At 45.4% G+C, this 141,592-nt stretch overlaps 2 protein-coding genes across 2 annotated transcripts; one reads left to right on the top strand and one right to left on the bottom strand.

Annotated features, from left to right (window-relative positions):
* Window positions 1–28,423: 28,423 nt before the first annotated feature.
* LOC129394274 (ectonucleotide pyrophosphatase/phosphodiesterase family member 7-like) lies at window positions 28,424–29,710 on the bottom strand. The gene has a single exon (XM_055100189.2). It carries the CDS (start codon window positions 29,573–29,575, stop codon window positions 29,186–29,188), a length of 390 nt encoding a protein of 129 aa, XP_054956164.1. The 5' UTR covers window positions 29,576–29,710; the 3' UTR covers window positions 28,424–29,185.
* Window positions 29,711–39,786: 10,076 nt separating this feature from the next.
* On the top strand, window positions 39,787–86,059 carry LOC117976209 (uncharacterized). Its single transcript, XM_063598078.1, has 7 exons — window positions 39,787–39,834; window positions 53,386–53,458; window positions 53,644–53,838; window positions 58,969–59,135; window positions 59,999–60,126; window positions 81,132–81,238; window positions 82,118–86,059. The coding sequence occupies exons 1-6, from the start codon at window positions 39,787–39,789 to the stop codon at window positions 81,196–81,198; spliced, it is 678 nt and encodes a 225-aa protein (XP_063454148.1). The 3' UTR covers window positions 81,199–81,238; window positions 82,118–86,059.
* The last annotated feature ends 55,533 nt before the right edge of the window (window positions 86,060–141,592 follow it).

Below are 141,592 nucleotides of genomic sequence, written 5' to 3'. Positions count from 1 at the left end.
CTGAGTCAGACGTGCCCAGTTTTACAAGACGAGGGGGGATAGCTGTGAAAACCATGTGGTTTTAAGGACCCTGACCCTGGGTGAGCCTCTCTCTCAGCTCCTATCAGAACTCAAAGCCTGTTCTAATCAGAGATTCCCATGGAGGTCTCTGCCCTGAGTCTAACTGGAAAACACTCTCCAGGTTCCCCTGAGCATCCTCAGGACTTTCATCCTGTTGACCACAAAATAATTATTTCTGCCCCCAAAGTGACACTGTGGGTTCTGTGGAGGTGAGGATGTGTCCTACTGTAAACAAACAAACAAACAAACAAACAAAAAAACTGAAACAAAAAGGAAGAAAAGGTTTGCATTTAGAGACATCAAATGTTAGTACAGAATTGAAAACTCTTAGCAGCACCTGCACCTGCCCTGGAGGGCCCTATTTGCATGTCTCCTACTATATAACAAGATCTAGGGTGGGACCCTTGAGGAGTAGGCTGTACCCAGATAAGGCAATGGTGCCCTGCAGAAGTTTGCTGAGAATGATGGTATTTGGAAAATACGCTGTCTTATGAAATTGTGCTGTGATAAACACTTTGCCAGGATCACCCTATTTCATTTTTAAATATTCGTGTAAGCTATGTTCTGTAGGAGTCAATATTTTCTCATTTGTGGATGCAGAAGTAAACCCACATGTGAAGGGGGCTCTGCGTACATCTAGGAGCTCATGTCTGGGATGAGTGAACCCCAGTAACTCGCCCTGTGTTCCTCATCACAGGTCCTGATTGCTCCCTAAACCAACTCCAGGACAAAGCTGGATGTGTCTAGTGTTTTTATTAGAACCCGCTTTCCGTAATAAGAGCACATGTGGTTTTGCTGCACTCCAGCACTCGCCTGAAAATATGGAGAGAACTAGGGTCCAGACACATTAATTTTCAGGTACTTCTGACATTTAACTTATTTTTTCTATCTTTCTTGTCAAAGTTTTACTCCTTCCTTGTCTAAGTTTCTGTTTGTTTGCTTGTAATACATTTTATGAGGCTTAATTGAAAGGTAATATACTTCACACATTTAAAATGTACAATTAATAAACATGACGTAACTCTCATCATTATCAAGAAAGTGGACTAGTGAATTCTTCTCAACATTTCCTCCTGTTCTGCTATATTCCTCCTCCTCTCCCCTTCCCTTCTTCTACCATTTCCCCAGGCAAGTACTGATCTTCATTATATTACTTTAGATGCATTTTTATCAAAATTTATAAAAATGAAATAACAGAGTATATATTTTTATTTGGCTTATTTTACTCAACATAAATACTTAGATTTTTTACCTTCTTGTTCTGTGTATCAGGCATTAATTTATTATAAATGATGGATAGTATTCCACTGAACACATTTACCGTAATTTGTTATTCTGTTGAACAGCTTAACAATATTTGCTTTCTTTTATTACTCTGGGTCTTACTAAAAAATCTTCTGCACAGCTTGGAAATGGACATAGATGAGTAATATATTTTACTTATTTTTTTCAACAACAATATCAACAATAACACATAAAGAAGCTGGAATTTTGCAATTTTTTTTGAGACTGAGTCTCACTCTGTCTCCCAGGCTGGAGTACAATGGCACGACTTGCAAACTCTGCCTCCTGGGTTCAAGTGATTCTCCAGTCTCAGCCTCCTTAGTAGCTGGGATTACAGGTTCCCGCCACCATGCTTGGCTAATATTTTTGTATTTTTAGTAGAGAAAGGTTTTACCATGTTGGCCAGGCTGGTCTCAAACTCATGACCTCAGGTGATCCACTCACCTCGGCCTCCCAAAGCTTTGGGATTACAGGTGTGAACCACTGCAACTGGCCAATTTATTCTTATAAAACTTTAGATACTTGAAGTTTTAAGGTAAACATCAAATGTGAAATCTAGGGACAGGCAAGTTTTTGTTGAGAATAACAAAGCTGGGGTATGAGTTGAACTGAGGCAGCATATGTCATAAAATGTAGGCTGTTATAAGATAAAAACACACTTATATATTGGATTGCTTTGAAGTCAAGTGTGGTAAATGTGTTGTAGTGTGAATTTCCAAGAGACCACATACTGAAGAGCTTTCCTATCCTGTTGAATGCCTTTTCCCCAGAATGGGGACAGTCACAAAAATCTTTCAGTCCCAATGTGTCTGTCTAGGAGAGAAAAAGTGCCCACACTTCTGAAAAGCATTCAGATCCACCTTCTGTATCCCCATTGGAGAATTAAGAAATTACTCTGCAGGGAAAGCCACTAAAACCAGTATCATAGAGGCACCAGGGCAACCTCTTAGGAACTGAGATGGGAAAAGAGGTCCTCTTCCAAGTTCCATTGAGAACTACCTCCCCTCTCTTTCTTATTTAATCACAGCCTTAATCTGCAGTTCAAGTCAGCAAATCTGCAAGGTGATAACACCAAAAGAGAACATTGGAGCTGTGGGAGGGAACAACTGGGGAAAACAAGAGGACTCCACAGCAGGGAAAAGAGCAAGAACACACAGACCAACATCTCATTTGGAGGAAGTTCAGAAACATTGGAAAGGTCACACCCAGACTCATGTTCACAATATGAACCCAGGGAAGGTCAGATAATCTCCCTTTATTCTATTGCTTTCCACCAATTTCAGAATTTTCAGTTAAATAACATTTTAATCCACCTGAGGGAGCTGAACATGATTCTCTGGAGGAGGGAACAGGTGAAGAGACAAAGCCAAGCAGGAAAGAAAAACAAGGTATCACTGGAGGATCTGAAGTCTCTGGTGGACACAGAAGAACAGACTTCAACTATGAAGTCCACTGCAAAAGTAAATGTCAAATGTAGCTTTGAGAAGATTCACAGACACTTCCACAATAAAGGCCTGGCAAAGGTAAAGTATGATCAAATACAGGCAGAAAATGCATAAAATGAAATAATAGGCCGGGCGCAGTGGCTCACGTCTGTAATCCCAGCACACTGGGAGGCCGAGGCGGGTGGATCACGAGGTCAGGAGATTGAGACCATCTTGGCTAACATGGTGAAACCCCGTCTCTACTAAAAATACAACAACTTAGCTGGGCATGGTGGCAGGCACCTGTAGTCCCAGCTACTCGGGAGGCTGCGGCAGGAGAATGGCGTGAACCTGGGATGCGGAGCTTGCAGTGAGCTGAGATCGCACCACTGCACTCCAGCCTGGGCGACAGAGCGAGACTCCGTTTCAAAAAAAAAAAAAAAGAAAGAAATAATAAACCAATACCAACTGTCCCTCCCAACATGTGTGACTATCCACAATTATTACATAAATTAATGAGAAATATCAAAGTCATAATAAAAAAGATCAGCATGAGATTTGTAAATGATACAGATATTATAACTATCTAATTAAACAAGATATGTAAAGTAACTCTAATTCATATGCAACAATCTCTTGAAGCAACTGTGGACATAATGCAGGACTAAATAGGTAACTGAAATATGAAAATACTAAGAAGAAATCAAATGGAAACGCATAAGAAATCAAAAGCAATGCAGTATAAACATTGATCAAGCTTTGGGCACACCCCTCAGTAGAGCTGGCTCAGCTTTTAAATGAAACCATGTGCGTAAAATGTCACTAGAAATTTCACAAAGTAAATTGCAAAGAAAAGGAAGTGAAGAAAGAAATTAAACATTAATATCAAAATTATAGTATATTTATATTTTAAATCTGAGGAGAAATTATAAATACAGGGAAAGTAATTGAAAAAATAATGGCTAAGAATTTTCCCCATTTTGTGAAAGACACTGAAGTCCAGATCCTAGAATCACAGAGAACCCCAAGCAGAGTAAACACAAACAGACACAGACACACACCACACATCCACCGTGGACACAGTGGTGCACAAGAAAAAGCTCACACATCACACACACATTTCCTCAACTTTATTATTTTTACTTAGCTGCTTTAAAATTATTTACATTTATAGTAATAAGTACTAGTCTAAAATTAAAACATATTATTCTATGCATAATTCTGTCCACCGTGGACACAGTGGTGCACAAGAAAAAGCTCACACATCACACACACATTTCCTCAACTTTATTATTTTTACTTAGCTGCTTTAAAATTATTTACATTTATAGTAATAAGTACTAGTCTAAAATTAAAACATATTATTCTATGCATAATTCTGTCTATGCTTACCATGATCAAATACACAGTTTGGTGCAAATGAATGTAACTACATTGTTAGTTAATTCACTATTTCAAAGAAAAATGGTATTTATTCCTGTCTCTGTGTTGAATCATTTGTAATGTACACAAATATAATTCTTTGTAATTAAAGGATTTTTTAAAGTTGGCACATAATAACTGTTTATACTTATGGAGTACATTGTGACATTTCAATACATGTGTGCCGTGAGGTATGACCAAAATCAGAACAGTGAGCAAATTAATCAGCTCAGACACTAACATTAACTTGTTAGTAGCATACAAACTTCTCTCTTCTGGTTACTTGTAAACAGAAAATGTACAATATATTGTTAACTGTAGTCACCCTACTGCACTGTAGGACACTACAGCACATCCCTCCTGTCTACTTGTAATTGTGCATTGTTAACAAACCTCTTCTTATCTCTCAGTCTCCCCCCATTCCCAGCCTCTCATAACCACTACTCTACTATTTACTTCTGGAAGATCAACTTTTTAAAAATTTCCATAGAACACTGAGAAATGCCGTATTTATTTGTCTGTGTCTGGCTTGTTTCACTCAACAAAATGGTGTCCAGTTCCATGCATGTGGCTTCAAGTGACAGAATTTCATTGATAAATCTGAATAATATTCCATTGTGTAAATATGCCACATTTTATTTATCCATTCAACTGTTGATGGACGCATACGTTGATTTCATATCTTAGCTATTGTGATTAGTGCTGCAGTAAACATGGGTGTATATGTATCTCTTCAATATTAGTTTTTTCTTTTAATTATTTACATAGATATATACTCAGCAGTTGGATTGCTGGATTATATGGTAGTTCCATTTTTTTTCCCTTGATGGCTGTACTAATTCACATTTCCTCCAGTGGTCTATAGGAGTTTTCCTTTCTAGGCATCCTGGCCAGCTTTTGATATTTATTTATTTATTTACTTGTCTTTCAGACAACAGCCTTTCTAGCAGAGATGAAGGGTGAAAAGACACCTCATTGTGAATTCGCATTTTCCTGAATATTAGTGATTTCTAGCAATATGTGTATGTATATACTCATATAGCTATCTATCTATCTATGTATGATCTATTGCCCTTCACATGTCTCTTTTTTTTTTTTTTTTTTTTGACGGGAGTCTTGCTCTGTCACCCGGGCTGCAGTGCAAAGACGCAATCTCGGCTCACTTCTACCACCGCCTCCCGGGTTCAAGCGATTCTCCTGCCTCAGCCTCCCAAGTAGCTGGGAACACAGTCGCCCACCACCACGTCCAGCTAATTTTTTGTAATTTCTTTTTTTTCTCTTTCTTTTTTTTTTTTTTTTTTTTTTTTTTTGAGACGGAGTCTCGCTCTGTCACCCAGGCTGGAGTGCAGTGGCGCCATCTCCACTCACTGCAAACTCCGCCTCCCGGGTTCGCGCCATTTTCCTGCCTCAGCCTCCCGAGTAGCTGGGACTACAGGCGCTGCCACCACGCCTGGGTAATTTTTGTATTTTTAGTAGAGACGGGGTTTCTCTATGTTGGTCAGGCTGGTGTCAAACTCCCCACCTCAGGTGATCCGCCCCGCTCGGCCTCCCAAAGTGCTGGGACGACAGGCGTGAGCCACCGCGCCCAGGTCTGTCCAGGCTGTTTTGGTCCTTCAGAGGAGAATTGCAGAGTCGTCTCATCCCCTGCTCCCACCAATTTTCATATCTGTGTGTGACCCTTGAGAATGTCCTTGCCATGTCTCTACATAATTGGAGTCAAATGCGGCATGAAGCTGACATGCTGGGTGTGTCAGTGTAGAACTGGGTGAAGAAACTGCCTGCATACATGAACTGTTGCATTATCGGCCTGGAGCCTCTGACGTCCAGGCTTTGCATTTTATCAGTGATTTTCTGTGTTGGTTAGTCAGTTCAAATGTTATTTTTAACTTTCTACTGAAATAGCCTCACATAATCATCTAGAGGCATAAAGATTAAAAAATAACTTATTTGGAAATTAACCCAGGTTCCAGGTGAGGTCATAGTTAGTTTGTGGTGATAGGGAGACAGGGAGAAGCATGGCTGGAAACTATGACCGTGCTCATAAATGCTTCATGTTAGTAGGGAAGACCCTGTACACCCAAGAGGTTTAGACACTGCCACTGAGAACCTCAGCCTAATATAATTTTGTGAATCACGCCTCAATAATAAAACTCTAGGTTTTTGACTAAAATTGCTGTTACTAATGTGTTTCCTTAGAATACAGTCTTCTACCTGATGTAAAATCAGCCCAGATGGCAGAAGTGATTGCATTTATTAGAAATTCCAATTTGTCAAACCAGGAAATAAACATGTTTTAGAGCAGTGCATGGCTCTGGGATGCTTTGTAAACAATAGAGCATCTCACATATTCTGGAACAGCCCCCCAACATGGGCAAGGTAGGGAGTTCTTAGAAGCACTCCTTTATCTCAGATTCCTGGCAAATATAAAGGTGGAATTCAATGCAAAAAGAGGTAAGTAACACTGAAGCTAAGAAAACTGCCACACCAGGTTTTATCCTCAGAAGAGAAAACTGCTGAGAGAGTCACAGATGTTATTTAAAAATATCAATGGTTAGCCCCTGGTTTTAAATAAAAATGAATGAAAAATATCTAGTTATCGACTTTGCTTAGATAATTTGTGCCAGATTATTACAAATGAATTTTTTTATTTCAACTCTACAATTTATAGACAAATTGGTTATCCAATTAAATAAACACCTTGAGGAATCAGCAGAGGTTAATTATTGATGAGGTGTGACAAGCTAGCCACAAAATCCTGGGAGAATCCTTACATTGGGACCTAGACAGAATTGAGCCACAGGGCCCTTTGGACATATTTAGGTAAACTTTCCTCAGTTCCCACCCTTAAGGGGATGTGAATATATTTTATTTATCATCTATCTGTGATCTCTGTGTCTTGAAATAATTCTTTGACAAAAGGCTACAGCCCTTTCAGTTGATTAAAAGCTTCTGCATTTTGTGTTTTTAGCCTGTGACCTGCCAGGTTTTGCATGAACTGAGTGAAGCACACCCATGAAAGGAACTATTATAAAATGACTCTGTAAGACACGGCTGATACTAAAGTACGACACTGTTATAACCTCCTACAATCTTCCACATAAGTTTATGGGTATGCACATGCAGAAGAAAATAAATGGACCAGCTGGACACGGTGTCTCATGCCTGTAATCTCAGCACTTTGGGAGGCTGAGGCAGGCGGTTCATGTTGTCAGGAGTTTGAGACCAGCCTGACCAACATGTTGAAACCCTGTCTCTACTAATGTATACTTATATCAAAATTGTCACAATATTAAGGAACCCTTGAACTCCCTTGGCCACATGTACTCCTACTAGCACTGTGGCATTATGGTCCTCTGCCTTAAGGATGAATCTGTTATTGCCTCATGACTTGATTGCTGGAAAAAATACATTTAGAGATTTTACCCCCAATACTCCTTTGCCATACTGTATTTGGATGAGGCAGAACTCTCAAAGAGATTCATGTATTATGCTCACTCCTATCACCAACAGATTAAAGTTGCCATTCCAGTATGTCTTTTTAACAACAGCCTCTTATAACCTTTAGCCAGGAAAATTTATATATTGGAAAAAAAATTAGAGAAAAACTTTCCTTGAAACACTGGAAGGAATCTTATTAAATATTTTTATCATCACAGAAGTAAAACTCCATGGAGTCAATCCTTGGGATTTTTTTTTTACAACTCAATAAGGAATTAAAAATTCCACACAATTGGAACACTACCCCCATAGAGGGGATTTGTACCTACTTAATAAATAGACCAGCCTTTACTAAAAGGTGCTCTCCTATGGGAACCCCAAACTTAACAGATCTCTGAAACCTGCTGAAGTCTCAATGCACTTTGTCTCTAGATAACCATAAATGCAAAGGCAAATTTTGTGTTTTTGCATGAGTGATCTGGACACACCCTTGGCATTTTAACTGAATTTCATGGAAACATGATTACTTCCTGGGAGCTCATGTTTAATGGCATCCAAATATTCATCACCCTTGTGATGTGGTGGCAATTAGGTGCCTCGGAGAAATATGCTGATGCTTCAAGTGAACAAGTTCTAGACTCCTCCCTTGACTTCATGGTTCCTCACTCAGTACAGATGTGTCTGTGACCAAAACCCAACACTGATATCCAGCAGTTTCTCCTCTTGTGAAATTTATTTTTTTCTTTGTTTGCCTGACTTTCCCTCATTCTCTCTCTTGCCTTCTCATTATGATTTCTGCTGTACCATTCTGAAACCTGCCAAGAGTATGCATCTTGAATCATGCCAATTTCCAGCCTCAAAAAGAAAAAAGGTGCAAACTCATAATTTTCTTAACAAGGTTAGAAAACTTCCTACATTTCCACCAGATTCATTAGAGACTCCCAATGAGAATCATGAGGAAACATTATTTGGTTTTGGATCATACCTCAAAACTGAAACTGCTTTTTATAATGGTTATTCCATTTGTATTTCCACTATTGTGCAAAGTAGTACGAAGACTCCGAAATAAAAGAAAAATAGAAATACCTGATGATGTGGCAAATCCTCTTCTGGGTATGTTCTAAAGAAGATAAAATCACCACCTCATAAAGGCATGTGCACTCCATGTTCTTTGCAGCTCTATTCACAATAGCCCAGATATGAAAGCACCTCAGGGTCTGCAGGTGGACAAATGGATAAAAAAAATATGATCTAGGTATGCAATAGAATATTATTCAGCCATCAATGTTGATATCTTGTCATTTGCAACAATATGAATGGAAGTGGAAGCCCTAATGTTAAGTTAAATAAACCAAGCACAGAAAGACAAATACTGCATCTTCTTACTTTTATGTCAAAACTAAAAAATTGGATTTCCTGAAGGCAGAGAGTAGATTGGTTTTTACCAGAAGCCTGGATGGATACAAGAGAGAAGAGAATAAAGAGAGGTTGATTACTGAATACAGATATATAGTTATATAGAAGAAATAAAATCTAAATATTTCATAGATGAGTAAGGTGACTATAGTTAACCATAATCTAATGTACACATTAAAATAGCTAGAAGAGTTGTTCAAATGTGCCTAGCATAAAGAAAATATACATGTTTAATGTGATAGATATACCAATCAGATATACCAATCCTGATCTGCTCTTTACACATTTATAAATGTATCAATATATTACATGTTCCCATAAAATATGTATATCTATTATATGCCAATAAAATAAATAAATAATCTCCATGGCCTGTTTTTACAAAAATATTAAAAAGTTCTCCAGTTATATCAAATACAAAGGGCTTTAAATAGCCAAAGTAATTTTGGGCAAAATTTAACAAAGCTGAATATATCATATTCTATAATTTCAAAATCAAATCAATATAAATCAAAACAGTATAATGCTGACATGTAAACAGACATAGAATCCAATGGAACATTATAGACAACCTGGGAATCAACCCATTCCTTCCCAATAAACTGATCTTTGACAAATTGCCAAGGACAGACAATAGAGAGAGGAGAGTCTCTTCAAGAAGTGGTGTGAAAACTGGGCATCCATATGCAGAAGAAAAAAAATGAACCTTACCTCACATGATACACAGAAATCAGCTAAAAATGGATTCAAGACTTAAACAAATACCTGAATATGTGGTACAAAGTTATCCATGTATGGTTTGGAACAAAATGTAAATTAGTACAGCCATTATGAAAAACGACATGGAGATTACTCAGTGAATTGAACATAGAGTATACCCACTTCTGAGCATACATCTAGAGAAAATAAAGTGAGTGTGTCAACTATATGTTCATTGTGAGATTATTCCTAATAGCCTAGACATGGGAAAGAAGTCCATATCCATCTATGAATGAACAGATAAAATGTGGCTTATACCTACATAAAAGTGGAATTATTCAGCCTTTAAAAACAAGGAAATTCTTACATTTGCAACAACACATAGAGAACATTATTCTAAGTGGAATAAGCCAGACGAAGAAAGACAAATGTTGCGTGATCTCATTTATGTGTAGAATCATCAATCTATATATTTTTCCTTCATCGGTATTGTGTTGTCTTGATTATTGATGCTTTGCAGTAAAGTTTGGAGAATGGGGGTGTGAATTATCCTAATATGTTTTCTTTTTTCAAGATTATTTTGGCTATTTTGAGTCCCTGACAATTCCATGTGTATTTTAGAATCAGCTTGTCAGTTTCTAGACAGAAGTCTGTTGGGATACTTGCAGGGATGTCATCAGATCTGTAGTTCAAATTGTAAAGTACTACAATATTAAGTCTTCCAATTCATGGGTGTAAGATATTTGCTAATTATTTAGATCTTCTTTAGACAATAATTTTTAATTTTCAGAGTAAAATATTGTATCACACTTTCCAAATTAATTATTATTTCTTTTTTTGATGCTATTGTAAATTGAAGTGTTTCTTAATTTCATTTTGGGGTTTTCATTGCAGATGTGTGCAATTGATTTTTGTATATTTATCTTGTATGCTGTAATATTGCTGAAATAATTTACTAGTTCTATCATTCAGTGGATTCCTTAAAATTTTCTATATACAAGAATGTTATTTGCAAATAAAGTTATATTTCCTCCTGTTCAATATGGGTGACTCTTATTTCTTTACTTGCCGATTTGCCGTGCATAAAATCTTTAGCACAGTGTTGACTAGAAGAGGTCAAAGTATATATCTTATTCTTATCTCTGACCATAGCGGGAAATTATCCTTTCTTTCACCACTAAGTTGAATGTTTGCTGTTGGCTTTTCACAGGTGCCATGTATCTGGTGTAGAAAGTTCTCTATTCCTGGTTCATTGAGTTTTTATTTTTATTTTTAATCATTAAAGCATTTGGATTTTGTTAAATGTCTTTTCTGAATCTATTGAGATGATCATGCGATTCTTGTTTCTTATTCTATGGATAAGATGTATTACCTTAACGGATTTTGGGCTGTTAAACTAACCTGGGATTACTAGTATAAATTTCACTTTGTCATAGTGTATAATTCTTTTATATGTTGCTAGATTTGATTTGTTAGTATTTTTTAAGGGATTTTGCATTTATACTTATAGTAGTTTTATTTTTCTATGCTATTTGGACTAACTTTTGTATCAAGGTAACACTGGCCCCACAGAATAAATTGGGAAGTGAATATTTCTCTTTTTAAAAAAAGTCAAGAATTAATATCAATTATGATACTAACAAATATTATAAATTATTAATTTCTCTAATTTTTATTTTCTTCCTTCTGCTTGCTTTAGGTTTAGTTTGCTATTTTTTCCAGTGCCTTAATGTGGAAGGTCATCTTATCTCATCCTTTCCTTTGTCTTTTCATTATCTAAATAGTGTCTTTTTAGCATCAGGTGAGCTCCCCAGGTTGGTAGTACGCCATGTTTATTGCTGTACAATGACAGGTAATATGTCCTGAAGACAATGGAAACTTAACATTCAAAATCCTCCTAGATTCCACCTTATATGATATGTCTCTTCCATTGATTGGTCCTAATTTCTACCCTTTCTCTATTATAAACCATGAGTACAATAGCATTCAATGAGTTCTGTGTCTTTCTAGTAAATTCTTGAAACTGAGGGTATTCTGGGGAAACCCCTGAACTGGCAGTTGGTGTCAGAAGTGAGAATAGTCTTACGTGGCCTCTTCCTTTGAACTTGGCAGCTGGACCCAAACTCCACACAATTTGGGCCAGAAGTCTCGTGTTGACTTTGCAGCCTAAATTATCTTGTAGTTTGTCTAACCCTCAATAAATTTGCTTTCATCAAATATTGTATTTGTGACCCCAAAATTACCATCATGTTTTTTTTTTCTCCGAATAACTAACATTGGGAGAAAGAGTCAGCTGAATCTGTAACTCAACAGAAACAAGTGATCCATATACCATATAAGTGGCCATTTCATTTTGCCTTCTTCCACCAAATCTTAGCAACCTCAACCATTGCCATGAGCCACTGTAGGCCTACCGGCTACAAACAAACAAGTATCTTTTAAAAACCCTTCATACTGCCATTTGATAAATTTCCCAGCAAAGAGATGCCTACTTTAACTCTATGCAAGTGGCTCATATTCGCAAAGTCTGGAGATATTATTCATGTAGTGTGAGAAAATCATCCCAGCGATGCCAGCACATTCTCCTTCCCATGATCTGCTTAGTTTGCAAACATATTCAGGCCATGGGTGAGAGATTTGTATTTCACAGTACAACAATTTTATGGAGGGCATTGAAACTTAGATTGAGCATTTTAGTAGAGTCACACATCACTGAATGATAGGGATACGTTCTAAGAGATGCATCCATAGGCAATTTCATCATTTTGCAAACATCACAGAGAATATTACAAACACCTAGATTGTACAGCCTACCACGTCTAGGTTAAATGGTATAGCCTCTCTCTCCTAGGCTACAAACCTGTGTACTACATTACTGTACTGAATACTGCAGGCAATAAGAACACAGTGGTAAGAGTTTATGTATCTAAACATACTTAAACATAGAAAAGTATGTAAAAATATGTATTATAATCTCATGGGACCACTTTTGTATATGTAATCCATCTTTGACTGAAATGTTATTATGCATGACATGACTCTATGACAAAAATAAAATAATACATTGTAAAAAATGTACACATGTATCCAACATATTAATAGTATAAAAATAATTTATTCAGTGTAAGAATTTGTAATGATCACAAAATGTTCACAGCTTATATTTTAGTACAGTTTCAAATGCCTAGTTTAATTACTATTTATTTCTTTGTGTATTTTAAACATGTATATAATAAATATTTTTCAGGTTCAACAATATATATCAATCCTACTGGCTCTTATAATAATTAGTTAAAACCAATTAGTAAATTCATGTATATATATATATACACACACGTGTATCAGTGAGTGTGTGCATGTTTGTGTGTGAAAATGTAATTGTATGTGTGTGTAAATGTAATTGGATGCATCCTAATATTTACCCTTACCTACAAGATTTCCAAGATTCATTTATTATCTTTAGATGATGTGCATTTAAAGATTTACCAAATAAAACTCTAATCATGGAAAATATCAGATGTTATTAAATTCACCTTGTGGACATAATTGTTTCTTTAAATTTGTTTCTTGCAAAACTTGCAGTAATGCTCATGCACAAAATAATTTTCTAAATAAAGAAACATTTTCTCAGTCATTAATTCTTAATAATTTCTCCCCAATAATTAATGTGAATTCTTAATTATAGAATAATGTTGCCCTTCAGAGTTCTGAAACTTTTGCATGTTGTATACATTTCACTAACTAGAACAACTTCTGAAATACTGGCATTAATTAATGTCACTCAGCAATTATTGATTTCAAAGAAATTAAATACCATTCATATTGTGAATCACAAGGGTACTTTGACATCTAATTTAATCAAGCTCTTTGTATCATCATCTACACTTTAATTACTTAACAAACATTTCTCTGTGTGAAAAAGAATGAGGAGGTTATTGTGCTTTTTTAAGATGCAACTCCCTATAAGGGACAAAGAGAAAATGAATGAGCAATAGAGATGTGACAGGCATGGAAAAAGACAATACATTTATAAAACAAATAGGGCCACAGATGATGATAATGGGGATCAAATCTTGAGATACTGACTCAGTTTATAAACGCAATGTATAATAGAGCAAATCATTTGTTAATTTTTTTACAAAATGGAATTTAATTTAATTAAGATTGTTTTAAACAAGGCAGGTCATCTTAAAATAAAATAGTGGAATAAAGTGATAAAACCAATGTAAAAATCATAAACATTTTATTAAAAACTTTGTCATGTAATTTAATATTTTTATTTAAAATCACCCAAATCAAAATAATTATATCTTCATTAACAAATAATCATCAGAAGTTAACTAATTTTTACTTTATAAAACTAGGTTTAAAAATTATTAACTATATTTTTAATCATATATGCTTATATATAACATAGACATAGGATATATATTTACATGTTCACAATATTATATTGTAATTGTTGCTATGGATGTGGTTTTTCAATAGAATTAATAAGTACTTTTAAAAATTTTCAATTTCAATGATATATATGTTTGACTTTTCTTTGACAAAGCATACATATATTGATAGGTAATAATATGAAAATCTTCTAAAGACATTACAGGAACATGAAAATGTAATTAAATCCTCACTAATTTGTAATGTTTTATGTAAGTGGAACACATTTCACTGAAAATTGCTTTTATATAATACTCAAACGAGACTAAAAACATATTAACTAGCGGAGTAAGTCTCCAAATTGATAATCTGAACTATATAAGAGGAGAAACTTCAGGCACTAAAATATTTGAAATGCTACAAAATATTTATATAAACTATTATTTAACAATTTCTGTTTGTAGAGTGCTATACAGTAATCAATATAAATCACATCTCAAGTCTTTCTATAGCTTTGACCACATTTACCTCCTAATTTTAATTATTAATATGTTGGAGCAGTGCATACAACTAGATTCCGATCTTCCTTTTTAATAAGTAAAAATGTGTCCTTTGAGACAGCATTAAAGAAAGAGCACCTTGTATAAATTCAATGCCAAGAGACAAGATATTCTTGATTCTGAAGTCTTGTTCTTTTATACAGCACTGTAATTAATAAGAAAAAGAAAAGCAGGACATAGATGTGGAGTCTATTTTAATCAAAAATTGTCTATAGATTTTGATGATAAAATTTAAAAATCTACTATATTTAGTTAGTTACAAAAAACTAGGTTGTGGGAACATATTTGGTCAATAAAACACCCCTACCAAATGCTGACAAGAAAAAAAGTTAGGTACCATGTTTCTTTTCTGCAGATGGCCTGAGATGGGTTAGTTTGAAAGAATGCTTCCAAACCTGAGGTGACCCCTGAGAACAGCATAATCCACTGCTGTCTCCTACATTCAGTTTCTCAGTTTGTGCTCTTTTAATTTTGGGGGTAGGGAAGGGAGTCCTTTCAACCGATCTTCAGCATGATGGCAGAGCCAAGGAGTGTGGACAGGTGGCACAGTGTCTGACTTTGTTCCAGCAGCCACTTGGGCTTTCTCTGGGTCTTCTCTGCCCTAGGGATAGCACCACTATTGAAAACATGTCTTTGTGACATTCTCTATGCCAGGAACTCCCAACACATTTTCCTTGACACTGATGAAATGAATAAAAATAAACCAAGAGGTGTGCTGTTTGTTTCTGTTTCCTCCTTTCTGCAGCCCTTCTTGATCATCTAGTATTTTTAAATACATTGTCGATCACCAAAAGGAGCATAAGGGGTATATTGATTTGTAGCAGGTGTATTAATAGCCCAGCCCCTTTTCCTCACCTGTAGCTGCTGGGAAGAAAATCATTCTTAACACTCTACAAGGCCTCATCTCCAGAATTTGCACCTGTTTCTAGCTGAGGACTTTCTCTAGCAGCACGGGAGCTTGTTACTGCGCATGAAGTGGGAAGAAAAGGTGAGGGTAACTAAGAAGAATCTCCCTGGATTCAGTGATGTAATTCTGAGGCATGTTCCACATAGCTTCCCAGAGAATTAAGCCCAGATATCTAACACAGGAACTTGCCTCTTAACACGTGTGGAATTGGCTTTTCTATCTTTCCTGTTTTATTTTGTTCTTTCTTGTCTCACTTTCGCTGTGTCCTCACTCCTGCTTTAAGAATACCCAAACAAATACATTCATTTATTTTTTTAGACTCTCAGAACACAGTTGATAGTTGAACTTGTAATCTATGATAATCAACTTGGATGCTATACTGACAGGAAGATGGTGAACTCACAATGTCTAATTAAGATAAAATTTAAAAATATATTGATTCATGTCCAAAGATTTAAAAAACCTAAGCGGCAGTGTCACAATTTCTTTTTTTTAGTTTACAAGGTTTCTTAAACGCCTACAATTATTTTAAAGGAAGCCTTGTGTCTAGGAAAAATCGAGACATATGGAATAAATTACTAACCCATTTCTCCTTGAAATCCATTAGATGCTTGATGATTTTTCACATATATTTCTGAATTGAAAAGCTAGTTGCGAATTATTTTTATAAGCATATCCTTATGTAATATTTTGTTTTTAACAGTGAATTGAAGGTTTAAAGTATTCTATCCAGAGAATAAAAAGCAATTATTTCACAAGGAGAACATGTATATATTGACACGACATTTTAAAATCTATATTTCTGAGTCAATTAGAATATGTTTATATCAGTCTGTCTACAGTTTTACACCTGTCAAAATGTACTTGAACTACAACAAGTACCTTGAACAATTTTGAAATTTATTATTCCTCTGAAACTGATTAAAAGAATTATGGTATAGTGAAATTCTGATTGGTATAATTTGGGAGAGGAATTATTCCTTGGAGATCAACCTCTGCCAAGATAGTTTATAATGACATTGAGACTTTTTGATTTACAAAATTTGTTATATAAAAAATACTAAGACGATGACAGGTAATACACAGACTTTAATTAAAATCGTACTAAAATTAAATGTCTAAATAAATTAGAGGGGTACATGGTACATCTAATTGTATGTTTACATATTTTATTTGTGCATTTTATTCCTAGGGTTGCTTTTGCTTTCGTTTGTAAAACGTTCTTATTTTTATGATAATGTAGTATATACTAAATAAAGAAAAATCAGGAAATAGAAAATGAAGAAGAAAACATTAGCTATTATCAACCAAATAAAAATTGTGCAATCTCTAAGCACACGAACTATGTATTATTTGTACAGCATGTACAATGTTTGTGCTTCACAGGGTGAGGTAGAGACTGCAAAACATTGAACCTGGGACAAATAAGAAAGTAAGGAAATTTTCACAATATATTAATATTATAGAAAATGTTGAACTTAACAGTTAAGATAAAAGTAGTGAAAAATGATAGTATTTAAGGAGATCTAGAAAATTTAATCTATCTCTGTAATGTGTGAGAAGTATTAGAATAATGCTTGTATTTCTGGATTGGCATCGATTTCTATTGAGACTGGAAACATAATAGAAGTGAGGGAAAAAGAATTTAAATTGCGGATACTTGAGTTTTATACCTAGGAGTTCGAGAAATACATTTTGTTACTATCAAAGCAGTTGGCAGAAGAGTGTACAAAATTCCCTAATTGTGCCTATGTGGAGAAGACATAGACAAACAGAGAATAGCAAAACAGACATAGCAAAAAAGCACAAATAAATTTTACCTGTATTTTTACGTAAAAGCCAACTAGAGCAGGAAAACATGAAATTTGTGTTTTCTCAAAATTTTTCTCTTTCTCATAATATAGTTGATTACATTACTGGAAAAAAATTGAAGCATTGGTATGTTCACAAAAAAAAGTAAAATATAAGTTCAAAACCATGGGAATGCAGGGAGCTGAGAAAATATACCTACACACCGAAACTGATTTTGCCCTACGGACATGTAGCAAAATGAATGAGTGCAGATTCCTACTGTCATACATCACATAGGACAGTAAAGAAATACATAGCTTTTCCCAAGATAGGGCATCACACAGGAGCTCCTCCCTAAAGCTAGGACCAAAATTTCTATCCTCAGTATAAAGAAGAATCAGAGGTAAATTAGTCCCATTTCACATTCCCTGGAAAGGGCAAATAAAAATGACTTGAGATTGGACAGATTTAAAGAAACTCAATCACTAATGATTTACAGCAATTAATTTAAAAATTGTTTAAATGTGCAGTCCGAACATACGTCCAAACACCTTTAGACCAAGAATTAACATAATGTGGTCCCAGAATGGTGATGCCTTTAGTAGACTCACAAAAAAATTCAAATTCTCTTTGGCAAGTTTTCTTCTTACTAATACTCAAAAGTGCACAAAATAATTTTCAGAGAAAAATAAATATTTGTCATTCAAAGGCATCTAAGTACACAAGGAAATGATATTCCACCATTTGAAAGGAAAGCAGAAAAAGAGTACAAACAGATCCACAAAGGTTCATTAGTAGAAATATCACTGTTACATTATAAAGCACATTTGCTTTAAAAAAATTTAAAATAAAAAGAATATATTTTTAGGAGACTAAAAAATTGATGTAGCAAATTTGAAAAGTAGTTTGCATAAAAATTTGTATTTTAAATTAAAAACTCAAAAATGAACTCATCAGATTAGACATGGCCATGGTGAGAGTTCATAAATATTTCAGAATGCATTACAGAAAATTTTTAAAAATGCAAAATGTGGACAGAATCATTAAGAGACATGGAAGATATAGTGAGAAAATGTAGCATGTGTTTAGTGAGTGTTCTCATAGAAGAAGGGAACTGGGAAGGGACAATATGTGATGGTATTTTGGCTGAAAGTTCTCTAGACTTTTGTAAGACACTAATCTGCATATTCAGAAGTTCCATGCACGCTAAGCAAGCTACAATGGAGATAAACCTACACCTACGTATCTCCTAGAGAAATAGTAAACAATCAGGAAGGGAAAAATATTTCAATTAGCACTAGAAAAATCAAATTACCGTTAATCATATTGAAATCAGAAAGAATGAAAGGTAAAATAAACAATATTATTTGTTAAGACTAATAATGCCATTCTGAAATTCTCAACCAAGAAAAATATTCATCAACCTATGGCTAAATAACATATTTAGAGACAAAAAACAAAACGCCTCCAGCAGAATTCCACTAAGGAAACTAAAAAGAAACTGAAAACATGCTTCAGAAAGGTTGAAGTTCTGAAATCAAAGAATGAACACAGAGCAAAATATATTGTAAACATACAGATAGATCTAAATTAAAAATTAGGTGTTGAAACAAAAATATATTTAAAATTAGATAAGCACTGCAATATGTATGTTAGGAAGCAAATTATTAGGGCTGAAGTATTCAAAGACCCCTTAATTGTCTGACAAGAGCAGAAAGGTGAGTATGACTTTGCAACTCTTTTTTTTTTTTTTTTTTTTTTTTTGAGAAGGAGTCTCACTCATTCTTTCGCCCAGGCTGGAGTGCAGTGGCGCCATCTCGGCTCACTGCAACCTCTGCCTCCCAGGTTCAAGCAATTCTCCTGCCTCAGCCTCCTGAGTAGTGGGGATTACAGCCGCGTGCCACCATGCCTGGCTAATTTCTGTATTTTTAGTAGAGACGGGGTTTCACCATGTTAGTCAGGCTAGTCTCCAACTCCTGACCTCATGATCCACACGCCTCGGCCTCCCGAAGTGTTGAGATTACCGGCGTGAGCCACTGCACGTGACCGACTTTGGAACTTTAATAAATTCACTGGACATTATGCATTTCTCTGTTGTTATCTATGAAAACAATAAAAATAAAAGTCATAATTTAAAAACAAGAAGACAGAAACTAATAGGAGAAAATGAGACATTATATATATATACAACAAATTAATAAAACAAATTAAGTATAAATGATCAAAGATTAACTTAAACCTAAGTAGACAATGTTTTTGTTAAAATACAAATATTGGCAAAATTTAAAAAGTCCATCTCTATCATAGTTACAAGAGAGGCAACTAATATATAAATTTACAGAAACTTTGAAGTTCAAACAATACAGATACTGTGTATATATGATATACATACAAACATACTACATGAATATAATTTTTTAAAAACTTGCTATGTAGACAAAATAGAATGTAAGTTAGAAACATTTATTAAAATAAGTTAGTCTAACCAGTGTGATAAAAGTTTTAAGTTATTAAGACGATGTGATGACTTAAATGTGCATTAGCCTGATACATACATACATATATACACACACACCACACACTCACACACATACGTATTTAGAGAGAGAGTCAAATTATATAAAGCAAAAATATCAGAAAGTAAGTAGAAATGGATAAGCCCCCAAATCATTATAGACTTTTGAAACACACATCTTTCAGTAATAGATAAAAGAAAACATTAAAAGAATAAGTTTTAAAAGAAGCTAGTGGATTTTAAAAAGGGCAAACGTTATATAAGGAACATGAATATTATAATTCATGTTATTTTCATGTTCATACAGAATACTTACAAAAATTAACATTTTCTAGACCATACCACAAATTCAAACAATTTTCACGGAAATAACGTGACACAGAATATATTTCCTAAACAAACAGCAATGAAGGTAGATATCAATACAAAAAAGAAAGCTAGAAACATAAGTCTAATAATATTGGCTGGAAGCTATTTTAATGAATATTGAAATATTTTAAAGGTGAATAGTCAATACAAATGAACCAAACACTTTTGTAAGGCCACTAAGATGCATGTGTAATGTGTAATGCCTCCTTTTATAAGGAGTAAATCTGTAACATCACCTGGGCTATTTGACAACTGCAAAGTGAATATGAGAAGGAGAGAAACAGTGAGAGAGAGAGAGATAAAACCAGTAAAATAAACATAAAGAATGAAGGAAATAGCCAGGTGCCATGGTTCACGCCTGTAATCCCAGCACTTTGGGAGGCCGAGGCAGGTGGATCACCTGAGGTCAGGAGTTCGAGACCAGCCTGGTCCAACATGGTGAAACCCATTCTCTACTAAATATACAAAAATTAGCCTGGCATGGTGGCATGCACCTGTAATCCCAGCTACTAGGGAGGCTGAGGTGGGAGAATTACTTGAACGTGGAGGGTGGAGGTTGCAGTGAGTAGAGATCATGCCACTGCACTCCAGCTTGGGTGACAGAGCAAGACTCCATCTCAAAAAAAAAAAAAAAAAAAAAGGAGGAACCAGTACATGAAAAAGCAGTATTAAAGCAACTGAGTATATATTTAAAAATGCAAAAGCTCACTTTTTCAGAAAAATATTAAAATATTAAATCTAACAAATATCTAGGTAGACTGATGGAGAAAAATACAGAAAATGCACAAAAAACCAATTACCTGGAATGCGAAGGTTACAAAACGTCAGCAGTTGTAAATTTCAAATAAGCAATGACTTTGAGTTCAACCATGATGGGGTATATTGAAAAGAATCTCTCAGAAAAAAAGAAAAAGAAAACTGTTATAAAGCTATGTACAAAATGTTAAGCACTATTAAAATCTTCCAATTCTACCAGTTATGGAGTTATTGGTTTTGGACTAACTCTCCTGAAAAAAAAAAAAAACAAAAGAAAACAAACAAACAAAAAAACTAAAAACCTGGATAAAATAGCCTACCGTGGGCACTGGCAATGCAATCAAGCAGGTAGGACATGGGTGCTACATTCTCTTTGTCAGAACACAAAGCATTCATACACTCTTCTCACCCTCACTCTCACCTTTTAATCTTAGATCTACTATTAAATGTATTCAACACTACTATCAATCCTTTGGTCAAAATTTCTTTACTCACAGTTTGCTTGATGCACTTGGATAGACTGTTCAAGAAAGTGTGAGTAGTGAATTCCTCAAACTCTTGCATATTTAAAATTACATTTTTGAACCTTGATGCTTGAAGTGTAGCTTGGGTAACGGGTGGGCTTTAAGCCAATTTTGGCTTGCAAGGGGTTGAGTTTATTAGGCATCAGCACCTCTGAAAATTGTGGGGATGCAGGCTTAATTTCAACACTATTCTAAATACTTGAAAGATATTATATAATTCTTTAATAAACTCCTGTGTCTACAAATGGTTCACATTAGCTCAATATCCATGATTAAACATCTATAAAATCAAGGCACTCTTATTTAGTGGAGACTTGCTGGCTATTCTATGAGAGGAGGTATTGTTATTGTGATCTCATCCTCTCATAAAAGTGTATCCTATTACTCATAACCAGCCCTTCATATTCGATTCCTATTTTGGTATTTTAAAATAAGATATCTTTGAAACACTTCAATTCAAAGAGGGAATCTGAATAGTTTTTAAAATGTCAATGAAATGCCATTTCTTCATGCTTGAACAAATAAAAATCGGCTAAAGTGCTTCTCTTCAAACTTTCTGGAACATTTTTAATCTAAATTCTAAGAACAATCACAATAGGTTTTAACCACAAATGTGAGAATGTTCTAAATGTTAGGGTGGAAAAAATTTTTTAATAATTTTATAGTAATTTTTTTCATCATAGTGACAGTGTGCTAAATTTTTTTAAGTCAAATATTACTGTAGACATTTAAGTCAAGATTCTAAGAAGCTGTTCTAAAGTCCAAAATTTAGTTTCATATACAGTGATGTTATATATATATTTGCATATAAAATTAATATATGTGAGCCATGTTTCAAATAGTTGAGAGATTATTATATCAAAGATTCTTGATTATATAAAATGCCAATTACTTATAGGCACACATGCTTTAAATAATTACAAAGGCAGTTGTGGTTGATTCTACTCTTGCTACTGGCATTTATATGGACATCATATTATGGTCTGAAGAATGTTTAGGCAAATTTATCCCTCATATGATCAGAAGAACAATGCAAGATAGTTTATATCTGAAAGGAAAAAAAATCTTTATATGGTTCTGAAAGCCTAAATCATTAACAACTTGGATAATAATTAGCATAAAAATACACAAACGTGCCCTCTTCCTAGCAGTAAGTACCCAGTGATAACAGAATCAAAGCATGTGGCTGTGTGCATGTTTATATTTCAAGACGCAGAGCACTCTATTCCTCTTCTCTGCCCTTTCTAGTTGGCACAATTCCTCGTGAATCTAAGTGCAGTCATAGGGTGGATTAGAGTGACCTGCCATTTGTATGCAACTGATCTCTATTTTGGAAGTAATTAAAGTAAAAATATATTTTTAAAAGATAATTTCAAATTTCAGTGCAAACTAGCATGGATTCACCCCTTTTCTTTGTAACATTTTTTCTAAGGTTGGAAAAGTAAGGTAGGCTTTAGTACGATTTTTAATAATAAGTTTTCAAAGTGAGATGCAAAATGGTGGCGCCAACACATTTCAAGTCTGCTACATTTTGAAGACACTTATTGGAGAAAAGACCTTCTCATCATTTTTCTCTTACAGGAAAGGAAATAATATGTACAGTTGACCCTTAAGCAACACGGAGGTTGGGGTGCTGGCCCCACTGCACAATAGAAAATCCACTATAACTTTGACTCCCCCAAAACTTAACTACTAATAGCCTACTGTAAGCCTTACAAATAACACAAGCAGTCAATTAACACATATTTAATATGTTATATGTCTTATATACTGTATTCTTAACAAACATGCCAGAGAAAAGAAAAAGAAAATCATAAGGAAAATATATTTACTAGTTATTAAATGGAAGTAGATGATCAGACAGGTCTTCATCCTCATCCTTTTCATGGGCAGGCTGTGGAGAAGGATGTAGAATTGTTGGTTTTGCTAAGTGGACCTGCACAGTTCAAACCCCTGTGGTGTAAAGGCCACCTGTATAGCCATTGAATAGCAATTTATTTTTAGAAATTAACCTCACTAAAATACTCTTAGAAGGATGCCAAGAAAAAAAATGAATAAGTATTTTTGGTTCATCTATTTCATCATTTCATTTCATTTCCTCATTTCCTCATTTCATCTCATTTCATGTCATCATTTCATCATTTCATCACATTTCATTTCATCATTTCACTTCATCTCATTTATTCATTTCATCTCATGATTTCATTTCATCTCATCATTTCATCTTTTCATCTCATCAGTTCATCTTTTCATCTCATTGCATTTCATTTCATCATTTCATCAATTCATTTTATTTCATTTATTTCATCATTTCATTTCACCATTTCATCATTTCATCATTTGACTTCATTTCATCATTTCATTTCATCATTTCATATCATCATTTCATCACTTCATCTTTTCATCATTTCACTTCATAATTTCATCATTTCATTTCCTCATTTCATCCTTTCATCATTTCATCTCATCATTTCATCCTTTCATTTCATTATTTCATTTCATCATTTCATCTCATCATTTGCATTTCGTCACTTCATCATTTCATCATTTCACTTCATCTCATCATTTCATCATTTCATCTCATGATTTCATTTCATCTCATTTCATCTTTTCATCTCGTCATTTCATTTCATTTGATCATTTCATTTCATCTATTCAACATTTCATCATTTCATTTCATTATTTCATCATTTAATCATTTCACTTCATTTCATCATTTGATTTCATTTCATCATTTCATATCATTTCATTTCATCATTTGATCTTTTCATCATTTCATTTCATCATTTCATTTCACCATTTCACTTCATCATTTCATCATTTCGTCATTTCCTTATTTCATTTCATCATTTCATCTCATCATTTCATCATTTCACTTCATCTCATCATTTCATCATTTCACTTCATCTCATCATTTCATCATTTCATCTTGATTTCATTTCATCTCATCATTTCATCTCATGATTTCATCTCATCAATTCATTTCACCTTTTCATCTCCTCATTTCATTATTTCATTTCATCTTTTCATCTCGTCATTCATTTCATTTCATCATTTCAATTCATTTCATTTCCTCATTTCATTTCATCATTTCATCATTTCACTTCATCATTTCATTCCATCATTTCATATCATTTCTTCATTTCACCATTCCATCATTTCATCATTTCACTTCATTTCATTTCCTCATTTCATTCCATTTCATCATTTCATTTCATTTCTTCATTTCATCATTTCATTTCATCATTTAATTTCATTTCATCATTTCATTTCATTTCAGTGATACATGTATTTAAGTGCTAATGCGATGCCCAGGAGACAGCCTATTTCCTTGTAAAACACCTCTTTCAACAAAAGGCAACCTCTCATGGCTGGCTAAGTCTACAGGGATACCAGCCTCTCTTCAACCACTCAATTTCATTTAGAACCTCAAACAGCACCTCAGTTTCATAAAAACCTAAAACATAAACACAACACTTGGTTGTAAGTGAGGCAACAGTTTCTTGTCTCTTTCTCTGCTCAAGGCTTAAGGCCATGTCTCCCCAACTACGTTCAGTGGAAGAAAAGATCCCCTGGACAAGTAAGTTTGAGAACTGTTGTTGCAGGACTTCTCAGAACCTTTAAAACACAAATCCTCATCTGCAGGGATCTTCAGGAGGGAGATGGCTGATGCAGCACAACTTTCTTTCACAGGAGCATCTTGCAGAATACAGTATGAGATACAGAAAGGCTGCATTGAGTCTTTTTAAGGGCCCGGGCCTTGGTGGGGGTGGGGTAGGAGCTCTCCAGATAGCATCTAATGAGTAGGAACATTCAGGTTGCTTTTTTTCCCCCTTATTGGCAAAACTGTGTGTGCACCATGAACGAAGCTGGTCTCCCTTATCCATATCAAAACTAAACCCAAATTAATTGGCTAAATTGGGACTCAACACCTCCAGGAGCCACGCAGAAGAAAGCCCCACCACACTTTAAAGTAGCTTACCTCATCATATTTGACGAAAGCAAAACGCTTATGACCAGTATGCTGCTAATACAAGTCTACAGATAATACTGTAGGAAAAATTATTTTTCCCAATCATAGCTGGCATAGTCAACATTTTGCATTACACTTTCCCCCCTCTTTTTAAATTTGAAACACAGGTCTTTTCCTCTTCTTTTATTAAATTTTAATTTAATTATACAAGACAGAGTCTCAGTATGTTGCCCAGGCTGGTCTTCAACTCCTGAGCTCAAGCGATACATCTGTCTCTGCCTCCCAAAGTGCTGAGATTACAGGCCTGAGACACTGTGCCCGGCCTTAAACACAAATCTTATTTCATTCTTACAATTATCCTGAGGTTAGAAAAATGGAAGGGGAAGAAAAATGGCAAGCAGGTAGGCTGACTTCGGCTTCATTATTTGGAAGGACTGTTTGCTCGGTTAAAACACACTACTGCCCACAAAAGCCAAGACAACAGAAAAATACAGACTTATATAAATAGATTTTATATGTGACAGCAGTTTAAATGGAGACTTTTTCAATGAAAATGACAAACAGCTGTGCTTGGGAATAAATGACAACGAATTTTTTATCTCAATAGCTGTCCTGAAAGCACGTCTCTACATCTCTACCTGCATTCTGGAATCAGGGAGAAAGCCAAAATGGACGACAAGACCCTAGATCAGCCGTGTCCAACCCTTTGAGTACAAGGACTTTTCCGCCTATCTGTGGTGGTGGGTATCATGAAAATTATGCACAAACCTTCTTTTTTTTTTTTTTTAAGCTCATCAGCTATCGTTAGCATTAGTGTATTTTATGTGCGGCCCAGGAGCATTCTTCTTCCAATGTGGCCCTGAGAAGCCAAAAGACTGGACACCTGTGCACTAGATCAAAAGGCTACTCCTTCTGGAAGCAATTGTAAAGAATTTCTGACATTATCTTGACATGAAAACCAATGGATAGTGAGACAGAATGCAAAATCTTCAAGAATTTTTCTTGTTGGTTTTTTTTTTTTTTTGCGTCAAGGTCTTGCTCTGTGGCCCAGACTGGAGTACACTGGTGAGATCACAGCTCAGTGCAGGCTCAAGTGCTCCTCCCGCCTCAGCCACAGTAGTACCTGGAACTACAGACGCGCACAACCACCCCTGGATAATATTTCATTTTTTGTAGAGACGGGGTCTCACTATATTGTCCAGGTTGTTCTCAAACTCCTTGACTCAAGGGATCCAGGACAAGATAACAGGTGTGAGCCACCCCACCTGGCCATGTGCATGAACTTTTAAGACAAACACAAGGCCCCACAAAAGTTAAGGTTTTCCCACCTAATTTCCAGGGGATCTTTTGGTGCAAGGATGAGAAGCCCTTAAAAGTACACAGACAACTCCAAAGATTCAAGACAGTTCATTCGGGCTGAGCCAGCCCACTGGGCAGACTGACCTTCAAAAAAGGCCCACCCATGACATACACCAGATGGCTCTCCAAGAATCTCTCCAGTCCTCAGGGTCCCTAAGGTACTGGACAGAGTTAGGAAAGCAAGCCTATTTGCTTTTTCCTGCAAGAAACCCCTTGAGGTCAAGACCCCACAATCAGACGAGGATGGAGTGGCTCACCCTCAGTCAACATGCCGGATTCAAGGTGGTATAATGTCTTAACCAAGCGTGTGGGCCTCCAGGTCTGACTCCCAACTCAGTGCTTCTTTAATAACCACTCTTTGTTAATTCTCCTTAACAGGGGTTCCTGGCAAGTCAGTTCTCCCTCAGGCCTTTGGTTTCCTCACCTACAAGATGAGAGGGCTGGACCAGATGGAAATCCTGGGGGGGGGGGTAAGGGGATGTCCGCGCGCAGCCCACCCCACCCACGGGCCCCTCGAGCCTCTATCCCAGTTCCCACCACGCACCCGCCCCAGAAATCCTGCCCAAGGTGAGGGCAGGACCGGGGTCCTCCGGCTGCTGCATCAGCGAGTGCAGGAGGGAGAAGCCTCCAACCGGGCGACTCGAGCTCAAGGATGCAACTCCGCCAGAAGTGAACTAGGGCCCGGAGGGAGGTGTCCGGGCCGCTCCTCGAGCCCAGCCGGGGTCCACGAACCCCTTACCTCCAGGGTCCGTATCTCCTGCTGGGTGAGGTCGTTGGACACAGCGCACTTGGTGCGCAGCCCGCGCAGGCTGCCGATGGAGATGCCGATGAGGTTCTGGAGCTGCCCGCACTGCTGCAGCGCCCGGCTGGCCGCCGCCCCTGCGCCTCCCACCGCGGCCGCCGCATCACCCCCGCCACCGCCCTCCTTCTTCTCTCCCATCGCGGCCGCGCGGAGCGCCGCTCTATGCAGGCCGCAGCGGCCAAGGCGGGGAGCCCTGGGCGCGGGCCCGTAGGCAAGGGACCCCCGAGCCGGGAGAGCTGGACCAGGAGCGCCCCTCAACGCTGCCCGAGCCAGGACGCCGGTAGAGCTGGCAGCCGAGTGTGCCGCTCCCGCCCTCAGAGCCACGGCGGGCAAAAAGCTGCGGCGTCGGGGGCAAAAAGGCGCGGCGTCGGGGGCAAAGAGCCGCGACGGCAAAAACCCGCGGCGGCGGGGGCAAAAAGCCGCGGGGGCAAAAGCCACAAAAAGCCACGGCGGCGGGGGCAAAAAGGCGCGGCGTCGGGGGCAAAGAGCCGCGGCGGCGGGGGCAAAAAGCCGCGCCGGCAAAAAACCGCGGCGGCGGGGGCAAAAAACCGCGGCGGCGACAAAAAACCGCGGCGGCGACGGGGGCAAAAAGCCGCGGCGACAAAAAACCGCGGCGGCGGCGGGGGCGGCGGCAAAAGCGGCGGCGGCGGGGACGGAGGCAAAAAGCCGCGGCGGCGGCGACGGCGGCAAAAAGCGGCGGAGGCGGCGGCGGCGGCGGCGGCGGCGGCAGAAAGCTGCGGCAAAAAGGGGCGGCGGCAAAAGGCGGCGGCAAAAAGGGGCGGCGGCAAAAGGCGGCGGCAGAAAGCGGCGGCAAAAAGCCGCGGCTGCGGGAGCAAAAATGTATACACATATATATTTTATATGCAGTCTTGCTTTGTCACCCAGGCTGGAGTGCAGTGGCGCGATCTCAGCTCACTGCAACTTCCACCTCCTGGGTTCATGCAATTCTCCTGTGTAGCTGGGATTACAGGCATGCGCCATCATGCCTGGCTAATATTTGTGTTTTTATAGAGACGGGGTTTCGCCATGTTGGCCAGGCTGGTCTCGAACTCCTGACCTCCAGTGATCTGCCCGCCTCACCCTCTCAAAGTGCTGGGATTACAGGCGTGGGCCACTGCGCCTGGCCCCATATTTGGCTTTTTAAAAACCTGTGTCTGTATTGTCTGCAGCCTGGGCAGATCTGTCAGGGAGGTGTTGGCTGGGAGATGGAAACGATGCAAGAGAGAGGGAGAGGCTGACACAGCCAGCTGGACGGGCGGGCAGGGGAGGGGAGCCGTGGGAGCCGGCTGGGAGCCTGCCACACTCCCCTCTTCCTGAAGCCTTTTGGGGTTGCTGCCCTGCCTGTGGCCACGGGTTTAAGGACCCCTCTGGTCATGTTTCTTTGTCCCAGATCTGTTGCTACCAACGGTGAGGTATTCCTAATGTTCCCCTTGGCTGTGTCCTGTGCATGGAGCAAGGACCTCTCCCCTTTATCCTGCATGACAGGGCTCTGTGCCACCTATTTTCTCAGGCCCTCCCACCCCCAGGCCCCATCCCGGGGCAGTACTCACCGGTGACCAGGATGAAGTGGCAGGGGCTGGTCATGGTGACAAAGGCGGGGGTCATGTAGCGTGCCTTCACCCCGTCTCGGGCCATGGCGTCCAGGTTGGGGGTGTCCACGTCCTGCTTGTAGTTCCAGCGGAAGCTGTCGAAGGACACCAGGAGCAGCTTGTTCTGGGAGCCCTGACTTTGTACCGGTGCCCCGGCCCCGGGAGCTAGGAGCGTGGGCAGAGCCACAGTGAGGAGGACGGTCGGGCCTCTCATGCTGGGCCTTCCAGATGGACAGGCACACAGGGTGCACGGGGCTGGCTCCTGCTGAAGAGGGCAAAGTCCCAGGGTCACCTGGGCTGATCTCATCCCGTGTGTCTTTGGAATGTGGCTGTGCACATCCCCGGGTCATACCTCGGGAGTGGGCTCCCCAGCCATGTCAGTGCCACCCCTGGACCCAGCCTCAAGTGCGTGGGACAGCATCAACTTGAGCATCTGCCTTTATTGCCAGCCACGCCCTTGGGGCTCCAGGCTCCTCTCCTCCCTCCCCAGAGTGCGGACAGTGACCCAGGGCTCAGAGCACAGCAGGAGCCCATTCTACTGGGAAAGTTGTGCCTTCTCCCTCTCCCATAGCAACCGGTGGTCCCTTTGTCCCAGCTTACCCTGACCCCAGGGGACCCAGGTGAGGCTGCGGTGGGACCCCCTCTCCAGGCCTTTAGTGGTGCATGGGCCTCAGGCCTGCCTGGGCGAGGGCCTGTGGGGTGGGCTTCCCACGGTCAGGGCCAGGACCAAGCCTGGGTCACAGCATGGCCTTGTCCAGGGGGAACCCCAGGCTGGGTGTCTTTTCTCCTCCTGCTCCTGTTAAAGGGCTCCTTGAGCGTGGTGAGCAGACCGGGAACCCGATGGCTCCAGAGCAGCGTCCTGCGCGCCTTCCTTCTTGGGGTGCTTCCTTCTTGGGAATTTCAGAGGGGGCCTGGGGCTCGGGCGTTCTTGCTTGATGGACTTTTTGACAACAAGGGGTCAGAAGAGGGGGACTCCTTTGTTACCATGGGCACATGAGGGGTGGGAGAGGAACCCCTGGATTCAGCGTGCGGTTCTCCCTCCCTCTCCGCCATCTCTCCTTCCCCTTCTCTTATTTTCTCTCTCTTTCTCTGTCTCTCTCCCTCTTTCCTTCTCTGTATGTCTCTGTCTCAGTACCTATCAAGCACGTTCTGTGTGCCAGGCATGGTTCTAGGTTCCGGGGACACAGAAGTGAATGAGACAGACAGTGTTCCGCGTGGCCTCCATTCGAGTTGGGGACACAGAAAATAAAATGAACAAACAAGAAGAAAAGAGTTTCCCAAAAGAAGGGAAGGAGGAATACATGATGGAGAGGCTGGCGGGGTGGGTGGGTGGCACGCAGTGGTGGCTGGTGGGGTTTGGCTGAGAGGATGGTGGAGGCCAGTGACTCTGGGGGACCATGAGCTAGGGGAGCGGGCATGGGGCAGGTGGCAGGGCCAGTCCCGTGGGGCAGGCAGTGGTGATTCTCATGCCAGGCAGTGGAAGCCAGGGGCGGGTTTTAAGGGAGAGAGCGACATGAACTGATCTAATGCTAAAATACACTCTCCATTTGTGGGTGAAGGACAGACCAGAACGAGGGCAGAAGGGACACTGGGTGCTCCCTGGAGAGGTGACAGCCTGTGTCCGAGCAAGAGCTATTGGTGGCCCGGACCAGGGTGGTGGCTGTGGGATGGGGCTGGGTTTGAGGTGGATCCTGGAGGTTTTGCTGAGAGGTGGTGCTCTGGATTGCATGGTGGGAGGTGGTGCACTGATTGCACGGTGGGAAGATGGAAGGGCATGGCTGGGGGTATTGTCACAATTTCAATCTGGAGCCACACACCTGTCGACAGTGGCCTTGGCCTTCCTTAAGACCTTTGCCTGGCTGCAGCAAGCAGACGCCGTCTCAAAGTGATGGCCGTGGCACTCAGATGACACCGCAGACGTCGTCCACAGCCTCCCCAGGCCAGTCAGCCTTTCCTAACCCAGGTGGGCAGGGACCACTGGTACGGATCCCCGGCCGGACTCTCAAGGAGGACTCCGTGCCAGTGACCCCCGCTTCTTCACGCTTCTGTGCACTAAAGGCTGAAAACCAGGATGGAGCGACTGCCGGGTGCCTGAAACCACCGCATGGGGTGCCTGCCCTGCAGGGCTGGGGCTCAGGGCGCCCAGAGGTGCGGCTCCTCCCTGGGGAGCACAGACCCTGGGGAGGGTAAGGATCCCTGTGTGTCAGGGACAGAGGTTGCGATGCACGCACAGGGGGAGTGCAGGCGGCCTCGAGAGAGGAGATCGGGCTTTGCTGGCACCAGCGCTGGGGGAAGCCCACAGGATGCTTGGAGCCAGGAGAGAGGGCAGGAAGGCTTCAGGCAGAGGGACCAGGCGTGGAGGAAGGGAGGCACCCGGGCTCCCGAGGGGGTCGGCCAGGAGGAGCCTGTAGGCCATGGCGGAATCTGGATTTTCAGCTGTGGCAGAGCTGGTTAGTTGTCCCCTAGTATCCGTTCTCCCCTGTTTCCATGATAAGACGGCTGCAAAGAAGAAAGACTACATTTCCCAGCATTCCTTGCAGTAAAGCATGGCCACGTGACCACATTTTGGCCACTGGGGCAAAAGGAGAATGTCACGTACCAGTCCCAGCCTCTTGCCAGAAGCTAGCGTTGCTTCTCTTCTTTTCTGATTTTTCCTCCATCTGATGCCTCTGGCTGGCAAGCCACCCTAAGCCGCCTGATGAGGGGCTCCCTGGGGATGGCCATGGTGCGCAGAAGGGGCCTGCTTCCCAGCGTCCTGTGTAGCTCAGCTCCAGGCTGCATCCTCCCGGGGAGAATTCAACACACTCTGCCTGGTTGCAATTTCCATTATTTGGGTTTCCTGTCACTCTCAGCGGGACCTAGTTCAAGCTGATAATAGAATTGCAGGCCTGGGGGGCATTGCTAGGTTTAAGTAGGAGCTGGCTGTGGGGTAGGGCTCGAGAGGGCCGCCAGGGAGGCAGGGCCTGAGTGAGGAGCCGAGGCAGTGGTCCAGGGGCCTGGCCAGGCCCCTGTTGAGGTGCATTTGGGGTGTGCTTGGGGCCGGCGCAGATCTTGGTGTCTTGCAGGTCTGGGGTCCATGGTTCTGCAGGTTCTCCTGTCGGCCCCCCGGGGTCGTGCGAATTCCTGGTCCTGTTCACCCTCTTACCTGCCTGGGCCTGGTCTGGAGATGGCATGAAAGGTCTGCTCCTGCTCCTCTCAGGACATCCCAGCCATGCTTGGGTAACTCTTCCTCTGGTTTTTGGCTCTGTACTTCAATCCCGCTTTGCTGGGGAGCTCCTTGGGTCACCCCATATAGGTTTCCATTTTCTCCCCGATCTCATAGAGCGCTTGGATGGAAAGGGTGTGCAGTGGTTGATTGTAGCTCATGGCTACAGGACATTTCCCACAGTCCGTGGGCACTGGGCAATAGCCACGATCTCACTGAAGCTTGGAGGTAGTTCTTGAGGTAGGAGTTAGTACAATCTTTAGTTTACAGGTTAGAAACTGAGGCAGAGAGATGTTAAAGTCACTTGGTGACTGGAGGAGCTGAGCTGGAACCCAAGCGTTCTGGCTCCCAAGCCCCAGCGTTCAGCTTCAGCTGCTTCAAGAGGCAGCAATTTACCAGCCTTTGTTCACTTGGGATTCTATTGTCAGGCTTTGGGGCTATTGACAACATTTTATTTAAAAAATGGTGCAGTTCAGCCTGGCCAATGTGGCAAAAACCCATTTATACGAAAAATACAAAAATTAGCTGGGCATGGTGGTGCGCACCTGTAATCCCAGCTACTTGGGAGGCTGAGGCATGGGAATTGCTTGAACCTGGGAGGTGGAGATTGCAGTGAGGCAAGTGCACACTACTGCACTCTAGCCTGGGCAACAGAGCGAGACTCTGTCTCAAAAAAACAGAACAAAACAAAACAAACAAAAATAGTGCAGCTGTGAGTATCTTGACACCACTGACTTTTTCCTTTTCTTTCTTCGATTTTTAACATTTGCCTTCTTTCCTTGGGGTACAGTGCTTAGAGAAAGGTTATTGGACAAAAGATAGATAAGCTACTTCGTTCTTATGATCAGATGGCTGTCAGGTGACAGACCCTCTCCTAGACCTAACTCTACTCCACTAAGCCTTCAAGGCGCTGACCTTGGGCTCTGTCCTCGGCTTGTTTAGTTCAGGTTTAGCAAGAGTCCTGCTGGGTCAGTTTAGTGAAAATCCTATGGGATCACCCTCAATATTTGATCAAATTCCTCATCCTCCACTCTCGATATCTTGTTACCCTGGCCTGCTTTCAGGAAGATTCCTGCTGAGTTGGCCGAGCAAGCATGCCCTCTCCTCAATGTCTCCTCTTTGTCATTTTCCACCCACCCGGCACCCTTGCTCCTGGACTGTACATCCTACTCATCCTTTGTAGAGTGAGACTGAGCCCAATCTCGCTCTCCTACAGCAAAACCCCATTGTGGTAGCCCCCCTGGAATAATGTCTTCCTACCTGTCTTTAACAAGAGTCATGAATACTTTTTTCTTTATTTTAAAAATTATTATTATTACTATTATTATTTTTTGAGACAGAGTCTCATTCTTTTGCTGAGGCTGGAGTGCAGACTCCGTCTCAGATAGATAGAGAGATAGATAGATAGATAGATAAATAAATAAATGAATGATGCAAATAATTTAGTGGCTTTCATTATGCTATAAATAATTCATATAGGTCATTATTAGAGCTTTAATTGATAAGCCACTGTATTTTTATTTCTGATTTATATTTTACCTAAAATAAAAAAGTTAAGTAAGAATTAATATGGAAACTAGAATACAAATAAATTTTTAAAGGAATTATGTACCAGGGTTCTAAGATTATAATTACATAAATATTTGCATCAGGGTCCTAAGATTGTAATTGAGAATAATATTTCATACAGAGCTTTCTGACAGCTAAGATAAAAATATTACTAGAGAAAACCCATGGACTATTTAATAATAAGCAGTGAAAGTTCATTTGAAACCTATCTCTATTAATTCAGAGCCTGGCTCTCCAAATTAAAAAGAGATAGGCTTCAAATGAACTGTCGATCGTGTCAGAATCTCAGACGACAACATTAGGTGCTCGCACCTGACGTTGTCATCTGAGATTCTGACACCATGGTTAGAAGAGAATGAGGCAAGTGTGTATCACCCAGAGGAAACCTCCACCTTTACTGGTAAGCTCTCACAACTGTATCCGTGAAACTCATTTCTCAAATGTTAACGTTCTCCAAAATAAGTATTTACAAATAGGGATTAGGTGAAGTTCAAAAGATTTCTCAAATACTAGACACATAATGCACAGTTTTGTAACATTTTTCAAACATGGGTGATCATGAAGTCTTTCTTTTGGGGTATAATGTTGAACTTCTGGTAAAGTAAATATCCTTTGGAATATATTAATAGTTTAAGAAACACCGCTCTATAGATAATAATTTAGATCATTTATAAAAATACCTGAAACATTTATTACTGTGTCTTAGAGTTTGAGGACATAGAGAAAAAAATACAGCTGCTGCCCTCAAGAAGCTCTTGGTTCAGGTGGGAAACAATAAAATCCTTGAAACATGCCATGCTAAATGCTGTGACAGAAGCAAAGATTCTTGGAACTGGGAAATGTTTGAAGTGAGTTTTGGAGATGACCAGAGTTCTTGTGGTGAGGCAGAGGAGGCTGTTTCCAGCGGAAGGAGCAGAACGTAGAAAAGCACCGAGGAGTGAAAAGAAAGGGACTACCTCTTATGTCCTTTCAATTGTATATATTTAAGCTCACAGGATCTTACATAAGGTTTTCAGTTCAGTTGATAAATATGTAATTATGTGATTATAAATTGTTGCTGTTGTTTTACAGATTGAATGTCAACCACTTTTACTGGCTGCGCATCTAGGAAAACTGATAATGGTGGAATTTTTATTAAAGAAAAATGCAAATATAAATGCAGTTAATTGTCTTAACAGGTACAGACCTTAGTTCTTATTGTGTTGTTTTTAAACCTGAGTGTCATTGTAGAGTGGTAGCGGTCACTCAAGTCACAAATATTATATTAATAAGAAGACTAACTTTTAATTATTGGGATATAGTGAGAAATATCAACACAGATCATCACAGGTAGAAAAACAATTATTTGGACTGAGTAACATAAAGAACAGTATATAGCAGGATTTGTCTCTCTATATAGACATACACATAAAAGGCTTCTATATATAGAAAGCTTTGTATATTGATAGATGTTTGTTATTTGTAATATGATGTGGTGTTATTTATAATATAATAATGTGATGCTTTTGATTGTATGATCTTATGTTAGCTAAAGAGGTTTCATGTTTTTCATTTCTACTGTGTTTTGGTGTTGTTTTTAATTGATATGGGGAGAGGGAGAAAAGATAGCTTTAAATGGATAAAACTTTACTTTAATGAAAACAAGCTTTAGGTTCACACAGGACTGGATTTAATCCCTAGTTTTCCCACTTGCTAGATGTGTGACCTTGGTAACATTACTTATCACCAAGTATGTTTTCTTCTGTGAAAAGGAGGGTAATAATATATCCTTCAAGGGTGGTTGGGTGTAAGTAACATTATATATATATATATACACACGTACATATATATACACACACATATATACATATATACACATATATATATATATATATATATATAATGTTAGAATGTCCAGCTTACAGAGCAAGGTGCTGATGTTTTGGAAACAATGGCTGAGCATATAAGTATGTGCATATATATAATATATATATACCCAAACATATGTATGTAAGAAGATATGTAAGTAACATCATATATAATATATACAATATATATTTTATAGATAATAATCTATAATGTATATTATATATTTTGTAGATAATATATAATATACAATATTTATATTTTATATATATATATGATGTTACTTATGTTACTTATACACAAACACCCTTGAAGGACATATTATTATCCTCCATATACATATATTTATATATAGTGTTTAATTAAATGCCTAGCACATGCTTATGAGCATCATTAACTGAAGCTACGACTACTACTATTAGCATTCCTATTAATATTATTGTTTTAAGCCTGCAGATAGCTCTTATCTGACCCTTTAGTTGATTTTGCATTATAATGTATAGTATCAGACTAGGGAAGAAATGAATAATTTTTCACTTAAATTTGCCTACTGTAGATAGGTGGCCTGAGCATAGTTTCTTGCCCATCAAAAAACTTTAAGTTAGCAACTTTATGTCATACCACAGTGGGACAAGAGGCTTCCTTTTTGTTCCTTGCTTTTAACCTTTGTGGTAACTTGCAAAGATAAACCCTTGAGCACCCAAGATGCTTGTTTCTTAGTACATGTAATTGGGTTAATTCTACATGGACAGACAACATATTAAGTTGATAAAGTATATAAACTTAGCTTTTAAAATGTCATTAAAGTTTTTAATTACCTCTCTGTTATTTTAGATCGGCCCTCACACTTGCTGTTATTCGTGAACACAAAGATATAGTCATTCTTCTTCTGCAGCACAATATTGATATGTTTTCTCGAGATGTGTGTGGAAAGACTGCAGAAGATTATGCCTCTGAGGCTGGGAATTCAGTGTAAGTCTTTACATAAAAAGGCTAGTGAACACTAAATTGAAGTTTAAAATAATTGTAACAATTGCATCTTATATATCAGGTGAGATTTCATAGTTTGGTTCAAGTAGTTTTCAAGTGACAAATTTTCAAGTTTTTAAGTTTTCAAGAGTTGTGCAACTTCATCAGCCAGAAATCAAGCAAAAGGCTAGATAAGTAGCAGCAGGTGCAGGATTCTTGATATTGAAACTTTTAGGACTTTTCTCCTTAGGGATTCCAATGTTGTACATTTTATTTCCAGTATAACCCCTATGCATAGGATAAAGTAGTTTCACATGTTTGATTTTTCTAATTAGTTATTTGGGTCTCAAAATGTCCAGTTTATCAAAAAATCTTGTGCTGTGTACTGTGGACCATCTACTATAGCCTGATCATTGAATTTTTCAAGAACCTAAGGGGTTCCCTAAGTCCAAGGAAGACAATCAGTGTCTACAAGTCAGAAGGAGAAGGGGAAAGGGTATTCTAATTTTTGCTTTGTTTTCATTGATTCTGTTGCTGCTTTCTTGCCATTGAAAGTACTCTTGCAGTCTGGTAATGATTAACCTTTGCCACCAGGATGCCCTTTCTGTTTGAGGTCCCTCAATCTTCGTGTTGATCCATAAAAAGGCTTCAAAGTTACAACTATTTTTTTAGTTCACTTGCACATACTTATATGCTCAGCCAATGTTTCCAAAACAGCAGAACCTTGCTCTGTTAGCTGGATATTCTAACTTTATCAACATACATACTGAGCAAATTGACACTTTCACCCACACTCAAAACCTGCTGTAGAGCCCGCATTTTAACCTGGGCTTCTAGACCTTCATGGTGAGTTACTTTTTGAGTCCCTTTTTTTCTCTTCAAATATTAGTTGGGATAGTTCTAAACTGTCAGAGATATTCAAATAATGTTGTAGAAAGAGATCACAGTTTTTTCTTTATTGCTACCAGATCTGTACCCTGAGACTTTTTAAATAAACTGTGTAAGAGCTTTTCTCAGGTAGTGGAAGCTTCTATGCCATCCTTCCTTAGAGTAGGAGGCATCAACTTGTGGTTGGCCCCTCAAGTGATTTGTTTTCTATAATAATGAAGATCTCCCAACCTGCTTGCATCACTGTCTCAAGTTTGTAAAATATTTTCAGATTCTACCTTATAGGAAGCCATTCATTGGAATTATCTGAGTCTCAAGTTGGTTAGTTAGATTTAACAGAGCTAACCCTCATCCATGACTTATCAGCATTTATATGTAAAAGTAAGGCTTTGTACTTGCTTTGGCAGCACAAATACTAAAATTGGAACAATACAGAGAAAATTAGCATCGTGAGACATTTCATATTTTGCAGTCAGGGGAAGGTCATTTGACTGTTTGCTGGCTAGCTAAGTCACAGTTTGAATCAAAACAAAATGGGTGGCCCCTTATATTTGAATTGTGATTTTGCACTACAAAAACATTTGTGTAAGGTGATCTATAAACTGAGAATGGAGATAAGTAACACATGGGGTGTTGTGTAAATATTTTGTTAGTATGTATCTTGGAAATGAGAAAATGTCAACTTTCATCTACTTCATGGAACTTAAAAAAAATGAAAGTAGGGTTTTGTCTTCCATGTCAGTTGGAGATAACATCACTGATGGAGATTAACCATCATTCTAGCAAACATCTGCTGGTTCAGTTAGAGTCTGCAGAGAAGTAATAGTGGTAGCCCAAGCCAGATCTTGACATCTGTTAGTTTTCTGCCCTTGGAATTGATGAGCTCAATAATACTGAACAATCATGTTACCTATTTTAATGAAATAATGTATTCATAAATTAATTTATTTATGAATTATGAAATAGTTGAGATGCCCTGAATTATAAGCCACAAATAATAGAACAATAAGCAAAATTAGGACTTAACATTTTTCTTAAACTGAAGCATTTGAATATTAGAACCTATGAAAAAATACACGTTGGGTTTGATTTGGGATTTCAAAATAGTTTCAGCAATAAAGTTCAAGAACAAATTCCACTGCTTTACTATTTCTCTGTGAATGTTAAAAATGCTACTTCATTAAACCTATATAACAACCTAGTGAAAGAAGATAGTAAAATCTAGAAGAAGACATTGTGCATAAGAGAAGCAACTTGTTTAAGAGCAAATACCTGTTGGCTATAGAGCCAGGACCTTCCAGTAAGAGCCAGGAAGGTGACTTTCCATTATGTCAAGCTGATGTGAGATAGTTTGCTGAGCTATACTGCCTTCACTTCATGAGTACTTCACCTGTTTTTATTATTTAATTAGAAAGGTACTAAGAAGTTTGTAGAGCTTACAGAAGAGAAGTGTATAGGATAATTAACATCCTGATATTGTTCAAGATACTCTAATAATTTAGTATATTTGGTAAATGTTTTTGATAATGGTATTAAAATATTAATTTCATTTATTTTTATACATAGCATTGCCGAACTAATTTCTGAATACAAAAGAAAGAAATATGAAGAGCTTTCTATAAATAGCAATCCAGGTAAGATTTCTGAGAGTGAATTACTCTTGATGGTACTACCATAGATAAAAAAGAATAAAGATGTTTTGATTACAAAAAAACAGTTTAAAAAAATCAGTTTAAATTGCACACATTTAAAAAATACTTAGTAGTCTAGATTTTCTAATTATTTAAAAAGTTAATTGTAGGTAGTTTATAATCTCAGTATTGTTTGAAAAAATTATTATTTTATTATGGTTCCTAATATTCTAGATGATCTTTTTGTGTAAATAAGAAAACAAATTTTTAAGTTATTACATTGCATGTTTTTTAATAGTCACATAATAATGAATTAGACTTTTTATATAATTAGAACTTCTATTTAACTTGTAAAATAAATTCTTTGCAGTTAGTAAATGAATCAGTAATTACAGTTGGCCCTTGAACGACATGGGATTTAGTGCTGCCAATGCCCATGCTGATGAAAATACATATTTGGTATGTTATATATCTTATATATTGTATTCTGAGTACAAGAAAGTAAGCTAGAGAAAGGAAGTTTTGCAGTAGTTAAAGCTGTAGTTTCCTTGTAGTTCGATGCTCGAACTACTGTCAATCTAGTGTAAGGTGTTCACCCATCCATGATAAAATAAAGTAAATTTACTCCATTTACTCATTTTAAAATGTTGGTCTTTTTCTTGCCCTTATGGCTTCTTCATTTGTTTTACTTAATTTTTTATTTATAAAAAAAATAATAGTTGGTAGGGACTTTTTTTCCTGTGAAAACCATCAATGAAGAGGCCATGTTGATCTAGGAAATATAAACATATTTATTTGGTAGCAGTAGAAATATAAAGCAGAAGCAGAAAAGAGGTACAGTTAATATGATTTAGTGAACATTCAATATAAAACATTAGTGGGGAGAGAGAAATCTTGGATCATTCATAGGTTTCCAGGTTGTGTACTGGCCTTTATACTGCACAGGAGAAAGGAGTAGGATGTGTTCACTGAATGGAGAAGTACAGCTGGTCAACAGAGAAGAGTAACTTCCCTTCCCTCCAACTCTGAGGTTGGAGATGCGGACGTAGAATGATGTTGTTATAATTATTAGGCAAAGTCATCGATCTCAACTGTCCATGATGCAGATGTAGAATGAGAAGGCATCCAGTGACAAAACCCTGGGAATGTCAACATTCCCTCCTGCCCCCAGGAGAAAAAGAATTGGTAAAGGAGAATGAGCAGTGGCTAGAGAAAAGTAGGAGAGGAGTCAGAGGAAGTGATGTGGCAAAAATAAAAATGTGAGAATTTTAAGGAGGGAGTATCAATTCTAACAAGTAAGATTACTAAAAAGCCAATTAGATTTAACTTTTAAAAGCTCTTTGGCAGTACCCTTTTCAAAAGAACCATTTTTGAGGTGTAATGTGAGCTGTTGATGTGATTGGTATATCTGGTGTCCAAATATGGAGGAACAAATCTACCAAGATCCTATGTAACTCTTTTGTAACTGCAGAAGCTACGTGTACAGGGTCAGGGAAAATGGTCTTGACTTCTGACTACATGTGCCCACACTTTTACAGAATTGTCAAAACCTAAGGGTAATGTGTGAGAAAAACTGTGGTCTTGTTATCTGCTCCTTGTGGAAATACTTAGTTTGTACTGAAATCCCTGATAAGTTCTTCTGGATGCATTCTGAAACAAAAGTCTGGCAGCAGTAACTGGAACCAGCTTGTCCAAAGCACATACATCCCAACTCCCTCCAACATGGAATCATAACACAGCCACATTTCGAGAGTTTCAAGTTTCAATTGGAAGTAGTCTACAGACGAGCAGTTTGGAGAAGCTGACATCTTTTATATAATGTTATGGAGAAAAATATAAGGTGATATGCTAAGTATACCAAGTCTCTGTGTTCTGGGACACTTTGATTTAGTGCAATTCCCTTTTCATGACCTCTTCTAATATCTCTACTTTTACTGTTTTCTTTTGAATTTCATCCCTAAAGAAAATATTATTAGAACACATTTCTAACATAGGTATTTTTGACAACTATATATGATTTTCTTTTAAGAGAATTAGCTACCTATTCTAAAGTATGTCTGGTATTCTATTAATCTTTAATGCTAAACTTATTTATATCTTTAGCACAGTGACAGTGTAAGTGATGCTGGTCCTTTAAGATTTTAAGTTTCTTTTAAGTTTTCAAACTTTAAGTGTCTTTTAAATTTTCAAATTAAGTTAAGACACTTAAGGTGTCTTTTAAATTTTCAAACTTGACATAGTTTTAATGTAAAACACTTTTCTGGTGTTATATTTCTTCGAATATTGGTAATCTGTTACTTAGCTGGAATATTTGGTCGGTTGGATTACCACACCTTTAACCATCTATATATAACTTTCTTGAATTTTTTTTTTTTTTGAGATTGAGTCTTTTGCTGTTTCCCAGGCTGGAGTGCAATAGTGTGATCATAGCTCACTGCAGCCTCAAACTTCTGGGTTCAAGTGGTCCTCTTACTTCAGCCTCCTAAGTCGCTGAGACTGCTACAAGCCTATGCCACCACACCAAGCTAACTTTTTTATTTTTTATTTTTTAGAGACAAGGGTCTCTCTCTGTTGCCCAGGCCAGTCTCAAACTTTTGGCTTCAAGTGATCCTCCTGCCTCAGCCTCCCAAAGTGCTGGAATTATAGTCATGAGCCATCGTGCTGGTCCATAACTTCCTTTATTCCCCAAAATGAGTTTAAAGTCCTATTGGACCTTAATAATAAAAACCCACTGTTTGGGAGGAGAAGTGGATAACTCGTCTTACATTTTAAATGCGGTTTTTGACTTTTTGACCTGTTCTGTGAAGAACTGCCTTTAACAGATGATTTTTAGTTTTAATAGATATTTTTAGTTTTATAAGAACTTAAGAAAAAAGATTAGAAACAAATTAAATGAGCTCTATGATCGATAGTACAGTATTATAACCAATGGCTACATATATTTCTATAATTATCACAATGACCTGAATGATGCAAATTATTTTACGTATGTTTTTATTAATATATATATATATATTTTGAGACTGTGTCTCGCTCTGTTGCCCAGGCTGGAGTGCAGTGGCATGATCTCGGCTCACTGCAACCTCTGCCTCCTGGGTTGAAGTGCTTCTCCTGCCTCAGCCTCCCGAGTAGCTGGGACTACAGGCGTGCACCACCACGCCCAGCTAATTTTTATATTTTTAGTAGAGATGGGGTTTCACCATGTTAGCCAGGATGGTCTCCATCTCCTGACCTTGTGATCCGCCCACCCCAGCCTCCAAAATTGTTTGGATTACAGGCATGAGCCACCGCCCCCAGCCTACTAATACATTTTAGAGACAGGGTCTCACTCTGTTTCCCAGGCTGGAGTGCAATGGTTATTCACAGGCACAATCTCCACTGCAACCTCGAACTTTTGATCTCAAGCAATCTTCCTGCCTCAGCCGTTGGAGTAGTTGGGACTACAGGTGCGTGTCATTGCGCCTGGCCTGATCCCCAATTATTATAAAAGAAACCTTGGAGAGTTGAAGACAATTGGCTGTGATCTTTTTGTTTCTCTTCTAGAAGCTTTCATACTATGGGGTGTATTTTTAATCATCCATATTCTCAATTTTTTATTCTGGTTAAAATAGGATTGCTGCTTGTTTTTCATTTTTTTTGGCATAATTATTTCTATTCCTTTATGGATTTATTCATGCGGAAATACAGGAATCTCAAAGGCAACTGTTAAGGAAAACAGATTAGGGAAAGGTATTCTATAAACAGCCTTCTGATGGTAGTCACAGGTCACATCACCTTAAAGAAAACTAATTTCATGTAATGCCACTGTGTCAGAGTTTCCCAAGACCACCTCTGTGTTTGGTGATTCACTTGTAAGGACTCAGCAAACAGTCCTACTCTGGGCTTTGATTTGTTACTGTGAAAGAATACAAAGTAAAATTGGCTCAGGGCAAAAGGGCATGTGGCAAGTCTTGGGGAAGCCAGGCACAAGCTTCCAGGAGCCCTGTCCTGTGAAGTTACCAGGATGTGCTGAATTTCTGTAGCTTTGAATTTTGACAGCACATGGGCAGTATTGTCTACCAATATGAGTCTGACAAGACAGTATCCAAGGTTTTTATGGAAGCTAGTTACATAAGCATTCTCTCTCACACATATACAAAAAATCCACACTTCCAGAAGAAAAGCAGCTGTTCAGAGTCAACCACATTGTTTATGCAAACAGTTTAGGTACAGTGAGCTGCTTTTCTCAGGAAATGGTGACAAACCTTTAAAATGCAAATTTCCAAACACCAGCGAAGGGCCAGTTTTGCATGTAGGCATTTCTAAGAATGACAGTCTTATGACTGTTATATGAATTATTTTCTTCACAGCAGTTACAGCCCCAACTTAATTTTGGTGTCTTAAAAATTCTATTTAATAGTGAATAACATGGTGATATAACATAGCATGGTGCTTATTTCATTTGCGTCAGTTGCAACTTAATATGAAATACTAAGTTTCTGTGCTGTTAGATTTTGGAATTTTGGTGAATATTTAACAGGTTTCTATACAGAAGTTACTATGGTAATATTAGGTAATTATAATCTGTTCTTATTCAATTAACCTTTCAGTAAAATAGTTAGATAAAATAAATAATGATTTCTGATTTAAAATTAAAATAAAAAATTTGTTTCATTTTAATTATATAGGTTTCAGTTTTGTTTTATATTTTGTTAAATTTCTGTTTATAATTATGAAATTTAAAAAATCAATCATGTATCCGTTATTTTCTTGCCTGTTAATATAGTTATTTGCTTTATGTACTTTTATATACTATAATTCTGGAGAGAATATTCATATTGTGTTTCAAATTGAGTACATCTTGCTATAATATATGGCAATATATTATAGTAATATATTAGTAATAGAAGATGCAGTGAAAATCTTTTAAAAAAATTAATAACTTTATTTTAAGAGAAGTTTTATATTCCCAGCAATATTGAAAAGAACCTAAAGAGATTTTTCATATATGCCATCCCCCCTCACATGCATAGCTCCCCCCATTATCAATATCTCCCACCTGAGTGGTACATTTGTTACAACTGAGAAGCTTACATTGCTGGATCATAATAATCACCCAAAGTCCATAGTTTATATCTTAGTTCCCTCTTGGTATTGTACCTTCTATATAGTTGGACAAATGTATAATAATTGTACATGCCATTAGAATACTTTCGCTGCCCTGAAATTCATCTCTCTTTTTTTATTCCTCCCTCCCAACTAACCCCTGTCAACTACTAATATTTTTGCTGTCTCCATAGTTTTGATATGTCCAGCATTGTCATATATTAAGGATAATATAGTGGATATCTTTTTCAATATTACAAAACATAAATTTCCAAGATAATTGAATGTATTCAATTAAGCTATCCATTGTGCTTTTTTGCTTTTAGTTTATTAATGTAGGATTTAATGGCATATGCTTTACATGTTGAAAAAGCAGAATTTATATAGACATTTGCCACATAATGAGGAGGGTTGAGGAAAATGACTTCATGCTGTGTACTACACAGCACTAACTGGATCATCCTTCTCTGTGAGATGGGTCCAGATAGACTAGAATTGGAAAGGGACAACCTCAAGAGGCTGTACTTTATAAAACTGGAGTCAGAAAGTCTTTCCTATTTACCTTGCAGTTGGAAATAAGACCAGCTAGTGAATACTATAGGCATACAAATATGTTTCTTATTGACCTTCTTTCTTTGAGGGATCAGTTTGAAAACAGTCTATATTATTATAACATGACTCACTTATAACTAGGTTCTCTATCATGAAAAATGCCAAGAGAGTCATACTATTTTTGTTTACCTAAAGTGACAAAGATTTGTTGTTGTTGTTGTTGTTTTTCCCACTAGGTAGTGGGACAACTGTTGGCACATCTTGGTAGCTCCAGTGAGTTTATGGTTCCTTTATATATATTTTATATATTAGAAAGTCCTCCCTGGCAACTTGCCATACCTCCCCGGCGTTTCTTTATAAGCTTCTCTCTGACAAGGAGACAAGACTCAGATTGGTTAAGCTTTTAAGGGAGAGCTATTTCCTCTGTGTGTGTTTTTTTGAAGGAGCTAAAATGAAAGCTGAATTTAAGCATTGTTTGTGCCCTACATAGGGTGAATGAATAGCTAGAACTAAGCAAACTTACCAGAATCTTCCCTAGGAGAGGATTAGTGAAGGTAAGGACACTGATCTCTCTTAGGCTCTTCTGCACTGGCAGCTGAAAAGTCTTTGCAGGGATCCTTGACCCTGGTCTGTATGCTGTGTTTTGCCATAGAATAGAGTACAGTTTTCCTAGACCTAGATTTTTTGTATTAGATTGCTTTATCCTGAATAGTTTAAACTGAAGAAGTGGAGAAACTTGTGTTTCAACAAAATAAGTACAGTAATTTCCTCTTATACATGGGGGATACATTTCAAGACCCTTAGTGAATGCCTGAAAACATGAATAGTGCTGAACTCTATGCATACAATAATTTTTAAAAATACATATATATCTATAATAAAATTTAATGCATAAATTAGGCACAATAAGAGATTAATAATATCTAATGGTAAAGTGGATCAATTGTAACAATATACTGTAATAAAAGTTAAGTGAATGTGAGCTCACAAAATATCATGTACTATAATCACCCTACTTTCTGCACTGATGTGAGATGATAAAATGGCTATGTGATAAGTGAGGCAAATGCAGTAGGCATTGCCATGTAGTCTTGGGCTATTATTGACCTTCTATTTGACTATATGTCAGAAAGAAGATCATCTGCTTCACGTGATCTTGGATCCGTGAGCCATGATGATATTGTTGGTTGGATGTTAGGTACAGATTATGTCAATGACTAGTGAGCAGATATCATATATAATGTGCATGCACTTGACAAAGGGATGATTCACATCTTGGGCAGACTGGGATGTAATGGCTCAAATTTTATCATACTACTCAGAATCTTATGCAATTTAAACCTTATGATGTATATACATCTGGAATTTTATTTATGGACCATGGTTGACCATGGGTAACTGAATCTGCAGTCAATAAAACCACCAATGTCATATTATGAAATATATATTTGGTCTTCAACCCCATTTTCTGTCATACAACTCCTAAAATCCTCAGAACTTCCAACATGATATCATTTGTATGCTAATGATTGACTTATGGCAGGCAGCCTCCAGATGGCTTCAGGGTGGGGCTCATCATCAGAGTGATCAGGGTGTGATTAGAGGGTTGGGGCTTCCAGCCCCACCCCTCACCACCTGGGATGTGAGAGGGGCTGAATGTTCAATTAATCAGTCATGCCTATGTAAGGAAGCTTTCATAAAATCCCAAAAGGATTGGATTTGGAGAGCATCCAGGTAGCTGTATTCAGCTACCTGGATGCTCTCATTCAATACATGAAGGCATATGGAGAATACATGGATGTTCCCAGAGGGTGAGTGCCCTGGGAGGACATGGAAGCATGTTACTTTCCCCCCATATCTTACACTATGCATCTCTTTATCTGTATCCTTTAATATTCTTTATAAGAAACTGGTAAATGTGTTTCCATGAGTTCTCTGAGCCACTCTAGTAAATTAATCAAACCAAAGAGGGGGTCCTGGGAAACCCAACTTGAAGTCCAACTGGAAGTTGATTAGAAGTTCTGGAGGCCCAGACTTGTAACTGCTGTGGGAGAATAGCCTTGTGGTACTGAGCCCTCAACCTGTGGGATCTGACATAATCCCCAAGTACATAGTGTCAGAATTAGAGGGCACCCATCGGAACTGATTGTTTGCTTGTTGCTGGGGAAAAATACATATTTGGTCACAGAAATCTTTTGTGTTGATGATTGTTGTTGTGGTGTGAGAGAAGGGGAACATCATGTTGAATATGTGTTTTCTACACATACAGCAGATAAGGGGGACTGCTGTTCTAGCTGCACCTGGTTCAATTGCTCAGAAATCATGTTCTTTGACAATGCCTGCTCATTATATTGATTCTACTAATGATGCCATTTTCTGTCAGTCTGATATGATTCTGTTAGAATTATGACTATTTTATACCGCAATTCACATGTAAGGTAACAAATTTTGATAATATATTCTTCTTTGCATTTGATAAGTATATGCTAAGCATGTAAGAAAGGAAATAAGAGTTCTTAATTCATTAATTGCCTACAAATAGTATAAATAATAATTTTAGTATAGCCTCCAAGTATGTTTCTAAAGCACTGCTTTGTAACAAATCATGAGAGTCTCTGTAATAAAGCATCCAAGTCTTATAATTTTTTTCCTACAAGGTCTAAGGCATGTACAAAAGTTCATGATTTTTTTTTTCTTTTGAGATGAAGTCTCACTCTGTCACCCAGGCTGGAGTGGAATGGCACAATCTCGGCTCACTGCAACCTCTGCCTCCTGAGTTCAAGTGATTCTCCTGTCTCAGCCTCCCGAGTAGCTGGGATTACATATGTGTGCCACCACACTCGGCTAATTTTTTTTTGTATTTTTGTTGAGATGGGGTTTCACCATGTTTGGCCAGGCTGGTCTCAAACTTTTGACCTCACGTGATCCACCCACCTTGGCCTCCCAAAATGCTGAGATCACAGGCATGAGCCACTGTGCCCAGCCTGCATGATTTTGTTTTAGTAAAGAGTCTTGCTATGTTGCCCAGGCTGTTCTTAAACTCCTGGGCTTCTCAAGTGATACTTCTGCCTCAGCCTTCTGAGTAGCTGAGATTATAGGGACAAACCACTGTATATATATATATATATATATATATATATATATATATATATATATATACACACACACACACACACACACACACACACACACACACACCAAGTATATGCCCAGTAATGGGATGACTGGCTCAAATGGTATTTCCGGTTCTAGATCCTTGAGGAATCACCACACTGCCTTCCACAATGGTTGAACTAATTGACACTCCCACCAACAGTGTAAAAGCATTCCTATTTCTCCACATCTGCTCCAGCATCTGTTGTTTCCTGACCTTTTAACGATTGCCATTCTAAATGGCGTGAGATGGTATCTCATTGTGGTTTTGATTTGCATTTCTCTAATGATCAGTGATGATGAGTTTTTTTTCAGATGTTTGTTGGCTGCGTAAATGTATTCTTTTGAGAAGTGTCTGTTCATATCCTTTGCCCACTTTTTGATGAGATTGTTTGTTCTTTTCTTGTAAATTTGTTTAAGTTCCTTGTAGATTCTAGATATTAGGCCTTTGTCAGATGGACAGATTGCAAACATTTCCTCCCATTCTGTAGGTTGCCTGTTCACTCTGATCATAGTATTGGAAGTTCTGGCCAGGGTAATCAGGCAAGAGAAAGAAATAAACGGTATTCAAATAGGAAGAAAGGAAGTCAAATTGTCTCTGTTTGCAGATGACATGATTGTATATTTAGAAAACCAAATTGTCTCAGCCCCAAATCTCCTTCAGCTGATAAGCAACTTCCTCATAGTCTCAGGATACAAAGTCAATGTGCAAAATTCACAAGCGTTCCTATACACCAGTAATAGAGCACTAAATCATGAGTGAACTCCCATACACAATTGCTACAAAGAGAATAAAATAACAAGGAATACAACTCACAAGGGATTTGAAGGACCTCTTTAAGGAGAACTACAAACCACCACTCAAGGAAATAAGAGGACACAAACAAATGGAAAAACATTCCATGCTCATGGATAGGAAGAATCAATATCTTGAAAATGGCCATACTTCCCAAAGTAATTTGTAAGTTCAATGCTATACCCATCAAGCTACCATTGACTTTCTTCACAGACTTAGAAAAAACTACTTTAAATTTCATATGGAACCAAAAAAAGAGCCCATATAGCCAAGACAATCCTAAGCAAAAAGAACAAAGCTAGAGGCATCATGCTACCTGACTTCAAACTATACTACAAGGCTACAGTAATGAAAACAGCATGGTAGTGGTACCAAAAGAGATATATAGACCAATGGAACAGAACAGAGGCCTCAGAAATAATGCCATACATCTACACCATCTGATCTTTGACAAACCTGACAAAAGCAATGGGGAAAGGATTCCCTATTTAATAAATGGTGTTGGGAAAACTGGCTAGCCTTATGCAGGAAACTGAAACTGGACCCCTTCCTTACACTTTATACAAAAATTAATTCAAGATGCATTAAAGACTTAAAAGTAAGTTCTAAATGTGTAAAAACCCTGGATGAAAACCTAGGCAGTACCATTCAGGACATAGGCATGGGCAAATACTTCATGACTAAAACACCAAAAGCAATGGCAACAAAAGCCAAAATTGAAAAATGGGATCTAATTAAACTAAAGAACTTGTGTGCAGCTTTATTTGGGAGTGTGCGTGGGGTACCTCTGAGTTTTAAAAATGAACAAAGTAAGTAGTCGTGCTTTCCTGACTCTTTGGTAGACATAGCCTTTTAAGACAGTCATTCTGAGCTGTTATGGTCTTAGGGTTTTCTATACTACTAAAACTTATTGACGACATGTAACCAAGAACTTAATTTTTTTTTAAAAAAAGAAAAAGAAATCACCCAAATACACATTAAAAACCTCTTATAACATATGTGCACATTCATAGATAACATGTAGAACTTGATTTTGTGTATTAAAACCTTGTAGAAAAGTTCAGACAGTGCACACAATCACTGCAACTTGGTCTTTGTAAAATCAGTGATATATATTTCAGATCTATCCACGTTGACCCAGTGAGGTATTCGATTTATTGTATGATCTAATGATATGCCATGTGATGACTGCAGCATATTTAATTATACTCTCTTCATGCTGATACCATATGGACATAAATATGATGAGATACCAGCATGGATATGCTTATGTGGTTGCTTTTAATGATTTGTACTATATTAGAAATGAAACAGAAGTATTGGAAATCCTAGCAAGCATAGCTGTATCTCTCCCATGGCTGTGTTGATTGCAACTGATTCCCCCTTAAAGCATGTCTTTTTGACATGTCGTGATCCTGAGAAAATCCAGTGTGTGCTTTTCAGAGAATGACAGTAAGGAGAGGAAATGGCCAATGGTCAAAGTGTTACTTGTCCTCTCGACTCCCCCTCATGAATGTTAAACTCTAAACTACTCAGGTCACAATTTAGAACCCCTTTGTTGATCCCTATAGAGTGTTCCCGGATGTCAAATGACAAATAGGCTTTTGAAGAAAAAACACCCTGTAAAGCCGTATTGCTCTGGTTTTTGTGTGTGAATGTGTGTGTGTGTGTGTGTATTTTTTTCTCTTCTGAAAACTGTAAATAGAATAATTTTCATTACGAATGAAAATATTTCTGTTCCATATTTATTTCCTGTCTCATGGCACTCTTCTCTTCTTGAATCTAGTAAAGATCTCAGCGTGTCTTATTTATACCTGCAAAAAATTACATCATTCTTCATTTTTCATGTCAATTACTGACATGTTTTCAAGTCTTCACAAGTTATTTCTGAAGATGTTGGTGCATTGAGGAGAGGCAGTGTCATTGTAGTTAAAGAAGTTTTTAAATAGGTTATGTTCAATAACATTTCAGAGCCCGTTTCTCCGGAAGGCATAGACATAGTGGTTTTATGCGTAGTTAAACATAAAATAGCTCCACAAAGTCTTGTGTACGTGAAAGTGTTCATATCCTGGAAGATTCTAATTTACTACTCAGTACTGTCTCCTGGAGAGGAAAATAGGTAAGATAGGCTGCTGAGCCTATGATAATAACTCATGATATGAGGTGAAAGCATAGAGACAAAATGAGAGATGATAGATACTCAAACCGATGTGAGTGAAGAACAGCTGTGAAAGAGTGTCTATGGGAGAGAGAAGGCCATGGGGCTGCTTTTGTGAAGAAGGAATTTGTACACGTTAGTCAAGTGTCTGATACATTAAACATTTTAATAAAGCAAAACCTTATCTTCACATGTGTCAGAATGGGATTGTACAGATGTCACAATACAGTAGTGGTGAGAATAATGAAGAAATGAATGTGGAGGGCAAAGAATGAAGTCCACCAATATGGATATTAGATTTATGAATGAAAAGGAGTGTATCTCAAATTGGGCAGAACAAAGAAAGTGGCTAGCTAGGTAATTTGGGGGTTTCTGATGAGGAGACTTGTGGGGAGTCGCTTAATGGAAAGCGGAAGTTAGAAGGATAAGGGTGACCCTCAGGGTTTCATTTCTCCTCCCTAGAAGTTTTGCACATCAATGATATGTGCTTCGTTCACATCAGTTAGCATATTGGGATGCAGCTTAATCTAGAAAAAGTGGTTTTTTTTTCTTTAGGAAAGGTGTGTTTGCTGAGGTAGTTATTTCATAAAAGGACCTGAGAGACCCCTATGGTATATTATTTCAAACTAGCTTTAGAAACAAAGTAATAAAAGAATGTATATCTTGAGTACTAAAAAAAACTACCAATATTCTTGGCAATCATGTCACACACACACACACACACACACACACATATATATGTATATATGTACGTATGTATATATTTGGTTGGTTACTAATAAGAAAAGAAGTCTCTTGTAATTTAGAGATTTTGTTTACCTTATTTACATGGGAATCTGATTATGCATGATTTCTTTGACATGTATGTTTTTGCAAAAGTGGAAAAAGAGATGGCAAAAGAGCTGAATTGCTGAATCTGGGAAATGTAGGAATCTTAGGAGCCTTCATGAGTACAAAGAAAATGATTTTTTAAATTATGACTCTAAGTATAACTGAACTCACTTCAGATGCATTTAGAATATTTGCATAAAAGATGATTTGATTTTGGCTGCTCCAGAAACTACTGGAAGAAGGAAAGAGTACTAGAATTCAGATAAACCACAGTGACTCGTTACTTCTCTTTGTTACTATTGGGAATCAGAGACATAGATTTTGTTGATATTAGTCATTCAAATGAAATAAACATGAATGTGCATACATTGGCTTTGTTTTTCAAGGAGCTAACTTTTGGATACAATAGCAATTTAATGAAAATTCCTTAGAGAATAACATGATACTTCAAACCAGACTATTTTAGAAACAAGAATAATGTTGAATTCATTAATTGATTCATAAAATGGTTATTTTCAATGAATATTGGAGTCATTTCCAAATGTGAAAGCTTATTAATATCTAATGCTTGTAGCAGTTTTATTTTGTAGAAGTATGTCAATATTGATAAATGATGATACTTTTTATTGAGGTTTACATATTATACCTTATTGCCGTGAGTAGATGAAAAAACTTTCAGAAGGCTGAACTACAGAACACAAGAAACTTGGGCAATAATTACACCACATGGGTCTGAGAAATAATGAATACTGTCTACTAGGATTCACCAAACATATATCCAAGCTGATTAATTTAGAACGCTTCCACTGAGGAGATGTGAAGTGTACATTCAGCTGAAGTGTCATCATAATTGTGTACCTTCTCAGTTATTGGGCAAGTTAAAGAGCATGATGAATGGTTGTAGTATAATGGTGTATTTCCTTCTCATCTCTTGCACTAAAGACATGTGAGAGCACGTACCACCTGCTTTGACATTGATTCCCAGGTGCATGAGTTGCTCCTCTGTTTTTAGACCACATTTGTTTTTATCCCTCCGCATATCCACATTGATACTGACACTGTTTCATTCTAGTTTTAGACATGTGACAAATCGTATCACATTTGAAATTGTAAGTGTATATTTCATGAAGCCTGTATTGGTGTTTTCTTCAGTGTATTTCTGTCATGTTCCAGTCCCAAGACATAAAGTATAAAACTTAAAAACCTAAACTAATAGGGGCAGGAGGATACAGCTTGATGGTAACAGTGCATGAATGTATGGATAATTTTATCATATTTACATATGACTGATTATGTATCCCTTTTGCTTTTCAGTGTGTTCTCAGAAACAACCAGCCTTGAAGGTAATTACACATTCATTTCTGTTTTGAACTATTAACTATATAGTCTGTGAAATATACTTTATATATTGATTATTGTCTCAAATTCCATTCAGGCTACAAGTGACAAGGAAGATTCTGTTTCGAATATAGCCACAGAAATAAATGATGGACAAAAATCTGGGACAGGTAATTTTGCAATACACATTTAATGTCATGTTCACTCAGGATAGAAGAGAACTTCTCTTCCCTGAATAAATCGCAGGGGGCTCATTGAATCTGCACATTCTGATTAAGCAGGCCTGAGATTCTGCTTTTGTAATAAGTTCTCGGGTGACACTGATGTTACTGTTCCTTGGCCATGATCTGAGTAGCAGCACGGCGGGAACATGGCGCGCGGAACTGGCGCGCGCGCCTAGCTGGCGGGACCGTTAGCTCGAGGCGGACGCGGCCCGGACCCGGTGGATATGGAGCAGTCGCCGCTGCCGGCGCCCAAGCTGACCCAAGGGCCGACCGCCGCAAGGAGCTGAAGGAGGCGGGAGCCCCAGTCGCCGCGGGCGTCGGCGCCGGTGAGTACGTGAGGGGCTGGGGCCGGGAGACTTTCTTTGTGAAACTCCGGCGGTGGGAGCCGGGCCGGGCCTCAGCGGCTGAGGAGTGCCTGTGAGGCGGAAGGCGTCTCGCAGTCCGGGTTCCATCCCAGCCGCTAGCCGTCAGGCGGCGGGACCTGGTCCGCCGCCTGCCTGCCTCAGTTTCCACGGGAGTGTGTGCGGGTGTGTGAGGGTGTGTATGGGTGTTGGCCTGCGCACACCGGAGGGGGGGTCGGTATACTGTCAGCGCCTAATGCGCGCGGCGCCTCCCCCCTCCCCCCAGTCCCCGTGGGGCGGAACCTGGGGACTGGAGTCCACCGGAGCAGTAGGCGGCACCCGCGGGGAGACAGGTGTCCGCGCAGCCCGGGAGGCTCAGGTGCTACCTTTCCCTGGTGGGGTTTGTGAGGAGTGAGCTCTTCGTTCCCGGAGGCGAGCAAGTCTGTCGGTGGCTCATCACAGAGCGCTGTTTTGGAAAGCGTTCCACCCACCTCAGCTTCGTGCTGTGTTTGGGCCACTAGTCAGGGGGAAGGATGCTGAGCGACATGGACTTTAGAGGTGGGGCTCCCGCTGGACGGGATGGGTCTGGGCTCTCGAGCTTACCCCCACCCTTTCCTCCCAAACCCGTTAGAGCGTAGGAATCATTGGGAGCACCTGATAAAAATGCCACGGATTGTGGCTCACCTAAGCAGGGAAGCCGATTTGGAACTTAAACAAGCTCCCAAGTTGTGATCAGTCGAGCTTGGCAAGCACTGTTTTAGAGAGTAGGCTTCCCGCAAGCAGGAGCCGGTTTTGTGTATACCTCACCATGGCATCTTGGTACCTGGCATGGTGCCTGGCACACGGTAGATGATCAGAAAATATCTGTAGAAAGTCTAAATTATTAGGGAGAGTGCAGCATAGGAGTTCTTGAGACATTTTCAGGAGCTTCTTGAGATTAATATCTGTCAGATTTGTTTTACAGTATATTTTTCTCAGCTCCCAACTTTTGTGGTTGTTTTTAATGCCATGTTTTCAGTATGTTCTAGGCAAAAGCAGGGTATATGTTGCTTAGTATACACTATCGACTAGGCCGGTTGTGGTGGCTCACTCCTGTAATCTCAGCACTTTGGGAGGCAGATTGCTTGAGCCCAGGGGCTTGAGGCTGTAGTGAGCCAAGGAGTTAGAGACCAGTGTGGGAAACATAGCGAGGCTCGTCTCCCCAAAAATTAGCTGGGTGTGGTAACGTGCACTTGCAGTCCCAGCTACTCTGGAGGCTGAGGTGGGAGGATCGCTTGAGCTCAGGAAGTACAAGTTGCAGTGAGCCAAGGTTGTGCCACTGCATTCCATCCTGGATAACACAGCGAAACCCAGTCTCTGAAATAAGTAAATAAATACATAAATGATTATGTATACTCCAGCTAGGTTAAAATTAATTCTGAATCAAAATTCTAAATTAAAATATGCATGTTTCTTTGTCTTCATCATTTGAGAACACTAGGCTTTTAGGATTTCATTCCGTTGAGGCAGGTAAATATCTACATTTTTGACAAAGCAAATATGAATTACTGTTAATTCAAGAAAGGTGGGAATTTGCTTAAACCTGAGTATTTGTAGTCTTTGTGACTTTTTTAAATTTTAAATTTAAATTTTCTTTTTTTTTTCTTTTTTTTTTGAGATGGAGTCTCACTCTGTCGTCCAGGCTGGAGTGCAGTAGCACAATCTCAGGTCACTACAACCTCCACCTCCCGAGTTCAAACGATTCCCCTGCCTCAGCCTCTGGTGTAGCTGGCATTACAAGTGTGTGCCACCACGCCCAGCTAATTTATGTATTTTTAGTAGAGAGGAGGTTTCACTGTGTTGCCCAGGCTGGTCCCAAACTCCTTGACCTCAAGTGATCTGCCCACCTTGGCCTCCCAAAGTGCTGGGATTACAGGTGTGAGCCACAGCACCTGGCCTTATTTTTATTTTTTCGAGACAGACTCTCAGTCCGTCGCCCAGGTTGGAGTGCTGTGGCATGATCTCCACTCACTGCAACCTCCACCTCCCAGATTCCAGCGATTCTAATGCCTCAGCCTCCTGAGTAGCTGGGGTTACTAGACCCGGGTAATTTTTGTTGTATTTTTTTAGTAGAGACTGGGTTTCCCTATGTTGGCCAGGCTGCTCTGGAACTCCTGGCCTCTAGTGATCCACCTGCCTCGTCCTCCCAAAGTGCTGGAATTACAGGCATGAGCCACTGCCCCCAGCCAATCTTTGTGATATTTTGAAATTGACGTTTATATTTTGTTCAGAGTCAAAGCTAAAATAGAATTGTTTGAAAATTAATATTTCAGGAACTATTTTTTAATTAAGTTGAATTTTATTTTATTAGTTTCATTTCAGTAGCATTTTAACCTAAAAATATATATATACATATATACATATATATGTGTGTGTATATATATATATATATATATATATATTTTTTTTTTTTTTTTTTCCTGAGACGGAGTCTTGCTCTGTCACCCAGGCTGGAGTGCAGTGGAATGATCTTGGCCTCACTGCAGCCTCCACCCTCCCGGCTCAAGCAATTCTCCTGCCTCAGCCTCCCAAGTAGCTGGAACTACAGGTGCCCACCACTACACCTGGCTAATTTTTATATTTTTAGTAGAGATGGGGTTTCACCATGTTGTCCAGGCTGGTTTTGAACTCCTGATCTCAAATGATCTGCCCTCCTTGGCCTCCCAAAGTGCTGGGATTACAGGCGTGAGCCCCCGTGCCTGGCCTAAAAAATATTTTTAAAGACAGGATCTAGCTATGTTGCCTCAGCTGGTCTTGAACTCCCAGTCTTGGCCTCAAGTGATCCTTCTTCCTCAGCCTTCTGAATAGCTGGAAGCACAGCTGTGAGCCAGCACACATGGCGTTTTTTTATTTCTAATAAAAAAGTTAATAGAGTTTCTTGTTTCACTGGACAAAATATGCATATATAGGAAGGAAAGACTTTTGGACTTGAGATTGCGCTGAAGAAGAAAAATGGAAAAATTAAGCATTTTAGTCTCTCAGTGTGTTATTTTTGTAGCTTATACAGATATGTCTTTTTAAAGTGTCTTTAAAAAGCTTTATTGAGATAAAGATAAATGAGATAAATTCACCTACCATGAAATCAACCCCTTGAGTGCAGAATTTTGTGGTTTATAATATGTTCACAGAATCGCACAAACAAGACAGGTATCTAGATACTTTCAGACCATTTTCATCAGTCCACAAGAAATCCCATACCCATTAGCAGTCATCCTTATTCCCTTTTCCCCTAGTCCCTGGCAATAACTAGCTTACTTTCTGTCTCTGAGTTTAGCTGTTCTGGAGGTTTCACAGAATGAAATCTTACTACATATGGTCTTTTGTGATTGACTTATTTCACTTGACACAGTGTTTTCAAGGTTTATCCATGCTGTAGCGTATATCAACACTTCATTCTTTTTTAATGCTGAGTAATCTTTTGAATGGATATACCATATTTTATCAGTTCCTCTGTTGATAGGCACTTGAGTTTTTTTTCCAATTTTTGGCTATTATGCACAATGCTGCTGTGAACATTTGTGTACACATTTTAGTGTGGATGTATATTTTCATTTCCCTTGGGTATATCCCTAAGGAATACACTATCTGGGTCATATGATAATTGTTTAAGACTACAGGCACGTGCCACCACACCTGGCAAATATTTAAAAATTTTTTGTAGATAAAGGGTCTCGCTATTTTGCCCAGGCTGATCTTGAACTCCTGGCCTCAAGAGATCCTCTCACCTCAGCCTCCCAGAAAGTGTTAGCATTATAGATGTGAGTCACTGCACCTATAAAAGAGGCTCATACCTCTTTTTATGTTTTTTTTTTTTTTTTGAGACAGGCTTTCACTCTGTTGCCCAGGCTGGAGTGCAGTGGTGGGATCACAGCTCACTGCAGCCTGGACCTCTCTCCATATGATTCTAGCTGTGGGTGTCTTTCCTGTAGTTTTTATTATGTTGTGGTATGTTTCTTCTGTACCCGTTTCTTTGAGGATTAATAGCATGAAGGGATGTTGAATTTCATCAAATGCTTTTTCAGTTTCAGTTGACATGATCATACTGTTTTTGTCATTTATTTGGTTGATATGATGTATCACATTGTATGTTGAGTGACCCTTGCATCCCAGGGATACATCCCACTTGATCATGATGAATTATCTTTTTAATGTTTTACTGAATTTGATTCACTGGTATTTCATTGAGGATTTTTGCATCAATATTAGAGATACTGGCCTGTAGTTTCCTTCTTTGATGCCTTTGTCTGATTTTGGTATCACAGTAATAATGGTCTCATAGAATAAGTTTGGAAGTATTCCCTCCTGTTTTTCAAAATAGTTTGAGTAGGATTTGTACTAGGTCATTAAATTGTTTGGTGTGAAGCCATCAGCAGTGAAGACATCAGTTCCTGGGCTTTTCTTTACTGGGAGACTTTTTCTGATGGCTTCAATCTCATTAATTGTTACCAATCTGTTCTGGTCTTGGATGTTTTCATTGTTCAACCTAAGTAGGTTGTATGCATCTAGGAATTTGCCAATTTCTACTAGGCTTTCCAATTTATTGGCATATAATAGCCAGTTATGATCCTGTGAATTTCTGAAGTATTAGTTGTAATGTCTCCCTTTTTTAATCTGTTGATTTTTATTTGAATCTTGTCTCTTTTTTCTTAGTTAGCCTGGTTGAAAGTTTGTCAATTTTGTTTTGCTTTCCAGAAAACCAACTTTTCATTTCATCTTGTGTGTTTTTCCTTTCAATTTTATTTCTGCTACGATCTTATTTATTTTTCTTATTTTTGGTTTAGTTTGTTCTTACTTTACTAGTTATTTAAGATGTATTGTTTATTTGAAGTTTTTCTTTTGTTTGGATGGTAGGCACTTATAGCTGTAAATCTCTGCCTTTGTACTGCTTTCTGCATAACAAGTTTTGGTATCCTGTGTTTTCGTTACCCTTTGTTTCATGAAATTTTTGAATTTCTGTCTTAGTATCTTCATTGACCCGCTAGTCATTTATTCAGGAGGGTAGTGTTTAACTTCCATGTGATTGTATTGTTTCCAAAATTACTCTTCTTATTGATATCTAATTTTATTCCTTTGTAGTCAAAGAAGATGGCCACGGAGACAGCAGTGTGGTCAGAGTGGTAGGAGCTGGCCATCGGCAAGAGCTGCTCCATGTCTGGCTGCTGGGTGCTAGAGCCTGTGGCCCACTGGCTTGCCTCACTGTGGTTGGTGGTGGCGGTGACAGAGACTGCAGCATGACCAGAGTGGTAGGACAGGAGCTATCCAGGGCTGCACCTTTCACAGTGTGGGGTGGGTTGGGGGTGCTATCCAGGGTGTAATTGCCTGCATTAGGGGTACTGGTTGGTAGCACTGTACAGGGCTGCACTTCCCATGGCAGGGAGGGTGGGTTATGGGCACTTTCTGGGGCTGCAATGCCCATGGAGGAGGACAGGTTAGGGCACTATCAGGTATACGCTACTGGCGGCATTGGGGGATGGAGGTGGGGGGCGCTATTGAGGGCAGGACTAGCCGTGGAGCGGGGGCGAGTTCGGTGCTATCAGGGGCTGCACTGCTGGCAGTGGTCAGCAGAGTTGGCATCCAAGGAAGGAGTGGTTCTCCTCTCCCTGACTCCACACTCCAGAGAGCGACCCACTCTTGGTCATACTGGAATGCGGCAGGCACGCAGCGTTTGCGTGGGAATCCTGAGCACGGCAGAGCCCCCACACCCACCATGGTTCCTGGGCCTGTGCACTCTGGGTCTGTGCCTCAGAGGCTGCCAGGCACCCCTGGGGACACCACGGGGGACAGGGCCCTGTGTGTGGAAGCGTCTGGAACAGGAATTGGCACCTGGGTGCGGAGGGCTGGCTGGGTCTGAATTTTTCTGCTTCTCCTGCTCCCCGAGGAGTGCAGCCCCGGTGGGCCCAATGGTTCCTGTGGAGTGGGGAGCTGGGTGCTGTGGTGTCTCCAGCACCCACCCCAGACCCCAGTTCCCGGCCAGCTTGGGCCAAAAGGAGAGGCTGGACTTTGGAGGGTGGGTGTGAGTGCCTTTGCTGAAACTGGCCCCTGCCACCCAGTGGCCAGCATGACAAGTTGAGGCTCTAACCCTTCCACCCCTCACATCTTCCTCTAGGCTTTTCTGGCTTTGCCCACCCAGCTGCTCCGTGCCAGGAGGAGGAGGAGACACCTAGAGCCTGCGACACCACGACTTGCCTCACTGCGGGTGGGTGGCAGCGACAGAGACTGCAGTGCGCCAGAGCGGTAGGAGAGCGGCCGCGCTAGGAGGGCAGGCGGCTGCAGCCAGGGTTGGGGGTCAGGCTTACAGCGATGGACGGGCTGCAGCAGTGTCCAGGTGGTAGGAGCCTTGTAGGGCAGGCTGGTGCATTGGCAATGGGCCTGGCTTTGCCCTGCATTGCCCTGTACCTGCCCTACTGTTACATGGACTGTCTCGGCCCTGTCCTGCTCTGGTCCCATCCTGACCCTGTCTTGGCCCTGTGCTACCCTGTCCCTGCCCTGGTCTTGCCCTGGCACTGGCCCTGCCCTGAACCGGCACTGGCCCTGCCCTGAACCTGCACTGGCCTGACCTTGGCTCTGGCCCTGGCTCTGGCCCTACCCCTTGTCCTGACCCTGGTCATGTCATGGCACTGGCCCTGCCAGTGGTCATGGTCCTACTCCTGTTCTGGCCCTGACCTGGCCTTGGACATGTCCTGGTCTTGCTTTGACCCATCCCTGCCCTGGCCCTACCATGGGCCTGCCTTTTCTGCCCTCTCGTGGCACTGACCTTGCCCTGTCATGGCCCAGTGGTGCCGTTGCCCTGCCTTACCCTGCACTGGTTGTGCCTCGGCCCCGCTTGGTGCTGGCCACTCCCTGGACCTGCCCAGACCCTGCCTCGACTTTTGCCCTGCCCTCACTACGGCCTGGCCCTGGCCCTAGCCCTGGTCCTGCCATATCCCTGGCCCTGCCCTTATCCAGGCCCTGCCCCTGCTGCTGCCCTGGCCCTGGCCTGGAACCTGGTCCTGTCAAGGACCTGCCCTGACTCTGCCATGGCCCTGGCCCTGCTCTGCCTTGTTCCTGGCCCTGACCCTTTCCTGGCTCTGCACTGGCCTTTCCCTGGCCCTGAGCTGGCAGTGGTCTGCCCCTGGTCTGGCCATCACCCTGCCCTGCTGTGCTCTGGATGTGTCATCACCCTGCCCTGGCCCTACTCTGCCTTTGACCCTGCCCTGGCCTTACCTTGGCCCTCACCCTAGTCTTCGCTAGGCCCTGCTCTGGAGCTGGCCCTAGCACAGACCTGTCCCTGACCCTGGCCCTGGTCTTTGTCCTGCCATAGCCCTGGCCCTGAAGTGGACTTGGAGGTGTCCTGGCCCCGGCGTAACATGGCTCTGCATTGGCCTGTCCCTGCCCTGCCCCTACCATTGCCTTGCCCTGCTCTGCCCTTTCCCAGTACTGACCTGGCCATGCTATTTCCCTGCCCTACCCTGCCTTGGCTGTGCCCTGGCTCAGTTCTGGCCCTGGCCCCGGCCCTGCCCTGGACATGTTCTGACACTGCCTCAGCCTTGGCACTAGCCTGGCTCTTTCTTGGCATCAGTCCTGCTCTCTCTGTGGACCGGCTGTTGTCCTGTCCTCTGCTGGCCATACCATGCCCTGCCCTGCCCTGCCCTGACTCAGCCCTGGCTCAGCCCTGGCCCAGCCTTGGCCTTGGCATTGCCCCTGGTCCTGCCATATTTCTTGCCCTGTCCCTACCCTGGCCTTGGCCCTGACCCTTACCTTGCTCTGGCCCTGCCCTTGCCCTAACACAGCCCCTGGCCCTGCCCTGGACCTGTCCTGGCCCTGGCCCTTCCCTGCTTGAGACCTTGCCCTGGTTCTCCTCTGGCCCTGACCCTGAAATGCCTGGCCCTACCCTGGCCTTGCACTGCTCTGGCCCTTGCCCTGACTCTGGTCCTGTCACTGGCCTAGCCCCAGCCCTGTTGCTGGTCTTACCATGGCCCAGACCCTGCCTTGGCCCTGCCCTGACACTGTCCTGGACCCTGGCTGTGCCAAGATCCTGCACTGTCCTTGCCCTTGTTTTGCTCCTGCCCCAAACCTGGTCCTGCCCAGGCCCTGGCCCTGGCCCTCCCCTGGCTGTTCCCTGGCCCTGCCCAGGTCTTGGCACTGGCCTGGCCCTGCCCTGCCTTGGCCCTATGCATTCCTGGCCCTGCCTTGACGGCCCTGGTCCTGCCTTGGCCCTAGCCTGGCTTTGACCCTGCCCTGGCCCTACCTTGGCCTTCATCCTAGCCTTACCTGGGCACTGTGTTGTACCTGGCCATAGCACAGACCTGGCTGTGGCCCTGGCCCTGCCATGGCCCTGCCCCAGACCTTAGCCCTGCCAGGTACCTGTCCTGGCCCTGCTCTGGGCCTGGCTTTGTCCCTGGTTCTTAGATGACCCTGGCCCTGCCCCTGCCCTTGTCCTTGCCCTGGTACTGGCCTTGGACATGTCCATGGTCCTAACCCTGGTCCTGCCCTGGAGCTGCCACTGTCTTGGCCCTGCCCTGTCTCTGGCCCTGCCCCGGCCCCAGCCATAGACCTGCCCTGGTTGGTCGTGCCCTACCTTAACCCTGTGCTACCCTGGGCCTACTCCACCCTGCCCTGGTCCTGCCCTCCCTTTGTCCCTGCCCTGACCCCGCCTTGGCCCTCACACTGGCCCTAGCACTTACTTGGTCCTATCTGTGGCGTTGGCCTAGCATTGACCCCTGCTCCTGACCCTGCTCCTGCCATGGCCCTGGCCCTGCCAATGACCCTGACAGCCCTGGCCCTAGCCCTGTCTTGGCCCTGGCCCTGAACTGGCCCTGCCCTGACCCTGGCCCTGAATTGGATTTGCAGGTGTCTTGTCCCTGATTTAATCTGGCCCTACCATGGCCCTGTCCCTCTCCTGGCTCTGTCCTGGTCTTGTGCTGACCCTGACCCAGACCTTGGCCCTGCCCCAGCCTTGTCCTTGACCTGGCCATGGCCCTGCCTCTGCCCTGGACCAGCGCTGTCACTGGCACGGACCCTGGCCCTGGCCCTTTGCTACTTAAGGCCATACCCTGTCCCAGCCCTGGTCCTGACCCTGTCCTGGCCCTAATTTGGCCTGGCTCTACCCTGGCATGCTATTCTGGCCCTAGCCCTGACCCTGTCCCTGTCCCTGTCCTGGCCCTAGCCCCATTGCTGGTCCTGCCATGGCTCTTATCCTGACGTTGCCCTTTCCTGGTCCTGGCCCTGGCCCTGTCCCAGCCCTGTTCTGGCCCTGGTCTGAACCCTGGCCCTGCAATGGACCCTCCTTGGTCCTACCCAGACCCTGGTTCTGGCCCTACCTCTGCCCTGGCCATACCTTTGCCCTGGCCTGGACCCCGGTACTGGTCCTTGTCCTGCCCCAGCCGTGGCCCTGGCCCCGCCCTGCCTGTGCCCTGTTCTATCCTGGGCTGGCCCTGCCATGGCCTGGTCTTGCCATTGCCCTGCCCTAGCCTGCCCTGCTTGTGCCCTAGATCTGCCCCGGCCTTTGCCCCTGTCTTGGTTCCAGCCTTGACACAGCCCTGGACCTTCCCTGACCTTGCCTCAGCCCTGGCACTACCCTGGCCTTGGCTTGGCATTTGCCCTACTCTCTCTATGGCCTGGCTCTGGTCCTGCCCTGCTCTGCTCTTGTTCTGTCCTGGCACAGCCCTGGCCCTGCCGTATCACTGGCTCTGGTCCCGCCCTTATGCAGGCCTGACCCTGCCCCTGCCTTGGCTTTGGCCTGGACCTTGGCCGTACAGTGACCCTGCCATGACCCTTTCCTGGCCCTGGCCTGGAACTTGGCCCTGCCAAGGACTCGCCCTGGCTCTGTCATGGCCCTGGCCCTTTCCTGGATTTGGATGTGTCCTGTCCCTTATTTGCCCCGGCCCTTCCCTGGCTCTGCCATACCCCTTCTCTGGGGTAGGGCCAGGGTCAGGACCAGGGTAGGGCCATGGTAAGGCCTGAAGATGGGAAGGGCTGGGGCAGCGGCAGGACCAGGGAAGGGTCAGGGCCAGTGATGTGGTAGGACTAGGGGCAGAGCCGGCACTAGGGCTGAGCCGGGGCAGAGCAGGAGAGATTACATTAGGCTATTACATAAAATTTTTATTTTAGATTTTTAAGATAACTATAGTAGTGGTAATAATGTCTATACTATGTTGTTTGTAATAGTAATAATGTTTGCAGTAAATAATCACTAAATTTTAACTAATACTATCTTTGCTTCCAGTAGTGTTCTATGAGTACAATTTTATCAATATGTAAATATGTGAGGCATTGATTCTCACAATAATTCTATGTGCTAGGTACTTAAAGCATCCCCATTTTCCAAATGTAGGAAACAGGCATAAAGAAGTTAAATACTTGGCCAGATTACTCCTGTAATCCCAGCACTTTGGGAGGCCAAGGCAGGCAAATGGCTTGAACTCAGGAGTTTGGAACCAGCCTGGGCAACATTGTGAAACCCCATCTCTACTAAAAATGCACAAAAAGAGCTGATTTAAGTTTCTTGTAGGATTCTGGTTATAAAACACTGGTCAAACACACAGGGCATGGATAGGGCAGGGCCAGGGACAAGTTCAGGTCAGGAAGGGGCCAGGGCCAAGGCAGGGCCAGATCTGGACTTGGAGGTGTCCTGGTCTGATTTGCCCTGTCCCAACGTTGGCCCAGCCCTGCTCTGGCACTTCCTGTCATGCCCTGTCCTTGGTCTGAGCATTGGCCCTGGCCCTGTCCTGCTTCTGGCCCTGCCCCAGAGTTGACCAGGCACTGCCATGGCCCAGTCCTGCATTGCCCTGCCGTCTTCTGCCCTGGTGCTGCCATGGCCCTGCTTGGGCCCTAGCTCTGCCTCGACTCTGGACCTGCCCTGACTCTGCTCAGCCCTGGATCTACCCTGACTCTGCCTTGGTGTTGCCCTCCCATCTCTATGGCCTGGCTCTGGCCCTGCCTTGCACAGGCCATGCTCTGCCCTGCATGTCCCAGCCTGGGCCCAGCCCTTGCCCTACCATATTTCTGACCCCAGCCATACCCTTGTTCTGGCCTTGACCCTGCCGTGGCACTCTCCTGGCCCTTCCTTGGTCCTGCCCTGCCCTTCCATGCCCTGGCCTTTCCCTCGCCCTGCACTGGTCCTGCCCTGCCCTGGCAGTGCCTTGGCCCTGGCCCTGCCTTCTCCCTGGCCTTGCCCTTTCCCTGCCCTGGCCTGACCCCAGGCCTACCGAGTCCATGAAATGACCCTGGACCTGCCTTGCCATCATCTGTCCTGGCCCTGTATTGTCCCCACCATGCTCTGGTCCAGCGCTTACCCTGGCCCTGTTGCTAGTCCTGCCACTGCTATGGTCCTGCCCTGTTTTTGGCCATGACCTGTGCTACCCTAGCCCTGCCCCGCCTTGGCCTTGGCCCTACCGTGGCCTTTTCCTACCCTGGCCTGGCCGTACACTGGCCATTTCTACCCTGGCCTTGCCCTTCCCTGGTCTTGCCCTGCCCTGGCCTTGCCCTGCCCTGGCCTTGGCTTTGCCTTATCCTGGTCCTGGTTCTGCCCTGGCCCTGCCCTTTCTCTGGATCCTCTCTGGTTCTGCCTTCTCCCTGGCCCTGCCCTTGCTCTGGCCCTGTTCCTGGCTCAGCCTTGACCCTGGCCCTGGCCCTGGCCCTGACAATCCCCAGGCCCCACACTGGCCATGCTTGGCCCTGGACCCTCCTTTGGCCCTGCCCTGGCCCTGTGCTATCTTAGTACAGGGCCTTGGCCTTGGCCCTGTGCTATCTTAGTCCTGCCCTGGCCCTGAACTTGCCCTGGCCCTACCCTCACCCTACACTGGCCCTGCCCTACCCTGGCCTTGCCCTGACCTGGCCCTGCCTTTGGCCTGCCCTGGCTCTGGTTCTGCCCTGGCCTTGCCCTTGCCCTGGACCCTCCCTGGCCATGTTTTTACTGTGGTCCTTCTCTGGCCTTGCCCTTGCCCTTTCCCCTTTCTGGTCCTGCCATGTTTCTGGCCCTGCCCTGTCCATGTCCTGGACCTGACTCTGGCCCTGGACCTCCCTGTCCCTGCCCTGCCATACCCTGGCCCGTTCCTTGCTCTACACTGACCCTGCCCTGCCTTGGCCCTGTGCTACCCTAGCCCTGCCCTGGCCTTCTGCTGGCCCTGATCCTGCCATGGCCCTGGCCCTGCCATGTCCCTGCCCTGGCCCTGGTTCTGCCCTACTTCTGGCCCTGGCCTTGGTCCTCTTATGTCCCTGGCTGTGACCCTGCCCCTGGTTTTTCTCTGGCCATGACCCTGCCCCGGTTCTGTCCTATCCCTGGCCCTGTCTCAGTTCTGTCCTAGCCCTGGCCTTTCACAGTACTTTATGCTTAGTAAGGGCTCCATAGTGTCTGTGAGTTGAGTGTTGTGTTCATAGTATCTGCCAAAACAGAAAGAAAAAAAACAAAATCTGAAGATGAGAAGTTAAAGCTTTGTATATAATATGCCTTGAATTGTAAGTGCTTGTTATTAGTTGTATTACATGTAGGTCATGGTTTTGTACACATAACTCCAAACCATTGATACTGTTAAAAGAATATATGAATATATGAAAGAATATATAAACATAAGAATGTATGAGTATCTAATGACCTCTCCAAATTAATTTTTATTTTTAGCTCTATTAGATTTTTCTCAGTGTAACAAATGTTTATTCCTGTGTAATTAAGGGCATATTTCCTGTACAGAATATTGATATTACTTAATTGAAAATTATATAATGCAAAAATATAATACTATTTTTAGGCCAGGCATGGTGGCTCATACCTGTAATCCCAACATTTTGAGAGGCCAAGTTTGGAGAATCATTTGAGTCCAGGAGTTGACCAGCCTGGGCAACATATTGAGACCTTTTCTTTATTAAATAAATAAATAAGTAAATAAATAGGATGGGCACTGTGGCTCATATCTGTAATCCCAGCATTTTGGGTTGCGAAGGCAGGAGGATTGCTTGAGCCCAGGAGTTTGAGACCAGCCTGGGCAGCATAGCAAGACTCCATCTCTACAAATAATAAAATATTAACCAGGTGTGGTGGTGCGCACCTGGGGTCCCAGCTACCTGGGAGGCTAAGGTGGGAGGTTTGCTCGAGGCTGCAGTGAACTGTGAATGCACCACTGCATTCCAGCCTAGGCCACAGAACAGGACCTTGTCTACCAATAAATAAGTAAAAATATAAATAAAAATAAGTAAAAAGAAATATAAGTAAATATAAATATAAATACATATAAATATAAAAATGAATACATGAAAACAAACAATTTTTAAATTTAAAATCACTGAGGGCATCCTATCCATTTCATTTCATGATTCCATTACATCATTTCACTTAGATGAAATGATAAGATTACTTGAGATGAGATGAAATGATGAAATGATGAGATGAAATGATGAGATGAAATTTTGAGATGAAATGGTGAGTAGAAATGATGAGATGAAATGATGAGATAAAATGACAAAATTGAAAATAAATTGAAAGGAGATGAGATGAGATGAAATGAGATGATGGATGAAATGATGAGATGAAACGAGATGAAATGATGAGAAGAAATGAGATGAAATGAAATGAAATAATGAAATGATATGAAATAATGAAATTGAGATGAGATGAGATGATATAATGAGATAAAATGATGAGATGAAATGAGATGAACGATAAGATGAAATGATGAAATAAGATGAGATGATAAGACGAAATGATGAGATGAAATGATGAGATGAAATGAGATGAAAAATGATGAGATGAAAAATGAGATGAAATAATGAAATGAGATGAAATGAAATGAAATAATGAAAGGAAATTATGAAATGTAATGATGAAATAATGAAATGGCAATGATGAGATGAGAAGAAATGATGAGATGAAATGATGAAATGATGAGATGAGATGAGATTAAATGATGAGATTAAATGATGAGATGAGATGTGATGAGATGAAATGATGACATGATATGATGACATGAAATCAGGTGAAATAATGAGATGAAATGAGATGAAATGATGAGATGAAATGATGAGATGAGATGAAATGAGATGAGATGAAATGTGATGAGATGAAATGACATAATGAAATGAAATAATGAAATGAAATGATGAAATGGAATAATGAAATGGAAATGATGAGATGAGATGCAATGAGTTGAAATGATGAGATGAAATGAGATGAAATGATGAGATGACATGACATGAAATAATGAAATGAAATAATGAAATGAAATTGAGATGAGAAGATACAAGACGAGATGAAACGATGAAATGATAAGATGAAATGAGTTGATGAGATGATGAGATGAAATGATGAGATGAAAAGATGAGATGAAATGATGAGATGAAATGAAATGATGAGATGAAATTAGATGAAATGAAATTAGATGAAATGTAATGAGATGAAATGAAATGACATAATGAAATGAAAAAATGAAATGAAATAATGAAATGAGGTGAAATTAAATGAGATGATGAACTTAAATGATGAAATGAAATAATGAAATGGAAATGAAATGGAAATTATGAGATGAGATGAAATGATAAGATAAGAGTAGATGATGAGATGAAATGAGATGAAATGATGAGATGAACTGATGAGATGAAATGAAATGAAATGAAATAATGAGATGAAATGATATGAAATAATGAAATAAAATGAAATTGAAATGAAATTGAAATAAGATGAGATGAAATGATAAGATGAAATGATGAAATAAAATGATGAAATGATGAGATGTGATGAGATGAAATGATGAGATGACATGACATGAAATAATGAAATGAAATAATGAAATGAAATTGAGATGAGAAGAGATGAGATGAAACAATGAAATGATAAGATGAAATGAGTTGATGATGAGATGAAATGATGAGATGAAAAGATGAGATGAAATGATGAGATGAAATTAGATGAAATGAAATTAGATGAAATGTAATGAGATGAAATGAAATGACATAATGAAATGAAAAAATGAAATGAAATAATGAAATGAGGTGAAATTAAATGAGATGATGAAATTAAATGATGAAATGAAATAATGAAATGGAAATGAAATGGAAATTATGAGATGAGATGAAATGATGAGATGATGAGATGCAATGATGAGATGAAATGATGAAATGATGAGATGAGATGTAATGAAATGAGATGAAATGAATGAGATGAAATGAAATAATGAAAGGAAATTGAATTGAGATGAGATGAGATGAAATGACGAGATAAAATGAGATGAAAAAAGAAATGAGATGAAATGATGAGATGAAATGAGATTAAATGATGAGATTAAATGATGAGATGAGATGTGATGAAATGAGATGAAATGATGACATGATATGACATGAAATCAGATGAAATGATGAGATGAAATGTTGAGATGAAATGAGATTAAATGATGAGATTAAATGATGAGATGAGATGTGATGAAATGAAATGAAATGATGACATGATATGACATGAAATCAGATGAAATAATGAGATGAAATGATGAGATGAAATGATGAGATGAAATGAGATGAGATGAAATGTGATGAGATGAAATGACATAATGAAATGAAGTAATGAAATGAAATGATGAAATGGAATAATGAAATGGAAATGATGAGATGAGATGCAATGAGTTGAAATGATGAGATGAAATGATGAGATGAAAAGATGAGATGAGACGAGATGTGATGAAATGATGACATGAAATGACATAAAATGAGATGAAATAAGATGTAATGATGAAATGAGATGAAATGATGAGATGAGATGAAATGAAATGGTGAGATAAAATGATATGAAATGATGATATGAAATGATGAGATGAATGATGAGATAAGAGGAGATGATGAGATGAAATGATGAGATGAAATGATGAGATGAACTGATGAGATGAAATGAAATGAAATAATGAAATAATGAGATGAAATGATATGAAATAATGAAATAAAATGAAATTGAAATAAAATTGAAATGAGATGAGATGAAATGATAAGATGAAATGATGAAATAAAATGATGAAATGATGAGATGTGATGAGATGAAATGAGATGACATGACATGAAATAATGAAATGAAATAATGAAATGAAATTGAAATGAGATGAGAGGATACGAGATGAGATGAAATGATGAGATGAAATGATGAAATGATAAGATGAAATGAGTTGATGAGATGATGAGATGAAATGATGAGATGAAAAGATGAGATGAAATGATGAGATGAAATTAGATGAAATGTAATGAGATGAAATGAAATTACATAATGAAATGAAAAAATGAGATTAAATAATGAGGTGAAATCAAATCAGATGATGAACTTCAATGATGAAATGAAATAATGAAATGGAAATGAAATGGAAATGATGAGATGAGATGAAATGATGAGATGAATGATGAGATGCAATGATGAGAGGAAATGATGAGATGAGATGTAATGATGAGATGTAATGAAATGAGATGAAATGAAATAATGAAAGGAAATTGAGGTGAGATGAGATGAAATGATGAGATAAAGTGAGATGAAATAAGAAATGAGATGAAATGATGAAATGAGATGAGATGAAATGATGAGATGAAATGAGATTAAATGATGAGATTAAATGATGAGATGAGATGTGATGAAATGAGATGAAATGATGACATGATATGATGACATGAAATCAGATGAAATGATGAGATGAGATGAAATGAGATGAGATGAAATGTGATGAGATGAAATGACATAATGAAATGAACGAAATGATGAAATGGACTAATGAAATGGAAATGATGAGATGAGATGCAATGAGTTGAAATGATGAGATGAAATGAGATGAAATGATGAGATGAAAAGATGAGATGAGATGTGATGAAATGATGACATGAAATGACATAAAATGAGATGAAATAAGACGTAATGATGAGATGAAATGATGAGATGAGATGAAATGAAATGCTGAGATAAAATGATATGAAATGATGATATGAAATGATGAGATGAATGATGAGATGAAATGATGAGATAAGAGGAGATGATGAGATGAAATGATGAGATGAAATGATGAGATGAACTGATGAGATGAAATGAAATGAAATGAAATAATGAAATAATGAGATGAAATGATATGAAATAATGAAATAAAATGAAATTGAAATGAAATTGAAATGAGATGAGATGAAATGATAAGATGAAATGATGAAATAAAATGATGAAATGATGAGATGTGATGAGATGAAATGATGAGATGACATGACATGAAATAATGAAATGAAATAATGAAATGAAATTGAAATGAGATGAGAAGATATGAGATGAGATGAAATGAGATGAAATGATGAAATGATAAGATGAAATGAGATGATGAGATGAAAAGATGAGATGAAATGATGAGATGAAATGAAATGGTGAGATGAAATTAGATGAAATGTAATGAGATGAAATGAAATGACATAATGAAATGAAAAAATGAAATAATGAAGTGAGGTGAAATTAAATGAGATGATGAAATTAAATGATGAAATGAAATAATGAAATGGAAATGAAATGGAAATGATGAGATGAAATGATGAGATGCAATGATGAGATGAAATGAAATGATGAGATGAGATGTAATGAAATGAGATGAAATGAATGAGATGAAATGAAATAATGAAACGAAATTGAATTGAGATGAGATGAGATGAAATGATGAGATAAAATGAGATGAAATAAGAAATGATGAGATGAAATGATGAGATGAGATGAAATGATGAGATAAAATGAGATGAAATAAGAAATGATGAGATGAAATGATGAAATGATGAGATGAGATGAAATGATGAGATGAGATGAAATGATGAGATTAAATGATGAGATGAGATGTGATGAAATGAGATGAAATGATGACATGATATGATGACATGAAATCAGATGAAATAATGAGATGAAATGATGAGATGAAATGATGAGATGAGATGAAATGAGATGAGATGAAATGTGATGAGATGAAATGAAATAATGAAATGAAATGATGAAATGGAATAATGAAATGGAAATGATGAGATGAGATGCAATGAGTTGAAATGATGAGATGAAATGAGATGAAATGATGAGTTGAAAAGATGAGATGTGATGAAATGATGACATGAAATGACATAAAATGAGATGAAATAAGATGTAATGATGAAATGAGATGAAATGATGAGATGAGATGAAATGGTGAGATAAAATGATATGAAATGATGATATGAAATGAGATGAATGATGAGATGAAATGAGATGAGATGAGATGAAATGATGAGATGAAATGATGAGATGAAATGATGAGATGAAATGATGAGATGAACTGATGAAATGATATGAAATGAAATAATGAAATAATGAGATGAAATGATATGAAATAATGAAATAAAATGAAATTGAAATAAAATTGAAATGAGATGAGATGAAATGATAAGATGAAATGATGAAATAAAATGATGAAATGATGAGATGTGATGAGATGAAATGATGAGATGACATGACATGAAATAATGAAATGAAATAATGAAATTGAAATGAGATGAGAAGATATGAGATGAGATGAAATGATGAGATGAAATGATGAAATAAGATGAAATGAGTTGATGAGATGATGAGATGAAATGATGAGATGAAAAGATGAGATGAAATGAGATGAAATGAAATTAGATGAAATGTAATGAGATGAAATGAAATGATGTAATGAAATGAAAAAATGAAATGAAAGAATGAAATGAGGTGAAATTAAATGAGATGATGAAATTAAATGATGAAATGAAATGGAAATGATGAGATGAGATGAGATGAATGATGAGATGCAATGATGAGATGAAATGATGAAATGATGAGATGAGTTGAGATGTAATGATGAGATGTAATGAAATGAGATGAAATAAGAAATGATGAGATGAAATGATGAAATGCTGAGGTGAGATGAGATGAAAGGAGATGAAATGAGATGAAATGAAAGGATGAGATGAAATGATGAGATGAGATGAAATGAGAGGTGAGATGAGATGAAATGAGATGAAATGATGAGATGAGATGAGAAGAAATGATAAGATGAAATGAGGTAAGATGAGATGAAATGATGAGATGAGATGAAATGAAATAAAGTGAAATGAAATGAAATAATGAAATTGAGATGAGACGAAATGAGTTAAACTGATGAGATGAAATGATGAGAAGAAATGAGATGAAATGATGAGATGAGATGATGAGATGAAATGATGAGATGAAAAATGATGAGATAAAAATGATGAGATGAAATGATGAGATGAATTGAAATGAGATGAAATGAAATAATGAAATAATGAAATGAGATGAAATGATATTGAAATGAAATTGAAAGATGAGATGAGATGAAACGATGAAATGTTGAAATGATGAAATGAAGAGATGTGGTGAGATGAAATGATGAGCTGAAATGATGAGACAAAATGAAATGAGATTAAATGAGATGAAAAATGATGAGATGAAAAATGATGAGATGAAATGATGAGATGAAATGAGATGAATTGAGATGAGATGAAATAATGAAATTAGGTGAAATAATGAAATGAGATGAAATGAAATAATGAAATGAAATTGAAATGAGATGAGAAGAAATGATGAGATGAAATGTTGAAATGAAAGGAGGAAATGATGAGATGAGGAGATGAAATGATGAGATGAAATGAATTGAGATGAAATGATGAGATGAAAAATGATATGAAAAATGAGATGAAATGAGATGATATGAAGTGACATAATGAAATAAATGAAATTAGATGAAATTAAATGAAATAGTGAAATGAAATAATGAAAATGAAATGGAAATGAGATGAGATTTGATGAAATGATGAGATGATATGATGAGATGAGATAAAATGAGATGAAATGATGAGATGAAATGATGAAATGAGATGAAATGATGAGATGAAATGATGAGGTGAAGTGATGCACTGTCACGTGTGTGTCTATTCTTTTTCCCAACCAACAAAAATTATAATTCATTTTAATTTTATTATTTAAGAATATTCTTAAGAGTTGAAGGAAAAATAATATCTACATTATGGGTTACAATCTAAGTATAAATAATACATAAATATATTAAAACTTACAAAGAATATGTTTTGGAATCAAATATACCATGCTTCTGTGATGACAGTTATTTCATGCTGGTTGTCACAATTTTACATGAAAAACTAATGAAAAAATGTTTTTAACTGTTTCTAAAAATAAGTTTCCAAAAGAGTTTTACATTCGAAATATGAAAAAGATGTCTTTGCGTTCCTTAATCTGATGAGATTTTCACACTCTGCACATGATAATTGTTAGATTTTTATTGTGTTGATAAATTGTATATCAAATAAAAAATGTTATTACCTCTTAAATTAGGATTTTTAGGTGATATAGGCAGAAAGGAAGGCAAGTTTTTATAACTTTGTCTAAATGAACTTTCTAAATGCCTGAGTATTAAAAGATAACGTCTATAAATCACAATGTATATATTACTGTATGACCTAGGACCAATCAAAACCATTACCTCTGATAACATTATATTGTGCCCAATGTAAAATAGATATAATAATATCTCAAACTTAAATCCAGGCATTGTCATTGAATATCTTAAGAATATGCAGCAAAGGTGCTTTTAAAAATACAAGCTAGTGATTGTACTGAATTTGTAAATCACATAGGATAGTGGGTCATTTTAAGAATATTAGTTATTTCAATCTATAAACGTGGATGTCTTTCCTTTTTTGTGTTTTCTTTAATTTCTTTCATTAATATTTGTCATTTTTGTTGTAGAAATCTTTTACTTCCTTGGTTAAATTTATTTCTAAGTACATTTTTGTAGCTATTGTAAAAGGAATTGCTTTCTTAATTTCTTGTTTCAGCTAGTTTACTATCAATATATAGAAATGCTACTGATGTTTGTATGTTGATTTATATCCTGCAACTTTATTAATTTCATGTATCAGCCTAAGAAGTTTTGGTAGCATCTTATTTTTTTCCGTGTATAAGATCACATTGTCTTTAAACAAGGACAATTTGACTGTCTCCTTTCCAATTCAGATATCCTTTATTTCTTTCTCTCACCTAATTGTCCTGGCTAAGACTTTCACTATGTGAAATAGGATTGGTGAAAATAGGCATCCTTTTCTTGTTACAGTAAAATCTTTTTCTTGTTCACGGTAAAATCTTTCACCTTTTCCACACTCAGTATGATCTTAGCTGTAGATTTGTCCTTTATGTCCTTCTGTGTTAAGGCATATATTTTCTATACTAAATTGTTAAGAGGTTTTTTGTCATGTAAGAATATTTAATTTTGCCAAATGCTTTTATTGTGTTTATTAATTTGATCATATGGTTTTCAGTATATATCCAAAGGAAAGAAAATCAGTATATCGAAGAGTTACCTGCACCTGCATGTTTATTACAACACTATTCACAATAGCCAAGATATGGAATCAACAAAAGTGTCCATCAACAGATGAATGGATAAAGAAATGTGACATACATACATAATGGAATATTATTTAGTCATAATAAAGAACAAAATCCTGTTATTTGTGGCAACAAGAATGCAAGTGGAGGGCATTATGTTAGGTGAAATAAGCCTGGCATAGAAACATAAACACCACATAACTACGTGTTCTCACTTATGTATGGAAGCTAAAATTTTTAATCTCGTAGAAGTAGATAGTAGAGTTTTGGTTACCATATCCTGGAAAGAGTAGGAGAAAGAAGAGTATAAGAAAAATGTGGTTAATACATACAAAATTACAGCTGGAGAGAAGGAAGAAGTTCTAGTTCTCTACAGCACTGTTGGGTGACTGTAGTTAACGGGAATTTATTGTGTGTTTTCAACTAACTAAAATAAAAGATTTTGAATATTCTCACTGCAAAGAAATAATACATGATTTAGGTAATGGATATGATAATGACTGTGACTTGATCTTTATGCATTGCATAAATATATCAAAATATCACTCTGTACCCCATAACATGTACATTTATTATATGTCAAAGTAAATTTAAAAGAGAAAAAATGAGGTAAAGGTAAATGTACAGAATTTAATTACTTTTTCTTCTATAAAACGCAAGAGTCAGTACCAAGAAGAGTCAATTTATTAGTTTTCTAAAATAAAAAAAATCAAAGTCGCCAAAAAAGAGCAATATCCAAGAAAACATTGAAAATGAAATACAACATTTAGTAAGAATAGAAAACTTGGGCACTGTATCACCCTGTTCCTAGATACCGACTTACTGATAGCAATTTAAATAGAATTTTATTCTATCTAATTCGTTTATACTCCCAGAGTTCGAAATTACATTTTACCTACAATAAATGAGATAACACTTGCAAATTATATGGTACTCTGCCTAACACACGTTAATAACTCAATACATGTTAGCAATAAACTTTTAGTATAGTAGTCAAAGTATTAATTTCTCACATTGCAAAGTTCCTTCAAAGACATGAATACAACCTTTCTAATGACTCCTTGTTCATCAAGATACCTCTTCAAATTATTCTATTTGTTTCACTCAGTATATTATCTGTGTATACCGATATGATATTACACTCTTTTTTTTTTTTTTTTTTTGAGATGGAATCTCATTCTATTACTGATGCTGGAGTGAGGTGGCATGATCTCGATTCACTGCAACCTCCACCTCCCAGGTTCAAGCGATTCTCCTGTCTCAGCCCCCCAAGTAGCTAGGACTACAGGTGCACACCACCATGCCTGGCTAATTTTTGTATTTTTAGTACAGTCAGAGTTTCACCCTGTTGTCCAGGCTGGTCTCGAACTCCTGACCTCAGGTGATCCACCCACCATGGTCTCCCAAAGCGCTGGGATTACAGGCATAAGCCACCGCACCCAGCCTGATATTGCACTCTTGGGTTTTGAACACTGAATATCTTTTTGAAAGATTACACCTCTTTACCTCTTTGTGCTTCAGAAATTCTTTTCCTTCAAGTGTTCTAAGAGTCTAATGAAGAATGAAGTCATGTTTTATCACTTTTGTCCTTAAAGATTTCAGACATGCTGAAACTGATTGAAGTATCATTTGCTACCAGATAGATTAATTATCTCTAGTTGTAGGAGTGGATACATCTTTAATGGTATATTTTGGGTTATTGTCTTATTTTTGATGCAGTGTTCTATAAATAATTTATTAAACCTGGCATCCTTGGGTGAGCATGGATTTTTCAACTTTGGTGTTATATTGTGTTTGCTTTTAAAAACTGCTTTTGAGGCCGGGTATGGTGGCTCTTGCCCATACCCAGCACTTTGGGAGGCCAAGGTGGGCGGATTACCTCAGGTCAGGAGTTCAAGACCAGCCTGGTCAACATGGCAAAACCATGTCTCTACTGAAAACACAAAATTAGCCAGGCATGGTGGTACATGCTTGTAGTCCTAACCACTCAGGAGGCTGAGGCAAGAGAATCACCTGAACCTGGGAGGCAAAGGTTGCTAGGTTGCTGTGAGCCAAGTTCGCACCATTGCACTCCAGCCTGGGTGAAAAGAGCAAAACTCTGTCTCAAAAAAAAAAAAACCCACCAAAATCTGCTTTTGAATGGAGTTGTACATACAATCTTTATGAAAAAAATTATCAAGTGCATAAGTTCATAATAGAAAAACCAATAATACTCCAGGCACAAGTTAGTACTAAAAAAGTTATGTTGAATATTCTCTAATACAACATGCTTTTTCCCTTCATGAACGATTTGTGTTTTACTGAGAAGAGTCATTGTTTATGGTAGACATTAGACTACAGATGAATATGTACTTTAAACACTCTTAGTTGCTTTCTTAATTTTATATCTGCTGCTTTATGCTTCTGTTTATTTTCATTCTTTCCAATGTCCACATTCTAGTAAATCTGAATATTTTAATCCAAGTTTATATACTATTTAATATTGCTTGTATAGTTTAGTATTTTTAAGACTCAAAAAGGTTTACAGAAAGAAGAAAAAGATCAACATGTTATTAATCATTTAAAGATCCTTTTAAAATCTTTGACCTTTATATTTTAATGAATAAAATGTTGGTAGTTATTAGTATAAAATAATTTATGTCTTTTGGACTTAGCATCCAGTATTTCTTTTTTAATAAAGAAAATAATTATTCTCTTGCAATATACTATGTTTATCTGGGTTTTGAAAAATGATGTTTCCTAATATGAGAAAGCCATTTACATTTTTAAATCTACAAAGGCGAATGGAATGGTACTAAATTATTTACATAATAATGTTTAGATGGTGGCCCTTATAACTTTCTTTCTATACTTCCTACAGAGTTGGGGATATGCAATCCTAGAATATTTCTGGGAGCTAATCCTTTAGCTTGATGAATGAAACAAGACTTTTAAATAAAATTAAACTTTCAAATTATCCACGTAATGGGCCTGTCTTTTAATTCAATGGATATGGAGCATAATGAATTATCCCCTGTTCATTGGGTAATAAGTTCTCATTCTTAACTTCTAATACTCAAAATGTCCTTTAATTTTTAATTTTCAATAGTCATATCATTATCCCTAGGTATTTTAGCTTCTATCTTAAATTCTAAAATAATTTTGAAACAGGAGAAAGTATTCTTTATTACTATATGTATTAAACATCATGGTTTTCAAATTTAACTGCAAATGTACCTTTTCATTGCTTCTTGGTGGCGCCCTTCACCCTATCCATATTGTCACTACCAAGTGGTGATTACTTTTCAGGTTCACATACTTGTTCTTTAGAAAAATCTTCTCTGTGCCTTATAAAGAATATGATTGTTGGCATTCAAAAGCCAGCGAAGTATACATTATTAGCCTGTTGCCTAACTCATTTCTTTAAGAAACTACACTAATTACCCACATACTTATGTTTTTATTTCCTCATTATTTCTGGAGAAAACAAATACTGCTAACATGATATTTGTAAGAGAGAAAAAAGTCTTTTCTTGAAAAGTGCTGTCATTGTAGTACTAACTTATAGTATCAACTTCTTTATCAACTCCTTATACACTTTTTATTCTGAGAGAAATAAAAAAGCTAAAAGTGAAATGACTTTTTTTACTCTCCATATTATAAGCACCCATCTTGGTAATTTAGGGTCTTTATAGTTAGGGTAAGTTGTGTCATACCGAGGTTACAAAATAATAAGTATTTTGTCTCTTTGGGCCTTTCCTTATTCAGTAATACTGTCAGTTTGGCTTTTTTTCTAGGTCAACTTATTGATCTCAGTATTCTGAAATAATATGTTTACTATCTTTTGATAAGCATTTAAAATATTAGATTTATTGTTACTCTTCTGCCTTCATTGGGCTGGAAGAATAATTGTTTCTCTCACTCCACAAAAGCCAAGTTGCAGAGAAAAACACATAGACATTCAACTGCAAAGCAGAGAAACTTGACTATTTCCTGCAATTTTAAAGTGTATATTGAATAAAACCATCTTTTTATTTTCTTTTTTGCTCACTGGCAAATATTAACAACATCAAGTGTGTTATTATAATGTTATCTAGTTAAAAATCTCAAAAAGTTTTCATAATTACCATTTAAAAATACATAAATAGGTGACCTAATGTTAATTTTTATTGTCTGAGACCATGTCTGTTATTTCACTCTTTAAATTCAGTTAGTAATGCAGAACCTAGCACTTAGTGGATACTCAAAAATTATTTGCTGGATAAAAAAAGGTTAAACATGTAATATATACAAAATGTACTAGAAAAAATGCACCAAACAATTTTGTTATAGCAGTTTAATGTAGAATATTGCCTTTAAACGATAATATAGTTTTCAGGTGTCTACAGTGATTTTGTAATATTTGTGCACATATAAAATAATATTTCCAAAAATGTAATCCAGTGAGGCAATATACTTTCTAAATTCTAGATTTATAATTTAGGGTTTAAATTATAAAATCACTAAGACACAAGTGAAATATAGTCAAATATCCCCTTGGAAAAAAATGAAGTGGCCTCTAAAGTGAGGTATTCATATATGTAATTTTACAATCCTCTAGTGATAGAATTAATTAAATACACCACCAAATTGATTAATTCCTACAGTGTTAAAAGAGAAGCACTAATAATGCCAGTGACCATGTAACATGGGTTAAGCTACAAGTCATAGAAATGTGATGAGAAGCCTCAGCGCTGTAAAACAGAGGGTGGAGGAAAGCTTTTCCTCTCTCAAATGAGATTTGCCAAGTATACTTCTTGAAGAATAGGAAGTTGAAGTGTTCAGGACTTTTATGTCTATTCTACTTTGGCTTAGTTTACGTGATTCTTAGTTTATTAGCCTAGAAATGGCCAAGAAAACTTAAGGCTCAATAATTAGTTATAAATATGAAATATCCCCAATTTTTAAGATAAAAACAACTTATAAATGTATTTGTCTGTAAAAATTGTGTATATTTTTACAGAACATCTATTTCTTTCTTTTTTTATTTTTTTAATTATACTTTAAATTCTAGGGTACACATGCACAATGTGCAGGTTTGTTGCATATGAATACATGTGCCATGTTGGTGTGCTGCACCCATTAACTCATCATTTATATTAGGCATATCTCCTAATGCTATCCCTCCCCCCTCCCCCCACCCCACAACAGGCCCTGGTGTGTGATGTTCCCCTTCCTGTGTCCAAGTGTTCTCATTGTTCAATTCCCATCTATGAGTGAGAACATGCGGTGTTTGGTTTTTTGTCCTTGTGATAGTTTGCTAAGAATGATGGTTTCCAGCTTCATCCATGTCCCTACAAAGGATATGAACTCATCATTTTTTATGGCTGCATAGTATTCCATGGTGTATATGTGCCACATTTTCTTAATCCAGTCTATCGTTTTTGGACATTTGGGTTTGTTCCAAGTCTTTGCTATTGTGAGTAGTGCCACAATAAACATACGTGTGCATGTGTCTTTATAGCAGCATGATTTATAATCCTTTGGGTATATACCCAGTAGTGGGATGGCTGGGTCAAATGGTATTTCTAGTTCTAGATCCCTGAGGAATGGCCACACTGACTTCCACAATGGTTGAACTAGTTTACAGTCCCACCAACAGTGTGAAAGTGTTCCTATTTCTCCACATCCTCGGCAGCACCTGTTGTTTCCTGACTTATTAATGATCGCCATTCTAACTGGCGTGAGATGGTATCTCATTGTGGTTTTGATTTGCATTTCTCTGATGGGTCTATTTATTTAAAACAAAGGGAGGGAAGTCTCATTTACATTAGTTTTTTTCATAGCCTTTTGAACTTTGCAATTTCTATGTTTCAGAACCTATTTCTTACAGTTTTTCTATGCTAAACTCTGTCCTGGTCAGTTCTAGCGTGTATGAAGAACCAAATGATGTAACTGTATGCGACCTGGCTGTAGTGGAACAAATTTGACTCTTAAGTATGCAGGCTCTAATTTTCCTGTCTGGTTTTGGTAAGTATTCCTTACACAGGTTTTTTCTTTGAAAATCTGGGATTGAGAGGTTGATGAATGAAAATTAATCCTTTCACTTTGTTGTGTATAGGTTTGCAATAATTAGGTCAGAGTGGAGTTTTAAGGTCATGGAGGGGGCTGATGACTTACAAATAATGGGCTCTGATTGGGCAACTACTCACCTGAGTTCCTTCCACTTGACCTAATTAAGCTTGTGAAATTTACACTAAGCCATGAGCTCATCTTTAAAAAGTTTTATTAAAAGATTTTCAGCTGTTCCAAATAGGACTTATTGGTGGAATGTGTTTTAAAGGATCATATCAGATGAATGAAAGGTATTTGATCCTTTGTTTCCTTAATAATAAAATGATGGTTTGGAAAAATAGGCTAGAGTCTAACCGCAGTGCTATTATTAGGCTTTCTTGTTAAACATAGGTCTAAGCCTAAGTATGTCAATACAACAAATACTTACCGTTTCATTTCTAGTAATAAAAAAATAAAGTCTTTCTGGCATAAGGATGATTTTCATCTGGTTATTTTGAAACATTTTTGTAAAATAAATTTCCATCTCTAAAGAACATTTTTAATTTGTAAGGAGGGGTATGTCTCTGTGCACTGGAAGAGAGGGAGGACTAAATCACTGAGAAGTCTTATGATAAAGAAGCCATTGGCTTAAATCAGCAAAGCAAGCCATCCCTTGGGTTAAGGTGTTTTTCCTGGCCATCCTGTCTTGACTAGAACTTTACCTACACCTTCCTTTTTGGTTTAGGCAAATTATAATATCTAAACCTGAAGTCTCAGCTCTGTGTCTTTGAGATATAAATGTTCTACCACGTCTTCTCTGGAACCTGATAACTATCTATCTCTTTAAAATGCAAGTCTAGGGAGATGACTCATCAGAAAAAGAAGAAAAAAGAGGTATTTGGAAATTGTGCAAATTAAAGCAGCCCCTGATGCCAAAGTCTACACATTCCGGAGTGAGTCAGTTCTGGCCAGTTCTAGCTGGATCAAGAGAGCTCTGCTGGGCAAGCCTGAAGAGCACCTGGATGGCAGACACCTGAGGAGCCAGGTGCCTGAAACTTCCTCCACCTGCTTGAGGAGCGCTAAAGCCCAGGTGCTGGCTGGACAACCCCTTCCGGTTGCCTAAGCAGGTGGCAGAAGAAGGAAACAAGGTCAGAGGCAGAGTGTTGAACCCTGCCTCCCAGGTGGGTGGAAGATGCCTGTCACCAAACTAGGGCCCAGCTTGCCAGGTGAGATGGGTGAACTGGTGATCCCCCGAGAGAGTGGACGTCAGAACTACATGGTCCTGGACCTCACCTCGGCCAGCGAAGGAGAGAGAGGGTTAATGTTAACTGCACGAGGCCCACTCTAGCCTTAAATTCTGAAATTCAAACCCTTCCCTTGGAGACAAAACAAACATGACAAGGAATTCTGACATCAGGGGACAAGAATCACAAGTTCCCTAGTGGGAGACTGAGGAGGCAGTGTCCTTCCTGCCCTTGGTCTACTGGCTAAGAACCTTCCTCAGCCTGACCTTTCCACATTGCACTTCCAGCTCTGTTTGCAATTTTCCTCCTTTAGTGCTGAGGGAATCCCAGTGTTCGATCCTGAAATCTATAGGTTCCTAATGGGTGGTTAAAAAAAACCTCAGCGAGAGAAGCAGAAAATGTTTCCTCTTCCTGAAAAACTGTAGAAAGGCAGGCACCATTCTGGGTGAGGACATGGTCCTTGCAAATGTCTTTGTGTTTTGTTTTTTTTTTTTTATTTTGAGATGAAGTTTTGCTCTTGTTGCCCAGACTGGAGTGCAGTGGTGTGATCTCTGCTCATTGCAACCTCCGCCTCCTGGGTTCAAGCAATTCTCCTACCTCAGCCTCCTGAGTAGCTGGAATTACAGGCACCTGACATCACACCTGGCTAATTTTTTGTATTTTTAGTAGAGATGGGGTTTTGCCATGTTGGCCATGTTGGTCTGTAACTCCTGACCTCAAGTGAGCCACCCGCTTCTGCCTCCCAAAGTGCTGGGATTACAGGAGTGAGCCACCGCGTCCCACTGTGAGTGAGTGAGCCACTGCAAAAGTCTTTAAAGACAGCATGTTTCAGAGGCTGTGACGGTGCCCTGTGAACATGCCAAATCTCGCAGTCCCGGGAGCTCTGAGGAGCAGGCCCAGCTCCTTGCCAGGCTGATGGTACTGAAACTCTGCTCTCCAAGACATAACCTGATGGCCGTGCAAGATTTCTTAATTGACTGTGGACCGTGAGAGTCTGCATCTCATTTTAATTAAGACAGGAAAAGAAAGAACAAAAGAGCAACTCCCAGGTTATAGAGAGACTGGATTTTAGTATAATATTCAAGTGTAGCATTGCTAGTAATAACAAACCTTTCCCCTCCCAAACGGTAAACACTTGCACTGCCTATTATACAAAAATTCAACCATCCTCTCTGTTCCCCCGATATCTCCTCCCCAGTGACCCCCCTCTCATGCGGCCTCATGAGCCTGGCCAGTGGTGAATGGCACTTTCATGGGCATGAGACTCCACGTGAGTGGGACTCAGCTGGGACCCCTCTCCACGTGGGAGCTGGAGAAGCCACCCTAGTACCAGCTTAAAGTGTCTGTGATGTCCCTGCTGCTGAGGTAGGGGCGCCTCTGAGCTGGTCTCGGGGTGTGAGCTGCTGCTGGTAGTGGGCTCTGCCCTGAGGGCCTGGTGGCTGGTCGGAAGGGCAGGCACACATGGGTGACTCCCCAGGATCTCAGGCCACCTCCCCACCACAGTCCTGCACTGTGTGCTCCAGGCATGTGCTGAGTGCCTGGTCAATCACCAGTGCCCTATTGATCCCCGTCTCCAGAGAGATCATTTAGCGTCACTCCACAGAGGGGGAAACTGAGGCCCAGAGAAGTAAGGTGACTCTCCCCAGTCACAGGTCTGGTCAGCAGTAGGATGGGAGGCTAGTCCCTTGCTGTCTGACTCCCTGAGCCCACCCATATCCCAAGGCAGCCAACCTCTGCCCGCCCTGGCTCAGGCCCCGGCTGGCCCCTGTGGTGGGTGATGTCTATCTTCCTGGCCTTTGTGCTCCCAGCCAACTGGGATGGAGCCTCCAGCTGGCATGACAGGTTGTAGCTACGGACAGAAGAGTGGCTGTGAGGCTGCCAGGAATCTCACCAGGGCCCCCTCCCAGGGCCTGTCCAGAGTGAGGTCTGGGTACCCCAGGCATTGCCAGACCACAGGATCTGATGTTGGCCAAGAGGCTATGGCCACAGGCTTTCTGAGGCTGGCCCCCAGGGAGAGTTCAATCCTACTGTCCCAATTCCTGCCCTGGCCTTACCTCTCAGTCTCACCAAGCCGCTTCATGGTCCCAAACCAGGACCCAAAGTGCTGCTTGGGCTCAAGGTTGTAATTATTTGCAGCCAACTGGAGCAGCAGACCTCCTTGCTTACTTTGAATTCCTGGGTCCAGAGGGAAAAACTGGGTGGTGACAGGGACGGGACAGGGATGCCACAGGGGCCCTGTGGGGGTGTTAGATGGGGTGGTGGCCAGTCTTTGCTCATAGGGGACCCCCTCCTCCTCTCCAGTCCTGTCCCCACCTGTTCTCAGAGCTGGCTCAAGCAGCAGCTCCTCTAGGAAGGTATCCTTGGTTTCAACCTGGTACTCCCACCTGCAGGTCTTCCTGGAGTGTCTCCTCTTTGTCTCCCCATAAATCTAAGATGAGGGGGATGGATTTGCCCACCGCTACTCACCGTATGACTCTTGTGAGGCTGATCTGTCTCCCCTGCAAGGCCAACAGCTGAAGTCCATCAGAAAGGGTCCTCTGGCCCAGAGCCAGCCCCTGCACACCCCTGTCATGCTGCACCCAGGGTGCAAGACCCAGATCAGGTCTGGGTGACAGGAAGGGTATAGAGGGGCTGAGGCTCAGGGGCCTTCTAGCCTAACTTGTCTGGAGACAGTTGGGGAAACTGAGACCCCAAGCAGGGAGGTATGGCTCCGAGAGATTATTCTCATTAACCTGGAACACTTTTGCAAGCTGTTAGGTATAGGAAGTCTGTCACAGGTAAGAGAAATGCTTTTTGAGAGCATGAGAGACAGCAGGGTTGTGACAATATTGAAACACCACTGTGCAGATTCACCAATTTCCACCACCAGGAGCCCCCTGAGAGTCATTGCAGATGCGCAGCCCTCCCCTGCAACCCCTGGACCTCCCCGTGGTCTGGCACCTAAAGGGTTATGACTCATGGCAGGAATCAGGGCCCTCAGGATGCCCTGCCCACTCCAAAGTTTGCCTCTGCTCTGATTGGTCACTGACATTCAGATTGTCACCCAAATATAAGGACGTTAGCAGAAAGACTCATTCAATACAAGTGGACTCAGACATAGATAGGATTTGGGTTGCAAAAAGCCCCTTTTGTTCTTTTATTTTATTTTGGAAAAAACTGTTATTGTGAAAATTCACACATATATATAGAAAAAAACTCAATCAATGCAAAAGGATAGACAATGAACAAATGAATTCCCCTTCCACTCCAGATCCGCACCTCAGATCCAGACCTCCTGAGCCCACTTCCCCCATCTCATCACAGATCCAGACCTCCTGAGCCCACTTTCCCCATCTCATCACAGATCCAGACCTCCTGAGCCCACTTTCCCCATCTCATCACCAGTGATTTCTTGGGCTCTGCATTAGTTTTCTATTGCTGCTGCAACAAACAGCTACAGACTCAGTGGCTTCCATTTCTGTCTTATAGTTCTGGTTGCCAAAATTCCTAAGAGGATCTCACTGGGCTAAAATCAAGGTGCTAGCGGGGCTATGTCCCTTCTGGAGGCTTAAGGGATGAATCGGCTCCCTGCCTTTTCTAGCTTCTAGGGGCTCCACCTTCTAGGTTTGTGGCCTTCTTTCTCTATCCTCAAAGCCAGCAACAGCAGGTGAAGTCCTCGCCCATCGTGCATCACTCTCCCTTCTGCCTCCTTCAACTTTTTTTTTTTTTTTCTTTTTTGTATTTAGGGGGAACGAGTACAGGATTCTTACATAGTCAAAAAGCTCCTTATAGAGAAGCTCGGAACTTTCAATACAGCTTTGCCTTTTTTGCCATTTTAATTTTCCATTTAATTTAACTGTATTCTCTCATTTGACCTTCATACTCTGTGGAGAAATATTTCTATTTCGGCTTGTATTGACAAGCTGTTTTCACACAGCCCCCGCATCACCCAACCAACCAGCAGAGATCCTCATTCCCATGAAACAGATAAAGAAACTGAGGCCCAGGGAGGCTAAGTCCTGCCAGGATCATTCACCTTCCAAGGTAAGGAGCCAGTTCCAGACCTGGGTTTGTGCAGCTCCAAGCTCCCCCGTCTTTCTACAATGCTAGATTTAGACTATAGCCATCTAGCAAGTGTGGCCACACAATGGTCAAGTTGGATTTAGATGATGTTCTCTATAAATCCATTCTCCTCTCCCGTGTAAGCAAGGCAAAGCACTCTAGGCCATGGGGAGTCCCTGAAGACTCGATGAACTGCAGTGGCCACATCGGGAGGTTGCAGGTTGACCAGAACTCACCGACACAGCAGGAGAGCAGCTTGGAACCTGCAACTCAGCCAAGACCCAGTGCCTTGGATTGGGGGAGAAAACATGCAGCCATTCCTCTCTCTCTGTTGGCTAGAGGGGATTCTGGCTTTTCCTGCCAGAGCCACCCCTTTCCCTCCTCCTAAAATTGATGGTGGTTCTTTAAGGAAAGGGAGAAGTGCACGGTGTGATGGGGCAGGAAGAGAAGAAAACGGAGGAGAGGAGGGGACTTTCCCATAAGCAGGCAGAAGAAAAGGCAGCTGTGGTGTGTGATGGACATGGAAGCAGTGGTGTCCAATGTGGGGTCAGCCCTAGAGGAGAGACAGAGAGAGAGACAGAGAAGTGAGAGAGTCCTGACCCTTACGATTAACATGGGATCTGCCTGCAAATGCTGTTTAGGGCCATCGCCTCTTCCTGTACTGCTATTTTTGAGAGTGATGCTCCTGAGCCCCATGACCCAGTCAAATTTGATGTCCCCTTGAGCCAGATTCAGTGCTGGGAGTCCAGTGTGATCTGCCTGGATCTTGCTGCATTGAGAACAGGCCAGATCTTGACACCAATACAGGGGCTGGATATGAACAGGCAACAGCTGGGTTTCTGAGTCAGAAAGACTTGGTTAATTGCTAATTGCTTAGGTGAGTAATTCAATTTTGTTCAGTCAGATTCCTCAGCTATAAAATGCAGATGACAGTACTTATTCCTCCAGGTTGTGGGGAAAATGGAGATTCTGAGCACGATGTCCATTTCACAGAAAGGTACCAATTTGGTGGCTTATTTTCCTTTCTACCTTCAGAAGTGGCTATCCCTGCCACCCAAACAGACCCTTGACTCTCAAGTGGATGGGGTCCCATTTGCACAGGGGGAGAGCTTACAGCCTATGTTGAGTCTATAGTTACCACTTAGTGAGCATGGTATCCGCTCAGGGGCCTCTGTGGACATCCGTCTCCTCTGCGGCATCTTTCCTCCCCACCGCTGGGCCTGCACATGACCCCCTCCTTGGGTTAGGCCTCTGATCAGTGATGACCTTGGTATGGTGGTGATGGTCAGTCTTGGCACCAAATGAGCCAGTTTATATCATCAGCTATTCAATAAAACACTACTCTAGGGGTCACCATGAAAGTATTTTGTGACATTGTTATGTATGTGTTGTTACAAATGTGCATGATGCATTTACTACAGCATAGAATTTTGCCTGGGTGCCAGCCTGAAGTCTGTCCGACAGATCATAGCCATGTTAGTCCCACAGTCACAGGGGCCAATGGATTAAATTATTTTATCTCCCTTGAGAACTAAAAATAAAATCCTAAGCCCCCCACCCGACTTAGAAGACCCCCTTTTGGCCAACGGAACCTCAAATAAATCTTAAAATTCAGTTCTTGGCCATGACAGGACAGGAGGTCAGACATACCTCCCTGTACCTCATTCCCTCTTATGGTTTAGACCCAACGACTGAACAGCATTAATGTTAAAATAGAGATCATGAGACTGACAGAACAGACTCTTTGTGGCAATAAGACCCCAAATTATAAACAGGACCTAGGGCCATGCCAGGCGAGGGTTAAGTCTTGTACCCTACTCTTAAAGCATAAACTAGATTCTAACTACCACATGGTTTTTATTTTTCTCTAGCAGCCAAGCAAGCACTGGCTGTGACAGAAGCAAGATTAAAACAGTTACAACTCACCCAGTTCACAGACGCTGAGTAACTGATCTCCTGCCCCACCAACCTTAATGACAGCTTTCACTGGACAAGGGACTGATTTTAGTAACTTTCTCCTGATAAGAGACCATCCTCCACGGACTGGTTCTGGCCAGTTTTAGAGTCTGTGCCTTTACAGAGGCTGAGTACCTTCATGTCCCTGCTTCACTTTCTGATGTGTAGGGCCTAATTATAATACATTTAAATGTCAAGTCTCCACCCCAGAATGAACATGCATGTTTATTGAATATGCATCTGTTACGTCCTCTCTAATGAGTATTCTCATAAAATGATATAGCTCCTCTGATATCCTATTGAGTATGTATATGTAGCCAACTCATTCAGCTCAAATTCCTGTCCTCTCCTTCCCTCCCTGGAAATGCCTGCCTCTGGCCTTGGCTGTAGGCCACACTTCCCAGCCTGTCATAAGGGCCACCTTGCAGGCTGCAAACCTTTATAAGAAATAAAGCTCTCTTTTCTAAGTTTATAAAATAGTGTGATTTTTCAGTTGATGCTCTCTTTCTAAACACACACACACACACACACACACACAATTTATACAGAAAGAAATCTGGAGAATATATGTGGGAATGGATATTAAGTGTGTGGCACCATGGTGGAAGTAACATAAAGTTGGATTCAGCTAAATTTATTAATGTTGGCCCACTAAACAGAGATTCTGGATTCAGGGTTGTAGGTCAAAGCTTTAGAAAGGGCTCCAAGGGTTGGTTTGATCAGTTACTTGGTTGGTTGCTTGCTTGGTTGGTTGGTGCTTGCTTCCTTGCTTGGTTGTTTGGTTGGTTTGTTGCTTGCTTGCTTGTTGGTTGATTAGTTGGCTGTTTGCTCATTTGTTTGGTGTCTTGGTTGGTTGGCCGAAACAGAATCAGAGTTTACCTAAGGTACATAAAGTTGAGATGCCACAACTTCCTTGGTTTATGTGTACAGGAAGGTAGGCAAAAACTCAGGGAGACTGGATTTATTATGTCAGACCTGCTCACTCACACTGGAGGGTCTACAGAACATACTTCTCACAATGATCGTGAGAAAGAATATTGTGAGAGCAGCCCAGTATCCTGGAAGAGCTTTGAGCTTGTGCTCTCAGTAGGCAAAATGTTAACAGCAGGAACTGCAGCCACTGGACTGGGATCTTTAAATAAAATGAGGATAATTGAATCCTGGGGTGGCAGGGAACATGGGCTGTCCTTAATCACCAAAGATGAGGTGGGTGTGGTCACCACAGTGGAAAGCAGTGTCAAAGCAGCAGTCAGAATGGTTTGACTCACAGAAACCCACGGCATTGTGTAATCCATGGTATCCACAGGGAGAGCTAATGGGCTGTACCAAAGTCTTAGTTGTTCTTTAAAAAATGAAGAATTCTAGGTCAACTGAATAAAAGACTAACTCAAATTAATGAAACACAGATCTAAAACCCTCAATCAATTCCCAGACTTGAGCCAGTTCACAGGCCACAACCCCTTAAGTGAAGGGGAGGCTGGGTGATCTTGGGGAAGTACGCTACTACATTGCCAAAAATTTACATTGTTAATCTTTTTCCCAGTCTTCCCCAAAGGGACCTACAGCCTTCTACCAGGATGACTGTGACTTAGAGAAAAGAAAATTCTCAGATATTTGGGGAATTACTGGACACGGGCTCTCATTTAACACTATTATCACTATGTTGCCTATGATGGATTCACGCCCCTGGGTTCAAGCAGTCCTCCTACCTCAGCCTCCCAAAGTGCTGGGATTACAGACATGAGCCACTGTGGCCAGCAGAGCTTTGAAACTAGAACGTGGAGGTCCAGTGGTAAAGATTTGACAAGTCTGGGAAGAGATTGGGCCATGGCAATGTGGATGATTCTTTTTGTTTGTTTGTTTGTTTTTGCAACAGAATCTTGCTCTGTTGTCTAGGCTGGAGTGCAATGGCGCGATCTCGGCTCACTGCAACCTCTGCCTCCAGGGTCCAAGCAATTCTCCTGCCTCAGCCTCCTGAGTAGCTGGGATTACAGGTGCCCACCTGTAATTAGCCACACCAGGCTAATTTTTTTTTTTTTTTTTGAGACAGAGTCTCACTCTATATCGCCCAGGCTGGAGTGCAGTGGCGCAATCTGGGCTCACTGCAAACCCCGCCTCCCAGGTTAACGCCATTCTCCTGCCTCAGCCTCACGAGTAGCTGGGACTACAGGCGCCTGCCACCGTGCCTGGCTAATTTTTTGTGTTTTCAGTAGAGATGGGGTTTCACCGTGTTAGCCAGGATGATCTCGATCTCCTGACCTCATGATCCGCCCGCCTCGGCCTCCCAAAGTGCTGGGATTACAGGGATGAGCCACCATGCCCAGCCACACCAAGCTAATTTTTGTATTTTTTTTTTAGTTCAGACAGGGTTTCACCATATTGGCCAGGCTGGTCCCTGACCTTGTGATCCGCCCGCCTCGGCTTCCCAAAGTGCTGCGATGACAGGCGTGAGCCACCGCGCCTGGCCAATGTTGATGACTCTAAACAGCAGCCGCTAATGTGAAAACCATCCAACTGGAAGCCCTGGCCTTGCCCAGAGGACACAGTCTGGGTGGTGGGCAGAGACTTCAGCTGCCTTCCAAGGCAAGCAGCTCCCTGCTGCCTGCTTGCTGGGGATTTTACTTACAGGGCAGAAGCTGGCAGGTGATTTGGGGGCAGGAATTGCTTCCTGGATGGTGTAGGATGAACCACACTCCCCAGGAAGGCACTCATCCTGGTGGCCTAACAGAAGCAGCCCTCACCCCAAAAGGCAATGCTGCTCCACTAATTTTATGGGGTGATTCCTTCTTGTAGGTTCCTTCCAGCTTTACCAGAAAAACACAGAACATCTTTCCTGACAGGGCATTGGTTTTGTTTTTGAACAGAGAGATCCTTCTTTTAAAAAGTTAGTTTTTTCTTTTTTTCTTTTTCTTTTTTTTTGTAATGGAATGAACCTAGGTCCTAAGCCTAACAGGTTATTATTATTATTTTTATGATTATTTTTTGAGATGGAGTCCCACTCTGTGGCCCAGGCTGGAGGGCAGTGGCGCGATCTCGCCTCACTGCAATGTCCACCTCCTGGGTTCAAGGGATTCTCCTGCCTCAACCTACAGAGGAGCCGGGATTACAGGCGTGCACCACCATGCCCGGCTAATTTTTGTACTTTTAGTAGAGATAGGGTTTTGCCATGTTGGCCAGGCTGATCTCAAACTCCTGACCTCAGGTGATCCACCCACCTCGGCCTCCCAAAGTGCTGAGAACACAGGTGTGAGCTGTCACACCCAGCCACAGGTTATTTTTGCTGATCTTCTCCCTCCTCCCACCCTCCACCCTCAAAGAAAAGGCAGTACATCTACACCATGGAATACTACGCAACCCTGAAAAGGAACAAAATCATGTTTTTTTGTTTTTTTGCAGCAACACGGATGTAGCTGGAGGCCATTATCTTTTTAACTTTTTTTTTTTTTTATTTTTTCTATTCTACTTTAAGTTCTGGGGTATATGTGTAGAATGTGCAGGGTTGTTACATAGATTTACATGTGCCATAGCGGTTTAGTGCACCCATCAACCCGTCATCTACATTAGGTATTTCTCATAATGTTGTCCCTCCCCCAGTCCCCCACCCCTGCAACAGGCCCCAGTGTGTGGTGTTCCCCTCTCTGGGTCGATGTGTTCTCATTGTTCACTTCCCACTTATGAATGAGAACATGCAGTGTTTGGTTTTCTGTTCCTGTGTCAATTTGCTGAACATGAGGGTTTCCAGCTTCATCCATGTCCCTGCAAAGGACATGAACTCATCCTTTTTCATGGCTGTATAGTATTCCACAGTGTCTATGTGCTTTGTTTGTTTGTTTTGTTTATTTGAGACCAAGTCTTACTCTGTTGCCCAGGCTGGAGTGCAGTGGCACGATCTTGGCTCACTGCAATCTCTGCCTCCTGGGTTGGAGCAATTCTCCTGCTTCAGCCTCCCGAGTAGCTGGGATTACAGCCATGCACCACCATGCCCGGCCAGTTTTTGTATTTTTAGTAGAGACGGGGTTTCGCCATGCTGGTCAGGCTGGTCTTGAATTTCTGATCTCAGGTGATCCACCCACCTCGGCCTCCTAGAGTGCTGGGATTACAGGCGTGAGCCATCGCGCCCAGCCAACAGTGTCTATGTGCTACATTTTCTTTATCCAGTCTATCACTGATGAGCATTTGGGTTGGTTCCACATCTTTGCTATTGTGAACAGTGTGGAGGCCATTATCTTAAGTAAATTAACAGAATGCTGCGTGTTCTCACTTATAAGTGGGAGCTAAATGTTGTGTATATGTAGACACAGAGAAGGGAACAGATACTGGGGAGAGAGGAATGTAGAAGGACAAGAGTTGAAAAAACCAACTGTGGGGTATTATGCTCACTACCTGGGTGATGGGATCACTCATACCCTAGACCTCAGCATCACACATCGTACCCATGTAAGAAACCTGTACATGTACCTCCTGAATCTAAACTGCTCCACCATTTGCACCAGCAATTCCAAGACTGGGCATCTACCCAAAGGAAAAGAAGTCATTCTACCAAAAAGACACATGCATGGTAAAATTCCTTGTTTTTTTTTTGTTTGTTTGTTTTTTGTTTTTTGTTTTTTGAGACGGAGTCTCGCTCTATTGCCCATGCTGGAGTGCAGTAGCAATCTCGGCTCACTGCAACCTCTGCCTCCTGGGTTCAAGTGATTCTCCTGCCTCAGCCTCCTGAGCAGCTGGGATTACAGACATGTGCCAACATGCCTGGCTAATTTTTGTATTTTTAGTAGAGATAGGGTTTCACCATGTTGATCAGGCTGGTCTCGAACTCCTGACCTCAGGTGATCTGCCCACCTCAGCCCTCCAGAGTGCTGGGATTACAGTGCCCGGCCCTGTAAGGCTCATCACAGCATGACTTACAATAGGAAAGTCATGGAATCAACCCAGTTGCCCATCAGTGGGGTAATGGATAAAGCAAAAGTGGTTCTTCTACAGCATCGAATACTACACAGCCATGAAAAAGAATAAAATCATGTCCTTTGCAGCCACATGGATGTAGCTGGAGGGCATTATGCTTAATGAATTAACACAAGAACAGAAAATCAAATACCACATGTTCTTGACTGGATAAAGCAATTTTGGCCCTTCTACACCATGGAACACTGCACAGCCATGAAAAAGAATAAAATCATGTCTTTGCAGCCACATGGATGCAGCTGAAGGGAATTATGCTTAGTGACTCAATACGAGGAACAGAAAATCAAATACCACATGTTCTTCACTAGATAAAGCAAATGTGGTCCTTCCACATCATGGAATACTACATAGCCATGAAGAAGAATAAAATCATGCCCTTTGCAGCAACATGGATAAAGCTGAAGGGCATTATGCTTAGTGAATTGATGCCAGAAACAGAAAATCAAATACCACATGTTCTCAATTAGATAAAGCAAATGTGGTCCTTCCGCATCATGGAATACTACACAGCCATGAACAAGAATAAAATCATGCCCTTTGCAGTCACATGGATGAAGCTGAAGGGCACTATGCTTAGTGAATTAACGCCAGGAACAGAAAATCAAACACCACATGTTCTCGCTTATAGGTGGGAGCTAAACATTGCCTGCACCTGGACAGAATGAAGGGGCACCACAGACCCTCAGGACTAATAGAGCAGGAAGCAGGGGCGGGGGTACAAGGGTTGAAAAGTTACCCTGAGATTCTTTGAATTTCAGGCAGAAGGCAGCAACTGGAGAGATCTTTGGGTCACGGATTTTTCTGTTGCATTTTCTTGCTTGTTTGTTTTCTCTCTCTCTCTCTCTCTTTTTATTTTTTTGAGATGGAGTCTCGCTCTGTGACCCAGGCTGGAGTGCAGTGGTGCAATCTCAGCTCCCTACAACTTCTGCCTCCTGGATTCAAGCAATTCTTCTACCTCAGCCTCCCAAGTAGCTGGGACTACAGGCACCCGCCACCACACCTGGCTAATTTTTGTATTTTTAGCAGAGACGGGGTTTCACCATGTTGGCCAGGCTGGTCTCGAACTCCTGACCTCAGGTGATCCACCTGCCTCGGCCTCCCAAAGTGCTGGGATTACAGGCATGAGCCACTGCACCTGGCCTCTCTTCTTACATATTTCTAGAACTCCTCTAGAATTTGGGGTTTGTTTTTCTTAATTACAAGGAATCAAGTTGAATCATTAGTGCATATATAAATATACATTTTATTTTTAGTACACATTATATACCTCAGGAATGTACAATGCTCAGTGCCTGGGTGATGGGATTATTCATACCCCAAACCTCAGCATCGTACAAAATCCCAAGGTCACAAAGCTGCCCGTGGATCCCCTGAATCTACAATAATAATAATAATAATAATAATAAATAAAAAGTGACTTTGTCATTCGCAGGGAAATGCAAATGACATTCACTCTGCCTCTCAGGCCCTTGGATTCCCAAAGTTTGTTTTCATCACGCCCAGGGGACACTCAGAATCTCGTTTTCAGAACGCGGGTTGTTTTTCTTAGAAGCGCTTTGCAAAACAAAATAGGAAGCAAAATCTTTCTCACTCCTTCCGCTCTGTAATAGACAAAATAAAATGAAGGGGCAGGAATCCAGAGACTTTGACCGCAGTTGGCAGATTTATTGTGGTACAGACACAAAGGCAAGCAGTGTTCTCTCTGATTCTACGAACCGTACAGCCCGGGCCGGCTGCCTTCTGCTTTCTGGATGGTGCGGGCATGAGCTCCAAGCTCAAATTTCACTGGAGCTCCAGGAATCAAGCCTGGCCCAGGCACTCACTGCACGGGGGCCAAGCGTGAAACCAGTGACCGCTCCAGCAAGGTAACAGGACAGCTTGGTGATCCTTCTTGCTGGCCACAAAAGGTTATAGCCAGAATTCCACCGAATGTGGTCTTTCTGGGTCTCTCCTCAGAGAGCGAAGCTGGACAAATCTGGGGGTGGGGGGTGGGGGGTGCTGACCTCAGTGGGGTGTCCTGGAGAGGCAGAAACCAGGGTTTACAGGGTGCAGATCCTACTGAAGCAAATGGACATGGCATCCGCGGGCAGAGATGGCTCTAGCATCCCCCCTCTCCCTGCGGTGTCACCAAATGTACCCAGAGACCGCTTGTAAACCTGGAGGGTGTGCTGACCTCAGTGGGGTGTCCTGGAGAGGCAGGAACCTGGGTTTCCAAAGTGCAGATCCTACTGAAGCAAATGGACGTGGCATCCGCGGGCAGAGCTGGCTGTGGCGTTCTCCTTCTGCCTGGGGTGTCTCCAAATTTCACTGAGAGACCCCTTCTAAACCTGGGGAGTGTGCTGACCTCAGTGGGGTGTCCTGGAGAGGCAGGAACCAGGGTTTACAGGACGCAGATGCTACTGAAGCAAATGGACGTGGCATCCTTGGGCAAGGCTGGCTGTGGCTGGCCTTCCATCCTGGACGTCTCCACCACTGCCTGGGGTGTCACCAAATGCACCCAGAGACCTCTCGTCCGAAAGCCCATTCATGGGAAGCCTCCAGGTCTCCTCGGCAGGCAGCATCACGTCTGATTTAACTGCATTATCAGGTAATGCAGGCCTGTTCTACCTGTGTGCATGAGCGCGTGGGTGCCGTGTGGGAGTGTGTGTGTTGATGTGGGTGTGGGTGTGTGCTTGTGTGGCTGTGTGTGTGCCTGTTTATGTGATGATGAGTGTGTCTGTGAGTCTGTAAGACAATGTGTGTTTCCATGCGTGTTTCTGTGTGAGCGTGCATTCCTGTGTTTTATGGAAGTGTGTTTTTCTGATGGGGTTTGTGTGTACCCCTGCATTTATCGTAATTGTGTGTTTGTGAATATGAGTGTATGTGTGTGAATCTGTATGGCAATGTATAAATTCTTTTTTTTTTTTTTTGAGACAGAGTCTCCCTATGTCACCCACACTGGAGTGCAAAATATGGTGAAATCCCATCTCTACTAAAAGTACAAAAATGAGCCAGGTGAGGTTGCTCAGGCCTGTAATCCCAGCTACTTGGGAGGCTGAGGCAGGAGAATTGCTTGAACCTGGGAGGCAGAGGTTGCAGTGAGCCAAGATCACACCACTGCACTGCAGCCTGGGAGAGATAGCCAACCAGCCAAGCCAGCCAAGTCAGCCTGCAAAGCCGGCCAAGCCGGTCAGGCAGCCAAGCCAACCAAGCCAGCCAGGCAGCCAAGCCAGCCAGCCAGCCAAGCCAGCCAAGCCAGCCAGCCAGCCAAGCCAGACAAGCCAGTCAGCCAGCCAAGATAGACAAGCCGGCCGGCCAGCCAAGCCAGCCAAGACAACCAGCCGGCCAAGCCAGCCAAGACACCCAGACAGCCAAGCCAGCCAAGCCAGCAGGCCGGGTAAGCCAGCCAGCCGGCCAAGCCAGCCAAGCCAGGCAGCCGGCGAAGCTAGCCAAGTCACACAGCCAGCCAAGCCAGGCTAGCCACTCTGCCACCTAAGCTAGCCAAGCTGCCCAGCCAGTCAATCCAGCCAAGCCACCCAGCCAGCTAGCCAGCCAAGCCAGCCAGCCACCCAAGCCAGCCAAGCCGCCCAGCCAGCCAGCCAGCCAAGCCAGCCAAGGGACCCAGGCAGCCAAGCCAACCAAGCCACCCAGCCAGGCAAGCCAGCCAATCCACCCAGCCAGGCAGCCAGCCAAGCCAGCCAAGGGACCCAGGCAGCCAAGCCAACCAAGCCACCCAGCCAGGCAAGCCAGCCAATCCACCCAGCCAGCCAGCCATCCAGCCCAGCCAGCCAAGCCAGCCAGCCAGCCAAGCCAGCCAAGACAGCCAGCCAAGTCAGCCAGCCAAGTCAGCCATCCAGCCAGCCAGCCAAGCCAGCCAGCCAGCCAAGCCAGCCAAGCTAGCCAGGCAGCCAAGCCAGCCAAGCAAGCCAGCCAGCCAAGCCACTCAAGCCACACAGCCAGCAAAGCCAGCCAAGCCACCCAGCCGGCCAAGCCAGCCAAGCCACCCAGCTGGCCAAGCCAGCCAGCCAGCCAGCCAAGACAGCCAAGCCACCCAGCTGGCAAAGCCAGCCAAGCCACACAGCCAGCCAAGCCAGGCTAGCCACCCTGGCACACAAGCCAGCCAAGCCTCCCAGCCAGTCAAGCCAGCCAAGCCACCCAGCCAGCAAAGCCAGCAAAGCCAGCCAGCAAGCCAAGAGAGCCAAGCCAGCAAAGCTGGCCAGCCAGCGAAGCCAGCCAAGCCAGCAAGCCAGCCAAGCCAGCCAAGCCAGCCGGCCAATGAAGCCGCCCGGCCAACCAAGCCAGCAAAGCCACCCGGCCAACCAAGCAAGCAAAGCCACCCGGCCAGCAAAGCCAGGCAAGACAGCCAAGCCAACCGGCCAGCCATGCCAGCCAAGCCAGTCAGCCAGGCAGGCCAGCCAAGCCAGCCAGCCAGCCAAGCCAGCCAAGCCAGCCAACCAGCCAAGCCAGCCAGCCAGCCAAGCCAGCCAAGCCACCCAGACAGCCAAGGAAGCCAAGCACCCCAGCCAGCAAAGCCAGCAAAGCCAGCAAAGCCACCCAGCCAGTCAAGCCAGCCAGCCACCCAGCCAGCCAGGCCACCTAGCCAGCCTGCCAGCCAAGCCAGGCAAGCCAGCCAGGCCACCCAGCCAGCCGGCCAGCCAAACCAGCCAAGCCAGCCAATCAGCTAAGCCAGCCAGCCAGCCAAGCCAGCCAAGCCAGCCAAGCAGCGAAGCCAGCCAAGACAGGCAGCCAAGCCAGCCAGCCAGCCAAGCCAGACAAGCCAGCCAGCCAGCCAAGCCAGCCAAGACAGCCAGCCGGCCAAGCCAGCCAGCCAGCCAAGACAGCCAAGCCACCCAGCCGGCAAAGCCAACCAAGCCACACAGCCAGCCAAGCCAGGCTAGCCACCCTGCCACCCAAGCCAGCCAAGCTGCCCAGCCAGTCAAGCCAGCCAAGCCACCCAGTCATCAAAGCCAGCCAAGCCAGCCAGCAAGCCAAGAGAGCCAAGCCAGCCAAGCCAGCCAAGCCAGCCAGCCAGTGAAGCCGGCCGGCCAACCAAGCCAGCCAAGTCAGCCAGCCAGTGAAGCCGGCCGGCCAACCAAGCCAGCCAAGCCACCTGGCTGGCCAAGCAAGGCCAGCCACCCGGCCAGCCAGCCAGCCAAGCCAGCCTAGCCAGCCAAGCCAGCGAGACAGCCAAGCAAGCCAAGCCAGGCAGCCAGCCAAGCGAGCCAGCCAGCCAAGCGAGCCAGCCAGCCAAGCCAGCCAAGCAAGCCAGCCAGCCAAGCCAGACAAGCCACCCAGCCAGCCAAGCCGGCCAAGCCAGCCAAGCCAGCCAGCCAGCCAAGCCAACCAAGCCAGCCAGCCAAGCCAGCCAAGCCAGCCAAGCCAGCGAGCCAAGCCAGCCAATCAACCAAGCCAGCCAAGCCAGCGAGCCAGCCAAGTCAGCCAAGCCACCCAGCCAGCCAAGAGAGCCAGCCAAGCCGCCCAGCCAGCCAAGTCAGCCAAGCCAGCCAAGACAGCCTGCCAGCCAAGCTAGCCAAGCCAGCCAGGGACCCAAGACAGCCAAGCCAGCCAAGTCAGCCAGCGAGCCAAGCCAGCCATGCCTGCCAAGCCATCCAGCCAGCCAAGCCAGCCGGCCAGCCAAGCCAGAAAAGCCACCCAGCCACCCAACCAGCCAAGCCACCCAAGCCAGCCGGCCAGCCAGCCAGCCAAGCCAGCCAAGCCACCCAGCCAGCCAAGCCAGCCAAGCAACCAAGCCAGCCAAGCCAGCCAAGCCAGCCAAGCCAGCCAGCCACCCAGCCAGCAAAGCCAGCCAAGCCAGCCAGCTGGGCAAGCCAGCCAAGCCAGGCCGCCAGCGAAGCTAGCCAAGCCACACAGCCAGCCAAGCCAGGCTAGCCACCCTGCCACCAAAGCCAGCCAAGCTGCCCAGCCAGTCAATCCAGCCAAGCCACCCAGCCAGCCAGCCAGCCAAGCCAGCCAGCCACCCAAGCCAGCCAAGCTACCCAGCCAGCCAGCCAGCCAAGCCAGCCAAGGGACCCAGCCAGCCAAGCCAACCAAGCCACCCAGCCAGGCAAGCCAGCCAATCCACCCAGCCAGCCAGCCAGCCAGCCCAGCCAGCCAAGCCAGCCAGCCAGACAAGCCAGCCAAGACAGCCAGCCAAGTCAGCCAGCCAAGTCAGCCATCCAGCCAGCCAGCCAAGCCAGCCAGCCAGCCAAGCCAGCCAAGCTAGCCAGCCAGCCAAGCCACACAGCCAGCTCAGCCAGCCAGCCAATCCAGTCAGCCAGACAAGCCAGCCAATCCAGCCAGGCAGTCAAGCCACCCAAGCAACCAAGCCAGCCAAGACACCCGACCACCCAAGCTGGCCAAGCCACCCGGCCAGCCAAGCCAGCCAAGCCAGCCAAACCAGCCAAGCCACACAGCCAGCCAAGCCAGCCAGGCAGACCAGCCTGCCAAGCCAGCCAGCCAGAAAAGCCAGCCAAGCCAGCCAGCCATCCAAGCCATCCAAGCCAGCCAGCCAGCCAAGCCACCCAAGCCAGGCAGCCAGCCAAGCCAATCAAGCCACCCAGCCAGCCAAACCAGCCAAGCCACCCAGCCAGCCAAGCAAGCCAAGCAACCCAGCCAGCCAAGCCAGCCAGCCACCCAGCCAGCAAAGCCAGCCAAGCCAGCCAGCCGGGCAAGCCAGCCAGCCAGCCAAGCCAGCCAAGCCAGGCAGCCAGCCAAGCCAGCCAAGCCAGCCAAGCCGGCCAGCCAGCCAAGCCACTCAAGCCACCCAGCCAGCCAAGCCAGCCAAGCCAGCCAGCCACCCAACCAGCAAAGCCAGCCAAGCCAGCCAGCCGGGCAAGCCAGCCAAGCCAGGCAGCTGGCGAAGCTAGCCAAGCCACACAGCCAGCCAAGCCAGGCCAGCCACCCTGCCACCAAAGCCAGCCAAGCTGCCCAGCCAGTCAATCCAGCCAAGCCACCCAGCCAGCCAGCCAGCCAGCCCAGCCAGCCAAGCCAGCCAGCCAGACAAGCCAGCCAAGACAGCCAGCCAAGTCAGCCAGCCAAGTCAGCCATCCAGCCAGCCAGCCAAGCCAGCCAAGCTAGCCAGCCAGCCAGCCAAGCCAGCCAAGCTAGCCAGCCAGCCAAGCCAGCCAAGCCAGCCAGCCAGCCAAGCCACCCAGCCAGCCAAGTCAGCCAAGCCAGCCAAGACAGCCTGCCAGCCAAGCTAGCCAAGCCAGCCAGGGACCCAAGACAGCCAAGCCAGCCAAGTCAGCCAGCAAGCCAAGCCAGCCATGCCAGCCAAGACACCCAGCCAGCCAAGCCAGCCAAGCCAGCCAAGCCAGCCAGCCAGCCAAGCCACACAGCCAGCTCAGCCAGCCAGCCAAGCCAGTCAGCCAGACAAGCCAGCCAATCCAGCCAGCCAGTCAAGCCACCCAAGCAACCAAGCCAGCCAAGACACCCGACCAGCCAAGCTGGCCAAGCCACCCGGCCAGCCAAGCCAGTCAAGCCGGCCAAGCCAGCCAAACCAGCCAAGCCACCCAGCCAGCCAAGCCAGCCAGGCAGACCAGCCTGCCAAGCCAGCCAGCCAGAAAAGCCAGCCAAGCCAGCCAGCCATCCCAGCCAGCCAAGCCAGCCAGCCAGCCAAGCCACCCAAGCCAGGCAGCCAGCCAAGCCAATCAAGCCACCCAGCCAGCCAAACCAGCCAAGCCACCCAGCCAGCCAAGCAAGCCAAGCAACCCAGCCAGCCAATCCAGCCAGCCACCCAGCCAGCAAAGCCAGACAAGCCAGCCAGCCGGGCAAGCCAGCCAGCCAGCCAAGCCAGCCAAGCTAGCCAGCCAGCCAAGCCAGCCAAGCCAGCCAGCCAGCCAAGCCACTCAAGCCACCCAGCCAGCAAAGCCAGCCAAGCCACCCAGCCGGCCAAGCCAGCCAAGCCACCCAGCTGGCCAAGCCAGCCAGCCGGCCAGCCAAGTCAGCCAAGCCACCCAGCTGGCAAAGCCAGCCAAGCCACACAGCCAGCCAAGCCAGGCTAGCCACCCTGCCACACAAGCCAGCCAAGCCTCCCAGCCAGTCAAGCCAGCCAAGCCACCCAGCCAGCAAAGCCAGCAAAGCCAGCCAGCAAGCCAAGAGAGCCAAGCCAGCCAAGATGGCCAGCCAGCGAAGCCAGCCAAGCCAGCAAGCCAGCCAAGCCAGCCAAGCCAGCCAAGCCAGCCAAGCCAGCCAAGCCAGCCGGCCAGCGAATCCGGCCGGCCAACCAAGCCAGCAAAGCCACCCGGCCAACAAAGCAATCCAAGCCACACGAACAGCAAAGCCAGGCAAGACAGCCAAGCCACCCGGCCAGCCATGACAGCCAAGCCACCCGGCCAGCCATGCCGGCCAAGCCAGTCAGCCAGGTAGGCCAGCCAAGCCAGCCAGCCAGCCAAGTAAGCCAAGCCAGCCAAGCAAGCCAAGCCAGCCAACCAGCCAAGCCAGCCAGCCAGCCAAGCCAGCCAAGCCACCCAGACAGCCAAGGAAGCCAAGCCACCCAGCCAGCAAAGCCAGCAAAGCCACCCAGCCAGTCAAGCCAGCCAGCCACCCAGCCAGCCAGGCGACCTCCCAGCCAACCAGCCAAGCCAGGCAAGCCAGCCAGGCCACCCAGCCAGCCGGCCAGCCAAGCCAGCCAAGCCAGCCAACCAGCCAAGCCAGGCAAGCCAGCCAGGCCACCCAGCCAGCCGGCCAGCCAAACCAGCCAAGCCAGCCAAGCCAGCCAACCAGCCAAGCCAGGCAAGCCACCCAGCCAGCCAAGCCAGTCAAGCCAGCCAGCCAGCCTAGCAACCCAAGCCAGCCAGCCAGCCAAGCCAGCCAAGCCAGCCAAGCCAGCCAGGCAGCCAAGCCAGCCAAGCCAGGCAGCCAAGCCAGCCAGTCAGCCAAGCCAGACAAGCCAGCCAGCCAGCCAAGCCAGACAGCCACCCAAGCCAGCCAAGCCACACAGCCAGCCAGCCAAGCCAGCCAAGGGACCCAGCCAGCCAAGCCAACCAAGCCACCCAGCCAGGCAAGCCAGCCAATCCACCCAGCCAGCCAGCCAGCCAGCCCAGCCAGCCAAGCCAGCCATCCAGCCAAGCCAGCCAAGACAGCCAGCCAAGTCAGCCAGCCAAGTCAGCCATCCAGCCAGCCAGCCAAGACAGCCTGCCAGCCAAGCTAGCCAAGCCAGCCAGGGACCAAAGACAGCCACGCCAGCCAAGTCAGCCAGCGAGCCAAGCCAGCCATGCCAGCCAAGCCAGCCAAGTCAGCCAGCAAGCCAAGCCAGCCATGCCAGCCAAGCCATCCAGCCAGTCAAGCCAGCCGGCCAGCCAAGCCAGAAAAGCCACCCAGCCACCCAGCCAGCCAAGCCACCCAAGCCACCCGGCCAGCCAGCCAGCCAAGCCAGCCAAGCCACCAAGCCAGCAAAGCCAACCAAGCCAGCCAACCAGCCAAGCCAGTCAGCCAGGCAAGCCGGACAAGCCACCCAGCCAGCCAGCCAGCCAAGCCAGCCAGCCACCCAAGCCAGCCAAGCCGCCCAGCCAGCCAGCTGGCCAAGCCAGCCAAGGGACCCAGCCAGCCAAGCCAATCAAGCCACGCAGCCAGGCAACCCAGCCAATCCACCCAGCCAGCCAGCCAGCCAGCCAGCCAGCCCAGTCAGCCAAGCCAGCCATCCAGCCAACCAGCCAAGCCAGCCAGCCCGCCAAGCCAGCCAAGCCACCCAGACAGCCAAGGAAGCCAAGCCACCCAGCCAGCAAAGCCACCCAGCCAGTCAAGCCAGCCAGCCACCCAGCCAGCCAGGCCACCTAGCCAGCCAGCCAGCCAAGCCAGGCAAGCCAGCCAGGCCACCCAGCCAGCCGGCCAGCCAAACCAGCCAAGCTAGCCAACCAGCCAAGCCACCCAGCCAGCCAAGCCAGCCAAGCCACCCAGCCAGCCAAGCCAGTCAAGCCAGCCAGCCAGCCTAGCAACCCAAGCCAGCCAGCCAGCCAAGTCAGCCATGCCAGCCAAGCCATCCAGCCAGCCAAGCCAGCCAGCCAGCCAAGCCAGCCAAGCCACCCAGCCAGCCAAGCCAGCCAAGCAACCAAGCCAGCCAAGCCAGCCAGCCACCCAGCCAGCAAAGCCAGCCAAGCCAGCCAGCCGGGCAAGCCAGCCAAGCCAGGCAGCCGGCAAAGCTAGCCAAGCCACACAGCCAGCCAAGCCAGGCTAGCCACCCTGCCACCAAAGCCAGCCAAGCTGCCCAGCCAGTCAATCCAGCCAAGCCACCCAGCCAGCCAGCCAGCCAAGCCAGCCAGCCACCCAAGCCAGCCAAGCCACCCAGCCAGCCAGCCAGCCAAGCCAGCCAAGGGACCCAGCCAGCCAAGCCAACCAAGCCACCCAGCCAGGCAAGCCAGCCAATCCACCCAGCCAGCCAGCCAAGCCAGCCAAGACAGCCAGCCAAGTCAGCCAGCCAAGTCAGATATCCAGCCACCCGCCAAGCCAGCCAGCCAGCCAAGCCAGCCAAGCCAGCCAGCCAGCCAAGCCAGCCAAGCCAGCCAGCCAGCCAAGCCACTCAAGCCACCCAGCCAGCAAAGCCAGCCAAGCCACCCAGCCAGCCAAGCCAGCCAAGCCACCCAGCCGGCCAAGCCAGCCAGCCAGCCAGCCAGCAAAGCCACCCAAGCCAGCCAGCCAGCCAAGACAGCCAAGCCACCCAGCTGGCAAAGCCAGCCAAGCCACACAGCCAGCCAAGCCAGGCTAGCCACCCTGCCACACAAGCCAGCCAAGCCTCCCAGCCAGTCAAGCCAGCCAAGCCACCCAGCCAGCAAAGCCAGCAAAGCCAGCCAGCAAGCCAAGAGAGCCAAGCCAGCCAAGCTGGCCAGCAAGCAAAGCCATCCAAGCCAGCAAGCCAGCCAAGCCAGCCAAGACAGCCAGCCAAGCCAGCCAAGCCGGCCAAGCCAGCCAAGCCAGCCTGCCAGCGAAGCCGGCCGGCCAACCAAGCCAGCAAAGCCACCCGGCCAACCAAGCAAGCCAAGCCACCCGGCCAGCAAAGCCAGGCAAGACAGCCAAGCCACCCGGCCAGCCATGCCAGCCAAGCCAGTCAGCCAGGCAGGCCAGCCAAGCCAGCCAGACAGCCAAGCCAGCTAACCAGCCAAGCCAGCCAGCCAGCCAAGCCAGCCAAGCCACCCAGACAGCCAAGGAAGCCAAGCCAGCAAAGCCACCCAGCCAGTCAAGCCAGCCAGCCACCCAGCCAGCCAGGCCACCTAGCCAGCCAGCCAGCCAAGCCAGGCAAGCCAGCCAGGCCACCCAGCCAGCCAGCCAGCCAAACCAGCCAAGCCAGCCAACCAGCCAAGCCAGCCAGCCAGCCAAGCCAGTCAAGCCAGCCAGCCAGCCTAGCAACCCAAGCCAGCCAGCCAGCCAAGCCAGCCAAGACAGCCAAGCCAGCCAGGCAGCCAAGACAGCCAGACAATCCAGCCGGCTAGCCACGACAGCCAAGCCACCTGGCGGGCCAATCCAGGCAAGCCACCCGGCCAGCCAGCCAGCCAAGCCAGCGAAGCAAGCCAAGCCAGCCAGCCGGCCAATCCAGCCAGCCAGCCAAGACAGCCAAGCCACCCAGCCGGCAAAGCCAACCAAGCCACACTGCCACCCAAGCCAGCCAAGCCGCCCAGCCAGTCAAGCCAGCCAAGCCACCCAGTCATCAAAGCCAGCCAAGCCAGCCAGCAAGCCAAGAGAGCCAAGCCAGCCAAGCCAGCCAAGCCAGCCAGCCAGCCAAGCTGGCCGGCCAACCAAGCCAGCCAAGCCACCTGGCTGGCCAAGCCAGGCCAGCCACCCGGCCAGCCAGCCAGCCAAGCCAGCGAGACAGCCAAGCAAGCCAAGCCAGGCAGCCAGCCAAGCGAGCCAGCCAGCCAAGCCACCCTGCTACCCAAGCCAGCCAAGCAAGCCAGCCTGCCAAGCCAGACAAAACAGCCAGCCAGCCAAGCCAGACAAGCCAGCCAGCCAGCCAAGCCAGCCAACCAACCAAGCAAGCCAAGCCAGCCAAGCCAGCCAAGCCAGCCAGCCAGCCAAGCCACACAGCCAGCTCAGCCAGCCAGCCAAGCCAGTCAGCCAGACAAGCCAGCCAATCCAGCCAGCCAGTCAAGCCACCCAAGCAACCAAGCAAGCCAAGACACCCGGCCAGCCAAGCTGGCTAAGCCACCCAGCCAGCCAAGCCAGCCAGGCAGACCAGCCTGCCAAGCCAGCCAGCCAGAAAAGCCAGCCAAGCCAGCCAGCCAGAAAAGCCAGCCAAGCCAGCGAAGCCGGCCAGCCAGCCAAGCCACCCAAGCCAGGCAGCCAGCCAAGCCAATCAAGCCACCCAGCCAGCCAAACCAGCCAAGCCACCCAGCTGGCAAAGCCAGCCAAGCCACACAGCCAGCCAAGCCAGGCTAGCCACCCTGCCACACAAGCCAGCCAAGCCTCCCAGCCAGTCAAGCCAGCCAAGCCACCCAGCCAGCAAAGCCAGCAAAGCCAGCCAGCAAGCCAAGAGAGCCAAGCCAGCCAAGCCGGCTGGCCAGCGAAGCCAGCCAAGCCAGCAAGCCAGCCAAGCCAGCCAAGCCAGCCAAGCCAGCCAGCCAAGCCAGCCAAGCCAGCCAAGCCAGCCAAGCCAGCCGGCCAGAGAAGCCGGCCGGCGAACCAAGCCAGCAAAGCCACCTGGCCAACCAAGCAAGCCAAGCCACCCGGCCAGCAAAGCCAGGCAAGACAGCCAAGCCACCCGGCCAGCCATGCCAGCCAAGCCAGTCAGCCAGGCAGGCCAGCCAAGCCAGCCAGCCAGCCAAGCCAGCCAAGCCAGCCAACCAGCCAAGCCAGCCAGCCAAGCCCCCCAAGCTGCCCAGACAGCCAAGGAAGCCAAACCACCCAGCCAGCAAAGCCAGCAAAGCCACCCAGCCAGTCAAGCCAGCCAGCCACCCAGCCAGCCAGGCCACCTAGCCAGCCAGCCTGCCAAGCCAGGCAAGCCAGCCAGGCCACCCAGCCAGCCGGCCAGCCAAACCAGCCAAGCCAGCCAAGCCAGCCAAGCCAGCCAGGCAGCCAAGCCAGCCAAGCCAGGCAGCCAAGCCAGCCAGCCAGCCAAGCCAGACCAGCCAGCCAGCCAGCCAAGCCAGACCAGCCAGCCAGCCAGCCAAGCCAGCCAGCCACCCAAGCCAGCCAAGCCACCCAGCCAGCCAGCCAGCCAGCCCAGCCAGCCAAGCCAGCCAAGCCAGCCAGCCAGCCAAGCCAGCCAAGACAGCCAGTCAAGTCAGCCAGCCAAGTCAGCCATCCAGCCAGCCAGCCAAGACAGCCTGCCAGCCAAGCTAGCCAAGCCAGCCAGGGACCCAAGACAGCCAAGCCAGCCAAGTCAGCCAGCGAGCCAAGCCGGCCATGACAGCCAAGCCATCCAGCCAGCCAAGCAAGCCGGCCAGCCAAGCCAGAAAAGCCACCCAGCCACCCAGCCAGCCAAGCCACCCAAGCCACCCAGCCAGCCAGCCAGCCAAGCCAGCCAAGCCACCCAGCCAGCAAAGCCGGCCAGCCAGCCAAGCCAGGTAAGCCAGCCAGCGAGCCAAGCCAGCCCAGCCAGCCAGCCAGCCAAGCCAGCCAAGCCAGCCAGCCAGCCAAGCCACCCAAGCCAGGCCGCCAGCCAAGCCAATCAAGCCACCCAGCCAGCCAAACCAGTAAAGCCACCCAGCCAGCCAAGCAAACCAAGCAACCCAGCCAGCCAAGCCAGCCAGCCACCAAGCCAGCAAAGCCAGCCAAGCCAGCCAGCCGGGCAAGCCAGCCAAGCCAGGCAGCCGGCGAAGCTAGCCAAGCCACACAGCCAGCCAAGCCAGGCTAGCCACCCTGCCACCAAAGCCAGCCAAGCTGCCCAGCAGTCAATCCAGCCAAGCCACCCAGCCAGCCAGCCAGCCAAGCCAGCCAGCCACCCAAGCCAGCCAAGCCACCCAGCCAGACAGCCAGCCAAGCCAGCCAAGGGACCCAGCCAGCCAAGCCAACCAAGCCACCCAGCCAGGCAAGCCAGCCAATCCACCCAGCCAGCCAGCCAGCCAGCCCAGCCAGCCAAGCCAGCCCAGCCAGCCAAGCCAGCCAGCCAGCCAAGACAGCCAGCCACGTCAGCCAGCCAAGTCAGACATCCAGCCAGCCAGCCAAGCCAGCCAGCCAGCCAAGTCAGCCAAGCTAGCCAGCCAGCCAAGCCAGCCAAGCCAGCCAGCCAGCCAAGCCACTCAAGCCACCCAGCCAGCAAAGCCACCCAAGCCACCCAGCCAGCCAAGCCAGCCAAGCCACCCAGCCAGCCAAGCCAGCCAAGCCACCCAGCCAGCCAAGCCAGCCAGCCAGCCAGCCAGCCAGCGGAGCCAGCCAAGCCAGCCAAGCCACCAAGCCAGCCAAGCCAGGCTAGCCACCCAGCCAGCCAAGCCAGGCTAGCCACCCTGCCACACAAGCCAGCCAAGCCTCCCAGCCAGTCAAGCCAGCCAAGCCACCCAGCCAGCAAAGCCAGAAAAGCCAGCCAGCAATCCAAGAGAGCCAAGCCAGCCAAGCTGGCCAGCCAGCGAAGCCAGCCAAGCCAGCAAGCCAGCCAAGCCAGCCAAGACAGCCAGCCAAGCCAGCCAAGCCAGCCAAGACAGCCATCCAAGCCAGCCAAGCCATCCAAGCCAGCAAGCCAGCCAAGCCAGCCAAGCCAGCCAAGACAGCCAGCCAAGCCAGCCAAGCCAGTCAAGACAGCCAGCCAAGCCAGCCATGCCAGCAAAGCCACCTGGCCAACCAAGCAAGCCAAGCCACCCGGCCAGCAAAGCCAGGCAAGACAGCCAAGCCACCCGGCCAGCCATGCCAGCTAAGCCAGCCAGCCGGCCAAGCCACTCAAGCCACCCAGCCAGCATAGGCAGCCAAGCCACCCAGCCGGCCAAGCCAGCCAAGCCACCCAGCTGGCCAAGCCAGCCGGCCAAGCCAGCCAAGCCACCCAGCTGGCCAAGCCAGCCAGCCAACAAAGACAGCCAAGCCAGCCAGCCAACAAAGACAGCCAAGCCACCCAGCTGGCAAAGCCAGCCAAGCCACACAGCCGGCAAAGCCAGCCAAGCCACCCGGCCGGCCAAGCCAGCCAAGCCACCCGGCTGGCCAAGCCAGCCAGCCAGCCGGCTGGCCAAGCCAGCCAGCCAGCCAAGACAGCCAAGCCACCCAGCTGGGAAAGCCAGCCAAGCCACACAGCCAGCCAAGCCAGGCTAGCCACCCTGGCACACAAGCCAGCCAAGCCTCCCAGCCAGTCAAGCCCGCCAAGCCACCCAGCCAGCAAAGCCAGCAAAGCCAGCCAGCAAGCCAAGAGAGCCAAGCCAGCAAAGCTGGCCAGCCAGCGAAGCCAGCCAAGCCAGCAAGCCAGCCAAGCCAGCCAAGACAACCAGCCAAGCCAGCCAAGCCAGCCAAGCCAGCCGGCCAATGAAGCCGGCCGGCCAACCAAGCCAGCAAAGCCACCCGGCCAACCAAGCAAGCAAAGCCACCCGGCCAGCAAAGCCAGGCAAGACAGCCAAGCCAACCGGCCTGCCATGCCAGCCAAGCCAGTCAGCCAGGCAGGCCGGCCAAGCCAGCCAGCCAGCCAAGCCAGCCAAGCCAGCCAACCAGCCAAGCCAGCCAGCCAGCCAAGCCAGCCAAGCCACCCAGACAGCCAAGGAAGCTAAGCCCCCCAGCCAGCATAGCCAGCAAAGCCAGCAAAGCCAGGAAATCCACCCAGCCAGTCAAGCCAGCCAGCCACCCAGCCAGCCAGGCCACCTAGCCAGCCAGCCAGCCAAGCCAGGCAAGCCAGCCAGGCCACCCAGCCAGCCGGCCAGCCAAACCAGCCAAGCCAGCCAATCAGCTAAGCCAGCCAAGCCCGCCAAGCCACCCAGCCAGCCAAGCCAGTCAAGCCAGCCAGCCACCCTAGGAACCCAAGCCAGCCAGCCAGCCAAGCCAGCCAAGCCAGCCAAGCCAGCCAAGCCAGCCAAGCCAGCCAGGCAGCCAAGCCAGCCAAGCCAGGCAGCCAAGCCAGCCAGCCAAGCCAGACAAGCCAGCCAGCCAGCCAAGCCAGCCAAGCCATCCAGCGAGACAAGCCAGCCGGCCAGCCAAGACAGCCAAGCCACCTGGCGGGTCAAGCCAGGCAAGCCACCCGGCGGGTCAAGCCAGGCAAGCCACCCGGCCAGCCAGCCAGCCAAGCCAGCGAAGCAAGCCAAGCCAGCCAGCCGGCCAAGCCAGCCAGCCAGCCAAGACAGCCAAGCCACCCAGCCGGCAAAGCCAACCAAGCCACACGGCCAGCCAAGCCAGGCTAGCCACACTGCCACCCAAGCCAGCCAAGCTGCCCAGCCAGTCAAGCCAGCCAAGCCACCCAGTCATCAAAGCCAGCCAAGCCAGCCAGCAAGCCAAGAGAGCCAAGCCAGCCAAGCCAGCCAAGCCAGCCAGCCAGCGAAGCCGGCGGGCCAACCAAGCCAGCCAAACCACCTGGCTGGCCAAGCCAGGCCAGCCACCGGGCCAGCCAGCCAGCCAAGCCAGCCTAGCCAGCCAAGCCAGCAAGACAGCCAAGCAAGCTAAGCCAGGCAGCCAGCCAAGCGAGCCATCCAGCCAAGCCAGCCACCCAAGCCAGCCACCCAAGCCAGCCAACCAACCAAGCCAGCCAAGCCAGCCAGCCAGCCAAGTCAGCCAAGCCACCCAGCCAGCCAAGCCAGCCAGCCAAGCCACCCAGCCAGCCAAGTTAGCCAAGCCAGCCAAGACAGCCTGCCAGCCAAGCTAGCCAAGCCAGCCAGGGACCCAAGACAGCCAAGCCAGCCAAGTCAGCCAGCGAGCCAAGCCAGCCATGCCAGCCAAGCCATCCAGCCAGCCAAGCCAGCTGGCCAGCCAAGCCAGAAAAGCCTCCCAGCCACCCAGCCAGCCAAGCAACCCAAGCCACCCGGCCAGCCAGCCAGCCAAGCCAGCCAAGCCACCCAGCCAGCAAAGCCAGCCAAGCCAGCCAACCAGCCAAGCCAGTCAGCCAGGCAAGCCGGCCAAGCCAGCTAGACAGCCAAGCCGGCCAGCGTGCCAGCCAGCCAAGCCGGCCGGACGGCCAAACTAGCCTAGCCAGCCAAGTCAGCCAGCCAGCCAAGGCAGCGGAGCCACCCGGCCGGCGAACCCAGCCAAGCCACCAAGCCATCCAAGCCAGCCAGCCAGCGAAGATGGCCAGCCAGCCAAGGCAGCCAAGCCACCCAGCCAGCCAAGGCAGCCAAGCCACCCAGCCAGCCAAGACAGCCAAGCCACCCAGCTGGCAAAGCCAGCCAAGCCACACAGCCAGCCAAGCCAAGCTAGCCACCCTGGCACACAAGCCAGCCAAGCCTCCCAGCCAGTCAAGCCAGCCAAGCCACCCAGCCAGCCAGCCAGCCAAGCCAGCCAGCCACCCAAACCAGCCAAGCTGCCCAGCCAGCCAGCCAGCCAAGCCAGCCAAGGGACCCAGCCAGCCAAGCCAACCAAGCCACCCAGCCAGGCAAGCCAGCCAATCCACCCACCCAGCCAGCCAGCCAGCCAAGCCAGCCAAGACAGCCAGCCAAGTCAGCCAGCCAAGTCAGCCATCCAGCCAGGCAGCCAAGCCAACCAGCCAGCCAAGCCAGCCAAGCCACCCAGCCAGCCAAGCCAGCCAAGCCACCCAGCCAGCCAAGCCAGCCAGCCAGCCAGCCAGCCAGCGGAGCCAGCCAAGCCAGCCAAGCCACCAAGCCAGCCAAGCCAGGCTAGCCACCCAGCCAGCCAAGCCAGGCTAGCCACCCTGCCACACAAGCCAGCCAAGCCTCCCAGCCAGTCAAGCCAGCCAAGCCACCCAGCCAGCAAAGCCAGAAAAGCCAGCCAGCAATCCAAGAGAGCCAAGCCAGCCAAGCTGGCCAGCCAGCGAAGCCAGCCAAGCCAGCAAGCCAGCCAAGCCAGCCAAGACAGCCAGCCAAGCCAGCCAAGCCAGCCAAGACAGCCATCCAAGCCAGCCAAGCCATCCAAGCCAGCAAGCCAGCCAAGCCAGCCAAGCCAGCCAAGACAGCCAGCCAAGCCAGCCAAGCCAGTCAAGACAGCCAGCCAAGCCAGCCATGCCAGCAAAGCCACCTGGCCAACCAAGCAAGCCAAGCCACCCGGCCAGCAAAGCCAGGCAAGACAGCCAAGCCACCCGGCCAGCCATGCCAGCTAAGCCAGCCAGCCGGCCAAGCCACTCAAGCCACCCAGCCAGCATAGGCAGCCAAGCCACCCAGCCGGCCAAGCCAGCCAAGCCACCCAGCTGGCCAAGCCAGCCGGCCAAGCCAGCCAAGCCACCCAGCTGGCCAAGCCAGCCAGCCAACAAAGACAGCCAAGCCAGCCAGCCAACAAAGACAGCCAAGCCACCCAGCTGGCAAAGCCAGCCAAGCCACACAGCCGGCAAAGCCAGCCAAGCCACCCGGCCGGCCAAGCCAGCCAAGCCACCCGGCTGGCCAAGCCAGCCAGCCAGCCAGCTGGCCAAGCCAGCCAGCCAGCCAAGACAGCCAAGCCACCCAGCTGGGAAAGCCAGCCAAGCCACACAGCCAGCCAAGCCAGGCTAGCCACCCTGGCACACAAGCCAGCCAAGCCTCCCAGCCAGTCAAGCCCGCCAAGCCACCCAGCCAGCAAAGCCAGCAAAGCCAGCCAGCAAGCCAAGAGAGCCAAGCCAGCAAAGCTGGCCAGCCAGCGAAGCCAGCCAAGCCAGCAAGCCAGCCAAGCCAGCCAAGACAACCAGCCAAGCCAGCCAAGCCAGCCAAGCCAGCCGGCCAATGAAGCCGGCCGGCCAACCAAGCCAGCAAAGCCACCCGGCCAACCAAGCAAGCAAAGCCACCCGGCCAGCAAAGCCAGGCAAGACAGCCAAGCCAACCGGCCTGCCATGCCAGCCAAGCCAGTCAGCCAGGCAGGCCGGCCAAGCCAGCCAGCCAGCCAAGCCAGCCAAGCCAGCCAACCAGCCAAGCCAGCCAGCCAGCCAAGCCAGCCAAGCCACCCAGACAGCCAAGGAAGCTAAGCCCCCCAGCCAGCATAGCCAGCAAAGCCAGCAAAGCCAGGAAATCCACCCAGCCAGTCAAGCCAGCCAGCCACCCAGCCAGCCAGGCCACCTAGCCAGCCAGCCAGCCAAGCCAGGCAAGCCAGCCAGGCCACCCAGCCAGCCGGCCAGCCAAACCAGCCAAGCCAGCCAATCAGCTAAGCCAGCCAAGCCCGCCAAGCCACCCAGCCAGCCAAGCCAGTCAAGCCAGCCAGCCACCCTAGGAACCCAAGCCAGCCAGCCAGCCAAGCCAGCCAAGCCAGCCAAGCCAGCCAGGCAGCCAAGCCAGCCAAGCCAGGCAGCCAAGCCAGCCAGCCAAGCCAGACAAGCCAGCCAGCCAGCCAAGCCAGCCAAGCCATCCAGCGAGACAAGCCAGCCGGCCAGCCAAGACAGCCAAGCCACCTGGCGGGTCAAGCCAGGCAAGCCACCCGGCGGGTCAAGCCAGGCAAGCCACCCGGCCAGCCAGCCAGCCAAGCCAGCGAAGCAAGCCAAGCCAGCCAGCCGGCCAAGCCAGCCAGCCAGCCAAGACAGCCAAGCCACCCAGCCGGCAAAGCCAACCAAGCCACACGGCCAGCCAAGCCAGGCTAGCCACACTGCCACCCAAGCCAGCCAAGCTGCCCAGCCAGTCAAGCCAGCCAAGCCACCCAGTCATCAAAGCCAGCCAAGCCAGCCAGCAAGCCAAGAGAGCCAAGCCAGCCAAGCCAGCCAAGCCAGCCAGCCAGCGAAGCCGGCGGGCCAACCAAGCCAGCCAAACCACCTGGCTGGCCAAGCCAGGCCAGCCACCGGGCCAGCCAGCCAGCCAAGCCAGCCTAGCCAGCCAAGCCAGCAAGACAGCCAAGCAAGCTAAGCCAGGCAGCCAGCCAAGCGAGCCATCCAGCCAAGCCAGCCACCCAAGCCAGCCACCCAAGCCAGCCAACCAACCAAGCCAGCCAAGCCAGCCAGCCAGCCAAGTCAGCCAAGCCACCCAGCCAGCCAAGCCAGCCAGCCAAGCCACCCAGCCAGCCAAGTTAGCCAAGCCAGCCAAGACAGCCTGCCAGCCAAGCTAGCCAAGCCAGCCAGGGACCCAAGACAGCCAAGCCAGCCAAGTCAGCCAGCGAGCCAAGCCAGCCATGCCAGCCAAGCCATCCAGCCAGCCAAGCCAGCTGGCCAGCCAAGCCAGAAAAGCCTCCCAGCCACCCAGCCAGCCAAGCAACCCAAGCCACCCGGCCAGCCAGCCAGCCAAGCCAGCCAAGCCACCCAGCCAGCAAAGCCAGCCAAGCCAGCCAACCAGCCAAGCCAGTCAGCCAGGCAAGCCGGCCAAGCCAGCTAGACAGCCAAGCCGGCCAGCGTGCCAGCCAGCCAAGCCGGCCGGACGGCCAAACTAGCCTAGCCAGCCAAGTCAGCCAGCCAGCCAAGGCAGCGGAGCCACCCGGCCGGCGAACCCAGCCAAGCCACCAAGCCATCCAAGCCAGCCAGCCAGCGAAGATGGCCAGCCAGCCAAGGCAGCCAAGCCACCCAGCCAGCCAAGGCAGCCAAGCCACCCAGCCAGCCAAGACAGCCAAGCCACCCAGCTGGCAAAGCCAGCCAAGCCACACAGCCAGCCAAGCCAAGCTAGCCACCCTGGCACACAAGCCAGCCAAGCCTCCCAGCCAGTCAAGCCAGCCAAGCCACCCAGCCAGCCAGCCAGCCAAGCCAGCCAGCCACCCAAACCAGCCAAGCTGCCCAGCCAGCCAGCCAGCCAAGCCAGCCAAGGGACCCAGCCAGCCAAGCCAACCAAGCCACCCAGCCAGGCAAGCCAGCCAATCCACCCACCCAGCCAGCCAGCCAGCCAAGCCAGCCAAGACAGCCAGCCAAGTCAGCCAGCCAAGTCAGCCATCCAGCCAGGCAGCCAAGCCAACCAGCCAGCCAAGCCAGCCAAGCTAGCCAGCCAGCCAAGCCAGCCAAGCCAGCCAGCCAACCAAGCCACTCAAGCCACCCAGCCAGCAAAGCCAGCCAAGCCACCCAGCCAGCCAAGCCAGCCAAGTCACCCAGCTGGCCAAGCCAGCCTGCCAACCAGCCAGCAAAGCCAGCCGAGCCAGCCACCTGGCCAAGCCAGCCAGCCAGCCAAGACAGTCAAGCCACCCAGCTGGCAAAGGCAGCCAAGCCACACAACCAGCCAAGCCAAGCTAGCCACCCTGCCACACAAGCCAGCCAAGCTGGCCAGCCAGTGAAGCCAGCCAAGCCAGTAAGCCAGCAAGCCAGCCAAGCCAGCCAAGACAGCCATCCAAGACGGCCGACCAGCGAAGCCGGCCGGCCAACCAAGCCAGCAAAGCCACCCGGCCAAACAAGCAAGCCAAGCCACCCGGCCAGCAAAGCCAGGCAAGACAGCCAAGCCACCCGGCCAGCCATGCCAGCCAAGCCAGTCAGCCAGGCAGGCCAGCCAAGCCAGCCAGCCAGCCAAGCCCGCCAAGCCACCCAGACAGCCAAGGAAGCCAAGCCACCCAGCCAGCAAAGCCACCCAGCCAGTCAAGCCAGCCAGCCACCCAGCCAGCCAGGCCACCTAGCCAGCCAGCCAGCCAAGCCAGGCAAGCCAGCCAGGCCACCCAGCCAGCCGGCCAGCCAAACCAGCCAAGCCAGCCAACCAGCCAAGCCAGCCAGCCAGCCAAGCCAGCCAAGCCACCCAGCCAGCCAAGCCACTCAAGCCAGCCAGCCAGCCTAGCAACCCAAGCCAGCCAGCCAGCCAAGTCAGCCAAGCCAGCCAAGCCAGGCAGCCAAGCCAGCCAGCCAGCCAAGCCAGCCAAGCCATCCAGCCAGCCACCCAGCCAGCCAGGCCACCTAGCCAGCCAGCCAGCCAAGCCAGGCAAGCCAGCCAGGCCACCCAGCCAGCCGGCCAGCCAAACCAGCCAAGCCAGCCAACCAGCCAAGCCAGCCAGCCAGCCAAGCCAGCCAAGCCACCCAGCCAGCCAAGCCAGTCAAGCCAGCCAGCCAGCCTAGCAACCCAAGCAAGCCAGCCAGCCAAGACAGCCAAGACAGCCAAGCCAGCCAGGCAGCCAAGCCAGCCAAGACAGGCAGCCAAGCCAGCCAGCCAGCCAAGCCAGACAAGCCAGCCAGCCAGCCAAGCCAGCCAAGCCATCCAGCCAGACAAGCCAGCTGGCCAGCCAAGACAGCCAAGCCAACTGGCGGGCCAAGCCAGGCCAGCCACCCGGCCAGCTAGCCAGCCAAGCCATCGAAGCAAGCCAAGCCAGCCAGCCGGCCAAGCCAGCCAGCCAGCCAAGACAGCCAAGCCACCCAGCCGGCAAAGCCAACCAAGCCACACGGCCAGCCAAGCCAGGCTAGCCACACTGCCACCCAAGCCAGCCAAGCCGCCCAGCCAGTCAAGCCAGCCAAGCCACCCAGTCATCAAAGCCAGCCAAGCCAGCCAGCAAGCCAAGAGAGCCAAGCCAGCCAAGCCAGCCAAGCCAGCCAGCCAGCCAAGCCGGCCGGCCAACCAAGCCAGCCAAGCCACCTGGCTGGCCAAGCCAGGCCAGCCACCCGGCCAGCCAGCCAGCCAAGCTAGCCTAGCCAGCCAAGCCAGCGAGATAGCCAAGCAAGCCAAGCCAGGCAGCCAGCCAAGCGAGGCAGCCAGCCAAGCCAGCCAGCCAGCCAAGCCAGCCAAGCAAGCCAGCCAGCCAAGCCAGACAAGCCACCCAGCCAGCCAAGCCAGCCAAGCCAGCCAGCCAGCCAAGCCAGCCAAGCCAGCCAGCCAAGCTAGCCAAGCCAGCGAGCCAAGCCAGCCAATCAACCAAGCCAGCCAAGCCAGCCAGCCAGCCAAGTCAGCCAAGCCACCCAGCCAGCCAAGACAGCCAGCCAAGCCACCCAGCCAGCCAAGTCAGCCAAGCCAGCCAAGACAGCCTGCCAGCCAAGCTAGCCAAGCCAGCCAGGGAACCAAGACAGCCAAGCCAGCCAAGTCAGCCAGCGAGCCAAGCCAGCCATGCCTGCCAAGCCATCCAGCCAGCCAAGCCAGCCGGCCAGCCAAGCCAGACAAGCCACCCAGCCAGCCAAGCCAGCCAAGCCAGCCAGCCAGCCAAGCCAGCCAAGCAAGCCAGCCAGCCAAGCCAGACAAGCCACCCAGCCAGCCAAGCCAGCCAAGCCAGCCAGCCAGCCAAGCCAGCCAAGCCAGCCAGCCAAGCCAGCCAAGCCAGCGAGCCAAGCCAGCCAATCAACCAAGCCAGCCAAGCCAGCCAGCCAGCCAAGTCAGCCAAGCCACCCAGCCAGCCAAGACAGCCAGCCAAGCCACCCAGCCAGCCAAGTCAGCCAAGCCAGCCAAGACAGCCTGCCAGCCAAGCTAGCCAAGCCAGCCAGGGACCCAAGACAGCCAAGCCAGCCAAGTCAGCCAGCGAGCCAAGCCAGCCATGCCTGCCAAGCCATCCAGCCAGCCAAGCCAGCCGGCCAGCCAAGCCAGAAAAGCCACCCGGCCACCCAACCAGCCAAGCCACCCAAGCCAGCCGGCCAGCCAGCCAGCCAAGCCAGCCAAGCCACCCAGCCAGCCAAGCCAGCCAAGCAACACAGCCAGCCAAGCCAGCCAGCCACCCAACCAGCAAAGCCAGCCAAGCCAGCCAGCCGGGCAAGCCAGCCAAGCCAGGCAGCTGGCGAAGCTAGCCAAGCCACACAGCCAGCCAAGCCAGGCTAGCCACCCTGCCACCAAAGCCAGCCAAGCTGCCCAGCCAGTCAATCCAGCCAAGCCACCCAGCCAGCCAGCCAGCCAAGCCACCCAGCCAGGCAAGCCAGCCAATCCACCCAGCCAGCCAGCCAGCCAGCCCAGCCAGCCAAGCCAGCCAGCCAGACAAGCCAGCCAAGACAGCCAGCCAAGTCAGCCAGCCAAGTCAGCCATCCAGCCAGCCAGCCAAGCCAGCCAAGCTAGCCAGCCAGCCAGCCAAGCCAGCCAAGCTAGCCAGCCAGCCAAGCCAGCCAAGCCAGCCAGCCAGCCAAGCCACCCAGCCAGCCAAGTCAGCCAAGCCAGCCAAGACAGCCTGCCAGCCAAGCTAGCCAAGCCAGCCAGGGACCCAAGACAGCCAAGCCAGCCAAGTCAGCCAGCAAGCCAAGCCAGCCATGCCAGCCAAGACACCCAGCCAGCCAAGCCAGCCAAGCCAGCCAAGCCAGCCAGCCAGCCAAGCCACACAGCCAGCTCAGCCAGCCAGCCAAGCCAGTCAGCCAGACAAGCCAGCCAATCCAGCCAGCCAGTCAAGCCACCCAAGCAACCAAGCCAGCCAAGACACCCGACCAGCCAAGCTGGCCAAGCCACCCGGCCAGCCAAGCCAGCCAAGCCGGCCAAGCCAGCCAAACCAGCCAAGCCACCCAGCCAGCCAAGCCAGCCAGGCAGACCAGCCTGCCAAGCCAGCCAGCCAGAAAAGCCAGCCAAGCCAGCCAGCCATCCCAGCCAGCCAAGCCAGCCAGCCAGCCATGCCACCCAAGCCAGGCAGCCAGCCAAGCCAATCAAGCCACCCAGCCAGCCAAACCAGCCAAGCCACCCAGCCAGCCAAGCAAGCCAAGCAACCCAGCCAGCCAATCCAGCCAGCCACCCAGCCAGCAAAGCCAGACAAGCCAGCCAGCCGGGCAAGCCAGCCAGCCAGCCAAGCCAGCCAAGCTAGCCAGGCAGCCAAGCCAGCCAAGCCAGCCAGCCAGCCAAGCCACTCAAGCCACCCAGCCAGCAAAGCCAGCCAAGCCACCCAGCCGGCCAAGCTAGCCAAGCCACCCAGCTGGCCAAGCCAGCCAGCCGGCCAGCCAAGTCAGCCAAGCCACCCAGCTGGCAAAGCCAGCCAAGCCACACAGCCAGCCAAGCCAGGCTAGCCACCCTGCCACACAAGCCAGCCAAGCCTCCCAGCCAGTCAAGCCAGCCAAGCCACCCAGCCAGCAAAGCCAGCAAAGCCAGCCAGCAAGCCAAGAGAGCCAAGCCAGCCAAGATGGCCAGCCAGCGAAGCCAGCCAAGCCAGCAAGCCAGCCAAGCCAGCCAAGACAGCCAGCCAAGCCAGCCAAGCCAGCCAAGCCAGCCAAGCCAGCCGGCCAGCGAATCCGGCCGGCCAACCAAGCCAGCAAAGCCACCCGGCCAACCAAGAAATCCAAGCCACAAGGCCAGCAAAGCCAGGCAAGACAGCCAAGCCACCCGGCCAGCCATGCCAGCCAAGCCAGTCAGCCAGGCAGGCCAGCCAAGCCAGCCAGCCAGCCAAGCCACACAGCCAGCTCAGCCAGCCAGCCAAGCCAGTCAGCCAGACAAGCCAGCCAATCCAGCCAGCCAGTCAAGCCACCCAAGCAACCAAGCAAGCCAAGACACCCGGCCAGCCAAGCTGGCTAAGCCACCCAGCCAGCCAAGCCAGCCAGGCAGACCAACCTGCCAAGCCAGCCAGCCAGAAAAGCCAGCCAAGCCAGCCAGCCAGAAAAGCCAGCCAAGCCAGCGAAGCCAGCCAGCCAGCCAAGCCACCCAGGCCAGGCAGCCAGCCAAGCCAATCAAGCCACCCAGCCAGCCAAACCAGCCAAGCCACCCAGCTGGCAAAGCCAGCCAAGCCACACAGCCAGCTAAGCCAGGCTAGCCACCCTGCCACACAAGCCAGCCAAGCCTCCCAGCCAGTCAAGCCAGCCAAGCCACCCAGCCAGCGAAGCCAGCAAAGCCAGCTAGCAAGCCAAGAGAGCCAAGCCAGCGAAGCTGGCCAGCCAGCGAAGCCAGCCAAGCCAGCAAGCCAGCCAAGCCAGCCAAGACAGCCAGCCCAGCCAGCCAGCCCAGCCAGCCAAGCCAGCCATCCAGCCAAGCCAGCCAAGACACCCAGCCAAGTCAGCCAGCCAAGTCAGCCATCCAGCCAGCCAGCCTGACAGCCAAGCTAGCCAAGCCAGCCAGGGACCCAAGACAGCCAAGCCAGCCAAGCCACCCAGCTGGCCAAGCCAGCCAGCCAGCCAGCCAGCCAAGACAGCCAAGCCACCCAGCTGGCAAAGCCAGCCAAGCCACACAGCCAGCCAAGCCAGGCTAGCCACCCTGCCACACAAGCCAGCCAAGCCTCCCAGCCAGTCAAGCCAGCCAAGCCACCCAGCCAGCAAAGCCAGCAAAACCAGCCAGCAATCCAAGAGAGCCAAGCCAGCCAAGCTGGCCAGCCAGCGAAGCCAACCAAGCCAGCAAGCCAGCCAAGCCAGCCAAGCCAGCCAAGACAGCCAGCCAAGCCAGCCAAGCCAGCCAAGACAGCCATCCAAGCCAGCCAAGCCATCCAAGCCAGCAAGCCAGCCAAGCCAGCCAAGACAGCCAGCCAAGCCAGCCAGGCCAGCCAAGACAGCCAGCCAAGCCAGCCATGCCAGCAAAGCCACCTGGCCAACCAAGCAAGCCAAGCCACCCGGCCAGCAAAGCCAGGCAAGACAGCCAAGCCACCTGGCCAGCCATGCCAGCCAAGCCAGTCAGCCAGGCAGGCCAGCCAAGCCAGCCAGCCAGCCAAGCCATCCAAGCCAGCCAACCAGCCAAGCCAGCCAGCCAGCCAAGCCAGCCAAGCCACCCAGACAGCCAAGGAAGCCAAGCCACCCAGCCAGCAAAGCCAGCAAAGCCACCCAGCCAGTCAAGCCAGCCAGCCACCCAGCCAGCCAGGCCACCTAGCCAGCCAGCCAGCCAAGCCAGGCAAGCCAGCCAGGCCACCCAGCCAGCCAGCCAGCCAAGCCAGCCAAGCCACCCAGCCAGCCAAGCCAGTCCAGCCAGCCAGCCAGCCAAGCCACCGAGCCAGCCAAGCCAGTCAAGCCAGCCAGCCAGCCTAGCAACCCAAGCCAGCCAGCCAGCCAAGCCAGCCAAGACAGCCAAGCCAGCCAGGCAGCCAAGCCAGCCAAGCCAGGCAGCCAAGCCAGCCAGGCAGCCAAGCCAGACAAGCCAGCCAGCCAGACAAGCCAGCCGGCCAGCCAAGACAGCCAAGCCACCTGGCAGGCCAAGCCAGGCAAGCCACCCGGCCAGCCAGCCAGCCAAGCCAGCGAAGCAAGCCAAGTCAGCCAGCCGGCCAAGCCAGCCAGCCAGCCAAGACAGTCAAGCCACCCAGCCGGCAAAGCCAACCAAGCCACACAGCCAGCCAAGCCAGGCTAGCCACCCTGCCACCCAAGCCAGCCAAGCCGCCCAGACAGTCAAGCCAGCCAAGCCACCCAGTCATCAAAGCCAGCCAAGCCAGCCAGCAAGCCAAGAGAGCCAAGCCAGCCAAGCCAGCCAAGCCAGCCAACCAACCAAGCCAGCCAAGCCAGCCAGCCAGCCAAGTCAGCCAAGCCAGCCAGCCAGCCAAGTCAGCCAGCCAAGCCACCCAGCCAGCCAAGTCAGCCAAGCCAGCCAAGGCAGCCCGCCAGCCAAGCTAGCCAAGCCAGCCAGGGACCCAAGACAGCCAAGCCAGCCAAGTCAGCCAGCGAGCCAAGCCAGCCATGCCAGCCAAGTCATCCAGCCAGCCAAGCCAGCTGGCCAGCCAAGCCAGAAAAGCCACCCAGCCACCCAGCCAGCCAAGCCACCCAAGCCACCTGGCCAGCCAGCCAGGCAAGCCAGCCAAGCCTGGAGGCTGTGATTTCACTGGCCTTGGAATACCAGAGGAAATTGCAAAACATGTAGATAGAATGAAGCGATAGAGTGCAGATAGAGTGCGGACAGAATAGAGTGGTAAAGAGAACCCGGCTGAGGGTGGCTGCTTCCCTCTGAAGGGTGGGTCATTCTTGCTAAAGTGGGTTTCTTGGTGAATTACAGTGGCAGCTCAGAGCTGGGGTAGAGGAGAAAATGCCATCCAATAAGGCCGGAGACAATTTGAAAGATGAATAATATAACATGCAGTGATTTCAAACTTCACGCTTTCTTATTGAAAGTTTTTCTTCCAGTTTGGAAGGCAAGTTTCAATCGATTCTTTTGTCTAATCCCTGCTTCCTGCCAGGCTGCACTGTTGCTGTTTTCAAGAAGAAACCTGGGTCTTGATTTGAATGCTTCAAACACTCAACGCTCAATTAGCCCTCTTTTGAATACTCTCTGACGGTTGGTTAAATATGGGTCAAAAGTGCTTTTTTAAAGTGGAACTGATCTTGGGTTGAGGTAACTTAATCTTCTGGTTGATAAGGTGCTGAAAAATAATGTTTTAATGGAACAATTACTAGAAGACATGGAAATTGCATTAGGCTCATCTGTCCAGTTCTGTTTTATAGACATGAACATTTCAAAGTACAAAGGGCTATTCTATAAAAAGGACACTTGACTATTCTTTATAAAGGTTCCCCTTGTACTTTTATAGAATCTTTACAAGGTTAATAAGTATGCTTTCTTTTTTTATCACTATATATATTAAATGGCTCAATGACTGCTCCCACGTTGATTTGAGAATCATTGAAACTGCCTGAATGGAGCAGGGGTATCCGTTTTTTCCCATTGATTTGGAAACAAAAGACTCAGGGGGGGGAAAAAGTATAGTTTGCTTCTGAATGCCATATGCAGACGAACATTCTGCTGATAAAATACACCATATCACAAAGCAGTTTCTGAGAATGCTTCTGTCTAGTATTTATATGAAGATATTACCTTTTCTACCTTAGGCCTCAAATTGCTCCAAATATCCACTTGCAGATTCTGCAAAAAGAGTGTTTCAAAACTGCTCTATCAAAAGAAAGGTTCACCTCTGTGAGTTGAATGCACACATCACAAAGCAGTTTCTGAGAATGCTTCTTTCTAGTGTTTATATGGAGATATTTCCTTTTCTACCATAGGCTTCAAAGCACTCCAAATACCCACTTGTATATTCCATAAAAAGAGTGTTTCAAAACTGCTCTATCAAAAGGAAGGTTCAATCATCTGTGTTGAATGCACACATCACAAAGTAGTTTCTGAGAATGCTTCTGTCTAGTTTCTATGTGAAGATATTCCCGTTTCCGCCGTAGGAATCAAAGAGCTCCAAATATCCACTTGCAGATTCTACGAAAAGAGGGTTTCAAAACTGCTCTATGAAAAGAAAGGTTCAACTCTGTGAGTTGAATGCACACATCACAAAGCAGTTTCTGAGAATGCTTCTGTCTAGTTTTCATATTAAGATATTTCCTTTTCTACCATAGGCCTCAAAGCACTCCAAATATCCACTTGCAGATTCAGCAAAAACAGTGTTTCAAAACTGCTCTATTAAAAGGAAGGTTCAGCTCTCTGTGTTGAATGCACACATCACAAAGATGTTTCTGAGAATGCTTCCGTCTACTTTTTATGTGAAGATATCCCCGTTTCCAACGAAGTCCTCAGAGCGATCCAAATATCCACTTGCAGATTCTACAAAAAGAGTGATTCAAAACTGCTCTATCAAAAGAAATGTTCAACTCTTTGAGTTGAATGCACATATCACAAAGCAGTTTCTGAGAATGCTTCTGTCTAGTGTTTATGTGAAGATATTTCCTTTTCTACCACAGGCTTCAAATCACTCCAAATATCCACTTGCAAATTCTACAAAAGGAGTGTTTCATAACTGCTCTATCAAAAGGAAGGTTCAACCCTCTGTGTTGAATGCACACGTCACAAAGAAGTTTCTGAGAATGCTTCTGTCTAGTTTTTATGTGAAGATATTCCCGTTTCCACCGTAGGAATCAAAGAGCTCCAAAGATCCACTTGCAGATTCTACAAAAAGAGGGTTTCAAAACTGCTCTATCAAAAGAAAGGTTCAACTCTGTGAGTTGAATGCACACATCACCAAGCAGTTTCTGAGAATGCTTCTGTCTAGTTTTTATATTAAGATATTTCCTTTTCTACCATAGGCCTCAAAGCGCTCCAAATATTCACTTGCAGATTCTACAAAAAGAGTGTTTCAAAACTGCTCTATGAAAAGGAAGTTTCAAATCTCTGTGTTGAATGCACACATCAAAAAGAAGTTTCGGAGAATGCTTCTGTCTAATTTTTATATGAAGATGTTCCCGTTTCCAACGAAGGCCTCAAAGCAGTCCAAATATCCAACTGCAGATTCAACAAAAAGAGTGTTTCAAAACTGCTCTATCAAAAGAAAGGTTCAACTCTGTGAGTTGAATGCACACATCACATAGCAGTTTCTGAGAATGCTTCTGTCTAGTTTTTATATGAAGATATTTCCATTTCTACCATAGGCCTCAAAGCGCTCCAAATATCCACTTGCAGATTCTACAAAAAGAGTGTTTCAAAACTGCTCTATCAAAAGATAGATTCAACTATGTGAGTTGAATGCACACATAACAAAGTTGTTTCTGAGAACACTTCTGTCTAGTTTTTATGTGAAGATATTCCCGTTTCCACCGAAGGCCTCAAAGCCGTCCCCTCCCGGGTTCAAGCGATTCTCCTGCCTCAGCCTCCCAAGTAGCTGGGATACAAGCACCCGCCGCCATGCCAGGCTAATGTTTGTATTAGTAGTAGAGATGGAGTTTCACCATGTTGGCCAGGCTGGTCTCTAACTCCTGATCTCAGGCGATTTGACCTCCTCGGTCTCCCAAAGTGCTGGGATGACAGGTGTGAGCCAAGGCGCCCGGCCTCATTTCAGAGTTTGCTTTCCTATGTGCCATATAAAGATGTTCATCAGGTGCTCCGATACCGTAGCGTGGAAGGCAGCAGTAACATGTAAATTATACTCACAGGATTTTCCCCTCTTCAGCACATCCAGAAGTTGAAAGGAAGAGATAAATGGACATTTCAAAGCTGAATCTCAAACAACATCTAACACCTGTTCGGTGGGGCTTGATTTGGCAGGAGTAAATGAACTTGAATCAAATTCAATTACCCTGTGGCCGTACAGGAAGCAATGTGCATGTACATTAACCATAATGTGTGTTTAACATTTTACAAAAAGATCTGATTTTCTGGTACTTGTTTATTTTTAACCGCAATAAAAAGTCAAAATTTGGTGGAAAATATTTAACATGTGTTTTCTGTAGCACTCATGAGCTGTGCTATGGTGCAGTTATTTAAAAAAAGGAAAAGAAAAACAGTGGCCTAGCGTGGTGACTCACGCCTGTAATCTCAGCAGTTTGGGAGGCCGAGGCGGGTGGATCATTTGAGGTCAGCGGTTCAAGACCAGCCTGGCCGACATGGTAAAACCCCGTCTCTACTAAAAATACAAAAACATTAGCTGTGTGTGGTGGCAGGCGCCTGCAACTGCAGCTACTCGGGAGGCTGAGGCAGGAGAATTGCTTGAACCTGGGAGGTGGAGGTTGCACTGAGCTGAGATCACGCCACTGCACTTCAGCCTGGGTGAGCGAGACTTCATCTCAAAACAAACAAACAAACAGAAAAAAAAAAAACACACACACACAGGCCCTGTGACTCAGACCTTAATCCCAGCACTTTCAGAGGCCAAGGCTGAGGATGCTTGAGCCCAGGAGTTTGAGACCAGCCTGGGCAACATGGTGAAACCCTGTCTGTACCAAGAAAAAAAAAATTATCCAGATGTGGTATGTATGCCTATAGTCCCAGCTACTTGGGAGGCTGAGGAAGGAGGATGGCTTGAGCCCAGAAGGTGGAGGCTGCAGTGAGCTGAGATTGCACCACCGCACTCCATCCTGGGCAACAGAGCAAGATCTTGTCTCAAAAACAAAGCAAAACAAAACAAAACAAACAAAAACATTAAAAAAACAGATTGAGAATCCTTGGCCCCCACCTGTTACCAGATCAGTCACAATTGCAAACCAGAGGCCAGGCGCGGTGGCTCATGCCTGTAATACCAGCACTTTGGGAGGCTGAGGCAGGCGGATCACCTGAGGTCAGGAGTTTGAGACCAGCCTGACCATCATGGTGAAACCCCGTGTCTACTAAAATACAAAAATTAGCCAGGCATGGTGGCACGTACCTGTAATCCCAGCACTTTGGGAGGCCAAGGCAGGCAGATCACCTGAGGTCAGAAGTTGAGACCAGCCCGACCATCATGGTGAAAGCCCGTCTCTACTAAAATACAAAAATTAGCCAGGCATGGTGGCAGGTGCCTGTAATCTCAGCTACTTGGGAGGCTGAGGTAGGAGTATTGCTTGAACCAGGGAGGCGGAGGTTGCAGTGAGCTGAGATTGCACCGCTGCACTCCAGCCTGGGCGATGGAGCGAGACTGAGTCTCAAAAAGCAACGAAACAAAACAGTAAACCTAAAAAACTGGATTGAGATTCCTCAGCCCCCACCTCTTACCAAATCAGTCAAAATTGCAAACCAGAATGTATTCAACTGCCTTGAATATCGAGGATAGATGTCATTTCATCTATGACCCTCTCTGCAGCAGGAAAGCAATATTGCCCACCTGCATTGTCAAATTGGGCTCATTCGGCTAATTAAACCTATCAGCAACATATGCAAACTGGAGGCTGGGCACGGTGGCTCACACCTGTAATCTCAGCACTTTGGGAGGCCGAAGCAGGCAGATTACTTGAGGTCAGGAGTTCGAGACCAGCGTGGCCAACATGGTAAAATCCGGTCTGTACTTAAAAAAAAAAAAAATACGAAAATTAGCCGGGTGTGGTGGTAGGCACCTGTAATGCCAGCTACTCAGGAGGCTGAAGCAGGAGAATCGTATTTATGAGGCAGAGCTTGCAGCAAGCCGAGATCAAGCCAGGGTGCTCCAGCCTGGGTGACAGAGTGAGACACGGTCTCAAAAAAACAAAAGATATGCAAACTTGGAAAACCAGACTATATTATTCAAGGGATACTTTGCTATTAGAATTTCTTAGCAGGAAAAATCATAATTTCTTGCCTTGTCTGAGGTATGAGTACTTGCATCTGATGTTCATGTGACTTAAGAATTTGGAGCAGTTATGTCGGGCGAGGTGGCTCACGCCAGTAATCCCAGCACTTTGAAAGGCCAACGCGGGTGAATCATCTGAGATCAGGAGTTCGAGACCAGCTTGGCCAACATGGCAAAACCTGGTATCGACCAAAAAAACAAAAATTAGCTGGGCGTGGTGGGTGGGCGCCTGTAATCCCATCTACTCGGGAGGCTAAGGCAGGAGAATCGCTTGAACCTAGGAGGCAGAGGTTGCAGTGAGCAGAGATCATGCCACTGCACTCCAGCCTGGGCAATGGAGCGAGACTTTGTCTCAAAAAAAAAAAATTGGAGCAGTTTGAAAGCTAACGTGTGGGCTTTCCTCATCTTCTTCATCAAATGTTATTTCCATGTCTTTTTTTCTTTTTTTGAGACAGGGTCTCCCTCTGTTACCCAGGCTGGAGTGCAGTGGTGCAATCTCAGCTCACTGTAGCTTCAACTTCCTGGGCTCAAGCGATTCTCCCATCTCAGCCTCCCGTGTAGCTGGGATTGCACACGTGCACCAAAACGCTATTTGCATCTTCTCAGCATTTAGGAGAGCTTCACATCACATACCCTGACCTCGAGAATGAATTCAAGAAATTCTTTTTTGTTTTTTTTTGAGACAGAATCTCATTCTGTCACCCAGGCTGGAGTGCACTGGCCCGATTTCAGCTCACTGCAAGCTCCACCTCCCGGGTTCAAGCTATCCTCATGCCTCAGTCTCCCAAGCAACTGGGATTACAGGCACCTGCCACCACACCCGCCTAATTTTTGTATTTTTAGTAGAGACGAGGTTTCACCATGTTGGCCAGGCTGGTCTCAAACTCCTGACCTCAGGTGATCCGTCTGTCTCAGCCTCACAAAGTGCTGGGATGACAGGTGTGAGCCACTGTGCACCTGGCCCAAGCAACTGATTTAGATAAAGGTTCCCCCGGCTCTCATTCTTTCTGACCCAGTTTTATTTCTTTATTTTTGTTTTATTGCCATCCTAGAGTGGGAAACGCTGAGGTAAGCACCCATCTTTGCAACTGTTACAGAATTGTCAGGTATTTAATGAAACAATGATCGGATCCCGTATTTGCCAATGAGAACATACTGTACAAATACAGACAAAGTGGCATAATTTACATCCATTGTTTAAAGTAGACAGACGATGAATTTTTCATATCCTCTCAGCTTTGAACTCCGTTATTACGGCTGGATACAATGATTTGTATTCTTCTCTGAAGTCTGTTTTCTGACAGCCGCAGTCAGATATTTAGAAGGCGGCTGGTTTTGACAATTTCATGGGGATCGTCCTAAAACGGTTTCTTTTTTAAATTTTTCTCTCCCACTGTGGGTGAGGTCGCGATGGGCGCTGTGTGACTATAAATTGTCTCATTTACATTGTGTTGATCATTTTTATTTTACCATATTTTATTTTATTTTATTTTATTTGATCATATATTTTAGAGATGGAGTTTTGCTCTTGTCGCCCAGGCTGGAGGGCAGTGGCACGAGCTCAGCTCACTGCAACCTCCACCTCCCGGGTTCCAGAAATTCTCCTGCCTCAGCCTCCTGGGTAGCTGGGATTACAGGCACCTGTCACCAAGCCCAGCTCACTGCAACCTCCGCCTCCTGGGTTCAAGTGATTCTCTTGCCTCAGCCTCCCCAGTAGCTGGGATTACAGGCGCCCACCACCACACCGGCTAATTTTTGTATTTTTAGTAGAGACAGGGTTTCACCATGTTGGTCAGGCTGGTCTCGAACTCCTGACCTCAGGTGATCCACCTACCTCGGCCTCCCAAAGTGCTGGGATTACAGGCGTGAGCCACCGCACCCAACCGCTTTTTTTTTTTTTTAACGGAGTTTTCACTCTTGTCCCCAAGGCTGAAGTGCAGTGTCGCGATCTCGACTCACTGCAACCTCCGCCTCCTGGGTTCAAGCGATTCTCCTGCCTGAGCCTCCCAAGTAGCTGGGATTACAGGCGCCCACCACCACGCCCTGCTAATTTTTGTTTTTTTAGTAGAGATGGGGTTTCACCATGTTAGCCAGGCTGGTCTCAAACTCCTGACCTGAGGTGATCCACCTCAGAAGGAAAAGTTCTCTTTATTTATTTTTTTTTTGAGAGGGAGTCTCTCTCTGTCACCCAGGCTGGAGTGCAATGGTGCAATCTCGGTTCACTGCAAGTTCCACCTCCTGGGTTGACGCCATTCTCCTGCCTCAGCCTCCTAAAGTGCTGGGATTATAGGCATTAGCCACCACTCCCAGCCATGGATAATTTATTTTATAATTTTTTTTTAAGTGATGGGAGTCTCACTATGTTGCCCAGGCTGGTCTAGAACTCCTAGGCTCAATAAATCCTTCTGACTTGGCTACAGAGACACGTGACCACAATGAGCTGTCAAATGGCAATCTGCTCACCAAGAGGAAACCACAGAAGGCAGACACAGTACCCTTTCCCTGTGACTAGAATAGAATCAGACGTTCCGGGAAAGGACTCAGAGTGAGGAAAGGTTTCCTGGAAGAATTTATGACAGGAGAAGAGAAAATCAAGGAAACCCACTAAAAAATAATAAATAAAGAGAACTTTTCCTTCTAAAGGCCGGGCACAGTGTCTCATGTCTGTCATCCCGGCACTTTGGGAGGCCGAGGCAGGTGGATCACTTGAGGTCAGGCATTCTAGACCAGCCTGACTAACATAGTGAAACCCTGTCTCCACTAAAAATACAAAAATTAGCTGGGTGTGGTGGCACAGGCCTGTAATTCCAGCTACACGGGAGGCTGAGGCAGGAGAATCACTTGAACTCAGACAGCAGAGCTTACAGTGAGCCAAGACTGCGCCATTGCACTCCAGCCCGGACGACAGACTCCCTCTCAAAATAAATAAATAAATAAATAAATAGAACTTTTCCTTCTGAGGGCTGGGCGCGGTGGCTCACTCCTGTAATCCCTGCACTTTGGGAGGCTGAGGCGGGCGGATCACTTGAGGTCAGGAGTTCGAGACCAGCCTGACCACCATATTGAAACCCTGTCTCTAGTAAAAATACAAAAATTAACTGGGCATGGTGGCGGGTTCCTGTAGTCCCAGGTACTCGGGAGGCTGAGGTGGGAGAATGGTGTCAACCCAGGAGGCAGAGCTTGCAGTGAGCCGAGATTGCACCACTGCACTCCAGCCTGGGTGACAGAGAGAGAAGCCCTCTCAAAAAAAAATAATAATAATAAATAAATAAAGAGAACTTTTCTTTCTGAGGTATGAAGACCTGCATGACCACAGCGTGCAAAGAATCACCAGTTCTACCTGGTTCTGCTGCATTGCAAACGTCACACCTGGTGTCTTGAACCACAAAAGGAAGAGACAGTGGATTCTCATTTTATTTTATTTTATTTTATTTTATTTTATTTTATTTTATTTTATTTTTTGAGACAGAGTCTCGTGTTATCACCCAGGATGGAGTGCAGTGGCATGATCTCAACTCACTGCAACCTCTGCCTCCCGGGTTCCAGTGATTCTCCTGCCTCAGCCTCCCAAGGAGCCATGATTACAGGCACCTGCCACTAAGCCCAACCAATTTTTTGTATTTTTAATAGAGATGGGGTTTCACCATGTTGGCCAGGCTGGTCTTGAACTCCTGACCTCAGGTGATCCACCCGCATCAGCCTCCCAAAGTGCTGGGATTACAGGTGTGAGCCACCATGGCTGGCTAAATTTTGTATTTTTAGTAGAGGTGAGGTTTTGCCATGTTGGCCAGGCTGGTCTTGAACTCCTGACCTCAGGTGATCCACCCACCTTGGCCTCCCAAAGTGCTGGGATTATAAGCGCCCACCACTATGCCCAACCAATTTTTTGTATTTTTAGTAGAGATGGGGTTTCACCATGTTGGCCAGGCTGGTCTCGAATTCCTGACCTCAGGTGATCCACCAGCCTCAGCTTCCCAAAGTGCTGGGATTACAGGTGTGAGGCATCGTGCCTGGCTAATTTTTGTATTTTTAGTAGAGACAGGGTTTCGCCATGTTGGCCAGGCTGGTCTTGAACTCCTCACTTCAGGTGATCTAACCGCTTCAGCCTCCCAAAGTGCTGGGATTACAGGTATGAGCCACACAACCTGGCCAAAGCCTTCGTTCATTTGCTTCCTGAGTACCCTTCCTGAGCTTCCTGAGCAGGCAGGAAGAATCACTTGGACAGTTATGGCACAGGTGACAGCTCTGTCACCCAGGCTGGAGTACAGTGACAAGGTCTCGGCTCACTGCAACCTCCGCCTTTCTGATGGAAGCAATTCTCCTGCCTCAGCCCCCCGAGTAGCTGGGATGACAGGCGCCCACCACAACCAGCTAAGTTTTGTATTTTTAGTAGAGACGGGGTTTCACCATATCCGAGACAGGTCTCGGTTCATTTAGAAAGTTTATTTTGCCAAAGTTGAGGACGTAGACCCACAACACAGTGTCAGGAGGTCCTAGTGACATGGGGCCAAGGTGGTTGGGGCACAGCTGGGCTTCATCTATTTTAGGGAGATATGAGGCCTCCATCAATATATATATAACAGGTACATTAGTTCTGTCCAGAAAGATGGAGACAACTGAAAGCAGAGAGGGGGCCTCCAGGTCACAGGTAGGTGAGACACAAATGGTTGCGTTGTTTTGAGTGTCTCATAAGCCTTTCCAAAGGGGGTTATGAGATATACATCTATCTCAATGAGCAGAGAGGTGACTTTGAATAGAACTGGAGGCAGCTTTACACTCCTCGGTTTCCAGCTTCAATTTTCCCTTGAGTTTTGTGATTTTGGGGACCTCAAGATGTTTTTCTTCTGCATTTCCCGCCTTCTGTACTTAAAGGATTCTTTCATGTGCCTGGAATGTCTGCAGTTGCTTCTCTAGTCACTCAGTGTGTTTATTATCAACTTTACTCCTGGGCATTTGATATTTCCTTGCAATGATCACAGCCATTTTTATATCGATATGTATTTATATTTACATGCATATGTATTTATATTTTATAAGATAATTAAAATATAATTAAAGTAAAATATAAATAACTTTAAAATTAAATTGTATTTATTATTATATGTTTACATTATATGTATATATGTATTTATATTTATATGTATTTATATTACTTGTATTTATTATATTTTATAAGATAATTAAAATATAACTAAAATAAAATACAAATAAAATTAAAAGTAAACTGTATTATTATATGTATTTACATTATGTTATATGTATACATGTATTTATATTTCTATGTATTTATATTATATGTATTTATTGTTTTATAAGATAATTAAAATATAATTAAAATAAAATATAAATAAAATTAAAATTATATGTATTTACATTATATTATATGTATATATGTATATTTCTATGTATTTATATATGTATTTATTATATTATGTATTATAAGGTTAACATATAATTAAAATAAAATATAAATTAAAGTATAATTAAATATATTTATATGTATTGTTATACATATTTATATTATTTGTATTTATATGTATTCATATATGGTTTATATTTCACATTTCCATTTTATGCTATTTTTTTAAATTTTCATTATTTCTTTTCCTTTTTTCTTTTTTTTGGTGGGACAGTCTTGCTCTGTCACCCAGGCTGGAGTACAGTGACAAGATCTCGGCTCACTGCAACCTCCGCCTTCCTGATCCAAGCGATTCTCCTGCCTCAGCCTCCCAAGTAGCTGGGATGACAGGCGCCCACCACGACCAGCTAATTTTTGTATTTTTAGTAGAGACGGGGTTTCACCGTGTTGGCCAGGCTGGTCTCGAACTCCTGACCTCAGGTGATCCACCTACCTCAGCCTCCCAAAGTGCTGGGATTACAGGTGTGAGCCACCACCCCTGGCCCCTCTACTTTCTTCATTAACTTGCTCTCACTTTACTCTATGGTCTCGCCCTGAATTGTTTCTTGTGCAAGAACCAGGAACACTGTCTTGGAGTCTGGATCAGGACTCCCTTTCCGGTAACAAAACTGCCTTTGAAAAACCCGTAATCTCTGAGCTTTGAGTAGGTACTCCGCCTCCCACATGGCATGGCTGGCCTTGTGTCTCTTAAATTCTTTGTCTACAGCAATGCTGTGAGTCTTTATTCAGCAGGCAGGAAGAACCACTTGGACAGTTATGGCACAGCTTAGAAGACATTCTTAGAGTCTGCTTGGAAAGTAGACTGGCCTCAGTGAAAATTCGCTCTGAAAGGGTAAGCCTGGCTCTAAGCTCTGAGCTCAGCAGGCTGGTGGTAAACATTGCAGCTGTAAATCCAGGGAGAGCTGTGTTACTGGTGGGAGGAGGGATTTTACAGCCCAGGGGAGGGAGGGAGATTTGAATTTGAAAGACTTTTGCACAAAGGCAGGACTCCATGCCCAGCTGCTGTCCGCGGGGTCCCCAGCCTCTCTGAGCTTCTCACAATGACTCTGGGCCCCTGGGGACAGCCACAGTGACTTCTGAATGTTCTAGTGAAACCTGCAAGGGTCAGTTGGATGCCAGGAATTGTTTCTTGGGTCCTGTTTTTCCTCCAATAGGGGGCCATGCAGCTTTAGCTCTGAGTGTATTTGTGATTGTGGTTAGTTCCGGTGTTCTATTTGGGGGAACTGTAGTAGTGAAAAATCAGAGAAAGTGGCAGGGAACGGACATTTTGTAGAGTTACCAAATCTACACCCGAGAGAAGGAAATGCTTGTCTATTTCAGGATCTCTCAGCCCAGGCTCTGCTGACATTTGGGGATGGAGGATTCTCTGTGGTGGGGCCGTCCTGGGCACTGTACGGTGTTGAGTAGAGACCCTGGGCTTCACCCACCAGGAGCCAGGACAACCCCTCCCCAGTTGTAACAACCAAAATTGTCACCAGATATTGCAAAATATCTCCTGGGGGTAAAATCTCTCTGGTTGCCATAGATAGGTAAGTACACAAGTAGATACACAGGGGGAGGGGGCAGGAGATGGGTGGACAGATCGATGATTGATAGATACATGATAAATAGAAAGATAGAGGAGATAAATAGATGGTAGATGATGGATAGATAGATAAATAGATATATACATACATACATACATACATGGATGGATAGATACATACATACATACATGAGTTGATGGATGGATGGATGGACAGACACATACATACATAGATGGATACATACATACATGGATAGATGGATGGATGGATGGATGGACACATAAATAGATAGATACATACATAGATGGATGGATACATACATACATACATGGATAGATGGATAGATGGCTGGATGGATACATACATACATACATGGATAGATGAATGGATACATACATACATAGATGGATGGATAGATAGATACATACATACATAGATGAATAAATGGATGGATGGTTAGATGGATGGATACATACATACATGAAGAGATGGATAGATGGATAGACAGACACATACATACACACATACATACCTACATACATACATACATACATGGATGGATAGATAGATAAATGCATAAATACATACATAGATGGATGGATGGATGGATGGATGGATGGATGGATGGATGGATGGATGGATAGTGGTGCAATTTCAGCTCATCGCAACCTCTGCCTCCTGAGTTCAAACGATTCTCCTGCCTCAGCCTCCCAAATAGCTGGGATTACAGGCACCCACCACCACACCTGGCTAATTTTTGTAATTTTAGTAGAGACGGGGTTTTGTGTCATGTTGGCCAGGCTGGTCTTGAACTCATGACCTGAAGTGATCCACCCGCCTCAGCCTCCCAAAGTGCTGGGATGACAGGCATGAGCCATAATGCCCAGCTTGCCCATGATCTTTTTTTTAATCGTATATATAAATGAATATTGTACCTAGGGTGGACGCGTTCCTCCTCTTACTTTTGGTAACCCCCTATTCTGTCTATGTAGTAGGATTAGTAAAAGAGGAAGGAAGTCTTCTTTGCAGTTGAGATAAGAGGAAGGCATCTGTCTCCTGCTCGTCCCTGGGCAATGGAATGTCTCGGTGTAAAGCCCGATTGTATATTCCAGCTACTGAGATAGGGGAAAACCGCCTTAGGGCTGGAAGTGGGACGTGCTAGCAGCAACACTGTCCTTTAAGGCATTGAGATGTTTATGTATATGCACATCAAAGCATAGCACTTTTTCTTTACCTTGTTTATGATGCAGAGACATTTGTTCACATGTTTTCCTGCTGACCTTCTCTCCACTATTACCCTATTGTCCTGCCACATCCCCCTCTCTGGGAAACAACCGATAATGATCAATAAATACTAAGGGAACTTGGTCCTCTGTATGCTGAATGCCGGTCCCCTGGGCCCATTTTTCTTTCTCTATACTTTGTCTCTGTCTCTTTCTTTTCCAAGTCTCTCGTTCCACAGCAACCCATCCCTTCAGTACTTTCAGCACTTTGCTTTCTTAATAATCTTTTTTTTTTTTTTTGAGATGGAGTCTCACTCTGTTGCCCAGGCTGGAGTGCAGTGGCGCTATCTCTGCTCATTGCAAGCTCCACCTCCTGGGTTCACACCATTCTCCTGCCTCAGCCTCCTGAGTAGCTGGGATTACAGGCAACCACCCACGCCTGGCTAATTTTTGTATTTTTAGTAGATACGGGGTTTCACCATGTTGGCCCGGCTGGTCTCGAACTCCCGACCTCAGGTGATCCACTCGCCTCAGCGTCCCAAAGTGCTGGGATTACACGCGTGAGCCACCGTGCCCAGCCTCTGTGTAATTTCTTGTATCTAGTGGAATCTAAAAGCCCATCTGATGGGAGGGTGGTGACTGTTGAAAGGATCCCAGATTCTGCATTTCTTCTGGGCTTGCATCATTTATCCAGCCCAGTAGCTATTTTTTTTTCTTTTTTTCTTTCTTTCTTTCTTTTTTTTTTTTTTTTTTTTGACAGAGTTTTAGTCTTGTTGCCCAGGCTGCAGTGCAGTGGCGTGATCTCGGCTCACTGCAACCTCTGCCTCCCAGGTTCAAGCGAGTCTCCTGTCTCAGCCTCCTGAGTAGCTGAGACTACAGGCACCTGCCACCACACCCAGCTAATTTTTCTATTTTTAGTAGAGATGGAGTTTCACCATGTTGGTCAGGCTGGTCTCAAACTCCTCACCCTGTGATCCACCCGCCTCGGCCTCCCAAAGTGCTGGGATGACAGGTGTGAGCCACCGCACCTGGCCAGGGTTTGGCAGTTTTAAGGATAATTTGGTGGGTGGGGGCTCAGGAAGTAGAGAGTGCTGGTTGGTCAGGTTGAGGATGAAATCATGGGAGGCTGAAGTGAGTTCATGCTGCCTTCTGTTCCTGTGTGGGATGGCTGATATCTGGTTGAGTCAGATTACCGGTCTGTGTGGTGTCATCTGCTGCATTGGAATCCAGGGTCTGCAAAATATCTTAAACACTGATCTTAGGTTGTGCAACAATGATGTTATCCCCAGGAGCTATTTGGGGGAGGTTCAGACTCCTGGAGCCAGAGGCAGCATGATCCCTCAACCATAATTCCTAATCTTGTAGCTAATTTATTAGTCCTGCCAAGGCAGGCTGGTCCCCAAGCAAGAAGTTTCCCCGCGTCCCTGCCCTCCCAGAAAAGGGCTATTGTCAGTTTTGTTTCAGAGTTTAAACTATAAACTAAATTCTTTCTGAGGCTACTACGCCCAGGAATGAATAAAGACAGTTTCGAGGTTAGAAAGAAGATGGGGGGGGTGGGTGGTTAGGTCTGATCTCTTTCACTGTCATAATTTCTTCAGATATAATTTTTGCTAAGGTGGTTTCAGGAGGATGGGGAGGAATGAGGGCGTCATGAGAGCCAATTCCTCCTTCCCAGCCCCAGGGGTGAGAATGTGGACACAGCCCCTCCTCCTCCTCCATCCCAGCCCTGGGGGGAGGCTGTGGACACCACCCCTCTTCTCCTCCATCCCAGCCCTAGGGCTGAGAATGTGGACATGGCCCCTCCTCCTCCTCCATCCCAGCCCCAGGGGGGAAAGTGTGGACATGGCCCCTCCTCCTCCTCCATCATCCCAGCACCAGTGGGGTGAGTGTGGACACGGCCCCTCCTCCTCCATCATCCCAGCTCCGGGGGGAGAGTGTGGACACTGCCCCTCCTCTTCCATCATCATCCCAGCCCCAGTGGGGAGAGTGTGGAAACGGCCTCTCCTCCTCCTCCATCATCTCAGCCCCAGAGGGGAGAGTGTGGGCACCGCCCCTCCTCCTCCTCCATCATCCCAGCATCAGGAGGTGAGGGTGTGGACAGGGCCCCTCCTCCTCCTCTATCATCTCAGCCCCAGAGGGGAGAGTGTGGACACCACCCTTCCTCCTCCTCCATCATCTCAGCCCCAGGAGGATAGTGTGGACACGGCCCCTCTTTCTCCATCCCAACCCCAGTGGGGAGAGTGTGGACACAGCCCTTCCTCCATCTCAATCCCAGGGAGTTCGGGTGTAGACATGACTCTTCCTCCATCCCAGCCCCGCCGGGTAGATATAGCCCCTCTTGCATCCCAAAACCAGTGGCTGAGCAGTTTGGTGACGTCCCCATTGTACCTGATCCATTTTGTTGCACTGGGTCCGCAGCATGAAATCTCTATGTCTTTATGGAACCCAGGATTAACCCCCCAAAAGCTGTTTAATCTTCAGCTGTCCCATATCTGGGGATGCATCTCCTGGTATGAAATCTCTGTTGTCAAAGTAGCCTTTTTCTTTCCAGAATCCTTATTGCACTGTTTCTTTGTTGTGACCTCTGTGTTTCTTGGTGGAGCTGGAATCCTCCGGGCTCCCCTCCCAGGGAGCCTGGCTTGGCCTCCCTCCTCCTCCCCCTTGCAGCCCGTGCCAAAGACCCTTCGGTTTGCGGCAGCCCCTTGTTTTTTATTATTTTAATTGGTGCTTGAGCCCTGCAGGTTTACGACCCCCGTGTTTACACTAACTGTACTTTAATAAGTCGCCTAAGAGGTAACAGGAGCGTAGGGCTCTATAAATGTTTTAATTCACACAAACCCACCCAGCTATTTCCGTCCACACCCAGTGTGGTTGGGACGTGAAAATCAACAGGACCAAGGTGCTGGATCAGGCCCCCAGCTCCCCCGGCCGCCTCTTCCCACTTCTTTAAACGTTTCCAGCAGCCTCTCACTTTATGTTTGCGCTTGTCTAAACGGCGCTCTGAGGCCGTTCACACCCCCCGGAGCCCCATAAGCCAGCGCTTAGGACAATCTCCTTTTACCAGCAGCCCTAGGAGACGGGCAAACCCCACATATACAAACCCCACTGTCTCCAGAGCTCTCTTAGGTAAAGAAAAACGCATTTGGGGGTTCAGGAAGACAGCTACACGCCCAGGAATCTGTGCCTGAAGCATTTCTTCTTGCAATGTGTTTGCGTTTTCTCTGTCCGTCCTCATATTTCTTATCCTAAGACAGATTTCTTATCCTAAGAAATTACCCATCCTAAGAAATCGGGCTTGGCTGTGGGATGTTGGAATTTTACAGGACAAGGGTATGGTGCCAACTGAGGGGACATTGAATGTATTTATTATTTATGTATTTATTTTGAGATGCAGTTTCGCTCTTGTTGCCCAGACAACAAGAAGTCGGGCTTGGCTGTGAGATGTTGGAGTTTTACAGGACAAGGGTATGGTGACAACTGAGGGGACCTTGAATGTATCTATGTATCTATCTATGTATCTATCATCTATGTATTTATTTTGAGACAGAGTTTTGCTCTTGTTGCCCAGGCTGGAGTGCAATGGCACGATCTCAGCGCACCACAACCTCCACCTCCCGAGTTCCAGTGATTCTCCTGCCTCAGCCTCCCAAGTAGCTGAGATTACAAGCCCATGCCACCACACCTGGCTAATTTTTGTATTTTCAGTGGAGATAGGGTTTCACCATGTTGGCCAGGCTGGTCTCGAACTCCTGACCTCAGGCCATCCACCCAACTTGGCCTCCTATAGTGCTGGGATTACAGGCGTGAGCCACCGCGCCCAGCCTCGTTGAATACACTTATAGGATGCCAGGGATTTGGGGGCCTAGGCATGGCACATTGTTGTGCAAAATGCCAAGAACCCAGCTTGGGAGATGATGGTGCCTTGGCATGAAGGGTAAGGAGACGTGTGCAGCTGGGGACTTCCTAAATGTTGGCTTGCACTTTAACAGCGGCATTAAACATGGGCTTGGAGAGAACGTTGAAAATTGACTCTTTTAGAGATTTCAAAATGTGAAATGTATATAAGCCTATGTCAAAACGTCACACTGCATCCCATAATATATACATTATAGATCCTAATTTCAATTCATTATATATATATATATAATAGGCTATATATGTGTGTGTGTATACATAATAGGGTATAATAATATATATTTATTTTATTATACATTTAATACATATAAATACATATAATAAATATGTACATGTAAATGCATATTTATATATTATATATTATATGATATATGATACATTACATGCTGTATTATTTTATTAATTATGATATATAACATGTATAATTATATAATATATAATTGTAATATATTGTAATATATTATATTTTATATATAAGAATATATTATGTTTTATAATGTTATATAATATATTATAATAAAACATAATATATAATAATATATTATATTTTATGATGTTATATAATGTTACAATACAACATAATGTATAATAATATATTGTTATATTTTACAATGTTATATAATATATTATAATAAAACAATATGTAATAGTATAATATATAACATGTATAATTACTATATAATATAGTACATAGTATATAGTATGTGTATAATTATAGAATATATAATTAATATAATATATAATATGTTATATATTATATATAATATATACGATTGTTATGTAATACAGTTAAATATATTACATATCTTTAAATATGTATATTTATACATATAACATACATAAATATACAATGGGTACAATGATATATATTTATTTTATTTTAATATAATAAATCAATACATATAAACATGTATTCATATGTAAATATATTTCAAATATATGTATTGATTATATGATACATATATTATGTGGTACAATAGTATATATATTTCATTTTACATATAGATATATAAATATATGTATTATATTATATATAATTTAAATTTATACATTTTATATATTCCATATGTCATATTATGGGGTACAATGATTGCATATTAAATACATGCAATTATTATTGGTCAGTGAAAAGTAAAATATGAAAAAAGAAAGGGAAAGAGACAGATGAAACCTGTGGTCAGCTCTCGTGGGAGTGCAGAAAGCAGGTCCAGATCTCAGAAGTGTCTCTTCTTTTCTGTGGCTTCACGATGCGGCACCGCTATGAGGAAGATATGAGGAATATCTCTTGGCTCAGAGGATAAAGACAGGCAGCTGTTGGCATGAAGACAGCAAAGGCCTTTGGGTCACATCTGCAGAAGAATACATGTGTTTCACATGAATGCATTGTTCTTCTTGGCCAAAATCTATCCACAGAAGATATGGTATGAGTTCTACTCTCTGCTTCTACGAGTTTGACTATTTTAGATTCCTCATATAAGGGAGATCATGAAGTATTTGTGTTTCTGTGCCTGGCTTATCTCACGAAATATAATGCCCTCCAGGTTCACCTGTGTTCTTGCAAATGGCAAGATTTTCTTCTTTTTCAAGGCTGAGTAATATTCCCATGCATGTACATTATTGATGTCCCAATTTCTTTATCCATGCCTCCATTCATGGTCACTTGGTTTGGTCGCATGTCTTGGCTATTGTGGATAATTCTCCCAATATCTTGATCCATTCATCCATTCATCGTCTCTCAGTTTCCATTCATCCATTCATGGTCTCTCGGTTTGGTCCATGTCTTGGCTATTGTGGATTATTCTCCCAATTTGTTTATCCATTCATCCATTCATGGTCACTTGGTTTGGTCCATGTCTTGGCTATTGTGGATAATTCTCCCAATTTCTTTATGCATTCATCCATTCATGGTCACTTGGTTTGGTTGCATATCTTGGCCCTTGTGGGTAATTCTCCCAGTTTCTTTATCCATTCATCCATTCATGGTCACTTGGTTTGGTCCATGTCTTGGCTATTGTGGGTAATTCTCCCAGTTTCTTTATCCATTCATCCATTTATGGTCGCTTGGTTTGTCCGTGTCTTGCTTATTGTGGATAATTCTCTCAATTTCTTTATGCATTCATCCTTTCATGGTCACTTGCTTTGGTCCATATCTTGGCTATTGTGGATAATTCTCCCAGTTTCTTTATCCATTCATCCATTCATGGTCATTTGGTTTGGTTGCATGTCTTGGCTATTGTGGATAATTCTCCCAATTTGTTTATCCATTCATCCATTCATGGTCACTTGGTTTGGTCCATTTCTTGGCTATTGTGGATAATTCTCCCAGTTTCTTTACCCATTCATCCATTCATGGTCACTTGGTTTGGTTGTGTGTCTTGGCTATTGTGGATAATACTTGGTTTGGTCCATGTCTCGGCTATTGTGGATAATTCTCTCAATTCCTTTATCCATTCATCCATTCATGGTCGCTCGGTTTAGTCCATGTCTTGGCTATTGTGGATAATTCTCCCAATATCTTTATCCATCCATCCATTCATGGTCACTTGGTTTGGTCCATGTCTTGGCTATTGTGGATAATTCTCCCAATTTCTTTATCCATTCATCGATTCGTGGTCGCTCGGTTTGGTCCATGTCTTGGCTATTGTGGATAATTCATCAATGAGTATGGGAATCCATGTATTTCTTCAAGATTCTCATGTCAGTTCTTTTGGGGCAAAAATAAAGCTGTTTGATATGGTTTGGCTGTGTCCCCCGACCCCAAAACCTCATCATGAATTGTGGTTTCCATCCTCCTTATGTGTCATGAGAGGGACCCAGTGGGAGGTAATTTAATCTTGGGGACAGTTACCCTCATGCTGTTCTTGTGATACTGAATGAGTTCTCACAAGATCTGATTAATTTTTTTTTTCTATTTAGACGGAGTCTCACTCTCTCGCCAGGCTGGAGCACAGTGGCGTTATCTTGGCTCACTGCAACCTCCACCTCCCGGGTTCAACTGATTCTCCTGCCTCAGCCTCCCGAGTAGCTGGGACTACAGGTGTGCATCACCACGCCCGGCTAATTTTTGTATTTTTAGTAGAGATCGGGTTTCACCATGTTGCCCAGGATGGTCTCGATCTCTTGAGCTTGTGACGCTCCCACCTCAGCCTCCTAAAGTGCTGGGACTACAGGTGTGCACCACCACGGCTGGCTAGTTTTTGTATCTTTAGTAGAGACGGGGTTTCACCATGTTGCCCTGGATGGTGTCAATCTCTTGACCTTGTGATGCACCTGCCTCGGCCTCCTGAAGTGCTGGGATTACAGCTGTGAGCCACCTCACCCAGTCCAGACACAGTGTACTCATTTCCACTTGATTACAGTAGGATGAAGATACATGGAGGGGTTGGGACAAATGATGACTTCCTTCTCTCTCTACCTCCTCTTAAATCTGCACACACCTGCTCTTCAGGATTATCATTTATTTGCTTGGTCTCAACCCGCTGGGATGATGCCCCAGAAGA

This window comes from Pan paniscus, chromosome 18 (assembly GCF_029289425.2).
Source record: "Pan paniscus chromosome 18, NHGRI_mPanPan1-v2.0_pri, whole genome shotgun sequence".
Lineage (NCBI taxonomy): Eukaryota > Metazoa > Chordata > Mammalia > Primates > Hominidae > Pan > Pan paniscus.
This window is presented reverse-complemented; position numbering and strand designations above follow the sequence as displayed.

Coding starts and splice junctions, on each gene's coding strand:
- LOC117976209 (XM_063598078.1), top strand. CDS start 39,787: ATGGGATTTAGTGCTGCCAATGCCCATGCTGATGAAAATACATATTTG. Junction 53,459..53,643: donor TGGACAAAAATCTGGGACAG/GTAATTTTGCAA, acceptor TGATCTGAGTAG/CAGCACGGCGGGAACATGGC. Junction 53,839..58,968: donor CGCCGCGGGCGTCGGCGCCG/GTGAGTACGTGA, acceptor ATTCCTTTGTAG/TCAAAGAAGATGGCCACGGA.
- LOC129394274 (XM_055100189.2), bottom strand. CDS start 29,575: ATGAGATCAGCCCAGGTGACCCTGGGACTTTGCCCTCTTCAGCAGGAG.